Source organism: Oncorhynchus gorbuscha, linkage group LG10 (genome assembly GCF_021184085.1).
Source record: "Oncorhynchus gorbuscha isolate QuinsamMale2020 ecotype Even-year linkage group LG10, OgorEven_v1.0, whole genome shotgun sequence".
Classification (NCBI taxonomy): Eukaryota; Metazoa; Chordata; class Actinopteri; order Salmoniformes; family Salmonidae; genus Oncorhynchus; species Oncorhynchus gorbuscha.
In genome coordinates this window covers 78,668,206-78,794,995 of record NC_060182.1, presented here as the reverse complement: position 1 = coordinate 78,794,995, position 126,790 = coordinate 78,668,206, and the positions used below count along the sequence as shown (strand labels likewise).

Here is a 126,790-nt window from a genome sequence, read left to right as displayed (position 1 = left end):
TAGCCAAATACATGTAAACTCAGTTTTTCACAATTCCTGACTTTTAAATCTGGTAAATATTCCCTGTCAGAAGTTTACATACACTCAATTAGTATTTGGTAGCATTGCCTGTAAATTGTTTAACTTGGGTCAAACTTTTCGGGTAGCCTTCCACAGCTTCCCCCTATTCCTCCTGACAGAGCTGGTGTAACTGAATGAGGTTTGTAGGCCTCCTTGCTCACACACTTTTCAGTTCTGCACACACATGTTCTGTAGGATTAAAGTCAGGGCTTGGTTTTGGAGCAGTGGCTTCTTCTTTGCTGAGCGGTATAGGACTCGATTTACTGTGGATACCAGTTGTACCAGTTTCCTCCAGCATCTTCACAAGGTCCTTTGCTGTTGTTCTGGGATTGATTTGCACTTTTCGCACCAAAGTACGCTCATCTCTAGGATGCAGAACGCGTCTCCTTCCTGAGCAGTATGACGGCTGCATGGTCCCATGGTGTTTATACTTGCATACTATTGTTTGTACAGATGAATGTGGTACCTTCAGCTTCAGGCTTTTGGAAATTGCTCCCAAGGATGAACCAGACTTGTGGAGGTCTACAATTTTTTTTCTGAAGTCTTGGCTGATTTCTTTTGATTTTTCCATGATGTCAAGCAAAGAGGCACTGGGTTTGAAGGTAGGCCTTGAAATACATCCACAGGTACACCTGCAACTGACTCAAATGATTTCAATTAGCCTATCGGAAGCTTCTAAAGCCATGACATCATTTTCTTGAAATTTCCTAGCTGTTTAAAGGCACAGTCGACTTAGTGAATGTAAACTTCTGACCCATTGGAATTGTGATACAGTGAATTATAAGTGAAATAATCTGTCTGTAAACAATTGTTGGAAAAATTAATTGTGTTATGCACAAAGTAGATGTCCTAACCGACTTGCCAAAACTATATTTTGTTTACAAGAAATTAGTGGGTGGTTGAAAAACAAGTTTTAATGACTCCAAAAATAAATAAATAAATAAATAAATATATATATATATATATATATATATATATATATATATATACACACACAGTGGGGAGAACAAGTATTTGATACACTGCCGATTTTGCAGGTTTTCCTACTTACAAAGCATGTAGAGGTCTGTAATTTTTATCATAGGTACACTTCAACTTCCTACTGGTTGGTAGGTGATCAAATATTTATGTCATGCAATGAAATGCAAATTAATTACTTAAAAATCATATAATGTGATTTTCTGTATTCTTGTTTTAGATTCTGTCTCTCACAGTTGAAGTGTACCTATGATAAAAATGACAGACCTCTACATGCTTTGTAAGTAGGAAAACCTGCAGTCGACAGTGTATCAAATACTTGTTCTCCCCACTGTATATATATATATATATATATATACACACAGTGGGGCAAAAACGTATTTAGTCAGCCACCAATTGTGCGAGCCAGAAATCTTGCTTGTTTGTAGGTGAACAAATTCTTATTTTCCACCATAATTTGCAAATAAATTCATTAAAAATCCTACAATGTGATTTTCTGGATTTTTTCCCCTCGTTTTGTCTGTCATAGTTGAAGTGTACCTATGATGAAAATTACAGGCCTCTCTCATCTTTTTAAGTGGGAGAACTTGCACAATTGGTGGCTGACTAAATACTTTTTGCCCCACTGTACTTCCATATTTCCAAGACCTGTTCTTGAAGTTCAAGGGGTATAACATTTATTGGAATTCTGAAAGACTTTCGTTTTTAATGTAAAGATATAATTTAATCGTATTATATGTAGTAGAAAGCGTTGGGTTAGAAGAAGCCGACATAAAGTAAAATTTAACATCCATATATGACCGTGTAAACTTGAACACTGATAACTCCTGCAATAGATGTCGTTCAATTGGTAACATACATTGTTCTCTTCTCTAATGCCTTTTAAATGGAAAGTTATCCAAAAGTAAACAGAATGTAATCAGATTACGTTAATGAGTTTGGGTAATCCAAAAGTTCTTACTGATTACAATTTTGGACAGGTAACTAGTAACAGATTACATTTAGAAAGTAACCTACCCAACCCTGAGACCTCACTCTCCATTAGTAGGCCCAGTAAACCATCGGTATCCTTGCACTGACCCCAAATCAAAAGTCTATTTATTTTCTATACTATTAAATATAATGAACATCGTTGCAGTTGGTTATACAGTCTAGCCTAGTGATTCTAGCAATAATATTGTTTGTCCATGAGTGCTTAGTGAGCAAGGAAAACACAGATGGGGCTTTGGGTTTTATACCCCTGGGGCACTACTGTCACCAAGTGGACATTACAGCTACTGCACCTCTGGTATAATTCATCAAATCAGATTTAATTGGTCACATACACATGGTTAGCAGATGTTAATGCGAGTGTAGCGAAATGCTTGTGCTTCTAGTTCCGAAGGACTGCATAGAACCCTCAAACTCAATTCTGGACCTCGAAGCCAGTTCCACTGCATTTTTTTATTGTCCCGTGACACTAGGTGTGCAATTAATAATCAGGTAGAACAGAAAACCAGCAGGCTCCGGACCTCGTAGTGTAAGAGTTGAGTACCCCTGGCATAAAACATCCAAAACACCCGTCTTTGCATTCTTGAATTTGACATTGGAGAGACTGTGAAACCTTGTGTCCAATGTGATCAGCAGTACAGGTTCATTACTTTTTCATCTACTCACTGTCAAACTGTCCTGTTATCATGAGCTTCATTGTGCATCACCTGTATATTTAGTATCGGACTCGTTCCAAGTCACTTGAGCAGAATAATATAATTTGCATTACCATTTGCAACAACATGACTCTTTTCCTGCAGCATGTTCAAAACCGGACTACCTTTAATCAAGTCATTTTGCAGGACGCAGTATATAATAAGGGCTGGGCAGTATGGCAGTGAATGACATATTACAGGTTGAATGTACAGTGCCTTCGGAATGTATCCAGACCCCTGGAATTTTTCCACATTATTTTTAGGTAAAAGCCTAATTCTAAAAATGTAATCTACACACAATACCCCATAATTACCAAGCAAAAACTGTTTACACATTTTTGCAAAAGTATTAAAAATACAACTGAAATATTACATCGACATAAGTATTCAGACCCTTTACTCAGTACTTCATTGAAGCACCTTTGTCAGCGATTTCAGCCTAGAGTCTTCTTGGGTATGACGCGGCAAGTTTGGCACACCTGTATTTGGAGAGTTTCTCCCATTCTTCTCTGCAGACCATATCAAGCTCTCTCAGGTTGGATGGGATCGTCGCTGCACAGCTATTTTCAGGTCTCTCCCCAGATGTTCGATCGGGTTCAAGTCCAGGCTCTGGCTGGGCCACTCATGGACATTCAGAGACTTGTCCGGAAGCCACTCCTGTGTTGTCTTGAATGTGTGCTTAGGGTTTTTGCCCCCCAACCTGCTCCAGGTTTTCAGCAAAGATCTTTGCTCTGGTCTTTGCTCTGTTCATCTTCGCCTCAACCCTGACTAATCTCCCAGTCCCTGCTACTAAAAAACATCCCCACAGCATGATGCTGCCACCACAATGCTTCACCGTAAGGATGGTGCCAGGTTTCCTCCAAATGTGACACTTGGCATTCAGGACAGAGTTTAATCTGGTTTCTCATGGTCTGAGAGGCTTCAGGTGCCTTTTGGCAAAGTCCAAGCGGGCTGTCATGTGCCTGTTACTGAGGAGTGGCTTCCGTCTGGCCACTCTACCATAAAGGCCTAATTGGTGAATGCTGCAGACTGTTGTCCTTCTGGAAGTTTCTCCCATCTCCACAGAAGAGCTCTGTCAGAGTGATCATCAGGTTTCTTGGTCAACTCCCTGACTAAGGGCCTTCTCCCCCAATTGCTCAGTTTTGCCAGGCAGCCTGCTCAAGGAAGAGTCTTGGTGGTTCGAAACTTCTTCCATTTAAGAATTGAAACCAAACTGCAGGAATTTTTTGGTACCCTTTGCCATACCTGTGCCTGGACACAATCCTGTCTTGGAGCTCTACGGACAACTCCTTTGACCTCGTGGCATGCACAGTCAACTGTGGTCTTAAATAGACAGGTATGTGCGAGCTTTTCCAAACCATGTCCAATCACTTGAATTTACCACAGGTGGACTCCAATCAAGTTGTAGAAACGTCAAGGATAAATCGATGAAAACAGGATGCACCCGTGCTCAATTTCGAGTCTCATAGCAAAGGGTTTGAGTAATTTGACGTATATCTTAAAATCAAACATTTGTCGTAAGAAAGACTCAAATCTTGGAAATCAGCTTTTGTTTTACCACTCAAGGGAGGTGATGGTAGTAAATTGGATAATTATTAGCCCATCTCTAAGCTCTCCTGTTTGGCTAAAATTCTAGTCATTGGTGACAAAGCAACTACAATCTTTAACTGTTAACACTTTCTAATAATCAATCTGGCTTCAGACCTAAACACAGTACTACTACGGCCACTGTACGTGTTGTAAATTATATTACTAATGCCCGAGATAGAAAGTACTGTGCTGCCTTGTTCATAGACTTGTCGAAAGCTTGTGACACTGTAGACCATGCCACTAAACTTAAATATTTAATGGATTTTTATTTTTGTAGTAATGAAAGTTCTTGTGCTGTTAGGGCAATAACCCATGTGTAAATGTAATCTATTGCTGTATTATCTGTGATCGTTTTGTTTGTCTTATGTAGTTTCTTAATCATTGTACCTAAACTGTATGTGTAAACATATATACGCAAGGACCAGCTGTAAGAGACCTTGGTCTCAGTCTGTGTTCCTTGTAGAAAAAGTATAAAGTTAATATTTTTGCAAAAATTCATAACCTGTTTTTGCTTTATCATAGGGTATTGTGTATAGATAGATTTAATCAGCATTTTATCCATTTTAGAATAAGGCTGTAATGTAAAAAAGTCAAGGGGCCGAAAATTTTCCAAGGGCACTATGTCTGGAGCATCATGCGTCACGTATCCATTCTAAAAAGGGTACCGGTCTACCAGAGGGTGTCCACCAATTATATAAAAACAGGGTTTTTATAAATCAGTTAACCTAAAACCATATACATTGAATATGCATGTGGTTTAAGTAGTTCTGCATCATAACCAACAAGTAGCATTTAATGACCATTAGGCTATAAGAAATCATTCAGATGTGAGCCATTAATGACAAGAATATGACCAGATTTTTTTTCTTTTAATTGATGCTTAGATTAGATTTTTTTTTTTTTTTACATTACTTTCCAAAACAAGTGTCATGCACAATGCAGAGCTAGACATTGCACAGTCAGACTGAGGCTTTGGATGAATAAAAAAAGCTGCATGTTACACTTCAACATTACACTACCCTATCCCTTAACACTGGAGTCAAAGAAAAGCACATCCTCTTCACATTGCACCTGTTTAGGAACAATTAAAAACCAAAACAATAAAATAAAATAAATCTAGGTAGAATAAGTCCAGACCCCAGCGCAGCAGGGCTGTCAACTGAATGGGGACTAGAGAAAGAAAGATTTGATTAAAAACCCACATTGTTCCAAGAAATACACTAAGGCAGTTAAGTTTCCCTACCCTGTGGAACTCCATTTATGGAAATCCTCAACATTTCACTTATGAAAATGTATTTATCAAAAGGATAAACAAAACTAAGCATGACAGAAGAACCAACTTTAACGTCTTTTTTCCTTCCTATCAGACTTGCGATCCCGGTCACTGCGAGAGGACATCTTCCCTGACCGGCAGCCCTCAGAGCTGGTCCTCTTCCTGTCAGACTTAGAGCCCTTCTCTTTGGAACCTTTGGATTCACGACCACTGGCCATGGACGACTTCTGGCTCTTGTCACCACCTCCCTTCTTCCTCTCGGACGGCTTCCTCCTGTGCTTCCTGTCCTTCCTCCCCCGGCTGCGGCTCCTGCTAGAGGAGCTGGAAGAGGAGCTGCCGCTGGAGGAGCTGCTCCTGCTGGAGGAGCCGCTAGAGGAGCCAGAGCTCCCGCTGGATGAGGAGCCAGAAGAGCTACTTGAGGAGCTACTGCTGCCACCACAATCTCCCTTCTTGTCCTTTGACTTGGACTTCCCACGTCCCCTGCTCGATTCCCCGATCAGAGGCTCCAGCTCCTTGGGGGCAGCATCATACTGGGCAGGCTGGACATCAACAGTCTGCTTCATTGCACCTTGATCAGCCTCTTGGCTCTGCTCTGTTGTGAAAGGCTCTGTTCCAGCCTCCAGCATCGGGATCTGAACCTCAGGGGCTATAGATGCTCCATCAGAGACTTCCAGACTAGGGTTGGGCTCTGAGAGCAGGGGTATGGACACTTCTGTATGTGGCTCTTCATCTTCAGTTGGTTGCATTTCAAAGCTTTTCTCCTGGTCATCTGACACAGCTGTGGGGTCCTGATTCTGAAGCGGCTTATTTTCCTTTTCTACCTGAACCTGTTGCTGCTGTTCTGCTTCCTTCTCATTATCTACCTCTGCCCCACCTATCACCAAACTATCCTCCTTCTTATCCTGATCCCCGACCTGCCATTCAGCCTCCCTCACCACTGCAGTAACCTCCATCTGCTCTTCCACCTCTCTGAACTCTATTATTCTAATGTCTTGACCATTTTCCTCATTCTCCCCCTTCATAGGTGCCTGCTCCATGACTTTCTCTCCTGGCCTTTTCTTTCTGTCCTCCTTACACTTTACACCCACATCCCCCTCTAGTGTTGTCTCATCCTCCATCTCCACATTAAACCGATTACCTGTCGCTTTGACTACCTGACCCGGGGGCTTACCCTCCTCTTGTTCTTCTTTCTTCAGGTCCTTACCCAGAGCGCTGTCCCTCAGAGACTGTCGTCGAGGCCGAGCCTCCATCTTATTCAGATACTCGGCAAACGCCTCGCATCTCTCCTCAAACATAACTGGAAACAGGGATAAAACAAAAACAGATTCAGTGACCGACAACGCAAACCAAGGACGTGTATTATTGCCACTTGTCGAGTGCAGAGGAATGGCTAAAGGCACAATTGCTTACCATTCATTTTTTTCTGCGACTCATCAAAGAGCTTCTGAGTGGCTGAGCACATCCTCCCAGGCAGATAGAATATGGGTGGCTTGGTCTTTGTGCGGATGTACTTGACAATTTTTGTATTGTGCTCATTCCACTCCTCTTGCTAGAACACAAAAAAGTTAATGAGCACAGAATCTCCTCATTGACATGTGGGGAAAACACATGAGGGTTTAATTTAATCTTACTGCAATGTTCCTACTGGTTTAACATTTCCTTTGTTTTCTAAGGCTACACCATAACCAATAAGATTGAATATTGCTTTCAAGAAAGGTCCTTACCAAGTGAGCAAGCTCCACTTTCTGTTCCAACAGTTTTAGCTCTGTCTGCTTGGCACGCCTCTCATCAAAGAGCTCTCGTCTTTCGCCCTCTACTTTCTTGCGTTCTTGTTCAGCTTGAACTTCCAATTTCTGTTCAATCTCAATGCGTTTCTTTTGCTAAGACGAGATAAAACATTAAACAAAAATGAATTTCCCATTGGGAAATATTCCAAACTATAGCTTAATTGCTGGAATCATTTTCACCAAGCATAAAGCTAAGGACAATTTTTATGCATTTACAGTATTTGAACAGCAGTGATTAGTTTTATTGATGCACATAGAGTAAAATGTTATCCCTACCCTATCTGTTGCCACATTAGATTCCTGCTTAAATTTCTGTAACGTTCCCATCAACAGGCCAAACATGCGTCGATTCCTATAGGGAAAAAGAAGCAAAAGCAATGACTAGCATGATAACAGTTAGATGATTTACTGGAAATAGAAAAGTTCAATTTAGCACATGCTCTTACCCAGAGCAACTTAAGAGGCAGAATTAGGGTAAAGTGACTTACTCACGGGCACAGATTAGCACCTAGTCGGCTAAGGGATTCGAACCAGCGACCTTTCGGTTACTGGCGCTCTTAATCACTAGGCTACCTGCCACCCACTTATTCCTCACGCATACGTAATGATGCATTACCTTTGTTTTCCCCTCTCATCCATGGTCTGATCCTGAATCAGGTCTCGGCGCGTACGCTCCTTGGAGGTAGCTACTACTGATGACTGCAACGCTGGCTATGTATGGAGAATGGCAAGCAGGGAGTTAAAACATTGAGGGAAAGATTAAAGACATTCAGTGTACAATGATTTACCTTCTTGACATCGTCATCATCCTCAGCGTCACTGTCATGGCGTGAATCTCTCCTCGCTCGCTGGTCACCGGCCAGCCTATACAATAAAGACACGCAAGAGGACAAATACGTGATTTACCGGCCATATGAAATAGAAATCTGTTTGAATACCACCAGGTGTAGGTAATGCCTTTGTAGGAGAGCACCCTGACGATTCATTGACACCACATGGAAGTGACTGCAATAATTGTGTAAGGAGGAATGGCAGCCTACCAAATAAAAGTTGGCTTCTTGCACATCTGCATCTATTTGGGCTCTATGTCTATTTTTTCACTTGTCTGTGCAGCCATCTTTGGTACAGTAGCTAACTGATTGCCACCGATTTTTTTAAAGCCAACTACTTGACCAGGCTTTAGAGGGAGAGAAGCAAAAATGACTTCATTTAAATATGAGGGAATTCTCTTTCAGGGATATTAACCCAGCATATCATCCAAAAATACCACAACACTTCACCCATGCACACATACAGCTTAAGCTGTCACGGAGCTGATGGCACGGGAAGGTTTGCGCCCAGAACCAGTTGATAAAAAGTTCCAATTGACAGACCACTCAAGACAGTGTGGACAGGCAGAATAGAAAGATGACTAAATTGAAAGACAACCTGAACCAACTTCCACGCAAAGCAAATATGATTGAGGATATTTATTTTTCGGTGTATTTTCTGACAATTTCTTCTTATTGTAATTATTTAAAAATGAGCCAATGGCTGGCTAAAGGAAACGCAACTACACTCCCTAAACAAATCACAATCAGAAACACCAAGCTCTAAGGCCAGGGAGAAAGCCCCCTGCAGTAATGGATAGCAGATTCATGCTGAAAACCAAACAAATTAGGCATGGCTATATACCCTACATTGCATGTGATTTTTTTGCTGTGAAGGTGTATCCAAGCATGAAAATCATTGATGCAATTCTCTGTCAAGGGTGAGATCTGAACCGCAGTCTTCAGCTCAGGAAACCAACCAAAACAGTAGTAAATGTATCACCCGATTTACTCAGAGGCACGTCAATAGAGCAACAATGATTTTGAAGTTGCAGGCAGAGCCATCACTTGAGAACTCACTTCTGTCATCATGAAGTGATTTGAGTAGCCAAGGATCATATGACTACCTTACCAGCCACCCTAGACCCACTTCCGTTTGCATACCATCCCAAAAGGTCTACAGATGATGCAATCGCCATCGCACTGCTCTTACCCATCTGGACAAAAGGATTCAACACCATAGTATCCTCCAAATACATCAAGCTGGGGGCCCTCGGTCTCAACCCCTCTCTGTGCAATCGATTCCTGGACTCCCACATGAGTGCATGCTCAGCCCCCTCCTGTACTTCCTGTTCACCCATGACTGTGGCCATGCACGCAACCAACTTAATCCTCAAGTTTGCAGACGACACAACAGTAGTGGCCTTGATCACCAACAATGCAACAGCCTACAGGGAGGTGAGGGCACTCAGAGTGTGGTGTCAAGAAAAAAGCTCACACAAAGTCAACAAAAAGGAGATGATCCTGGACTTCAAGAAACAGCAGAGGGAGCCCCAAAGGGACAGCAGTGGTGAAGGTGGAAAGTTAAGTTCCTGGGCGTACACATCACAGACAAACTGAAAAGGTCCACCCAACAGCGCCTCAACCTCAGGAGGCTAAAGAAATTTGGCTCGTCACCTAAAACCCTGACTAACTTTAACAGATCCACAATCAAGAGCATCCTGTCAGGCTGTATCACAGACTGGTACAGCAACTGCAAGGCTATCCAGAGAGTGGTGCGGTCTGTACAATGCATCATCTGGGGGCAAACTACCCGCCCTCCATGACACCTTCAGCACCCAATGACAAAGGCCAGCCAAAAAGATCATCAAGAACAATAACCACCCAAGCCACTGCCTGTTCACCCCACTATCACCCAGAAGGAAAAGTCCGTACAGGTGCATCAAAACTGGGGCCAAGAGACTAAAAAAAATATCTCTCGACCATCAGACTGCTAAACAGCAATCACTAACAGAGGCTGCTGCCTACATTGAGACCAATCACTGGCCACTTCATTAAGTGGATCATTAGTCACTTCATACAATGCACTTAAATGTATACATATCTTACATTACTCATATCACACTATTTTATACCCTCTATTGCACCTTGCCTATGCCTCTCAGCCATTCCTCATCCATATACTTACATGTACATATTCACCCCTTTAGATGGGGTAGTTGGGGTATTGTTTGATTACTTGTTACATATTACTGCACTGTCGGAACTAGAAGCACAGGCATCTCGTTACACTCAAATCATCATCTGCTAACCATGTGACAAGTAATTTGATTTGAGCAGAGGGAGTACTAGTCATTTTTGCTGCAGCAGGAAAAGGACCAGATCTATAGATTATTCTAACCTCAGAAGGGCCCCTTCAATGTCCCTCTGTTTAGCTGGGGGTCCTCCAGGTCCTCCACCAATGTCAGAGAGTCCACGTCTGTAGACAAGTATGAATGTTACATAAAGCTCTGACAGAGGTAATGACACCAACTGATGGAAAGTAAGGCAAAATGTTTTACCTCAACAAGTTGATTCCTCGTCCCCTACCTCCAACGCCTGGGATGGTTGGCCTTCTAGCTTGGCCAGGTCTGGAAGGTAGAGAGATTAGTTACTTATGATTTAGCTGTAACATACATAGACAGACCAGAGCTGTAGTCATAGCTAGCGATAGATTTGAGAAAACCTAGCTAGCTGACGTTATATAGGGGTGTTAATCCATTTAGAATAGAGACAATAAATCCGTGTGGAAAAGCTGTCTAACTTCCGATAAGTCTGGACATGAAACTGAATCGAAACTATCGTGGCTAGTAGTTATTAATTAGCAAGCTAACGTTAATGGGAAAATAAAACGTAACTGACGAGGACTGAGTAAGTTAGCTTGCTAGCAGAAAAAAATATGATAATATTAGTACTCTGGCTAACTTAACGTTACTTCGCCAGTTCAACAATAATGAATGGGCAACCGCCCAGCTGTCACCTACCGGTAAGTAAAAAAATCCAGTAAGCCATTTAAGTATATGTACTTCCATTTAACTAGACAACTACCACATGGCCGATTCGATTATATAGCACGCACCCTGGTTGTGCACGAGAATGGGAGATGCCATTTTTTTCTTGGGACTGGCGTATTGCTAGATAACGTTAGACGAAAAAGGCTGACACATAGAATACAATGTTGCGTTTCAAAATGCAGTATGTCTTACCTCAATTCATTAGGATCCCGGCCAGTTAATTTACGGATATTATCGTCTACATTTTTCAAACTCTCTTTAGCTTTCTCAAGCTGGGCTTGCAAAGAACCTACTGCCACCGCCATCTTAGCTAACAAGCTTTCCTCTCACAGGTCGCTCGCCGCAATGCATCATGGGGGGGGTGATAAACGCGTTTCACTACGTTGATTGACAACTCAATTGCCCAATTGGCAAATTCATTAGCGTAAACGCACACGTCCATAAAATTGTGGGTTACTGTTTTCCGAAATCCTTGGGACATCCTTACCCCAACCATTTGCAATGTTTACTTCAATGGGGGTAAGGACGTCCCAAGGATTCCAGAAAGCAATGACCATAAATGTGAGCGTTCTCCAATCGCCACATGTCCAGTATTTTCTTGACGATAATTAAATATTTTCTTTGGGCGAGATCGTTTGCATGGCACGGTGCCCCGGGACCATTCCATTGGTCCTTAAGTGAAATCTCCACCCGGACACCGGTCCATGCAAAACGAACTCACCCATTGATTTTGACTCGGTCCTGTATATTGTTTAATTAGGTCACATGACCTTGATTTGACGCTATTTCATCGAACTGTCCCGTTTTCTTTTGGTCAGCAGCACCATCCTCAGACACTTACTTTTGGTCCAATTCTCATTTTTGTAAAATACTTCAAATAAAGGCTATAATTCAGGTCATGTCACATTATTAACCAAAACACAGGGCCCTAATGATGACAAATAATAATAGTAATTTGGTTGTTTTGATCCTAAAGTTACACCACAGAAAAGTGGCATTTAAAACATCTGGTTACTTCAACACCCCTTCAGAACAATGGATTTATGTGTATGTCTGATGTCCGTGTGGCATACAGTTTTTCTTTAAGGTACATAGCAGTGGTGGGATTGTAAAGATGAAAACACAACAATTGTGAAAGCAAACATTTTATTTAATTCCAACAATAGCAGAAGTTGAATACTAACAATAATAGAAAAAAACTGTCCAATTTCACCATTTATTGGGTACATTTTCCTCACAAATCACCACAGTGCAACTTCCCATGGATCCCAAATCTGAGCATGATGATGGGTCCATAGCGCTACAGTTCATGGTGTGATCAGTTTCAGCCTCAAATCGTGGATTTCACCACATTAACCCATTTAGTCCTCCTTATCGGCCAAGTCGTTCTGATCAAAGTACCTATGTAAAAAAATATATATATATATGTGTGTATATATATATATGATTATCAAACGACAAGTTTTCCTGGCTGTGAGTTTTTGTGAAGTCAAATAACGTAGCTTACCTAGCAACAAGGCAGATCATCAAGTTTAGAGGAGACAACCTTTCATCTTCCTGGCTTTCCTGTAATGGTAAAGAAAGAAAAAAATAAGAATGACTATCATACCCTGTTCATCCTTATCAAACATTTGAGCATCTGCTGTATTTGAACATTTGAATTCTACCCATAAGGAAGTTGGTTTGTAACCTCTCATCTCAACATCCATTAATACCAGCCACTATATCATCCTACCAGATTGGCCCGCACTTCAGAACTCCGTCTGGCCAGCTGTCTTATTAGGGAATGTGCTTCAGGGAGAAGAGGTTTCTCAAGGCAAGCCAGCAGTGCATACAGCCATCTTCCCTAGAGAAGTTGAACACATATTAGCCATGAAAGCATCATGGTTGGGGTCAATTCCATTTAAAATTCCAGTCAATTCAGAAAGTAAACTGAAATTCCAAAGTAAATTCCAAATTCTCTTCAATGCTTTTTCATTCGAGGCAATTTGGAATTGGGTTTACTTTCTGAATTTACTCAAATAGATATGAAATTGACCCCAAACATGGAAAGTATTAAAAATGCCAAATTGTGTTGATGACATTAAAGAAACTCAACTTACCAACTGCGGGACAAACTCTCTCTCTTCAAACCAGTTTATCAAGTACTCCAAAACTGCAGAGATTGTGGCCTAGTAGGGAAGATATAATTGAGTGTCAAACACGAGTACCGTCATTGAAGTCATGATTAGAAGCATCAACTGATGAGGGAGGATTGCAGTGAGTGCCATGCCAATGCTGTGAAAAACACTCACCTGATTTAATCTGCTCACTATACTAAGGAAAGGTGGAAAACCAACCTGGTGAAACAAGTGGTTAAATATCAGACGCATGATTAATGGAAAATTCTTTATACAAAAATCTTACATGATGTATATTATCTATGGTCAGACATTTCCACTATAACAGGGGTTCTTAAAGGGGAACTCTCAATCCCAATTTCAGCATTTGCCCAAAACCTTCAAATAATAAAAAATAAAATGCATTCAGATGAGAAGTTGTGGGTGGGGGGGGTTGCTCATAGATATTCATTTTTGGGGTGGGTAAACATTATTGTACCGGAGCCAGACACTTTCTCACGAAAGCATAATAACTGCATTATGTGAATGCAAGCATATAGTGTATGGCTTTAGACAGTTAGCTTACAGTGTTATGGCATTAAATTCCAAACATATATTGCCACTTGCGGTGTCAGTTCGAATCCCCCATGGGGTGTAATTTATTTTTGTTGAAATGTGAACTCACATTTATTTCAGTATTGTGTTGGGAAGAAAAGTGCAATCATCACCTTGAAAATTTAAATTAGGAGCTCAATTCAATTCAACCAGCATTGCAGTATTTAATCCAACTGTAAAATTAACTCACAGATGAGGTTTTTATACAGTACCCAAGACCACAACTACTACGAGGGCGACGTCTCTCACAGATAGGCGTTCACTTTTCAGAATTAGAAGTGTGGGCACGGTATGAATATTGTAAATAAAGCATATGAAGAAAAATATATCTGCCCAATGTGGGATTAGAACTCACTACTATTGAACTAAGAGCCAAACTATCATGGTTCAAACACACCAAAACAGTCATGAAGAGGGCATCGCAACACCTTTCCCCCCTCAGGAGACTGAAAAGATTTGGCTTGGGTCTCCAGATCCTCAAAAATTTCTACAGCTGCACATTGAGAGCATCCTGACCGGTTGCATAACCGCCTGCTATGGCAACTGTTAGGCATCCGAGCGCAAGGCGCTACAGAAGGTAGTGCGTACGGCCCAGTACATCACTGGGGCCAAGCTTCCTGCTATCCAGGACCTATTTACTTGGCGGTGTCAGAGGAAGGCCGAAAAATTGTCAAAGACTCCAGTCAACCAAGCCATAGACTGTTCTCTCTGCTACCGCACAGCAAACGGTACCAGAGCACCAAGGCTCTTTAACAACTTCTACCCCCAAGCCATAAGACTGCTGAACAATTAATAAAATGATTTTACACTACTGCTACTCACTGTTTATTATCTATGCATAGTCACTTTACCCCTACCTAAATGTACAAATTACCTCGACTAACCTGTACTCCTGCACATTGACTCAGTACCGGTACCCCCTGTATATAGGCTCCCGAGTGGCACAGCGGTCTAAGGCAAGAGGCGTCACCTATAGTACCTGGTTCGATTCCAGGCTGTATCACATCTGGCCGTGATCGAGAGTCCCGTAGGGCGGCTCACAATTGGCTCAGTGTTGTCCGGATTTGGCCGGAGTAGTCAGTCATTGGAAATAAGAATTTGTTCTTAACTGACTTGCCTAGTTAAATAAAGGTTAAATATATATATTTTTTTATGTTTTAAAAAATATAGCCTCGGTATTGTTATTTTATTGTGTTACTTTGTATTTTATTTTTTACTTTAGTTTATTTAGTAAATACTTTCTTAACTATTTCTTGAACTGCATTGTTGGTTAATACCTGTTGTATTCAGCTCATGTGACAAATACAATTTGATTTGAACTGTGTCATAGGAGCACCACCAATCAGTCATCACAACTGAGGAAAAAAAACAAATACTTCCCTTGAGGTGGGACCACCCAGCACATCTAGAAGGAAATGTATTTCATACCAAACCCTCCCTTGACATGACGTAGAGGCACCTTCTCAAGGTGCCTCTACATCACGATTTCAATGGTAGAGTTGAACCGCTATGGGGATAGAGGTACATTTACTGCTAAACTATTTCACTTTTGCAACAAACTGTCAAAAATGAAGACAATAAATGACATATGACTATAGTATACTCCAAAACATCTGGTTTTCAATTAAATAAATGTTTTTCCATTAAAGTTACTCTTTAAACTTTTTCAGCTCGAGCCCCAAATGAGAAATGTACCATCCTCCCATGACCCAAATCGTCCTCCCATGACCAAAATTAAGAAAAAAATAGTGTGAGACTATATGTAACGGATGTGAAACGGCTAGCTTAGTTAGCGGTGCGCGCTAAATAGCGTTTCAATCGGTTACGTCACTTGCTCTGAGACCTTGAAGTAGTAGTTCCCCTTGCTCTGCAAGGGCCGCGGCTTTTGTGGAGCGATGGGTAACGATGCTTCGTGGGTGACTGTTGTTGATGTGTGCAGAAGGTCCCTGGTTCGCGCCCGGGTATGGGTGAGGGGACGGTTTAAAATTATACTGTTACATTGATGCTGTTGACCCGGATTACTGGTTGCTGCGGAAAAAGGAGGAAGGTCAAAAGGGGGGTGAGTGTAACGGATGTGAAACGGCTAGCTTAGTTAGCGGTGCGCGCTAAATAGCATTTCAATCGGTTAAGTCACTTGCTCTGAGACCTTGAAGTAGTAGTTCCCCTTGCTCTGCAAGGGCCGCGGCTTTTGTGGAGCGATGGGTAACGATGCTTCGTGGGTGACTATTGTCGATGTGTGCAGAGGGTCCCTGGTTCGCGCCCGGGTATGGGCGAGGGGACGGACGTAAAGTTATTCTGTTACATATAGATGTATTCTCATAACTCCCACTGCTCACATGCCCAGGGCCCGCTTTGGGTCTGGACCCATAGTTTAAGAAACCTGGTCTAGATTACCTTCACATAATCAAGGGCTCGATCTTCAGCACCAGGGTCAATGGGCGGGGAGTTCAAATAAACATTTTCACCCAAGCAGAACTTTTTCCATTGTTCCTCCGCGTCCTGTTTTGGCTGGAGATAGACAAAACACATAGTTAGAGAGTGTATGTTGTATTTTACAATTCACTTTTACCAATAACAACAACAAAAAATCATAATCACCATTAACACATTGTCATCCAATGCATGACCACTCCAGTGTTGTCTATGCTTACTGATACTCTGCAAGTAGTAAAACATGATCAGAATAACTCACTTCAACCCAACGTGACAAATCAATTGAAATGTATAGGGGATAATACAATCTATAGTTACCTGTCTTATTTCTGAGAAGTTGCTGACTTGCTGTCGCTGCCATTTTAAACTCGGTGAAAATCCTTGAGGAGCAGCTTGGCAACCTGTGAGCTACAAAATAAAAGTTGACAAGAAATTATACATACATAGTCAGATAGACTGTCTGTCTCTCTAGTTACAATTTATTTGTGGCAGAGGCCTACCCTTATGGTGAAACTTACCGACACGTTCACTGATTGTTTCTTTCTCAATTTCTTTGGATCAATCTTCGCCACCACAACATCAGGACAGAGAGACGCCTCTAATCTGAAAAAAAGAGAAAGGCAGCGTATTTTTTTCATTACATGAATGCGTGTTTCCTGGGAATATGCGTGAAAACTATGAAAAGACAGTGCTATGCGGGACTTACTGAACCTGTCTCAAATACTCCTGTGGATTTCTTGGAGGCTCGTTTAGATTGAAGTCTTCGCCAGTGTCGCATGTTTCCACAGGCAGAAGCCTGGGCATCAGTTCCTCCACGTCGGATTTCATGCTGAAACTCCAAATTATTTGCTCAGTGTCGGATTGATATACTGTTAGATTAACAGGCAACTAATGACACTTGTATTTACTACTGTACCTCTGTTATCACGTTATAAAGGTTGTTTTGTTGGATAAGGACACAAGTCTCACATCAAATTAAACTTTGACGCCATTTTGTTTCAAGTGCGAATCATGACGCGTTTAGAATGTGCCCGTTGCCACGGTGATTTAAAGATAACGCTACATGTGTATTTTGGCATTCCAAATTCCAAAGGTCAAGGTCTACAACATAATTTTCCACGCATTGCTTTCCAACATAATGACCAATAACATATTGTTTTTACAACAAAATATACAACGTCATAATTACTGTACAAATAATTAAAATCACCTGAAGGGAGATACTTCTCCAATAAACATTGATTGTTTGTATTGCTTATAGATCAGCCCTTGCCTTGGTAAATTAAATCATTCTTGTTGCAAGCACTGTTGCCACGTTAATCATTACTCCTCAGTTACCTTGTATCTTGATTCCCTCCTCATTTAGCCATTGAAACATGTTTACTTGTTGAGATGTGACTGCAACAACTTGAAGGCAATGTTCATTTGGCACAATGGAGTTCAACACAACATGACTATTCAACTTGGAACACCATTTCACCACAGTTTTTTAACTACCCAGTTTCACTGTGGACCATTCTACATGACTGGACTTCCAGGGTCGATATGCCTGCTTCACAGATATACATTTGGACATTTACTATTTTAATTTTTCCAACTCTAACTTGGGGATTGCTGTCTGACTTCAAAATTTGTGGCGACTCTGAATGTGAAAGTAAGTAGATAGCCTAACCATTTATTTTCTTGTAATGTGCAGCACATATTACAAATGAATTATTCATACATTACCTTATGTGGCTTTTGTGTGTATAGGCTTGCTGAGTCGGGTCAGGGCCACAAGAGATCACAGAGGAAAGGATTGTAGATTCCTGAACTTCAAAAAAGGGGATGTGATATTTGTTTACCACAAACTCTCTGGCAAAAGAGATGATTTATGGGCAGGAAGTGTAAGTGTTTTTTTTTTGTCACTGAAATCACATTGAATAACATATATTTTGTTGTATATTTGTTATGCAATAATGTTTTGTGTCCTATGCTGTATTTCAGATTGACAGACAATTTGGTTATTTCCAAAAAGACGCTGTGAAAGTTGATGAAATTTATTCAAACACAGAGAAAGAAGTGGCCACACAGGTAATTTTTCCACTTTAGTACTCTATGAATTTTAGGCCTATTTAATGTATGGTTATACATGTGTATTGAAGGGTGAATAAGCAGTGCTTTAAATTATTTTGTTAAACACATTCTGTTAATTAAAGGTACTCTTATGTTCCTTTTAGAAACAAGACTTCTTCTGCATAGATGAGTATGGCTCATTAATTGATAATGACTCCAGTGAGTGGGACAATGAAGAAAATCTAGTTTCAGAATTTCAGGAAATCGCAGCCAATGATGCTCAGGATTCTAAAACTTCCAAAGATGCCTTTCTGTCCCAAAGTTTTGCACAGAGCAGTGATGAAACAGGAAACAAAGATGCCATTCAGGTCGTAATGGAAGACTTCTCTGATGATACCAAACCTGAACCTAGCGAACAAGATGGGTCTCAGTGGATTGGCTCTACAGTAACTGGATGGCTTAGTTTAGGTGGTGAAAACCCAGATGATAATCCCAAAGAAGACAACCCAGAACAAGAGTCTTTCAGGAGCAGGAAACTTGCTTTGGACATTGATGCGAACCAATTGAAGGAAGAGAAGAAAAATGCTGAAAACTCTGGCTGGTTTGGAGATGGACTGACTAGCGCCTTTGGTTTTGGTCAAAAAGCTCCAGAGGAGAAGCCCATTGAAAAGGAAGTGGAAGAGCAACCCCCACCCTCTAACTCCTGGCTGAATATTGGCATTAGAGATGTCTTACATTTTGGTCAATCTAATCAGGATAAGGTTGAAGAGATAATAGAAGCAGCAGGCAGAGATGAATCGACAGGCACAATAGACCCACAGGACCTTGGCACAAGTCAGTCTCATCATGATGCCACAGTGGAGCAAATAAAAGAAACAGAGCACCAGAGAGATGATACCACTGGTAAGAAGGCAGAGAGAACAGAGACACACCCCTCAAAACCTGTTAAGGATTATAACCAAGAGGACCGTCATAGTCAGGAAGAAGATGGTGAGTTAAGAAAAGAGGAAGATGCAGGGTGGTATGGTAGCATCTATAACAATATTGTAGGCCTTTATGGAGAACAGGGTTATGTTGAGGAGGAGGAGGATATACTTATAGCTGAGGATGAAGAGGATAAAGATATCAGCCTTCAGTCAGAAACAGAGTCACAGTCTGTGTTCTCATCCATGTTTGACACTCTGGTATCACCGTTTCAGGCCGATACAACTAACAATGATAAAAATGCCCAAAGTGATGAGGTACCAGATATAAAACCGGCAGAAGCAGATGGAGATACAGAGACCTCCCTTACATCTCAGACGGCTATCCCATATGATTCTACTGAGGCTTCTGTAGGTAGGAAGGATGATAATGATGGTAATGACAGCAATGAGGTTCCACATCCCCCTCCATTAGATATAGATACGGTTCAGAGTGCCAATAAAATACTTGAAACTAGCAAGTATATGTCTTTGTCCCACGACCCTCAATTACAAGACACAGACAGAATAGTGAATATTGAAGTTGATCCTGAAAAAGCTATAGCTGAGATGGAAGTTGTTGATCAAGAGGAATTTCCCTCCTCTGATCATTCCAAGAAGTGGCACGTTGAGACCGATCCCATAGATAACACAGGGTTTATAAACATTATCCTTGACCCAGTGTTAGACTCAACTATACTAAATGCTGACACTACAAGTAACAATCTTTTATCTGCTAAAGGTAATGATGATGGGGGACGTTATATTGTGGACAAAGCATCTGAGAGAGAGGAAGCAGATTCAACTAATGAAGTTACTGAGACAGAGGGGATAGAACAAAAGAAAATAGTTGAAGTTGAGAGAGACCACAGGGATGAAGCTACTTTCTCTACACATGCCTTTGAATATACACAGAGCAATTCCGGACCCAATGCTAAAATTGAAATGTATCCTGACAGCTCAGATCTAGTTCCCCCTGAGACAGTAACAGGAAATGAACAGAGACAGACAGAAATCCTTGAGGAGGCAGACACAGAAAACATGTTAGTGGAAGATTTCATTCATGTCCACTGGGTGTCCCATGAATCTCAAAAAGACAGTGACGAGAAAAATGTCCTGAATGATAGATCTGGGATGACGGATGACCAGACGACAGCAAATGAGGACAGTAATCTGCCGCTAAATGACAGAAATCATACAGAGGACAGTAATGAAATGCTGGAGGCATTCAAACAGCTACTTGGAAATAGCAAGTATATGTCTTTGTCCCACAACCCTCAATTACAGGACACAACCGGAATAGTGAATCTTGAAGATGATCGTGAAAAATCTATAGCTGAGATCAATGAAAATGATGAGCACAATTCTGCAGGTAGATTAGAGCTAGATGATGTCACTACTAATGAACCTGTCAGTTCCCAAGGAGGTGTAGAGCCAAAGCAATTAGTGTCGGACCCCAAACCAGACAATGAAGAGGATGTGAAAATATCAACTGTGCTCCCCGAAGCGCTTTTGCATGATAGTGATGAGAATGCCCTTAATCACCATCAAGAGAGTCCTGCTGCTGACATTGCTGAAAATAGCCTGGATGATGTTGAGACTGATCATTCAGTTGGTCAGGATGCTTTAGAAGGATCAGGGATTCCAAATCTCTCTGATTCGATTCCTATTCAGACAAAAGCAGAAACACTGACAGAGGAGCTACCTAATGTATCAGAGGATACATCTGTAATGCATGATGAGGTGGAGGACATTGACATTGACACTACAGGTATTGAAGTGGTATCCTCCAATCAGAAAGGAGACGACAGTATTCTAGTGCCTCAGAGCCCAACAGAAGAGGACAATGGGGACAGAGTAGGGATGCTATATAGTCAGACAAGCATGCCAGGTACAGAGGATGCTTCAGTGCTGGAGGAGGTCACACAGACACCTGACCCCCATCTGCATGATGCCCAGGACCCTCACATAGCTGAACTTATCCTGAACTTATCTTTAGTTGAACCGGTCAGAGTTGATCCAGTCATTGAAAATGTATCAGGAGAGGAAATACATCATTTGATTACCTCAAGTGGGGATGAGGAAAGTAAGGACAAGAATGAGAATACATTAGAGGTACCAGATAAGAATGTTAATTTTGGAGACAAAGATTCAGTTTTGCTGAAAGACTGGTTATCTTCTAACTATGAGGAAAGTAATTCCAATGTAATGGAAGTTGTTGATCAAGAGGAATTTTCCTCCTCTGATCATTTCAAGGAGTGGCACGTTGAGGCCGATCCTGTAGATAACATAGGGATGATAAACATTACCCTTGACCCAGTGTTAGACTCAACTATACGAAATGCTGACACTACAAGTAACAATCTTCTATCTGATAAAGGTAATGATGATGGGGGACGATATATTGTGGACAAAGCATCTGAGAGAGAGGAAGCAGATTCAACTAAAGAAGTTACTGAGACAGAGGGGATAGAACCAGGGAAAATAGTTGAAGTTGAGAGAGACCATGGGGATCAAGCAATTCTCCCTACACATGTCTTTGAAAATACACAGAGCAGTTCCGAACCTGATGCTAAAATTGAAATGTATCCTGACAGCTCAGAGCTAGTTCCCCCTGAGACAGAAATTGGAAATGAACAACGACAGACAGAAATCCTTGAGGAGGCAAACACAGAAAACATGTCAGTAGAAGATTTCATTCATGTCCACAGGGAGTCCCATGAATCTCAAAAAGACAGTGATGAGAAAAACGTCCCAAATGATAGATCTGGGATGACGAGTGACCAGACGACAGCAATTGAGGACAATAATCTGCCGCTAGATGACAGGAATCACATCTCATCAGTCAGTAGTAGGGAAGTACATTCAAAAGGGACCAAAGGATTGTATAATGAGATCACTCTAGAAAACGAGAGAGCACAGGAATTAGGCCTACAGAATAGGGAAACCAATGATGGACGAAATAGCTTTGATCAGTCACATGCAGTTAGTCAGCTTTCCCCCACTGATGAAGCTTATGATGTCATTACTCAATCAGAGAGAACAATAGACCATGATACATTGTATTCAGGTGAGAATTTCCTCTCAGACAGTTGGTCTAATTATCAAGAAGCAACAGATGTAAAGAGCACAATTAGTGATGAAGATAGGCAGCAGGATTTTGAAAACGTGGACGTGATTGAGAAGGTTGATTTTGAGAAAATCAGTTATAGGGATATTGAATCTATTCACAATGGTGAAAGAGAGGGTGAGACTTTCACTTCTCACAGCGAACCCCCTGAAAAGCAAGACATGCCATCAGATCAGATAGTAGGCCTAGACCCCACTGAAGAAGAATTTGTGAACAAATCAACTTCTCACAATGAACCCCTTGAAAATCAAGACATGCCATCTGACCAGTATTCAGTAGGGCCCCCCCAAGAGGAAATTACAGACACACCAGTCAACAAGGGTACTAGGAGTTTCTTTGAAAATGCAATGGACTTTTTGATCCCAAGCACTGACTCCAAAGACTTAGAAGACCCAGAACCAAAGGGGCAAGAAGAGGAGGAACAAGAACCCCCACCTGATCTTCCTTACCTGGACCTCCATGAACCAGAACCACAGTCTCAGTCAACCACAGTAGAAGACTCGGTGAAAGCTACAGCATTTTTGAAAGAATACAAGAATATCCTAAAGCAAATCAGCACAGAAGAAATAACTACTTTGTTGGACATGTTTGGGAAGCATAAATTCCTGTGGCTTGACTACAGCCTAGGAAGCTCAGAGACTTTTACTGATGGCCAAGATGGTGATAATGACCTAGCTATTATATCAGACTTTGAAAGGCTCCTGCAGTATCACATTGATGAGACAAAAACTCCATCTGGTGGAGTACTGGAGGATGAAGACCAATCCAGAAAATTTGTGTCATTACGAAAACTAGAAATACTCTTGTCAAACATAAAAAACAGATTCACCCAAGTGAAAGCACCTGTCAGTATAAAAGACAATCAAGGTACTACTCAAGTAGTATGAGAAACATTTATTGATTTTGGTTGCATGTCTCTTCCATGTCTTTTGCATGTCAATATTGAAAAGGTTAGCAGTTGTCAAAGTGTTATATCTGACAACCATTTATTGACAAGGTCTTACATGTTTTTTAAATGATTTGGTATCATAATGTCTATATGTTATCCAGCAGAAACAGACAAGACAAACTGCATCAATGATGATTGTTTCACTCACAATGAAAACGAAGACCTAACCAACCTGAAAGGAGAACATTTATCTGGGGAGGGAGACATCCAAACCCCAACACTAACAGACAAATGTAATGCATTTATGTCCATTCTTAAAAATAACATACTAATTATATAGATTAAAATAGTTCCATCTGTGGCTGGTAAAAATATATGATCAATTATTATGACACTCACTATTGTGTTATGTATACCTTTTAAATATATTTAACAGATAAACCTGAGCCTGCAGTGATGGAATATCTTTTTTCTTCTGCACGTCAAGTCACTGGTGATGCTGTTGCTCATATGCTGACAGTTAAGGCTCTTCTAAAATGGCTCACTGTACAGGTAAGAAAGTTATATGACTACTATATCCCCCTTGTAATCTGTTGAGATTAAATTAGCTAAACAGCCCATACATTTAGAATGATTGGACTACACTATGGATGTCTCCATCATCCTCAATAGAATGTCATATTTTTTCATGATAGGGAACTTCGGTTGTGGCATTGGACTTAGACAAATACAGCACAATACACACATGACAATAATCATTGACTAGATAGCTGGAAAAGCTGGTCCTTTAAAACCTCTGGTATGTGTCTCTGGTATGCAACATGTCATCTGCACTACCCCTATGAGTCATCCAACACTTTGAAGAGTTGTAGTTGGCCCTGGCTTCGGTGACAAGGCTTTTCCCCGCACTATGGTAATGCAATAATAACATGAGGACTTTAAATTGAGAATACAAATGGAAGTTCAGGATGTTGACCAGGTAAGTAAAGGGTAGTGTTTTGGACACTGGGGACAGCACTGAAAAGCTACAGGAAAGGTCAACACCCAACCAACAACAACTTGGCCTACTCTGATAGGGCAAGGCAGTTGACAGTAGAGGGACTTTGGTGACAATCTGTCTCAGCTGGAGAAAAAGATCAATTTTTCCTTGACTATTTAAGAATAGGGATGGAGGTTGACTAATATGTGTTGTTTTCCCACAATTTACATGTTTCGTCAGGTTCAGTGTTACTTTAAATACGCCTCAGTCTGCCAGTGTGGCGTTCTACGATTGGTGACGTTGAGAATATACCAACTCAACGTTAGGCCGGAAGTGGGAGTGTTGTAACAATTACAAATAACTATTTTGATTGAAAAGTCAGATAACATATATTATTGTGTATGATTACGATTATATAAATCAATAAATATTCGTTTTAGGGAAAAATAACCGAAAGTGAGTCGTTTAAGTGAATTTGGCGTGCATAAAATAGCCACAACCTCCACCGTACGTTTCAGCGTCATGACGTTACCCGCTACTACTATCAGGTCCAAGTAACAGCTGAGCATTCGTTTTTTCAATGTTAGCTAACATAATCCTGACAATAATATTTCAATGAAATATTCGACAAATGGAAGATCAAACAAGTGGCGAGACAGTCGCTACTCAAGTGACTGATTTCAAAATGACAGCAAGGACCTATTACACTATTGCCTTGGAGAAAGCGAACGATGTGAGTCACGTGTCGTTATATCTTACATTAACTTGGACCCATCACTGCTAAAAACATCAACTGGTGTTATCAAGCAAACTAGCCAACTAACGTTACTACATCATTTAATTCGTCAGAAAAGGCTTATCTAGCCAACGTCTCGTGTCTTGTTGGCTATGAGAGCACTGTTGCCTGGTAAGCTAGCTAAATACTTAGCTAGATAACTAGCTAACGGTTGTAGTTAGCTATCTATCTAAGTAGCTGGCTAGCGTGTTGAGGCTCCTAAAAGCATTGACAATCACTTTACGTTTGAACTGTCATGTATCCACAATCCAGGGCCTGAAACAAAAATCTATAGCAGCTCTATAATGATAATAAGTCATTTCTCTGATTTAGTTGATACTTTTTCAAAATTAGTATTATTATTTTTTTTTCCTACCTAGGTCCTGTCATCCCTTCCTGATGACATAAAGCCAGGTCCTGACCTGTATGGACTGCCATGGGAAGCAGTCATCGTCACTGCCTTACTGGGGTTGGGCACCCTCCTATTGTTCAGCTGCAGGTTCTACCAATGTGTAAGTTGTCTGATATTATTATCAGCATGCAAGTATAGGGATGAACAACCACGTTCTTTATTTTGATTGGAGAGTGACCAAGCTCACAAAATTGTTCCATTGTTTCCACAGATAAAGAGCAGACTGTATTCAAGCAAAGAGAGGCGGATGGGCCTGAAGGTGGCTGAACTATTAGATGAAAAGTGCAAAGTCCTTGAGACTTTGAGTGAGGTTCAACGAAATGTGAGGCCTATGTCAAATAAACCTTTGTGTGACTGACTAGATTTTCAAACTATTCAATGCAATTCCCTTTGAAATTACATGTTTTGTATGGACCTGTGTGTTATGAATGCCTTTGCTACTGTTTGTTTATTTATGTACCTTTTCAGTATGAAGAACTGGAAACTGCCCTGCGGAATAGTGGTGTTTTGGCTCATGTCGCAGAGAGGGAGAATCTGGAGGTAAGACAGAGATACTACATGGTATGATTGTTCTCAATACTGAAGAGACATTCCCATATATCACAGCTAAGTAACACTGCCAAGTGGTATAAAAGGACTTGGTGTGCGTGCGACTTTCAAGTCCCAGTAAAACTATAATGGTGTCCTCCTCAGGTGATGTCCCAGAGGCTGAAACAGTCAAATACACAGCTTGGAAATGATATAGAAAAGTTAAAGGAGGACCTGAATATCCAAAGAGCGAGGAGGTTGCAGCAGGAGGAGACAGTGCGTTTGACTTAAGACTTTTTTCTCATCCCCTTTTTCTGTGTTTTGATGTTTATGCTTTGACATGTTTCAGCTATTGTTATTATTTTCCTCTTTGCTCTCATATTTCAGTTTGTTTTTGAGATATGGTGTTATATGCAATTCTTCAGATTGCAGATATGCAGGAAACCTTGAAAACCTTAGAAGAAGAAGCCAGGGACCTCAAGTCCCAGACAGAACAGGTAAAGTCTGATGTCCCCATTACAATGTTATATATTATGAACAAAATGTTAATTGTAATTCCTTCCCATAATGCATTTTAAATCTGACACAGTCAGAGCCAGGTTAGATGTAACTCATTCTGTTAAAATTTCAGGCACAGACAACCCTGAAAATATTTGACATGAACAGTGAAAGGAATCAGAATAATCTGGAGGCAGCAAAAGAAGAGAAGGTGTTGCTCCAGGAGAAAAATGGCCAGGTATGTAAACTGACATCTAAAATGTCAATTTTCATCTATATCTAGGCCTATTCACAAATCAGAGCCATAGATACAGTATCTATGTGGGTGGCTCTGTCACTAATAGTGGTGTATACTCCAGTTCCATATCAGCCTTTGTTGCCATTAATGCAAAACAAAGCATTTGAAGTTTCTTGTTACACAAAGAGCCTGTATGGGTTGTCCTGAACAGAAAGCAGAACGAGTCCTATAGTCTGGTGGGGTCCTCACCCTCTCCCCTCTTCCCACAGCTGGTCCAGGAGGCAGAGGGCTGGGGGGAGCGGATGAGTGAGCTGGAGGAGGAGATGAGGATGTGTGAGAGCTCCTACACTGGAATGCTGCAGGATGCTACCAACAAAGATGAGCGCATTAAGGTTTGCATTCATATTACTGCACTGGCAAAAACCACATGCAGTAAGATGTCTAAAACAAATATTTGTGTACCGTGCCCTGTACTGGAAAAACCAGTCAACACCCACTATGAAGATTACTTGGGGTTTCAACTGACCATAAGTTAAACACCCTAAATGGCTCAACCTATTTGAGGCTATGATAATCTTCATAATGGAAATCCTTTATTGCTTGTTATTTAATTATAATTTGTATGTACTGTGTTTTGTTGTGTGTGTGTGTATATATATATGTGTGTATGTATATGTGTATATATATAAAACACTGAAACATACACATATATATATATGTATATATGTATATATGTGACGGGAAATCTTAATACGACAGCATACAATGACATTGTAGACAATTCTATGCTTCCATCTTTGTGGCAACAGTTTGGGGAAGGTCCTTTCCTGTCCAGCATAATGCACAAAGTGAGGTCCATACAGAAATGCTTTGTCAAGATCAGTGTGGAAGAACTTTACTGGCCTGTACAGAGCCCTAACCTCAATCCCATCAAACACATTTTGGATGAATTGAAACAAGAGTGGAGGCTGTTAGAGCAGCAAAGGGGGGGTCCAACTCCACGTTAACGCCCATGATTTTGGAATGAGGTGTTCAACAAGCAGGTGTCAAAGTGCTTTTGGACATGTAGTGTGTGTTCTGTTGCAAGTATAAAACACACAAAGTTCTCAAGACTAAAATAAAGTTTTGAGTTTGAGTGGTAAAGCCTTCTCTCTCCATCAGTCCTTGACAGACTGCCTGTTGAAGATGAAGGACTGGGACTCAGTGCTGGAGGACGGTGCCAACAGAGAGGAGAGGAGTGGGACACAAGGGACAGAGAATGAAGAAGGACAAGGTGAGATTATCTTGCTGTACACAAGGCTGACCCCATTTTATTTATTTTTATTTAACCAGGTAGGCCAGTTGAGAACAAGTTCTCATTTACAACTGCAACCTGGCCAAGATAAATGAAGGCAGTGCGACATAAACAACAGAGTTACACATGGAATAAACAAACGTATAGTCAATAACACAATATAAAAAAATCTATGTACAGTGTGTGCAAATGAGGTAAGGCAATAAATAGGCTGTCGTGGCGAAGTAATTACAATCTAGCAATGAAACACTGGAGTGATAGATGTGCAGAAGAGAAATGTGCAAGTAGAGATACTTGGTGCAAAGGAGCAAAATAAATAACAGTATGGGGATGAGGTAGTTTGATGGGATATTTACAGATGGACTTTTTTTATTTTTTACCTTTATTTAACCAGGCAAGTCAGTTAAGAACAAATTCTTATTTTCAATGACAGCCTAGGAACAGTGGGTCAACTGCCTGTTCAGGGGCAGAACGACAGATTTGTACCTTGTCAGCTCAGGGGTTTGAACTTGCAACCTTCCGGTTACTAGTCCAACGCTCTAACCACTAGGCTACCCTGCCGCCCCGTACAGGTCAATGATCTGTGAGCTGCTCTGACAGCTGATGCATAAAGTTAGTGAGGGAGATATGAGTCTCCAGCTTCAGTGATTTTTGTAATTCGTTCAAGTCATTGTCAGCAGAGAACTGTAAGGAAAGGAGGAATTGGCTTTGGAGGTATCGTGACATTGTATTAGTTAATGTGACGACTGCTCATCGAATGATTAAATGTTTCTAATTGCGTGATTAACTGAATCAAGCGATTATTAACTCATTAACCTTGGGCACCATGGGAAAATTAGTTTTATTGAGTTTCTATTTCCCAAATCAACAAAGAATATCTTTCACAACAGCCGCTAATTAACCAGTTACCTCTACAGTCTCGTTCTGAACGTCGCATAATCCGGGAATCTGCACGGACCCGGGTCTCACCAATGAGTTCGTACCACACCAATCTTAGTTGAGTATTTATTTACTAGAAAGCTAAAATGATGATAAGATACACAAAAACACATTCTAGGCTATTGATTAGGACTTAGTGTAACGGGCCAACACACTATGGCGCGTGTTACCCAAAATGGGGATTTAAAAGAGAGCGAAAAAGAAAGTACACGAGAGACCTATACATTTGGGTGAATTTGTCAACTATGCTTATTCTTAGCCTTGCCCCCAAACTGCCGCTCTTATGGGTCAGAATATAATGATGTAATTCCGTGGATTCTCCGAGTGGACCGTTCAGGCTGCTCAATGACTCACTTCTCCGGTGCAACTCTGGTCGTCCTCACGATGTCAGTGTCCTTTTGGCTTCGGAGTCTGTTCCCTCACCCTTGTTCTGGAAGGGCTCCTCTGAGGACAGACAGCTCAGCGCTCACAGCGTAGGAATGAAGCTGTGTAGATGACATGATTCGATGGGAGGTGGTGGTTCGACTTCAATTCACCCTCTTAGACACAGCTACTCATCCGTAGCTTGGGTAGAAAATTATTATTTTTTTCTTCAAACTTGTGTTGTGTTTTGGGTTCGTTGACTTTTTAGACCTTGGGTCACTTAGTCTTATCTGTAAATTCTTCACTCACAGGTTTTATACCCTCGGGTCAGAAGTGGGCGTAACCGCCTTTAGGGAAATTCTCTGGGCGTACCAAGTTAAGAGGCAAGGTCTAGATTTGACTCAAATCCAATTTTAGACAATTAACTTCACATTTCATCTTTACCAAAACATTCTCTTTGATTTGGACATTTTCCATACAACGTACAATGTATTAACATCAAACATATACTAGGTAAACTGTTGACGTTACAATGTTTTCGTAATAACGTCGCCTATTAATAACAAAACAAAAATGACATACATTTTCATATTCCATCTATTGTCATGACTACCATTGTGGCTGACGGAAACCATTGTTCCAAAGTCCCTTTATTTCATGTTAAGGTGCTCCATAGTAACAGGACAAAAGGAATTTGTCTGTGGCCTAAGATTTACCAGGGGCGTGAGGGGTCATAAAAACCCCACATCTTCAGACTCCTAGATCTCTCCTCTGTTGGGGTTGAGAGATAATCTGTAGGGTTGTGGTCTCCTGTAACCTGACCTGATCAGGACAGTCATGACAATGGTGACCAGTGAAATATACCTGCTGGAGCGCGTGCTGCTATGGTGACCAGTGAGCTGAGCTAAGACTGGGCTTTACCTAGCAAAGACTTGTAGATGACCTGGAGCCAATGGGTTTGGTGACGAATCTGATGTGAGGGCCGGCCAACGAGAGCATACAGGTCGCAGTGGTGGGTAGTATATGGGGCTTTGGTGACAAAACGGGTGGCACTGTGTTAGACTGCATCCAATTTGCTGAGTAGAGTGTTGGAGGCTATTTTTGGCTTATTTGTTTGTATTTTTTGGTCCACAGATAACGATCAACGACGAAGAATACAGAAACTCATTCATGCAGCCAAGGTATGTCTTCTCTTCAACAACTGAAATTATTGCTTAAACAACTCTTATCAGCGATAAATGGAAGATATGAGACTCTTTTTTTTTTTTCTTTTTCTCTTTAGATGAATGCAGACTTGAAGTCGGTGGATGAAGACAAGGACAGGGTGTTTGCTAAGCTAGCAGATGAAGTCAAGGCCAAGGAGGACCTCCAAGGTAAGCAGAGTAGTCAGCTGTTCAATAGTAATTCCTCTGATCACGGTGGGTAACAAAACAACGTTTGTTTTATAATGTACATAAATGTAGTTCTATTGAAAGACGCTTCAATAGCTGTTTTCATGATAACAGACCATTTTTACATTTTGGTCATTTAGCAGATGCTCTTATCCAGAGCGACTTACAGTTAGTGCATTAATATTAAGATAGCTAGGTGAGAACCACATTGCAGTCATAGTAAGTAAACGTTTTCCTCAATGAAGTAGCTATTTAGCAAAGTCAGTGCAAGTAAGAAAAGCCAAATACTAGGTTTAGTTCAAGAAAAGCGAGGGTGTTTTGGGAATAATCCAGATGTAAAGACAAATGGTCGGTTTCCCAGACACAGATTAAAGGGATATTTAGCATTACTAGTAGATACCGATAGACTTCCAGTTATTGCATCAAAGCTAGTTAGCATTGGGTCGTGAAACTACCTCTAACTTCCTTCATACTGGACAGAGATTACATAAAACTGGTATCCACAAATTCATCTGACTTTGGGGAAGTCGATTTAAAGGGCCTCATTACCAAAATCCCAAAGTATCCCTTTGAGCCTAGACCTGGACTTAACAGCTTTACTGTTGTGTTGCAGAGGGGATTAAGAAACTGGAGAATGAGAAGGCCTCTCTGCAGACAGACAGTGAGAAGTACACGGGCCAGGTGCAGACACTCCAGCAGAAACTGCAGATCATGACAGAGATGTACCAGGAGAATGAGCTCAAACTACACAGGTACTGTACGGGAGCCACACCAACGCTCACCCAAATGCACAGCTTCATCTATAAACATTTCAAATCAAATAACATTTTATTGATCACATACACGTGACTGGCAGATGTTATTGCGGTTGTAGCGCAATTCTTGTGCTTCTATCTCTGACAGTGAAGTAATATCTAACAAGTAATATAAATGAAATTACACAACATATACACACATTAAGTAGGAATGAATTAAGACTATATACATATGGACGAGCGACGTCAGAGCTGAACTGATACAGTAGAATAGTATAGAAAAACAGTATATACATATGAGATGAGTAATGCAAGATATATAAGAATTAAGTGTCTAAGATACCGTAGAATAGTATAGAATACAGTGGGGCAAAAAAATATTGTCAGCCACCAATTGTGCAAGTTCTCCCACTTAAAAAGATGAGATGTGATTTTTCTGGATTTTTTTTCTTCTCATTTTGTCTGTCATAGTTGAAGTGTACCTATGATGAAAATTATAGGCCTCATCTTTTTAAGTGGGAGAACTTGCACAATTGGTGGCTGACTAAATACTTTTTTGCCCCACTGTACATATGAGATGTGTAATGCTAGATATGTAAAACATTATTCAAGTGACTAGTGTTCCATTCCTTAAAGTGACCAGTGATTCCTAGTCTATGCCTATAGGCAGCAGTCTCTAATGTGCTAGTGATGGCTGTTAGAAGCTGTTTTTCAGTCTCTCGGTCCCAGCTTTGATGCACCTGTACTGACCTCGCCCTCTGGATGATAGCGGGGTGAACGGGCAGTGGCTTCGGGTGGTTGATGTCCTTGATGATATTTTTGGCCTTCCTTACTCCCCGTTCATAAATGTAGAACCAAGAAACCGATATAGCCCTTGGTTCACTCCAGACCTGACTGCCCTTGACCAGCACAAAAACATCCTGTGGCGTACTGCATTAGCATCGAATATCCCCCACGATATGCAACTTTTCAGGGAACTTAGGAAACAATATACACAGGCAGTATGGAAAGCAATAGACAAGTTCTGGGACAATATAACAAGTTCTGGGACACTGTAAAGTCCATGGAGAATAAGAGCACCTCCTCCAGCTGCCCACTGCACTGAGGCTAGGAAACACTGTCACCACCGATTAAATCCACAACAATTGAGAATTTCAATAAGCATTTTTCTACAGCTGGCCATGCTTTCCACCTGGCTACCCTACCCCGGTCCAAACAGCCCTGCACCCCCCACAGCCTCTTGCCCAAGCCTCCCACATTTCTCCTTCACCCAAATCCAGATAGCTGATGCTCTGAAAGAGCTGCAAAATCTGGACCCCTACAAATCAGCTGGCTAGACAATCTGGACCCTCTCTTTCTAAAATTATCTGCTGAAATTGTTGCAATCCCTATTACTAGCCTGTTCAACCTCTCTTTCGTATCGTCTGAGATCCCCAAAGATTGGAAAGCTGCCGCGGTCATCCCCCTCTTCGAAGGGGAGACACTCTAGACCCGAACTGCTACAGACCTACATCTAACCTACCCTGCCTTTTCTAAGGTCTTCGAAAGCCAAGTTAACAAATCCCACCATCCCTTCTCCGCTATGCAATCTGGTTTCTGAGCTGGTCATGGGGGCACCTCCGCCGCGCTCAAGGTCCTAAACGATATTATAACCGCCATCGATAAGAGACAATACTATGCAGCTGTATTCATCGACCTGGCCAAGGCTTTTGACTCTGTCAATCACCACATTCTTATCGGCAGTCTCAATTGCCTTGGTTTCTCAAATGACTGCCTCGCCTGGTTCACCAACGACTTTCTGATTAGAGTTCAGTGTGTCAAATTGGAGGGCCTGTTGTCTGGACCTCTGGCAGTCTCTATGGGGGTGACACAGGGTTCAATTCTCGGGCTGACTCTCTTCTCTGTATACATCAATGATGTCACTCTTGCTGCTGGTGATTCTCTGATCCATCTCTACGCAGACGACACCATTCTGTATACTTCTGGCCCTTCTTTGGACACTGTGTTAACTAACCTCCAGACAAGATTCAATGCCATACAACTTTCCTTCCGTGGCCTCCATCTGCTCTTAAATGCAAGTAAAACTAAATGCATGCTCTTCAACCGATCGCTGCCCGCCCGTCCAGCATCACTACTCTGGACGTTTCCAACTTAGAATATGTGGACAAATACCTAGGTGTCTGGTTAGACTGTAAACTCTCCTTCCAGACTCACATTAAGCATCTCCAATCCAACATTTTATTTAGATTCGGCTTCTAATTTCGCAACAAAGCATCCTTCACTCATGCTGCCAAACATACCCTCGTAAAAACTGACCATCCTACCGATCCTTGCCTTCAGAGGTGTCATTTACAAAATAGCCTTCAACACTCTACTCAGCAAATTGGATGCAGTCTAACACGGTGCCATCCGTTTTGTCACCAAAGCCCCATATACTACCCACCACTGCGACCTGTATGCTCTCGTTGGCTGGCCCTTGCTTCATGTTTGTCGCCAAACTCACTGGCTCCAGGTCATCTATAAGTCACCATAGCAGCACCCACCAGTAGCACACGCTCCAGCAGGTATATTTCACTGGTCACACCCAAAGGCAATTCCTCCTTTGGCCGCCTTTCCTTCCAGTTCTCTGCTGTCAATGACTAGAACGAACTGCAAAAATCACTGAATCTGGAGACCCATATCTCCCTCACTAAATTTAAGCACCAGCATTCAGAGCAGCTCACAGATGACTGCACCTGTACATAGCCCATCTGTAAATAGCCCATCCTCACTACCTCATCCCCATACGGTTATTTTATTTATTTTGCACCTTTGCACCCCAGTATCTCTACTTGCACATTCATCTTCTGCACATCTATCACTCCAGTGTTTAATTGGTATAAGGTAATTATTTTGCCACTATGGCCTGTTTATTGCCTTTCCTACCTCATTTGCACACACTGTATATATACTTTTTCTATTGTATTACTGACTGTTTGTTTATTCCATGTGTAACTCTGTTTGCCACACTGCTTTGCTTTATCTTGGCCAGGTCGCAGTTGTAAATGAGAACTTGTTCTCAACTAGCCTAACTAAAAGGTGAAATAAAACAGGGACAATGGTGGCCATCTTTAAGCACCAGCCAGCTGATCTGCACATGCTCTGAGGACGTGGCTAGGGATGCCGTCTGGGTGGGTCAAGTGTGGCAGGGAAGGTTGAGGTGATATGATCCTTGACTAGTCTCTCGGCCACAGAGAAGGAAAGCCCACATTCAAGGTTTCACTAATTAGAGTGGGGCTATTGAACTGTACTATGCCTGATAATATCTGTCTGATACTGGGTGTTCTCCCTTGGTGTCAGGATGTTGACTGTGGAGGAGAGGGAGCGTCTTCAGAAGGATGAGAAGCTGACCAAGGCTGACAAGAGCATCACCCTGGCCGTGGAGGAGCTCAACAGCTACAGGTCAGTTTCTGCATGGTTTTTGCCTTAGCACTAGACCGCTGATTCCAATAACTCATCTAACTTTGATTATTTGAATCAGCTGTGAAGTGCTAGGGCAAGAACCCAAAGCGTGAACCCAGAGGGAGTTCATGTCAATCAAATAGATCCAATGTGTTCTGAGACTCCACTTTGCGGGGTGTTTTTGTTGTGAGTGCTTGTCTCAGGGTGCAGTTTTCACACATACAGGCAAAGGGCACAAGACCTGGAGGATGAGCTGGAGAAGACTAACCAGGCCTACAAAACCCAGGTGGGAGATCTGACACTGTTGTATCATAAGAGACTGGAGGAGGGCAAAAACATTCACCATGTGCAATGATGATGTATGGCCAATAACTCATTTAATTCTCTTTCCATCTTTCAGATAACTTCTCAGGAAAAGAAGGCACACAATAACTGGGTAAGTACATAGTTGCATCATACATACACTATGGAGCACACCTCAGGCAACTCATCTGTAATTTCTGTTGTCTGCATTGTAGCTAGCAGCACGAGGTGCTGACCGCGACCTGGCTGAAGTTAAAAGAGAGAATGCACACCTCAGGCAGAAGTAAGTACTAAAGAATACTTTTCTATTGAAGTCAGTTTCACCAGACATGGCAGTTGTCGCTACAAAATAGTATTTCCCTGTAGTGAGAAGTATTCTCCAGCTGTGGTTTGTCTCCATGCAGATTGACTGATACTCAGTTCAAGCTGGATGTTGTGGAGAAAGACCCCTATACTCTGGACAACATGGACCGACCTCTGTTCAGAGGTGAGTCTCTAATAAACCTCTCTAACTGGAATAATATCTTCTCCTAAATCTCAGCTCGCCCGGTAACCCCTACTCCATACATTGAGAGGGTTGGATAGGGGGAAGCAATATGGTGACAATCCAAATGCAAGATGAAGTTAACACAACTGCTTATAGCATAAGACTGGTTATGGGCGACAGGTAGCCTAGCGGTTAGGACAGTTGGACCAGTAATTGAAAGGTCGCTGGTCTAAATCCCGAGCTCACTAGGTGAAACATCTGTCAATGTGCCCTTGAGCAAGGCACTTAACCCTAATTGCTTCAGGGTCACCATCAATAATGGCTGATCCGTGGCTCTGTAATATGCAAAAAATACACATTTCCAATTCATACATGCACTTGTACATGTGTGAAATAGCACAGATGTAAGCACCCACCTAATTATTATTTGTATAATATCATCCTCTCAGATCTACAGGAGTGCATCAAATGTTATTTGTCACATGCTTCATAAAAACAGGTGTAGACTAACTGTGAAATTCTTACTTACAGGCCCTTCCCAACAATGCAGAGAAAAAGAATAACAAATACACAATGAGTAATGATAACTTGGCTATCATTTAAAATCTATATACACTGGGTACCAGTACTGTGTTGATGTGCAGGGGTATGAGGTAATTGAGGTATATATGTACAGTGTATCTGGAAAGTATTCAGACCCCTAGACTTTATCCACATTTTGTTACGTTACAGCCTTATTCTTTGATTGGTGAGGGGAAAAAACCTATTCAATCTACACACAATACCGCATAATGAGAAAGCATTTCTTTTTTTGTGCAAATTCATACATTTCAAATGGGAATATCAAATTTTATAAGTATTCAGAGTCTATACTCAGTACATTGAAGCACCTTTGGCAGCGGTTACATCCTTGAGTCTTCTTGGGGATGAAGCTATAAGCTTGGCTCATCTGTATTTGGGGAGTTTCTCCCATTCTTCTTTGCAGATCATATCATGCTCTGTCAGGTTGGATGGGGAGCATCGCTGCAGAGCTATTTTCAGGTCTCTCCAGAGATGTTTGATCGGGTTCAAGTCCAGACTCTGGCTGGGCCACTCAAGGACATTGAGACTTTTCCCGAAGCCACTCGTGCATTGTCTTGGCTGTGTGCTTAGGGTTTTGTACTTTTGGAAGGTGAACCTTTGCCCCAGTCTGAGGTCCTGAGTGCTCTGGAGCAGGTTTTCATCTTTCCGTTCATCTTTCCCTCCATCCTGACTAGTCTCCCAGTCCCTGCCCCTGAAAAACATCCCCACAGCATGATACTGCCACCACAATGCTTCACTGTAGGGATGGTGCCAGGTTTCCTCGAGGCTTGGCATTCAGGACAAAAATTTAAATCTTTGTTTCATCAGACCAAAGAATCTTGTTGCTCATGGTCTTGAGTCCTTTAGGTGCTTTTTGGCAAACACCAAGCAGGCTGTCATGTGTCTTTTACTGAGGAGTGGCTTCTGTCTGGCCACTCTACCATAAAGGCCTGATTGGTGGAGTGCTGCAGAGAGGGTTGTCATTCTGAAAGGTTCTCATCTCCACAGAGGAACTCTGGAGCTCTCTTACCATCGGGTTCTTGGTCTCCTCCTTGACCAAGGCCCTTCTCCCCCGATTGCTCAGTTTGGCCAGGCGGCCAAACTTCTTCCATTTTAAGAATGATGGAGGCCACTGTGTCATTGGTGACCTTCACTGCTGCAGAATGTTTTTGGTACCCATCTACGGACAATTCCTTCGACCTCATGGCTTGGTTTTTGCTCTGACTTGCACTGTCAACTGTGGGAGCTTATATACGGGTGTGTGCCTTTCCAAATCATGTCCAATCAATTGAATTGACCACAGGTGGACTCAAATCAAGTTGTAGAAACATCCCAAGGATGATCAATGGAAACAGAATATACCTGAGCTTGATTTTGAGGCTCATAGCAAAGGGTCTGAATACTTGTATAAACATATTTTTAAAAAAAATTCTAAACCTGTTTTCACTCTGTCATTATGGGGTATTGTATGTAGATGATAAATTGTAATGTAATCCATTATAGAAAAATGCTTTAATGTAACAAAATGTGGAGAAAGTCAAGAGGTCTGCGTACTTTCCCACTGTACATGTAGGTAGGGGTAAAGTGACTAGGCAACAGGATAGTTGGCCAGTAGCAGTCAAAGAGTTAGTGCAAAAAGGTTCAATGCAGATAGTTAGTCCTTATAGCTACTGGTTAACTATTTAGATGTCTTATGGCTTGCCTATCATGTTCTGGGTGTTGATTTAGAATTTCTGTCATTATTCTGTATGTTGAACCATATGTCCCTCCCTGTCCTGCAGGTGAAAGGTCACCGTATGGGCCCTCCCCCCTACATCGCCCCGCCTCTGAGAACAGAGCCTTCCTGTCTCCGCCTACCCTGATGGATGGCCCACTCCGCCTCTCTCCAAACTTCCCCCCCATGGGACCAGGAGGCAGAGGTGACCTCTCCAGTCCACGCCAATGCACTGCAGGCCTGGGTCATTCCGGTCATACAATAACACCACAGCTGAATTTACATGTCCTGTGACGTGTGCCCTTTTACCATCAGTGCCATGTTATACTCCTTGGAATGGCGTGTTATGAGTTTATATTTAGCATAAATATTTTTACCTTTGTATTTAGTACCAATTTCCTATGTGCCATGGCCTTGTAAAAAGGACATTAAGAAAAATGATCTGCAGGATAATTTAAATCATTCAATGATATTAGAGTTTTGATTTTATAGTCTTCTTATTGACTAAAACAATGCTGAAAACCTGTTCTTAAGCACATAATACAAATGTGTACCAAGTCTTGATTGGCTAGAAGATTGGCACAACATCTGTTAAAGATGCTTATCTTTATAGTCTAAATTGCCTTGGCAGTGAGCATGCACCAGCAAGATGGATATACTGCAGCAGCATAGCATTTCCTATCACCTACAGTGAGGGGAGTGTGATCTTTGCACATGTTTTGGTCTTGTCATCCATGCTTCATGAACTCATTGACATTATGTTGGCTCTCCCTTTCTCACTCACCAACCACTCCCACATATCTCACCTCTTTCTCATATACTCTTTGTCATGCTTTCTCTTTCTGCCCTCCCTTTTTCTCTCCACCCCCACCCCCCACCCCTTTCTCTCTCCCCCATAACCAGTATCCCGAGGCCTGTTAGATCCACCTGGTGGGGTGGACTCTGATCGTAGTGGTGGTCCTCACTCTGACAGCGGCTCGATATCTCCCACCTGGGAGAGGGATCGCAGGGGCCCACCTATACACCCTCCAGGTACAGTGATGACCACCTGCTATCGCCCCCCCTATGATCTCAGGCAGCAGCCGCTCCAATCACAATAGACAGAAGTTATTCTATCCTTCTGATATTCAAATCTTCTAGTCTACTCTTTGACACATTCATTTGTTTTTTTAATATCAGCCCTAAAGGGTTTGTTCTTTATTTACTTCAGTATGTTTTACCATCTTTCTACGTAAAGAGGCCCTGACTTTCTTTTGGGTTTTAGATAACTCACTCTAACCTGATTACTAATTATGTTTATTAACCAACTCAGATTTGTTCACAGCAAAATATTTCCCCTCAGTTGGGTTACTATTTAAATTTGACAGTGAAGTCTACATCTGTTGTATTTGACATGTGACAAATACATTTTTATATTATTTGATTGTGGTGCTGTAGTGTGGTCAGCCGGCCCTGTGAAAGGTTTGAGATTATGTCTTTTGGTTGTCAGTCTGTGAGGCATAGGTCAGTGAGTGTATGGCTACTATTTGTCCAGTACTGATGTGGTCGGTTGTCGTAGTTCCAGCCTAATCTCTGTCTGAGTCATGTGACAGGACCACAGAGATGGGCAGAGTCAGCAGGTTGGGCACACTGACTGCAGACCACTGCATTGAGGAGCCTGAGCCTCCACTGGTTTGTTCTAGAGTTTTCCCCCACCCACACTTTGGCCTTTGTCACTTGGGCCCCTACGCTACTCTAACCCAAGTCTGGCCTCAGCCTGGTTTGAGATGTCTAATATTCACTTGAGTTAGGAACTATTATTTATTTAGTTGAGTTATCATGGGGGAGCAATTAGCATGTGGCATCACTGTATTTTGATTATACATTGACAATTCCATCATGCCCACCCTGCCTACTACTGTCACTGTTTGGATGTGTACTAACTCAATGCATCATGATTTAAATGTGTGCTTGTTTTTTGTTTCTGATATGATGGAGAGGCTTTTGCTTTTTGCTCCAATCCCCTTTGGACCAGTGGAGGCTGCTAAAGGGAGGATGGCTCATAATAATGGCTAGAATGGAGCGAATGGAATGTCATTAAACACATAGAAACCATGTGTTTGATATTATTCTGCTCCAGCCATTACCATGAGCCTTTCCAATTAAGGTGACACCAACCTCCTGTGCTTTGTACACTTCTGACTGTGTGATCCCCTCCTTCGGCTCAGCTGGTCTAAATAAATCTGATGACACAGTGCTCTCTCTCTCTTTTTTTCCCCTCATAAAGGGTATATGTATCTAGACACAGGCCTTCCCTACAGGAGACCTCTGCCCGGAGCCCTTCCTATGGGCCCCCTTCCACCCAGGGGCCCCGGTCCTGCTGAGCCCCACAGCTTTGGCCACCAACCTGGTGAGAACCTTCCTTTCTAACATGTATTACAGGACCATAGATTTAGTTTTAAAATGTCTGAGATTATTTCTGTGTCTGCACTATAGCCACTCTGTCAAATTAACTTCAAAAAGGTGTTTGTGCTAGGTGTATGTAACTAAAGTGATTAAATATATTTCGAAGACAGGATCTTTAATGCTGACGTGATTCAGACCGATCTCCTTCGTCAGCAGTGAATAGTAGGAGTGTCGATGATTAGTATACCCCTGAAGAACAATCCAATGTTAGAGAATGGGCAGGATATTGTGCCTAATCTGGAAACTCCCTTGGTTTAATAGAGTTAAGCTTATAGCATTATCGAGGCATGAATGAGCCCTCTTCATCAAATAAACCCACCAAAGACGGAAGTGGATCTAGCTAGGTCATGAGTTTTTTTCTCTTGTTCTTGCAGACTCGTCATTTATGGGAAACAGTATGGGTCCTGGTGAAAATGAAAGAGATGTAAGTTTTCTCACCCTTCTACTAACAATAGGGGTCCAATCATGCACTCTCTCTTTCTCATGTTTATATATAACTAATTTTCCCATGGGGATAATAGTGTTGTACCACTACAGTGCCCTCCATCATTATTGGGTATTTGAAATGTGTTCCCTCAGTCCCATCTGTCAGCACCTGGAGATCTGCGAGACATGAGGATGGGACCTCCTCTCTTAGTACCCCCTGGTATGGGTCCCCTCCCACCCATGGACCACAGGGACCCTTACTTTGCACGCAAAGGCCCTTACGGACCTCCAGACTTTTTCTCCCCACGAGGTCCAGCCCCCATGGGCAGTAAGTATGCTGTTTTCCCTACATAATAAAGGCATTACGGGCGGCGCAAGGCACTGCATCAGTGCTAGCTGTGCCACTAGAGATTCTGGGTTTGAGTCCAGGCTCTGTTGCTGCCGGCCGCGACCGGGAGACCCCATCGGGCGGCGCACAATTGGCCCAGCGTCGTCCGGGTTAGGGGAGGGTTTGGCCTTGTCCCATCATGCATTAGCGACTCTTGTGGCGGGCTGGGCGCAGAGCACACTGACACGGTCACCAGATGTACGGTGTTTCCTCCGAAACATTGGTGCGGCTGGCTTCCAGTTTAAGTGGACATTGCGACAAGAAGCAGTGCGGCTTGGTTGTGTTGTGTTTTGGAGGATACACCGCTCTCGACCTTCATCTCTCCCGAGTCCGTACAGCAGTTGCAGCGACAAGACTGTAACTACCAATTGGGGAGAAAAGAGGGTATATTAAAAACAGACATTTATAATGCATTTAAACTGCAGGTTAAGTAGTATTACATGTTTTTATGTCATTTGTTTCTATTAAGTTTTGGGTGGGAGATGATTGTCATTCCATACATGATTTGCTACATCTTGCAGATTAAATGTCTCTGCCTTCATACTGTTAGACTGACTAAATGTAATCCTTTCCCCCGTAGTGCGAGGACCACCTCCCCCAGGAATGTTCGGGCGAGTCCCCCCTCCACCACCGCAGCATATGGGGTACCCTCCCATGAGACCCCACCCAGACAGTTTTCCCCCTGGACCCCCTCCAAGGCCCTCCCCACCTGGCAGTGAAGTGTCTTCTGACCAATCTCCCTCTCCACATGATGTCATCTGAGCCATCTCTCGCTCTCTCTCTCTCTGTGCGGGAGAAACTCTCTTGGCCCACTTCCTGTGTGAAACTTAATTTCCTGTTGTTGTGATAGTAGTGAGCGACTGAGTGTGTGTTCAGGGACTGTTTCCTGAAGTGTAACTTCAACATTCATGACTCTTTCTCCCTTTTCTAGAGGCTGGGAGTGGAATTGTTTCCCCCACAGTCTGTTGCACACACAAACATAGATCACTGTGTCTTAGGACTTAATGAGTGAACAATACAGTACCACTAGGAGTACTGAGCGATCATTTATGTAACAATTTTTTTGTAGATTCACATAGCTGTATGAGTCATAATACTCATAAAACCTAGCAGTCAAACAGGGAATTGTTTCCAGTTGTTTTTCCAACTGTTTCTCCCATAGGGGATTTTAGAAACACTTAAAATGGATGAATTGAGGCAAAGGTAAGAATCTATTAAAGATCTAATTTTCACTAAATGTATACTAAACAAAAATATGAACACAACATGCAAGAATTCCACATGACTGGGAATATTGATATGCAACTGTTGGACATAGTTACCTTAAAAGGGCTTCCCGATCATGTCATGGTATTTCTGTGCATTCAAATTGCGATTGATAAAATGCTATTTTGCTTATGCTTACCCATACCAAAACCAAGTTCACAACATAAACATCAGCAAACTGATCACCCACATGACACCATACACATGGTCTGCGGATGCCAAATTCTCTAAAACAGCGGAGGCGGCTTACTGGTGAGAAATTATCTTGAAATAGCTTTGGTGGGCATTCCAATTGAACGCTCCCTCAACTGTGGCATGTGACAACTGCACATTTTAGAGTGGCCTTCTATTGTCCAATGATAATGCTGTTTAATCAACTTCTTGATATGACATCTTGGCAGAGGAGAAATGCTCACTAACATGTGTGCAAAACATTTGAGAGAAATAAGCTTTTTGTACATATGGAGAATTTCAGGGGTCTTATTTCAGCTCGTGAAACATGGGCCTAAACACTTGTTGCGTTTTATATTTTTCAGTGCAGTAATAAATTGGATACATTTCTGTAAACTGTCTTGAGAAAGTTTTAAATTGACCTTACCTGTTGGCAAAGGTGTCACCAAAAAATGATGTTCGGGGGCTTGCCATGTCTAGTAATTAGCATTTTTGAATCTGAATAAAGAGCCGACTGTCTCCTTTGTCCAAGAGAGTTATCAAAATGTCACGCCAGGGTAAGCCTACACAGCCCTTAAGTGTTTCTGAAATCCCTACAGGAAAAGTGGGAAAATGATTTCTCTGATCACTAGGTGTTATGGGTCTGATGATTCTAGCTATGTGAATCTGCCTTGTTCGGAGTGGCGACTTGGACTAACTTGAAGAGTGCGTTTGCTTGTATTGTTAAGATTGATTTAAAAGGCCGTTATGTCCCTTGCATTCTTGACATGGGTATAGAGATTGAAGGAATTGTCTATAACTTTTTAGCATTGAGGTCTTGACCGTCCATAGTTTGATCATTAAAGGTCATGGAATATGAGACTTATTGTAAAAATGTAAAATGTTATGCTCAAGTAATTCAATTGTTGCTGTTGTAATGTTCATATAGTATCAAATGTTTCATTAAAAATGACATTGGTCCTATTCAGGTATAGCTAACCTCATGATCTAAACCATAAGCTGTGCCAAGTCAAACGTCCAACGGCGTCTAGCTCTGACATGTTCCTGTAAGGTCAAATTACACCTGATGAATATTAAGGGTGAGATGTTGCACAAGATTAAATACTGCAATAAACTAAGGATCAGAAACACGAATGAATAATACAAAAGACCATGTGTCTTTATAATGCTTTTATTCACTGATTAAAAGAAGCATTCAACATTGATTCAAATCAACATTCGGCTGGTTTACCCAATCTGTCAGTTAGGTTTTTTTTTCATAGGATTTTCCTTCTTTAGCTATCTTGAAACCTTGGATCACTTTTCTAAATCAATAAAATTCTCTCCACACCTGGCATTTTCACACATGCGCCAGTGGATTTCCCATTAGCAGATGTACATATAAAATCCAATGCTATGTGCTCACTTGAAACAGAACACACCTGTCCAAATATTTAAACATTTAAGATGGTAACAAACCTCGTTCATAAATAGAACCCAGACATGTTGCATAAGAGTATATGTATTGATATATACAAATATGCAATGAGAGTTATTTTCTTTCCCAAAAATGTATAAGGACGCAGCCCAGGTGTTCGCACTGCTCGTGCCCCCGTGGTTGCCACTTGTAATGTATGACTTATTTTATTGCAAACTGTCCTGATTTTAAACAAATGCACGACATTCGTACCACTTAACTGGGGCCTGCTGGCCAGTCTCATAGAGACCATGTCTGTAACCCACGGTTGCCTTTGAAACAGTTTGGCTTCCGAAGAATCAAGATCTTTAAACAATAATAATTGTAATAAGGCCAAGTATCGTAGCAAGTTATTTCCATTTGTAAGTGACAAAAAAAATCCACTGGATTATATGCATTCCACTTGCATAGTTTGACTGCTGTAATGCAAGCCAGCCATTAAGAGATGTGGCTTGTTTTAAGCTCGCCTCCCTCCTGACCCTCACAACAGTGGACCTGTGGTATTACAGTGGTTCAGGTTTTTAATAATGGAATAAAACCAAAGACAGAAAGCATCAGTTCTCCTCACTCAGGTCTCTTAACTTCAAGCATTTACACTCTTAAGGCTGGCATGAGTTCATTTAGCTGTAAGGTACTGTAGCTTTCTGAGTGCAATACACTTCTATAGGCAACAGTTAGACCTGCCCTCCAAGCAGCTCACTGTAGCTACACAGCTTCATCCTACTCAAGAGAGATTTGGATTGCAAATGCATATAAAAAGTGTTCAGAAATAATAAAATAGCAAATAAAAAAAGGGGATCCAACCTCAGTTGTAACCTACAAATAACCCAACTGGTCTTTTTGTCCATAGTAACAAAATATCCCGTCTGCTCTCCTGTGCCTTTTAACATGCAGAAAGACTGGGCTACACAACCTCTATGCAAACAATTATTTTCATCAAAAGACCAGTTGTGACCTACCTACTGGATCCCATTACCCTTCAAAACAAAGAATAAAACAGTAAAAAAAATAAGTCATCTCATGCAGACATTTGGCCATTTTGTTTGTTTTTAACTCCCCAGTGGAATGTTCCTTACACGTTTCTTAGCAGCGTACTGGTCTGATAGAATCAACCAATCTTGATTTTATCTATACTTAAATTACATTCACTCTTCACAGTGATACAGGTGCATTTGTAAAGAGAGAGAGCTCTACTGTTGTTGACCAATCCACAGCTCAGCTGTGCACCACATGTGGTCCAACTTCACCCCCTATTCAGTAAGTATATCATATTTCTAGAAGTATAGTAGTAGTTGTAAAGGAGTAGTTGTAGTAGTACATCACGGCTGATCAGCCATGGGCCCTGCCCTCTGCCAGCATGTGGGCACTTTAAGAGTTGTTTCACACCGTGATCTTTGGCAGCTGACGCAGACGTGCTGACACAACGTTTTTAAAATCCAGTGACTTGTTGGAAAAAAGATTGATCCTAACTTTCATTATGATGTTGAGGCCTGAGCGATGGAAATCATTTCCTCCTCTCCCGCAACTGACAGTAACCCTGAGAAAGGCTGTTTCCTGCTCACTGGTGAGAAAGTGGTACACCATGTTTTACTTCAAACACACCATACACCCCCTTCTCTGATGTATGCACTTTTGAAACTTTAAACAAAACACACCAAAAAAAAAAAACACTGATGCGTAAATGAGCTATGTTTCTGTAACGGTAGTCAAATGCGGTACTAGACAATGAACTGGAAACGAACGCAGAACAAATGGAACATTTGAAATTAAAGCTCCTCTGGATTTAGGCACAGCATGAATGCAACATTAGGATGTTTTACACATTGTAACAATTGACTGGCATTCGTCATCCTCTACCTCTAACAAGGTCTTACCCTACCCCTGTTCAGCACAAACAAGTTAACTCCAAATATAGAATATTATCTATCCTTTTTGGTGTGGTACTAAAAATAGACAGGACTTGAACACTTTTAGAATCCCTCTTAACATGCATATAGTTTCAATATTACTTTTTCCCCATATTGATGCTTCTCATGCATAAACCGTAGATAGACTAAGTTTACTCCGAGTGGAACCTTGCATGCAGGCTCATATCTGACTGCAACAGCTAAACAGATTAGTAGTGGATTCCACAGGCTGATTGTGACATTGTGATCCATGTTTCAAACACACACACTTCTTGCCATCTGATGTCAGATGTTTCTATGCAAGATCATTTTTTCCTCAATATACAGTACTTTATCTATTCTTTAACTGAAATGGCTGGCTTTGGTAGTACCAATGAAAGTCATGGGCACGGAGGAACGCAACAAGAAGCAATAGCCGACCGACGGCTTCATAACCACTCAAGGTCAAGAGATGTAGCCTACTCTCGTCTCTCTGGAATGTTACAACATCTCAGCAGCACAGAACAAGCAGAGGCCTACCAGAGAGGTCACCTATTCCAGGCCCCACACACTGTACTGCCTTATCAGTCAGGACTGGTTCCCTAAGCTTTACAAGCAAGGATAAAGAAGAAGATATTCGTACGTAGGGGGAATTCTGGATAGCAGACAACTTTACACATTAAAAAAGGTTGTTAGCTTCACATTTACATTCTACCACTGAGCAACCAACTTCAGATTCCCTCTACTACTCTGAGCTCTAAAACAGCAAGTACACAACAATAGAAAACGTCATTAAAAGTCTTTTCACAGACGGACATCACAGATCTTAACCTTCTTAAAAGTTCAATTGAGGGAACGAGGCGGGGCTAGAAAAATAAAACCAACAACCTCTGGTGTGCGTTGTGTTGGAAGATTTCTTTCCCCAGTATTAGTATCCAGTATTCAGTCCCACCACCACGCACACTGGTCCTTAGAACAACAGATAGCTTTGCATTAAAATAAAGCCTTCATTGGAAAAAAGTACAGAAAGTGCAAAAATCCTGAGATATGGAACAAGCTAATATATGCCTCCCTCCATCCAACGCTCAGCAGGTGAAACACTGTGGCCCTGGAGTCAGTCAACACAGCAAGTACTTTGCCCTAAAACTGTGAACAAGAGAAATACGTGCAAGGAGTAGTTTGCCATTCTTTAAACTCTTTCAACACCTTAATCTTAAAACAAATGTACGACTAAGTTTGTTTACCCCGTGGTAAAAGGGGCAGATTTGATGGCAAAAACGATTGAATCCAGAACACAAGGGGATTTCCAAGGCAACTGTGACTCAAGAAAAACTGGATTAAACTGACAGACTAGCTGATTGTTTCATAGTATACATCATCATCATCACCCCCACCACCATCTTCATCATCATCATCATGTTTTGCCTACCTGAGACAGACAGAGAGGATTTTTTCTGAGAGCAAACTGCAACACATAACTGTCAATGCTGACCCCTGACTAAAGTACTGCAGCTGTACGTAGGCAGCTCAAAGGGCCTCAGCATGAGTGTCAGTGTGGAAACCTCAGCAATTGGTTTCACCAACAGAACTGTATCACATCCCACCTCTAGGCTGAGAAGAACCAGCAGGATCTTAGTCCCGTAACATAGCAATCATATTATCTCCAAAACACAAAAGTAAAGAGCAGACAGGAAGAGAGGGGTTAGGGGGGGCCTAACAGTCCACCAGCACTCTCCCCCCTTCTGCCGGAAGACCACTGGACTAATCTCCCCTTAAAAAGGTGAACAAGCAATTACAAAGGATTCCGTCATTGCAAAAAGCCAAGGTGGATTAACTGATAAGTTAGTTTACGGTAACTCAGCACTCGCTAAGAGAAAAACAACAAACAGACAAAACCAAAAAGAAAACTTGCAATACAAGTAAGCTAGCTGTGTAAAAAAAATGCCCCCTCCATACACCAATCGCTCAATTAGCTACTAATCAAATACCCAACTATACTCTCCTATTCATAAGCAGGATATATATAGATAGATATAAATATAGAGCTAATACTGATTAAACACAGCACATATAAAGGATTAGTTCATTCTACAAAGAAAGAAAATATAAACTAAAAATAAAGTATGCAAATGAGATAGGACCCATAAGGTTTAGATTATATCATCATGACAAGCACTGAGCATGTGCAGCAGGCCAGACCAGGGTCGTGTTCTTTAGGGCACGCAACAGAAAACATTTCAAAATGTTTTGCAACAGAAAACAGAAGATGAGCGTTTCTTACTGGACAAGTCCGGGTAGTCCCTCCCTGTCTTGTTTTCTTCCGTTTGGTGCCTAATGAACACGACCCAGATGGAGGCACGGCCTGGCGGTTGTAGCTCTAGTCTACATGCCCAGGCTGAAGCTCTGCATCTCCCTGTGGAAGTGCTGGGTGGGCTCGCTGAGGACCAAGTTGGAGTCCATGGAGGGGTGCCAGATGCGCCCCAGGCCCTGGGACACCTCCTTCACCAGGTTGTGGACGGGGTCACCCTCCATGAAGACTCCCTGGTCCGGGTCGAAGTCGATACTCTCCTCGGACACAGCCAGGACCTTGAGGCTGGAGCCACGTAGACGGGAGATGGCCACCAGGTTGTGGGACCACACAGTGTAGCCTGTGGTGTTCAGACAGAGGAGAATCACATTGAACACCACTGTAGAAAAAAACATACTGCATACTGAATGCAAACCAACTCCATTTGATCTGTGGTATACAAATCAACATGCTGCCAATATGACCTCTACACTATACACACACTAGACATAACATTACTCCTATAGAAAATATCTATAGCTGGTTATTTTATCTGCGCAACTAGAACCCATGATATTTTAAATGTAAATCACTCCCATTAAAATGTTAGGCTACACTAAAAGTGTTGAGCTATGTAATACTAGCTTTTGACCCAGGCTGACTCACCATGGATAACCAGGACAGAGAGGTGTACGCAGCGCCAGGCCAGTAGGACCAGCGGGTCCTCGTTGCGGTTGACGCTGAGGTCAGGGAAGCCGGTGTCATCCCTCATCAGGACGAAGTGGCTCAGGGTCTTGTTGTACTGCTGGGAAATGAGCTCCAGAGTGCCGTCTGTGACCAGGGTGGAGTAGCTGTCCAGGTGGATCCTCTCCAGGGGCAGGCTGGGCTTGAGCACCCTCAGCAGGTCCTGGCTGGACACATCCAGGGCCATCATGTAGACCCGCAGGTTAGCGCAGCGTCGGACTAGGGCCTTCCAGTCATCCTCACTGGCGGTGCAATCCAGCGGCTTGGCCTCCAGAGCGGCGCCATTCACCATCAAGGAGAGGCGGTGTAGTGGAGCACGGTGTCCTCCAGCCAGCAGGCGGCACATCTCAGAGGTGAAGTCACAGAAGTCGAGGGCCAGGGAACGCAGGTGGACAAGGCGCTCCAGCTCCACAGGGGAGGACAGGCAGGGCAGCTGGTTGTCCAACAGGCTGAGGTGCTCCAGGGAGGCAGCACTGGGGTTGGACAGAGAGGCCAGGGAGCAGGGGGTCACCACACCCAGCATGAAGGCTGAGGACAGCCACTTCATCTGCCTGCTGTTAGACAAAACTTCCACTAACAGCTGCTGGATCCTATTTCAGGCCAGAGGAATACAAACACAAAGACAGAGAGAGAGGAGAGAGAAAGTTAAAATCTTTATAACGTCTAACTCTCATATCTGCAAATAAAAGCCTACTCTAAATGAATACAGGAAAAAAAAACTAGGCAGAACATAAATCCTATTAGGTTACCCGGGGCAGCAGGTAGCCTAGTGGTTAGAGCATTGGCCCAGTAACGAAAGGTTGCTAGATTGCTAGATCAAATCCCCAAGCTGACAAGGTCAAAATCTGTCATAAGGCACCTTCATTGTAAATAAGAATGAGTTCTTAACTGAATTGCCTAATCAAATAAAGGTTAAATAAATAAACCTAGTTATGTAATTCTATGAGGCAGAATTTCAACTGAGGACAGTTTGTACTGTGATTGTGATTTTGTCAACTTGGGCAAGATATAAAGCCACTCACTCTTTGATTTTCACTCCCCCTTGGTCAACTTGGTTGAGATAGGCACTGTCCAGAATGCCCTCATCCTGAAGAATGCAGGTATCCCCATACAGACTCAGCTTCTGGAGATTTCTAGAGTGAGAAAGTAGTGAGCTTTAGACAAAACCAGACAATCAGACATAGTGGAGGTCAGTGACAGTATGTTCTAATTGTACACTGCAACAAACACGCCCTCACCAATTTTCCAGAAGGCCTGTGACAATCAGCACCTTTCAACATCACTGGTGTACACCACAAACCCAGCATTCCTCATATGACTGTACAACCAACATCTCTAGAGCTCTCTTTCACAAGTGTGCTGTTATTGAATGAGTACTGGAATGAACTACCAACAAATAAATGCCTCAAGACAGCTTTAGTCTCCCTATGTGGCAGTGCAACTGGAACTTTTCAGGATAGTACGTGTCCAAAAGATATTGGCATATTTCTAGTACATGGCATATTGCTAGTACAGGTTCGAGAAGCCGGACTTGTAAATGAAAGCATGCTGCCAATGTCATTGCTGACCTTAGTGGTTCCGTTTATAAATTACCTGAGCTTGACCACCACTGCTGCAGCAATGCAGTTCAAATTATAAAACATGCCCTAGCAACATTTGCATACCAGGCAGAAAACAGATTTTCTGACTGACATGTCCTATATACCAAGTAGCTAGATTATAGCTTGAATAAGCGAAAAACGACACGTCAATCAGGCAGTATAAGCAGAAATCCGAAGAGAACGACATGGCCCGATTACGTAATGACATGGTGGGTTTGTTTATAGTTAGGCTAGCTAAAGGTTAGCTCACTGACTACGCAGACCCAACACACTCAAATTGTCGAGTATGGCGTAGCTGACGCACTTCGCATTAAACATTATGTTGATGTATCCAACTACCTGTTGTTTCGAATACATCCGAGGACACACAACACCTGGTCCAAATAGGTGATAATTGCCTCTTTCCAGCGGCCAGGGAACTGAGGGTCGCTTTCGACAGATTCCATCCTGCCCTCCACGCCATTCAATGGCCTTAGATATCCTTCAACTGGGGCAAACTCGAGCTGTAGCTCGCGCACGAAGGAGCCAAACTTCCTCATGAGAAAGTCTAATCTTGGGGTCTGTTCGGAGCCATAGCCTCCCCCATTCGAGCCACCTCCGACACGCAACTTGAGCTCCATCCAAAGCGATGGGTAAAACAGACACTCCCTCCAGCGAGAGCATACGGACGAGGCCCGAAGCTTGTCACGGTCGGACAAGAATGAAAATATGTGGACGATAAGCTCGCTTGGTAAAGCCATGGCTCCAACACCCCCGCACAGAGCCATGGCGCAGGCCACTAAACTATTATTCGCAAACAAAAGTGTAAATATAACCGTTGTAAGATTGTGCGACAACGGTACTCTTCCGCTACTCTCTGTGTGGAAAACAAACAACATTCAGCAGCTTTGCGTTCAATACTATTGGATCATACCACTTCTATGACTACGTGGGGATGAAAACAATACTCTGCAAAATCCCACTTATGAAACAGGCCGACATAGTTTGTTTTCCTTATGAAAATACATCTGTTTGATACACTTTTAGTTTCCCTATAGTATGTTGTCCATTTAGTTGTACTGTCGGCATCTTCAAATGTAGTATAATTTTTATCAAGCCATTTAGAGAAATGGTTTGACCCAAGTGCTGTTATTTTTGCCATACCGCTCAAGTGCGCAAGGTGGAGGACTTTCATTGCAGTTGAGCCCCGCACTTTCAATGCAGTTGAGCCCCGCACTTTCAATGCAGTTGAGCCCCGCACTTTCATTGCAGTTGAGCAGGTTCAAATAATAATAATCACAGTGGCTGTAGAGGATGCAACGGGTCAGCACCTCAGGAGTAAATGTCAATTGGCTTTTCATAGCTGAGCATTCAGAGCTCGAGACAGCAGGTGTGGTAGAGAGAGAGTCGAAAACAGCAGGTCCAGGACAAGGTAGCACACCCTGTGAACAGGTCAGGGTTCCATAACCGCAGGCAGAGCAGTTGAAACTGGAGCAGCAGCACAACTAAGTGGACTGGGGACAGCAAGAAGTCATCAGGCCAGGTAGTCCTGAGGCATGGTCCTAGGCCTCAGGTCCTCCGGGGAGGGAAGGGAGAGACAATTAGAGGGAGAAAACTTAAATGAACACAGGACACTGGATAAGACAGGAGAATTACACCAGATATAATAGAAGGACTCTAGCCCCCTGACACAAACTATTGCAGAATAGATACTGGAGGCTGAGACAGGAGGGGTCGGGAGACAGGAGGGGTCGGGAGACACTGCGGCCCTGTCCAATGATACCCCCGGACAGGGCCAACCAGGCAGGATATAACCCCACCAACTTTGCCAAAGCACAGCCCCCACACCACTAGAGGGATATCTGCAAACCACCAACTTACTACCCTGAGGCAAGGCTGAGTATAGCCCACAAAGATCTCCCCCACGGCACAAACCCGAGGAGACGCCAACTCGGACAGGAAGATCACGTCAGTGACTCAACCCACTCAAGTGACGCACCCCTCCTAGGGACGGCAAGGAAGAGCACTAGTAAGCCAGTGAATCAGCACTCGTAATAGGGTCAGAGGCAGAGAATCCCAGTGGAGAGAAGGGAACCCACCAGGCAGAGACAGCAAGGGCGGTGCATCACTCCAGTGCCTTTCAGTTCACCTTTGCACCCGTGGGCCAGACAACACTCAATCATAGGACCTACTGAAGAGATGAGTTTTCAATAAAGACTTAAAGGTTGAGTCTGCGTCTCTCACATGGATAGGCAGACCATTCCATAAAAATAGAGCTCTATAGAAAGCCCTAGGGACAATAAGAAGGCCTGCGTCTTGTGACCGTAGCATACATGTAGGTATGTATGGCAGGACCAAATCAGAGAGATGGGTAGGCGCAAGCCCATATAATGCTTTGTAGGTTGCAGTAAAACCCTGAAATCAGCCCTAGCCTTCACAGGAAGCCAGTTTAGAGAGTCTAGCACTGGAGTAATATGATCACATTTTTGGGTTCTAGTCAAGATTCTAGCAGCCATGTTCAGCACGAACTGAAGTTTATTTAGTGCTTTATCCAGGTAGCCGGGGAGTAGAGCATTGCAGTAGTCTAATCTAGAAGTAACAAAAGCATGGATTAGATTTTCTGCATCATTTTTGGGCAAAAAGTTTCACAGGTGCTTTTACACCTGCATTGTTTGCTGTTTGGGGTTTTAGGCTGGGTTTCTGTACAGCACTTTGAGATATCAGCTGATGTACGAAGGGCTATATAAATAAATTTGATTTGATTTGATTTGATTTTGCAATGTTATGAAAATGGAAAAAAGCTGTCCTTGAAATAGTATTGATATGTTCATCAAAAGAGTTATCAGGATCAAGAGTAACGCTAAGGTCCTTCATAGTTTTATTTGAGATGATTGTACAACCATCAAGATTAATTGTCAGATCCAACAGAAGATCTCTTTGTTTCTTGGGACCTAGAACTAGCATCTCTGTTTTGTCTGAGTTTAAAAGTAAAAAATATGCCCCCATCCACTTCCAGGGAGGGCAATTTTGAGGCTTTGCCATATTTTATCGAAATGTAGGGCTGTGTATTGTCTGCATAGCAGTGAAAGTTAACATTATGTTTCCGAATGACATCACCAAGAGGTACAATATATTGTGAAAACAATAGTGGTCCTAAAACGGAACCTCGAGGAACACCGAAACGTACAATTGATTTGTCAGAGGACAAACCATCCACAGAGACAAACTGATATCTTTCCGACAGATAAGATCTAAACCAGGCCAAAACTTGTCTGTGTAGACCAGTTAGGGTTTTCAATCTCTCCAAAATAATGTGGTGATTGATGGTGTCAAAAGCAGCACTAAGGTCTAGGAGCATGAGGACAGATGGAGTGCCTTGGTCTGACACCATTAAAAGGTAATTTACCACCTTCATGAGTGCAGTCTCAGTTCTTTGATTGGGGTCTAAAACCAGACTGAAGCGTTTCGTATACATTATTTGTCTTCAGGAAGGCAGTGACTTGCTACGCAACAGATTGCCCCATTTTTTTGAGAGGAATGGGAGATTTGACATAGGCCGATAGTTTTAATTTATTTTCTGGGTCAAGGTTTGGCTTTTTCAAGAGAGGCTTTATTACTGCCACGTTTAGTGAGTTTGGAACACTTCCGGTGGATAGGGAGCCATTAATTATGTTCAACATAGGAGAGCCAAGCACAGGAAGCAGCTCTTTCAGTAGTTTAGTTGGAATAGGGTCCAGTATGCAGCTTGAATGTTTAGAAGCCATAATAATTTTCACGAATGTGTCAAGAGATATAGGATTTTAAAAACTTGAGTGTTTCCAATGATCCCAGGTCCTGGCAGTGTAGTGCAGACTCAGGACAACTGAGCTTTGGAGAAATATGCAGATTGAAAGAGGAGTCCGTAATTTGCTTTCTAATGATTATGATATTTTTGTTGAAGAAGTTCATGAATTCATCACTGCTGGAGTGAAAGCCATCCTCTCTTTCTGCTTTTTAGTTAGCTTTGCGACAGTATACATTTATTTATTTATTATGGATTGTTCTTATTCTGCTCAATTCGTTTGGAAAAATAGGATGATTGAGCAGCAGTGAGGGCCCTTCGATATTGCACAGTACTGTCTTTCCAAGCTAGTCGGAAGTCTTCCAGTTTGGCGGAGTTCCATTTCCATTCCAATATTCTGAAAGCTTGCTTCAGGCCTCTGGTATTTTCTGTATACCAGGGAGCAAGTTTCTTGTGACAAATGTTTTTTGTTTTTAGGGGTGTGACTGCATCTCGGGTATTACGCAAGGTTAAATTTAGTTCCTCAGTTAGGTGGTTAACCAATTTTTGTACTCCTTGGGTAGGTGGAGGGAGTCTGGAAGGGCATCTAGGAATGTTGGGGTTATCTGAGAATTCATAGCACGGCTTTTGATGGTCCTTGGTTGGGGTCTATGTAGATTACCTGTTGCGATTGTAAACATAATAAGATGGTGGTCCGATGGTCCAGGATTATGAGGAAAAACATTAAGATCCACAATATTTATTCCACGGGACAAAATTAGGTCCAGGGTATGACCGTGGCAGTGAGTAGGTCCGGAGACAAAACCCACTGAGTCGGTGATTGCGCCGAAAGCCTTTTGGATCTGTGGACTTTTCCATGAATATTAAAGTCACCAAAAATGTGAATATTATCTGCCATGTCTACAAGGTCCGATAAGAATTCAGGGAACTCAGTGAGGAACTCTATATATGGTCCTGGAGGTCTGTAAACAGTAGCAATAAAAAGTGAATGAGTAGGCTGCATAGATTTCATGACTAGAAGCTCAAAAGACAAAAACACAGCCATTTTGTTTTAGGTATATTGAAATTTGCTATCATAAATGTTAGCAACACCTCCACCTTTGCGGGGTGCGTGGGGATATGGTCACTAGCGTAACCAGGAGAGGCCTCATTTAACACAGTAAATTCATCAGGTTTAAGCCATGTTTTAGTCAAGCCAATCACATCAAGATTATGATCAGTGATTAGTTCATTGACTTTAACTGCCTTGGAAGTGAGGGATCTAACATTAAGTAGCCGTATTTTGAGATATCATAATCTTTTTCAATAATGACAGGCATGGAGGAGGTCTTTATTCCAGTGAGATTGCTAAAGTGAACCTAGATCGAGGCACAGACACGGTCTCAATGGGGATAGCTGAGCTGACTACACTAACTAAACTGGCAGGCTGCTGACAGCCTGCTGCCTAGTCTGCACCTTATCTCATTGTGGAGCTAGAGGAGTTTGAGCCCTGTCAACCGATTAGACAACATGTTGTGGATGAGTCCCAGAAAGAGGGCATGTTATCTACATATTGTATCTTTTGGGTTGCACAAAAACAGTTTTCAACCAGCGATTGAGTTGTGAGACTGTTGTAGAGCTCATCACTCCCCCTAACTGGGAGGGGGCCAGAAACAATTAATCAATGCCGACACATCTTTCTAGCTAATTTACACGCTGAAGCTATGTTGTGCTTGGTGACCTCTGGCTGTTTCATACGAACATCGTTGGTGCCGACGTGGATAACAATATCCCTATACTCTCTACACTCGCCAGTTTTATCCTTAGCCAGCCCCCTCTTCAGATTCGTTTTAACGTCGGTAGCCCTGCCCCCTGGTAACTTACTTATGCGTTACATGTATTGTCCTGTGTAAGTAAAAGCAGGAAATGCATCACCTATGCCTTTACTGCCATTCATTCCAATTCGACAGGTTTTGGATTTCTCCCTGACCAAGGTGGCTTCCATTGTATCCATTCTGGATCTTTGAGGGTTTATGAAAAATCTGTCTTGTAATTTAATAGGATCTCTATGGCCAAACCCCTATCTACGTCACTTCCGAAATTTGAGAGAGAAGTGAGATGGCAGAGCTGTCGCTATATCTCACTAATGTCAACATCTCTTTGGGGAAAACTATGGACGGTGAAAAGGTGCGATTGTGTCATAATTACAATTTTAGACCTGTTCTCATGAGTTTAGCCAATAAAAAAAAACAGTGTGTGTTGTGTTTGTTTTAGCTAGCGATCTAACGTTAATACTTCCTTGTAGCATCAGCAGCTAGCTATATATCTAGCTATCTCGAACATGAATAAATATGTGCATTCTGTAGGTTATTTGTTCACAATTATAACACAGACATAGCTGGCTATGAATCAATCACTCACAGAAACTGCTTGAAAAACCTGTTGGAATGTTTTCATTCAAATGGTGATTTACTAACCTCAAAATAACGTGAGACAAATGTAAACAGCCCTATAATGTAGCTACTACGTTTTCTAGCGCTAACATGATAGTAAAATCCTGTTTCTATCAGCTGTAACCAGACATGTTTTGAGAATATACTGTTTTTGTTGGTGATGATGATTGACAGAGCTCCAATGTGGTGAAGGAGTTTGAGAGTGTGGAGCTGGGAGACATAGGGATGAAGAAGCAGAAGGTGCCCCGAAGAACAATTTACTTTGCCAGTGGAGAGACCATGGAGGAATACAGCACAGATGAAGAAGAAGAGGAGGAAGTGCAAGCTTCTATAGCTGTTAAGACCTCAGCTGACCCTGTTAGTTTCTATGTCCTTATAAATTCAAATTGGACTTTACTCCATGACATGAGCTTGAATAGAATGAATTATTCCTGCATTTTGTTAACTTTTTCTTATTGTGTCATCATTTTGTTATAGTCCAGGTTGACTTGGGGTCCATATTTTTTGTTTCACATGTGGAGAGTGGCAACCTCCACTATTTCAGGTAAATGTGTTATGTGTACTATACTAAAGATACACACATATGAGTGTCAAAATATATCCTATATAAATGTAATGTTTTGTGTCTTAGTAATACTGTGCCTCTGCCTTGTGCTTTCAGTTTGTGACTATCTTGGGGAGAGAATGGCCTCATTGTTTGGCATTACGTCACCTAAGTACCAGTATGCTATCGACGAGTACTACAGAATGAAAAAGGAGGTACGTTGTCTTGTCAATGGGGAAGCATCTACTGGCAGACCTTGGAATGCTTAATTACTACTAATGTGTTACCACTATTTTCACTACTTGTTACTACTCCAAGGTGTAGTTTAGTATCCCTGCTCCTCATTCATGTTGTGACTGACAGGAGGAGGAGGAGGAGGAGGAGAACCGGCTGTCTGAGGAGGCAGAGCGTCGTTTTGAGGAGGAGCGTGAACAGGAGATGCAGCAGCCAGCCATGGAGCAGCCGGAGGGTAAAGCCTCCTTTGTCAACGTCACCTTTGAGCTGGATCAAGATGCCACATCTGATGCCAACAGATTCCCTGCCCCCATCCCCACCTAACAGTTCAATTAAATGGACATCTTCACATTTCACAATGTAGCCTCAGCATTTTTGCTATAGTGTAGTTATTATTTTTGTATCATATTGATCATGTTCTATTAATACTGTAAGTCAGACATGAGACAGAATACATCTTTTTTAGTTGCTGCGTTGTCAATAACTTGTGTGCAATGAACATTGCTGTGCATCAGTGAATGAGCACACACATTATAGATATGATGCTGATTTGAACTATTTGCCGGTTTAAGAGATCTGATACATTTTTTCAGGTACTTAATAACATTGTTATACAATAAGTTAGCAGCGAGATAAGTGACCTTTCTAAAACCATTCCAGAGGTGCATAATGTTATTGGAATAGTTTATTTATTTCAGTTGGAAATCGTTTTTTTATATTCATTGTCAACCGTGACAATTTTCCCCTTTAAAATACCCACAAAAATCTTTTACTATGACTAGTTCTCCAGTACTTTTCAGAAAGGTCATCAAAATGATGTTGAGAATTGTCCTCCAGTTCTCCTTTAACAAAACTTCACATGTTGTTTGTTGGCATCTGTGCTCACACTTCAATCATTACTATTGTCCAGAACCATACATTTAGAAATAGCTTTGCTGAAGTTTATCTAATCTGCCATGATCCCTTCTGAGTGTGTGTATAAGGCTTGAGAAGGAAGCCCAAGGTAAAGCGAAACATGTTTAAAACATATCTGCTGCATTTCTTTTGAACAGCAGTATTGTCAAGATTACTACTTTTCACAGTTCCCAAATAATATGAAATGACACTTTATTAAGGCTGGTTGTATAAGGAAAATATTTTCCCATCCTACGGTATTCACACTACACACCTTTACCCAAGGAAAGAAAAACTGAAAGGCCAACATAATTATGTAAAATCATTTTATAATGTGTTAATGGAAAAACAGTTTAATTTGAAGGCTTTTTGTAGTCATTTTTTGAGTAAAATACATAGCATTTTCATTTTCTATAGTATGTACACTACATTAATAAACATTTAAACAGGTCATACAACTGTTGTATTTCGAAGTCTTGACAAGTTCTTTTTAAAACAACTGTTCCAGTGAGTGTGTCTGGAATCTTTACCGTAACATTTATCTTCTTCTTGCTGAGTCTAGTAGTCCCCGGTTTGACTGAAGATTCATGTATCGTCAAGGTCAACTGTGTTGCTGTCGTTGTCATTAGCAACCAGAACTTCCCTGTTTTCATAAGTCCAGAATCCGTTGAGATCAATGAGGATGCTGGTTACTGTGTCTCCTTGGCTGCTGTTCACTAGATCCTGCAGCGTGATCTTGTAGGGATCCTTTGGCTTCACCATGTCAAAGATCTCATCCTGAAGGCACAACATTGCAACTTTTTTTAAACAACTAAACAATTAAACAAAATCATTTGAGTTAATTATTGAAATCATTATTAAAGATGGAATCCACAGTGGGGAAGACAGCACCACTGTCTGCCCCACAGCCGTTGTTTTTGTTTTGTTGAAGCAGAGCTGGGGAGCATCACGCATCATGGTAAAAGAAATGTCAGAAGATATGCTGCTGTTCTATCACGCATTCAATGACGTCTGACGGAAAAAACTGTTCTTTGCAGTAACTTCTTGTAATATTAAAGATTCCAGTTTTAAAAACAAAATACTAGTACAAATGAGAATGCAGTTTGAGACTGTAAAAAGCGTCAGGGAACTTCGATTTTATGGCATGACAAATTTGCATCAATGTAAAATTTGTATAAACAAACTCAGAATAGAGCTTGGGGAAACACTGAACACCTACTGAGCACAATACCTTCTACAAATGCTTGATGCCCACACTAACATGCTGACCAGAACAATCACGTTGTGTGCGTTCCAAAATAAATGGACACGCATGTTATTCAATAATTTCACCCACACTGCTCGTGCACGCCAAAATAGAAGTCAGTTCTATTTGTGACACTGAAAGCAGTGCAATTCCTGCCTCTCCCATCTCCTCATTGGTTTATAGAAGCATATACCCATGTGCCATCTCCTCATTGGTTATACCCACGTGGGTAATTGAAAGATGAACAGGTTGGTGGCTCAGTTGTGGTAATACACCTTATTATGAAAGCTAGATGCCAATCGCCATATAAAGTCCAAAAAAAAAAACCTGGAAGGAGGAGAGATGACTATAAATGATTCAGTTGACTGTTTTATGTGTGGATTAATTGTTGGAGTAGATGACCTTGTGTATTTCAGGTAAAATAACAACTCAACGTTTATATCCCAGGACAAATGAGCTAATAACAGCAAGCTTGCTAAAGTGGACAAATTTGCTAGCAACTGCAAGCTAGCTAGCTAAATTGCCATACATTTGTCATACTTTTTGACCTCTCTTCAAATTAATATAATTGCTTCAGAGTTTGTTGTGATATTTCAACCTGCGAGTTGTGATCGCATTTGGTGTGGGGGGACAAAATCAATTTGCGCCCAATGGCTTTTGGGCATGGTGTAACCACACAATATTTCTGGAGGAAATAGATACTTTAAGCTGATTTACAGTAACCAGTAGTATACTTCAGAGTTACTTCCTCCATGGTGAATACGGTAACAGGGGACAAAGTCCATTTACCTTGACATCCTGGAAGGACACCGACTCCTGGCCATGGATTTTCATCTGCTCCTGAATGGCCTGGTGGAAAATACATGAAGCAAAAATACATGATTACAACAGTTTTCAGATGTAGATCAATTATTATTATTCTCATTGATTGTTTTGATAAAGTGACTTAATAAATAATAATTGTTAACAAAAAAAGTTGATAACTGATATATATTTTTTGTTTTCTCCCCCAATTTCGTGGTATCCAATTGGTAGTTACAGTCTTGTGTCAGCGCTTCAACTCCTCTATAGACTTGGGAGATGCGAAGGTCGAGAGCCATTCGTCCTCCGAAACACGACCCTGCCAAGCCCGGCCCACCACAAGGAGTCGCTAGAGCACGATGAGACAAGGATATCCCGGCCCGACAAACCCTCCCATAACCCGAATGACGCTGGGCCAATTGTGCGCAGCCTCATGGGTCTCCCGGGCACAGCCGACTGTGACACAGCCTGAGATCGAACCAGAGTCTGTAGTGATGCCTCAGCACTGCCATGCAGTGCCTTAGACTGCTGCGCCACTCGGGAGGCCCATGACAACACTTTTTATTCAGTGGGCAGGATTTCAGATGGAGAGGTCCCACTGTCTACTCTGCTGTCTCTATTTATCCCTCTGATGTCTCACCCTGAAGAAGTAGTTGAGTGCGAAGACGTTGAGATAGCCCTTATTCTCCATGTCCAGCAGCTTGAAGATGTACTGCAGCGCTGCAGGCTCCTTCCTGTTCTCCAGAGCCAGGACAAAGTCCAGGTACGTCTTATAGTCCTGTGAGAGACACATAGTCAAGACCAGATTAAGCATCAAATCAGGTCATAACACATTTCGCACTTACTTTGATAAAATCTTAGAACGACTATGTGATAATGGTCTTATGCCATGTGAAATCTGAGCAATTCTGAATAAGAGTGGTTAGATGGTTTCATACAGTTCAAAGTCATTGTATTTGGTTAAACTATTTTAAACTTAGACAAAGAGCTATAAACCTGCAAGGAGAGTCTTTGCAACACACCGACATCAATCATCTAGTCTAAGTGCGCACATGTATAGTAAAATAGGTCAGAACAGCAGGCAAGGTTCTTACCATCTCTCCGTCGTAGGTGAGGCACTCCTGGTACACGCGGTCCAGAAATATGCTGGTCAGAGTGCCAGTGCCGTAGCGAGACAGCTCCTCCTTACTGAGCATGCCGTTGTGGTCCTTGTCAAGATTCAGGTACTGACCTACAAAAGGGAACACATGATCGACCATCTTACCAAGAGGGCAAGGACAAAGATCATCTAGAATCTCTTTTTAATTTGAACATTCAGGTGTTACTGGCTTCAGATTAGTCTAATGTCTATGAGGTATTTTTTTTTTCAAATCAAATAGCTGCTGCATACCATAAACTCTAAGAGCAGAGGGTGCAGAGAACCAGTTGGATTCCTGGCTCTCCTTGGAAAGCTCCTCATCTCTCAGCTCGAGCAAATCATCCAAAAAGCTGCAGGCCAAGATGTCTTGAATCTTAATTTTCCCTGAGAATAAACATGAATAAATGGAACAAGATGTTACTTTGTCAGAGCAGGCAGTGACAAACAAGTTATAGGCATGACAAAGAGTTATAGGAATCTTACAGAAATATGCACATTTGACAAATATGTTTTTGGTTAGTTATCATAAGTAACAAACCAGTCCGTAGGGGATCCAGGAAGAAGAAAAACTTGCGGACAGCGGTGCAGACATAGAAGGAATAGAAGGACTTCTCCAGGCCATCCAGCTGAGGGAGTGTGGGAATCAGCTCTAAAATGTAGTTCTCCAAGTCCTATTACATTACAAAACACACACATATTATCTCAACAATAAGTCAAATCTGAATTCTAAACAGTCTTGATGTTCAACCTATAGTGAATCTGGGGCAACCTGGACAATTTACACTCCAAAATCATAATATTTGTCGCTTTGCTGGTAAGAACAAATTCAATTCAATTGTATTAGTCACATGTGGTCGGAGGCAGAGCAGTTGCCATACCAGGCAGTGATGCAAGCAGTCAGGATGCTCTCGATGGTGCAGCTGTTGAACCTGATCTGAGGACCCATGTCAAATCTTTTCAGTCTCCTGAATAGGTTTTGTCGTGACCTCTTCACGATTGTCTTGGTGTGCTTAGACCATGTTAGTTTGTTGGTGATGTGGACACCAAGGAACTTGACGCTCTCAAACTGCTCCACTGCAACCCCGTCGGTGAGAATGGGGGCATGCTTGGTCCTCTTTTTCCTGTAGTCCACAATCATTTCCTTTGTCTTGATCACATTGAGGGAGAGGTTGTTGTCCTGGCATCACACGGCCAGGTCTCGGACCTCCTCCCTATAGCCTGTCTCGTCGTTGCCGGTAATAATTGGCAAACTTAATGATGGTGTTGAAGTCCTGCCTGGCCACACAGTCATGATTACAGGAGGGGACTGAGCACGCACCCCTGAGGGGCCCCTGTGTTGAGGATCAGCGTGGTGGATGTGTTGTTACTTACCCTTACCACCTGGGGGCGGCCCGTCAGGAAGTCCAGGATCCAGTTGCAGAGAGAGGTGTTTAGTCCCAAGGTCCTTAGCTTATTGATGAGCTTTGAGGGTACTATGGTGTTGAACGCTGAGCTGTAGTCAATGAATAGCATTCTCACATAGGTGTTCCTTTTGTCCAGGTGGGAAAGGGCAGGGTGGAGTGCAATAGAGATTGCATCATCTGTGGATCTGTTGGCGTCGGTATGTAAATTGGAGTGGGTCTAGGGTTTCTGGGATAATGTTGTTGATGTGAGTCATGACCAGCCTTTCAAAGCACTTCAAGGATACAGACACGAAAGCTACGGGTCGGTAGTCATTTAGGCAGGTTACCTTAGTGTTCTTCGGCACAGGCACTATGGTGGTCTGCTTAAAACATGTTGCTATTATAGACTCAGACAGGGAGAGGTTGAAAATGTCAGTGAAGACACTTGCCAGTTGGTCGGCGCATGCTCGCAGTACACGTCCTGGTAAACATTCTGGCCCTGCGCCCATGTGAATGTTGACCTGTTAAAAGGTCTTACTCACGGGCTCCCGGGTGGCGCAGTGGTTAAGGGCGCTGTACTGCAGCGCCAGCTGTGCCACCAGAGACTCTGGGTTTGCGCCCAGGCTCTGTCGTAACCGGCCGCGACCGGGAGGTCCGTGAGGCGACGAACAAATGGCCTAGCGTCCTCCGGGTTAGGCCGGTAGGGAAATACTTGTCTCATCGCGCACCAGTGACTCCTGTGGCAGGCCGGGCGCAGTGCGCGCTAACCAAGGTTGCCAGGTGCACAGTGTTTCCTCCGATACATTGGTGCGGCTGGCTTCCGGGTTGGATGCGCGCTGTGTTAAGAAGCAGTGCGGCTTGGTTGGGTATCGGAGGACGCATGACTTTCAACCTTCGTCTCTCCCGAGCCCGTACTTCTGTGTGTGGATAAATGTGGTTCAGATTTAACATGCTGATAGAAATTTGGTAAAACGGATTTAAGTTTCCTTGCATTAATGTCCCTGGCTGGTGGGAGCTCCGCATCTTTGTGAGCATTTTCTTGTTTGCTTATGGTGGAATACAGCTCAGCTTCTGACTGTGGTGGTATGTAAAACAGCTACAAAAAAATACAGATGAAAACTCTCTAGGTAGATAGTGTGGTCTACAGCTTATCATGAGATAAGGCGAGCAAGCGTATAACCAGACAACTGTATGTTGATAGTGTCGTCGTTCAGCCATGACTCCATGAAGCATAAGACTTTACAGTTTTGAATGTCCTGTTGGTAGTTTAAATCTGCACGTAGGTCATCAATTTTATTCACCAAAGATTGCACGTTTGCTAGCAGAATGGAAGGAAGTGGGGGTTTATTCAATCGCCTACAAATTCTCAGAAGGCAGCCCAGCCTCTGGCCTATTTTTCGCCGACCTCCTCTTCATGCAAATCACGGGGATCTGGGCCTGTTCCCGAGAAAGCATTATATCGTTCGTGTCGATCTCATCAGACTCGTTAAAAGGAAAAAGTATTATGTCAGTCTGTGGTGAGTAATCGCAGTCCTGATGTTCAAAAGTTATTTTTGGTCATAAGAGATGGTAGCGGCAACATTATGTACAAATTAAGTTTGAAAAAAATCAGTTACAAACACAAATAAATTAACAAAAAAACACCATTGGTTGGTTAACCAAAGACAAAAGGGTCACTGAGAAGAACATGTCACAGAGAAGAACAACACCCTATAACCAGAGATGCTTCACAGGAGGGTGGTTCCTGCATCATGGTCATAGTAAATATCATCTTTCAGATCTCTGAAAAGCACAAATGGGCCGCAATAGGAATCATGAGAAAGTAGGGAAGGAATATCCCTATTTCACTAAGGAGCCACCAACACAAGATGTTGGTGTAAAAGTAAAGTAGTGAGAGTGCTTACAGACTCACGGAGGTAGCCCTGTCCAGCCACGTCATAGAGACTCAGTCCTATCCTCGTCTGGTGAAGCCACACTGGAAGAAGAGACATCAATATCAAAATCAGGACAAGGCACTTATCGAACACTGTTACAAAGTACCAACTTCACTTTCCCAACAAACTCAACACATTTTCACTTAGGGCCCTCAAAAAGTATGGATGTGGGTTCGCAGACCCGCAAGCCACTGCGGCCCTCATGATGAGTTCCGATTTTTTGTGGCTCCCACCCTATTAAAGTTGCCATCCCTGATGTATAACATGCCATTACACCAGACTTAGTTAGATAGCACATTTTATGTGATAATTTTCTTCTGTAGTCCCTAGGCAGAAAACAGCAATATAACACTAATATACAATAATAGACAATCTAATGATAATATTTTGTTTAAAGGTATCTGACATCTTAAGTGTAGGAATGTATTAATTTTCACATGACTGGTTTGTCTTCCGCCACTTTTTCATGTTTGCTTTGATGCTAGTAAAGGTACTACACTCTCTTGGTTGGCAGGGTGTTCCATTATCCAGATGCTCTGACTGAAAAAGTTGTCTGGCTAAATATGTTGGACCTAAGTTATGGATGAGTTATGGATGCAAGACAATAGGAGACATGGATAAGAAACTGACCTTTTCTCATGACATAGTTAAAGAACTGCATAATTGATATCCTGCCATATGGATCGTTGTGGAGAAGTTTGGCATACACCCTGGCAGTGAAGAACTGCCTAGGAGCGAAAGGCAGGACAAAAAAAAAACTGTTAGAAGAATTCTACGTTCCATTCCAAGATACGTCAAAAATGGTTAATGAGCTTAGTGTTCCATATGCTTGTGACACACATAGTCCTGGGGTGTATTCATTAGTTGCTCACCATTGCAAAACGTTTTACACTGTAAAAAAACACACTTTGCAACAGAAACATTTACTCTAAACCTGGGATCATCAACTAGATTCAGTTGCAGGCAAATGTTTTCTTGAGCAGATGGTAAGTGGGCAGAAACATAATTACAAATAATTTGTAGACTGCAAATTTACAACAAGAAACTAATATAATATTAGACTAAAGCAAAATATTTTCAAACCTTGCTTACATTTGTATACAATCACATATCCTGTACCTCTCTATTATTCGTGGGAATACTTTGGAGCAGATTTACAAAATAAAAATTGCTACGGTGCAAAACGTTTTGCTACGACTAATAAATCCACCCCTAGTTTACACATACAGTATGTCTCATTATGGTATTCATGTTGCCTTTTCACACCAGCTAAAAACATGCTTTTGGGCTAATATGAATGTAAACAGTGTTAATTCTGCTTAAGTGATTAGCACAAAATGTGTGGCTCCAAAACGTAATATGCCGAGTACTCACTTGCATTTAACTCCTGCTTTTTCTCCAACCTTCAGAAAACTGTCATAGCTTATCATTGCCTCCTCTCCTGTCATGGGTGGCACTTGATGTTTGTCCAGCAGAAACCACAGATTCTAGATAACAGAAAGAAGGTGTAGGTTAAATAATTAGGTTTGATTACTTTAATAGTGCCATGGCCTTACCAGATTCCAGTGCTTGTAAATCTTTCCATTTCACTAAATAGTTGTTTGATCGAACCAGATGTCAGTCTCACCTGTAACTCCTCATTGTCCAGAAGCTCCCGGCTCTTCCTCTGCAGAAAGACGGCTCTGGACTCCTCTCGCAGCTTCTGCAGGAGAACTTCATCCTCTGCAGGAAGCTATAGGGATCACACAGATATATAAGACTTCAGAAAGCATGATTCTTTTAGCCCCTCACAAAAGCACTTCAGTCCTGTTTGGCTCAGTTGGTAGAGCTTGGTGCTTTGCAACTCCAGGGTTGTGGATTCCATTCCCACGGGGGAAATGTATGCACTGATTCTGTAAGTCGCTCTGAAGAAGAGCGTCTGCTAAATGACCCTAACATTTATTTTAAATTGACACGTTGTGAATATCACAATTGCTATAAAGATGTCAAAACACCCCCCAAAAATTATCTGATTAGTCAGCTAGAATGTTTGTCAGAATGTTCAATTGCCCTGTAGTAGAAGCGTGGAATGTTCCTGTAGTTCTCTCTGTTGCCTCCACCCCTCCACTCTGTGTAGTATTTAGTGAAGAGTGCTGTCTCCTCTGCTTTCTTCTCCTCCTCAGTCCTCTCATCTGAACAGAAATGGATACACGTTGACACAACAAGGCTTTGTGAATGTTCAATAATTGAGTGGGTAGATTGCTAGTTATCTAGTTTTTCTAAACACGAAAATAAATAAGTAGCTAACTAGCTATTCATAAATATGACTAGCTAGCTGAAATGAGCCTAACGTTAGCTAGCTAACTTGCTATCTAAATAAACACAACAGATCTAGCTATGGACGTAGAAAACCTTTCTTGGAGGATGCCAATCTTCTTTTCAAAAGTTCCTTCCAGTGTACTACCGTATCGTTTGACATTTTAACTTGTTTTTTATTCCTAATAACATGAAAGCAAGCTAATCAATGTTATGATAACTTATTTTTTCAGCTTCTCTGAAATGTCTAAACAATCGTTAGCTCGCTTGGGATTGGTCGGCTAGCGACTTCTTCTTATTCGGTGGGGTTTATCGGTGCTTGGCTTCCAATGTTATGGTGCATTACCGCCACCTACTGTACTGGGGGTGTAGACCAGAGACGGAGAAACAAAATTCTACCTGCCCCATTGCTCTTAAAAAATAAAAAATATTTGAGACTATATCTAATGACGTTCTAATCAATATACTATTTCAACTAATTTCCTGTATCCCCTTCTCCAGCGTCACTACAGACCCTGGTTCGATTCCAGGCTGTATCACAACCGACCGTGATTGGGAGTCACATAGGGTGGCGCACAATTGGCCCAGCGTCGTCTGGGTTTGGCAGGGGAAGGCCGTCATTGTAAATAAGAATGTGTTCTTAACTGACTTGCCTAGTTAAATAAGGGTTAAATAAAATAAAATAATTTAAATTCTCCCTCATACTTGATCTGCCCACACTGTAGCAAAACATGCTCCACCATCTCTGTTTCCTGGCAATAATCACACTTTCCTGTTGGATGCGTTCCTATCACATTTAAGGACTTATTCAACAGGCTGTGTGCCACCCTTAATCTTGTAAAAATAGCCTCCTCTCTTCTGTCCCTTCCTGCCGTCCTCCCCTCCCTGACTTTCCTCTGTATTTGAAATAAATGCCTGCCCTTAGTATCTCTATTCTGATTCTCCTGCAATCTCTGCAGCATCACTGTCCATATCAGGCTTTTTGCCTCTGCCTTGCTCATTGAAACTACAACATCAACATCCCAACCTCTAACGGGACACAAGTAAACCTTCTCTGTATACCCATCTGTCTAATCCTGCAATGGGTTTGTCGGCTATCGACAGGACATCATGAAATTCAACTTTCTGATCACAGGCATTCATTCTCAATACTCCATAAATTCTTCTTCAGCTATATTATTTAGTCAAAGAATAAAGAATAAAATAATTAAACCTGTTATTATCAACTGTTAACTGGTTGTTACTTGTAGACAATGACAACGGATGTGTCTTGACACTTCCAGCTAGCTAGTTAATGTTAGTTTGAACTTCACTTAACTGTTTGTGGAACAACAGAGGCATGAGACCGCACAGTTGACACTGACAGTGTGTACAAAATAATATTGTTAAAGTAGTTGGTATCATCAAAATATTTTCTGTAAACAAACCAAGAAAACATCAAATACATTAGCCCACACTTTCATCCCAGCACTCCTGGCTTTTTTGCCCTAAATAATGCCCTAAATAATGATTAGCAAGCTATCAGGTTGTACCAGACTATTATGCATGAAAGGAGTGAGTAGACATGAAGGTACCAACAGGAAAGAAGACAGACAGAGGGACTTCAATATCAGAGATAGGCCCTTTTTCCAAGTCAGTGTTTGCTGCTGGAACAGCTAAGATAATGATGAATACTAAAAGAAGAGGGCTGAGGCGGCCCTGTAGGAGGAAGAACCAGACTTCCCCAGAAAGAAAAAGAGAGTGGAACCCCCAGACCACCCTCTCACTGCCTCAGAATGGGAGAGACTCAAATTGACTTCACCGAACCCCCCATCGCTTTGACGATGATGGCATCAATGCTGGCCGATGGGACAGACATTAGCGTGGCCAAGTCCCTATGTTACCATGGACACCGGGACACTGTCTTACGAGCTGCTTCTTCAATACCTCACCCTGTGTGTCAGCAGTGGCCACCACTTGGAGGTGTTTAACAAGTATGACATCATGAGGAGCCAGATCATTACGTTAAACACCAGGGCCTCCAGCCTGCTCATAAAGGACTTCAGCCGATCAGACCGCTGGAAGGAGGCCTATCACACCCATCAAGAGGGCCATCACCGCGTAAGTATGGCGATGCCATCATGGGGGCAGTACTGCATGGTGACGGTGCCACTGCCGGGGCCCTGTATGCCGAACTGATGGAGAAGGGCCTCATTCCCAACCAGGAGACATGGCAGGCCCTATTCCAGTGTGGCCTCTCTCATCGGGGCCACGGGGACGGGCTGCAGTCCATCCTGCTTCATATATGTCAGGACCCGGTTACGAACCCGGGTCTCTGGAGTGAGAAACAGTCACTTAACCAACTCAGCCACGAATAGTCGGCAGAACCCAGAAGATGAGGCAGACACAGCAGTACTTGAGACGGTGTATTTAATGAAGTAAAAAAGTGAAGTTCTTTAGGAAAAACATGTAACCTCCACAACCTCAAAAGGAATCCTACAAGAACAAAGGTAATCCTCCAAGACAAAAAAGGTAAATCCACAAGGTGGAAGGTAAAGCACAAAAAGCCTCAAAAGATACTCAAAAAACAAACAAACAAGAACAAAAAACAGAATTCCACAAGAGAGTCCACCGGGATCAACAAGAGTTCTCAGAGTACTAGGGCTGGGTGCTAACATACAAACACAGAGCAAAGAACAGAGGAAAACAAAGGGCGGGAACCGGCGGGAATCCAGTATCCGATGGACGGTATAAGCCGGCTGGCCTCCAATGACACGAGGCGGAGGGGGAGGTCTGTCTGCCGGGACAAGGGGAGAAAAAACAACAGGTTTTAATAAGGAAATGTGAAACGTGGGATTAATCTTAAGGGATCTGGGTAAGTGTAGGCGATAAGAAACTGGGTTAACTCTCCTGGCAACCTTAAAGGGACCAATATATTTTTGGGACAGCTTGCGAGACTCCACCCGTAGTGGTAAGTCTCTTGTGGAGAGCCAGACTCTCTGGCCGGGGCGCAGGGTAGGCCCGGGACGGCAACGTCTGTTGGCTTGTTGTTGGTACCTCTTTGAGGAACGCATAAGATTAAGACGGGTCTTCCTCCACATAAGCCGACAGCATCTGACGAACTTCAAGGCTGAAGGCACTCTGACTTCTGCCTCCTGGTCCGGGAACAATGGAGGGGCATAGCCAAACTGACACTCGTGCGGGGACATACCAGTGGAGGAGGAGCGCAAGGTGTTGTGCGTGTATTCGGCCCAAACAATGAAGGACGACCATGTGGACGGGTTGTTACGAGTCATACATCGGAGGGTGGTTTCCAGCTCTTGATTCATCCTCTCAGTTTGGCCGTTGGACTCTGGATGGTACCCTGAAGATAGACTGGCAGAAGCCCCCATGAGTTGGCAGAAGGCCTTCCAAAACCTAGAGGCGAACTGGGGACCTCTGTCAGAAACCATATCTTGAGGAATGCCGAAGACTCGGAACACATGATTAATTACCAACTCAGCCGTTTCCTTGGCAGAAGGTAACTTAGTCAGAGGGACGAACCTGGCCGCCTTTGAAAACCTGTCGATAATGACTAGGATAGTAGTATTGCCATGGGATGGAGGAAGACCAGTAATGAAGTCCAACGAGATATGGGACCAGGGTCTGTGGGGAACAGGTAAAGGGTGAAGGAGTCCTTGCGGGCGGAGGTGAGAAGATTTGCCCTGGCAGCACACGGGGCAGGCATTGACGAAAGTGGCAACGTCTTCTCTTATGGTAGGCCACCAGAACTTACGCTGGATGAACTCCAAGGTGCGACCTACGCCCGGGTGACAGGTGAGGTGAGAGGAGTGCCCCCACAGAAGGACCAGAGTCCTCACTGCCTTGGGGACAAACAACCGATTGGCAGGACCTCCTTTCGGGTCCGGTTCAATAGCTTGAGCTCGTCTCACGGTATCCTCAACTTGCCACGAGATCGGAGCCACGATCTTAGCAGCAGGAAGGACAGGCATGTCCGTGTCATCTCGAATGGCAGGAGCGTAGACTCGGGACAGGGCATCCGGTTTGAGATTCTTCGACCCGGGCCGATAGGTGAGGATAAACTGGAATCGATTGAAGAAAAGAGACCATCTAGCTTGTCTAGAGTTCAACCGCTTCACCTGCTGGATATACTACAGATTTTTGTGGTCCGTAAGCACTTGAAACGGGTGAGAAGCCCCCTCGAGCCAGTGTCTCCATTCCTTCAATGCCATCTTAACCGCTAGGAGTTCACGATCCTCCACATCGTAGTTCCTCTCAGCCGGGGTAAGCCGGTGTGAGAAGAAAGCGCACGGATGAAGCTTCTTGTCTTCACCCCTCTGAGACAGGACAGCTCCAACACCAACCTCTGAGGCGTCTACCTCCACCACAAACGGTTCATCCGTAGTCGGTAGTATCAGGATGGGAGCAGAGAGGACGCGCTGCTTGAGTCCATGGAAGGCCGTCTCAGCTTCTCTTCCCCACAAAAACCTTGCATTGCCACCCTTGGTTAAAGCTGAGAGAGGGGCTGCCACCAAGCTGAAGTTCTTGATGAACTTGCGGTAAAAGTTTGTGAAGCCCAGGAAACGCTGAACTTCCTTAACGGATTTGGGGGTGGGCCAATCCGCTACTGCCCCTACCTTCCTGGGGTCCATTTGGACTCGACCGGGTTCCACTACAAATCCCAGGAATTGTACTCGGGATGAATGGAATTCACATTTTTCCGGCTTAACGTACAGATGGCTGTCTAGGAGGCGCTTGAGTACTTGTCTGACATGCTTTGTGTGTTCTTGAAGAGAGCTCGAAAAGATGAGGATGTCATCCAAGTAAACGAACACAAATATGTTAAGCATATCCCTAAGCACATCGTTTATGAGCGCTTGGAACACCGCTGGGGCGTTGGTCAGGCCGAAGGGCATCACCAAGTATTCATAGTGACCAGTAGGCATGTTGAAAGCGGTCTTCCACTCGTCACCAGGTCTGATCCGCACAAGATGGTATGCGTTCCGCAGGTCAAGCTTAGTGAAAACAACTGCTTCCTGGAGCAGCTCGAAGGCTGTGGCCATAAGGGGTAGCGGGTAACGTTTACGGACGGTTATGGCATTGAGTCCCCGGTAGTCGATGCAAGGACGTAATCCACAGTCTTTCTTGGCCACAAAGAAAAACCCTGCTCCCGCCGGGGAGGTGGATGGACGCATGAGGCCTGCTTCCAGAGCGTCCTTGATGTAGGTATCCATAGCAGCTCGTTCGGGTGGAGATAGGGAAAAGATCCGACCCCTGGGAGGGCAAGAGCCCGGAAACAGTTCGATGGGGAAATCATAAGGTCTATGGGGTGGTAGCATGGTGGCCCTCTGTTTGCTAAATACCAGTTTGAGGTCATGGTAACACTCGAGAACTTGGGTCAGGTCGATGGATTCTAAAGACTCGGGAGTAGAACTCGGGGAATTCGGGAAAATACAAGTAGCTTGGCACGTAGGACCCCACTGCTTGATGGTGCCCACAGACCAGTCGATGTGAGGGTTATGGCTGTGAAGCCAGGGGTATCCAAGGACGAGAGGGAACTCGGAACAGGAGATCAAATGAAAGTTCATCAATTCCTGGTGTTGTGAAACTGAAAGTCGCAAGGAGGTAGTGACTTGAGTGACAAGTCCAGATCCCAAAGGGCTTCCATCCAATGTAGTAACCCTCATGGGGTCACTTAGAGGTTCAGAGGGAACGCCATTCTCCTTCGCCCAGACACCATCCATGAAGTTACCTGCGGCTCCAGAGTCTACCAAGGCTTGAAGGTGAAGCTTGTGGTTGTCCCAGGAAAGGGTGACTGGAATGAGCAGACGGGAGATGGACGGATGGGAGGAGGTTATGTTTCCCGTTACAGTTCCCCGCGGTCTGTACGGGACAGAGCGTTTCCCTGGAGCCCGGGACACGTGGAACGGAAATGGCCCGGTTTGCTGCAATATAGACAGTGTCGCTCCCTCATTCGGCGGTCTCTCTCAGCCTGGGAGATGCGTCCAATCTGCATGGGTTCCGGTGGAGCCAGCGAGGATAAAGGTGGGGACTCGGAGCTGGGACTGATAGGGGCTAGAGGTCTACGGTTGAGTTCTCTCTCTCTCAGACGCTGGTCAATGCGTGAGGCCAACTTGATCAGGGACTCGAGATTGTCCGGTGGTTCCCGAGTGGCCAGTTCATCTTGGATAGTGTCGGAAAGGCCTTTCAGAAAGCACACCGTGAGCGCCTCGTTGTTCCAGCCACTCGCTGCTGCCACCGTGCGGAACTGGATGGCATAGTCCGTCACGCTGCGCCGACCTTGGTGGAGAGTCAGGAGCTGTTTGGCTGTGCCAGGACCACCGCTTGGGCCTTGAAACACTCGTTTGAATTCCTCAGCAAAGGCAGAGTAGCTGGCACAGCAGGAACTATGGGCATCCCACACAGCAGTAGCCCAGGCCAGGGCTTTTTCTGACAGCAGGGTGATGATATATGCGATCTTAGACCGGTCGGTGGGGAAAGACGAGGGTTGCAGCTCGAAGGAGAGAGAACATTGGGTGAGAAACCCTTTTACAAGCACTTGGATCACCTGAGAACCGTTGGGGAGGTGGAAGACGAGGTTCAGCCAGAGGGTTAACTGCCATGGGTACGTGAATCTGAGGTACTGGGACGGGAACTGTTGCCGGGGTAAGTCGATCAGATATCTGCTTTATGGAAGTCAGCATCTCCGACAGTAGATGAGAATGTCTAGCCATTAAGGCCTCTTGCTGAACCAGGGCGGCTTCGTGGCGTTGGACAGTCTCCTGGTGGTGGGACAGCATGGCAACAAGGTCCTGGGAACTGGCTGCCTCTGGGTTCATTTTTGGCTCTGTGTTTCTGTCAGGACCCGGTTACAAACCCGGGTCTCCGGAGTGAGAAACAGTCACTTAACCAACTGAGCCACGAATAGTCGGCAGAACCCAGAAGATGAGGCAGACACAGCAGTACTTGAGACGGTGTATTTAATGAAGTAAAAAGTGAAGTTCTTCAGGAAAACATGTAACCTCCACAACCTCAAAAGGAATCCTACAAGAACAAAGGTAATCCTCCAAGACAAAAAAGGTAAATCCACAAGGTGGAAGGTAAAGCACAAAAAGCCTCAAAAGATACTCAAAAAACAAACAAACAAGAACAAAAAACAGAATTCCACAAGAGAGTCCACCAGGATCAACAAGAGTTCTCAGAGTACTAGGGCTGGGTGCTAACATACAAACACAGAGCAAAGAACAGAGGAAAACAAAGGGTTTAAATACAATCAGGGGAAACGAGGCACAGGTGCAAATAATAATGGGGATCAAGGGAAAACAAAAGGTCAAAAGGCACAATGGGGGCATCTAGTGACCAAAAACCGGAACAACCCTGGCCAAATCCTGACAATATAGAGACAAATAGACAACCTAACAGACAACCTATCCCATGGAGACTCTGGATAAAGATATCAAAGCTTGGTTTGAGAGGTAAGTCCTGAGTATAGGTTACTGAATAGGCCTACAATCACACAATATTATTGGGACAAAGCATGGGTTGTGCCTATTTTAGTTTGATGATGATGATATCTTCCTCTCTTCTGCCAATCGTCTAGACCAGAAGTGGAGTGGAAGCTGGTCCACCGTAGACCCCAGGTAACGACATAAACATTCTCCTCTTCATTAAACCATTAGACCTAATGAATTCAGATTTTTAATCAGCACTTCATGGGCTACTTCTATACTTCTAAAATAAATCTAGATGGCTGGAAAATTGAATTAATTTTTTACCTCTGGCCTCTTTACCCCCTGTAACCAGGGGATTATGTCTGAGTTGTCAGGCAGAGCTGGAATTCATCACACAGAGTCAGGAGTAGTACGCCCAGCTCAATGACAGGGTTATGGGGGATGTGATCCAAGGCAGAGATGTCTTAAATGAGACCACTCCAGAGGTTTGGGAACCTCTTTTTCTTTATTATTTGTCTCCCTCTTGTCTATCACCACACTGATAGTCTCCAAAAACATTATGCAAACTGTCTGCACTACAGGTCAGCTTTATGTTTTTTTATCAGCTGATCCTTTTGAGTACATTTGGTTGAACAAACACATACTGTAAAAGTAGATAGATACAATGGCCAGTAGATGGTGGTAGTGTCATATTAAATCAAGTCTGCATGATGTGAATGTAATGGCAAAGGGTTGCAATTGTCAAGCAACTGCAGATTTCTCCTGCATTTCTCCAGATGCATGCAGTGAGAATTGCACATTTTTGATTTTGCATTGAACACCTTTGGTGCTGGATGTTTGGGCAAACATTTAAAAAAAACATTTTTAAAGTATTGGTCAAACTAATCAGCTGCATGATACAGTGTTGTTCAGGGCTGATCTTGCTTTAGTCTTAGAGTTTGCTGTAGTTTAACAATTTATCTCATTCCTGAATTAGACAAGATCATTTGCTGCATGGGGGCCTCTTGTATGAGCTGGGTGTCTACTGATTAAATAACAAGATGTCCTCCAAAGAATCAAGCATGTTTCACAATTAGATGAGATTATGGGGATTTCCAGTTGCAGCACATTTAGCTCCCTGTGTCTCTCTATGCATCCCCCACTGAGCCCGCTCATAGTCAGTCAGCTCAGTCCAGCCACACATTGCAGACACTAGCAAAGGCTGGTCAATATCTGAATTCTTCCGCCTGTCTAAATGCAGTGTTTGATGATAGCTGCTTTTAGGCTCTTCTCGGGTCAAAATATGTGTACAGTATCTAGCTTACCTCCATTTATCACTGTTCCTATATGTGGCCATTTATGTTTCATCGATAAGAAATCTTCAGACGCATGGGAGGAAACATACAATTATTTGAGACTGAGTCTTATCTTATGTACCTAATGCTCCTTAGGGCTCAGACACAACAATAGCATTTACAGTCTGAGAGTACTTAGCACCTCTGAATGTAATTTGCCCACCGATTTTACATATAGAATTTTGTGAAAATGTTGGCAGCCAGACGTCTACCGCGGGTGGTACTTAAAACACAGCGCACTGAACGATCGGCAGACGAACGCCAGATACACATTCATTGCGATGTGTGAAAGCCTTTATACACAATATAACCTACAGACTATTGTGGGGAAAACACCTTGTTAATTCTATTTTGTCTTAATGGGAGCATGGGAACTCCTTTTTGTACAGATACACTACATTACCAAAAGTATGTGGACAGCTGCTCATCGAACATCTTCCAAAATCATGGTCATTAATATGGAGTTGGTCCCCCTTTGGCTGCTATAACAGCCTTCCAATTCAATTCCAATTCATTGATGGGGTTGAGGTCAGGGCTCTGTGCAGGCAAGTCAAGTTCTTCCACACCGATCTCGACTAACCATTTCTGTATGGACTTATTTATAATTTGCAAATCAATTCATTAAAAATCCTACAATGTGATTTTCTGGATTTTTTTTCTCATTTTGTCTGTCATAGTTGAAGTGTACCTATGATGAAAATTACAGGCCTCTCTCATCTTTTTAAGTGGGAGAACTTGCACAATTGGTGGCTGACTAAATACTTTTTTTGCCCCACTGTCTATGGATCACTCCAATATATTGGTATTAATCCACAGCGGAGGGATAAATCCGAAGTGAGGATTTACAGATTTACTCCTGTGTACACCTGTGTCACGGCTGTGGTCCGCCCCTATATATAGACCCCATGGCCATGACACATGTTCTCGGCATCATTTTTGAGGTGCCTCTAGGACGCTAGAGGATTAGAGTGATCCATATGGCTCACATAACTGTGGCTACATACTTAACCTTCGTTATGTTTCACTATATTGGATCACGGCAATATATTGCTATACCCGTATCAGATTTAGTCGGTGCTAGAGGGACCTGGCCAGCCTGCAGCGAAGTCCCAGCGAGGGATCGAGACACAGAGGCCGTCAATGTGGAAAGGGGGCCACGGCACAGTCCCTGGAAGGGGAGACGCCGCTCAGGACCGCTGAACCAACTGCAGAGGGAGGTGCCACATTTACCCAATAGTACCTAGAAAAGTTGCAAGAGGAAGCCCAGCTGGCCGCAGCACAGATATCAGTGAGGGGCACTCCTCTCAGTAGAGCCCAGGACGCAGCCACACCTTGTGTTGAATGTGCCACCTCAGATCCCAGCACTGGCCTTACAGCCAGGCGGTATGCTGGCATAATCATGTCTATGATCCAGTGAGAGAGCCTCTGCTTTGATACCCCAGCCCCCAGGACTCTCTCACCATAGCAGACAAAGAGCTGGTCTGTTGTTCTCACTGACCGTGTCCGCTCCACATAGGCAGCCAGTGCCCGCACAGGGCACAGCATGCCGGAGGGAGGCCCAGGCTCCCCCGCCACTGCCGGGGGGGGGGGGATCGTAAAGCAGACAGGATTAAAGGGATGTTCACATGTTTGTCTGACAGAACCTTCGGGAGGAATGAAGGGTTGAGGCGGAGAGATATACTCCTCCCACCGGGGTCCTTCCGGTAGCACTCAGAACTTACTGAAAGAGTATGGCGCTCACCCACCAACTATATGGAAGTAATCGCTACCAAGAAAGCCACCTTCATATAGAGGTGTTTCAGGGAGGCAGACTCCAACGGTTCATGGCAGCTTTGCCAAAGCTGCATAGACAACATCCAGATCCCAGCTCGCCATTGAGCGGGTCAAAGCTGGATGCAGGCGACGAACAGCTTTCATAAACCTGGGGACCAAGGGATGTTGCCCCACTGGCCTGTCCATCCACCCCACATGGTAGGCAGATATAGCGGCCAAATACCCTCTCAGTGTAGAGGTTGCCAAGCCCTCATTCAAGGGAAACTGCAGGTATTGGAGGACATACTGCACCCCGCATGACTCGGGCACAACCTCAATACCAGTGCACCAAGAGCATAATAACCGCCAGTGCAACTGGTATGCCGCGGTTGTAGCCGGTGCCCTTGTACTCTGCATGGTGTTCATTACGCCCTCCTCTAGTTGTTATGCAGGTGAATGAGGACCCAAAAGCGACTTGGCGAAAACAGAGTCTTTATTCCAGTAAAGGAAATAGGCAATACTCCTAGACAAATCAGAGCAGAAAACAAAACATAAAAAACTAATTCCACTCGTAGTGACGAGGACAGACTGGAGACTCGACCATAAACTGTAGGTAGCCTCGGGAAGGCACCGACCGTAGCAGACTCAGACACCTGCTCACACGCAGCATCTGAGGGAAACAAGACACAGCACGGCGAACAATATACAAGGATCCGACAGGACAGAAACGGAAAACAAGGGGAGAAATAGGGACTCTAATCAGAGGAAAAGATAGGGAACAGGTGTGGAAAGACTAAATGATTGATTAGGGGAATAGGAACAGCTGGGAGCAGGAACGGAACGATAGAGAGAAGAGAGAGAGGGAGGAAGAGAGAAAAAAGGGAACGAACCTAAAAAGACCAGCAGGGGGAAAACGAACAGAAGGTAAAAGCAAAATGACAAGACAATATAAGACAAAACATGACAGTACCCCCCCACTCACCGAGCGCCTCCTGGCGCTCTCGAGGAGGAACACTGGCGGCAACGGAGGAAATCATAGATCACAAACGGTCCAGCACGTCCCGAGAAAGAACCCAACTCCTCTCCTCAGGACCGTAACGGAAAACGATAAAAAGGGAAACTAGGGTACTACTCTAAAAAAAAAATGAGACACGGGTAGAGAACTGAAAGCTTTAGAGCAAACAGGACCAAACAGGCCAGGAGAGTAACAACTAGGGACAGACTGAGACACAGCAAGGGCAGGAACAAGACCAGGAGAGATGCGGTGGCAGGGAACAGACTGAGACCCAGCAAGACCAGGAGCAGAAGCAGAAAAAAAATTACCAGACTTATTCTGCGCGCAGTCCGAACACGCAGCCACGAAACGGCGCGTGTCACGCTCCTGAGTAGGCCACCAAAAGCGCTGGCGAATAGAAGCAAGAGTACCTCGAACGCCGGGATGGCCAGCTAACTTGGCAGAGTGAGCCCACTGAAGAACAGCCAGACGAGTAGAAACAGGAACGAAAAGAAGGTTACTAGGACAAGCGCGCGGCGACGCAGTGTGCGTGAGTGCTTGCTTAACCTGTCTTTCAATTCCCCAGACAGTCAACCCGACAACACGCCCAACAGGAAGGATCCCTCGGGATCGGTAGAAGCCACAGAAGAACTAAAGAGACGGGATAAAGCATGAGGCTTGGTGTTCTTAGTACCCGGGCAATAAGAAATAACGAACTCGAAACGAGCGAAAAACAACGCCCAACGAGCATGACGCGCATTCAGTCGTTTGGCAGAACGGATGTACTCAAGGTTCCTTTGGTCAGTCCAAACGACAAAAGGAACGGTCGCCCCTCCAACCACTGTCGCCATTTGCCTAGGGCTAAACGGATGGCGAGCAGTTCGCGGTTAGCCACATCATAGTTACGTTCCGACGGTGACAGGCGATGAGAAAAATACGCACAAGGGTGGACCCCATCGTCAGTATCGGAGCGCTGGGACAGAATGGCTCCCACGCCCACCCCCGACGCGTCAACCTCAACAATAAACTGTTTAGTGACGTCAGGTGCAACAAGGATAGGAGCGGATGCAAAACGCTTCTTGAAGAGATCAGAACAACAATCATACGACCGGTGAGGAGGAAGGGAGTTGGTTCTGGACCGACTGAAGACCGTGCGCAGACCATGATATTCCTCCGGCACTCCTGTCAAATCACCAGGTTCCTCCTGAGAAGAGGGGACAGAACAAACAGGAGAAATAGCAGACATTAAACACTTCACATGACAAGAAACGTTCCAGGAAAGGATAGAATTACTAGACCAATCAAAAGAAGGATTATGACACACTAGCCAGGGATGACCCAAAACAACAGGTGTAAAAGGTGAACAAAAAATCCAAAAAGAAATGGTCTCACTATGGTTACCAGATACAGTGAGGGTTAAAGGTAGTGTTTCACATAATATACTGGGGAGAGGACTACCATCCAAGGCGAACATGACCGTGGGCTCCCTAACTGTCTGAGAGGAATGTCATGTTCCCGAGCCCAGGCTTCGTCCATAAAACAGCCCTCCGCCCCAGAGTCTATTAATGCACTGCAGGAAGTGCCGATCCGGTCCAGCGTAGATGGACCGGTAAGGTAGTACAGGTACTTGACGGAGAGGACCGTCTAGTAGCGCTTATCAGTCGCCCTCCGCTTACTGATGAGCTCTGGCCTTTAACTGGACATGAAATGACAAAATGACCAGCGGAACCGCAATAGAGACAGAGGCGGTTGGTGATTCTCCGTTCCCTCTCCTTAGTCGAAATGCGAATACCCCCAGCTGCATGGGCTCAACACCAGAGTCAGTGGGGAAAGATGGTAGTGTCGGAGAGAGGGAGACACAGTTAACGCGAGCTCTCTTCTATGAGCTCGGTGACGAAGGTCTACCCGTCGTTCAATGTGAATAGCGAGTTCAATCAAAGAATCCACGCTGGATGGAACCTCCCGAGAGAGAATCTCATCCTTAACCTTAGCGTGGAGTCCCTCCAGAAAACGAGCGAGCAACGCCTGCTCGTTCCAGTTACTGGAGGCAGCAAGAGTGCGAAACTCTATAGAGTAATCCGTTATGGATCGATTACCTTGACATAGGGAAGACAGGGACCAGGAAGCTTCTTTCCCAAAAACTGAACGATCAAAAACCCTTATCATCTCCTCTTTAAAGGAAGTAATCCACCAAGAAAGCCACCTTCAGATAATCGTTAGTGCACTCAGCGCTTGCCTCCCAGATAGCTGTGCCCCACTGCCGAGCCCGACCAGTAAGGAGTGATATGACGTAGGCAATCCGAGCTCTCTCTCTTGAGTATGTGTTGGGTTGGAGAGAGAACACTATATCACACTGGGTGAGAAAGGAGCGGCACTCAGTGGGCTGCCCAGAATAACATGGTGGGTTATTAACCCTAGGTTCCGGAGGCTCGGAAGACCCGGAAGTAGCTGGTGGCACGAGACGAAGACTCTGATACTGTCCTGAGAGGTCGGAGACCTGAGCGACCAGGGTCTCAACGGCATGCCGAGCAGCAGACAATTCCTGCTCGTGTCTGCCGAGCATCGCTCCCTGGAACTCGAGAGTAGAGTAGAGAGAATCCATAGTCGCTGGGTCCATTCTTGGTCGGATCCTTCTGTTATGCAGGTGAATGAGGACCCAAAAGCGACTTGGCGAAAACAGAGTCTTTATTCCAGTAAAGGAAATAGGCAATACTCCTAGACAAATCAGAGCAGAAAACAAAACATAAAAAACTAATTCCACTCGTAGTGACGAGGACAGACTGGAGACTCGACCATAAACTGTAGGTAGCCTCGGGAAGGCACCGACCGTAGCAGACTCAGACACCTGCTCACACGCAGCATCTGAGGGAAACAAGACACAGCACAGCGAACAATATACAAGGATCCGACAGGACAGAAACGGAAAACAAGGGGAGAAATAGGGACTCTAATCAGAGGAAAAGATAGGGAACAGGTGTGGAAAGACTAAATGATTGATTAGTGGAATAGGAACAGCTGGGAGCAGGAACGGAACGATAGAGAGAAGAGAGAGAGGGAGGAAGAGAGAAAAAAGGGAACGAACCTAAAAAGACCAGCAGGGGGAAAACGAACAGAAGGGAAAGCAAAATGACAAGACAATATAAGACAAAACATGACACTAGTCCTAACATGGACCATTGATGCTGTTTAGCGGCCAGGCCCACAAACTGAGGCGGTGTAGTCTTGAATGCCACAGAGTTCCCCCAGCTGCAACAGCAGGTTGGGTCTCAGGGGCAGTTGCCAATGTGTCCCAGTCAATAGGGCAAGGAGAAGGCTGAACCAGGATCGTCTGGGACAGTATGGGGCCACCAGCAGCAGACGATGCTCCACCATCCTGGTCCTATCCAGCACAGCCTGGATCAGGGGAAAAGGGGGGAATGCGTAAAGCTCCATCCCTGGCCAATCATGAGCCAGAGCATCCAAGCCCAGAGGCCCTGGTGGCTCTGACATGGAGTACCACAGGAGGCAGTGTGCATTGTCCAGGGAGGCAAATGGGTCCACCTGCGACTTCCCGAACTTGTCCCACAGGTGCAACTCCAGTCCCATGGTGGCGGGCCCTCCCTCGAGAACATATCCACAGCTACATTCAGGATGCCAGGTATGTGCGCTGAGCGTAGAGACACTAGATGTAACTGAGACCAGATAATGAGCTCCCGTGACATAAGATGGAGGTGGTGGGACCTCAGTCCACCCTGATGGTTGATTGAAACCACCACTGTGGTGTTGTCCGTTCTCACCAGGACATGTCTTCCCTTCAGATGTGGAAGGAAAGACCACAGGGACAGCAGTACATCTCGGAGCTCTAGTGTGTATTAATGTGCCTGCTGCTCCAAGGGGGTAGCCAACAGCCACTGGCTTACCTGCCCTTGGTCACATCCCCCCAGCCGATCTGGGAGGCGTCTGTGCTGACCAGCTCCCGGCAGCATATCCTCAGCATCTCCAACCCACCTGAGAGAAAGGAGTGACAGCGCCACCTCAACAATGCTTTGAGGGACAGTGCGGTCACCCACAGCTGGCGGTGACGGTGGTGCTTCGGGTGCGGCTGGTGGGTGCTGAACAACCGTTGAAGAGGCCGGAGACGGAGCAGGCCCAGGGGAATCAGCAACGAGGCCGCCGTCAGCAAGCCCAACAGGAGTTGGCAGGTCAGGGCGGATACCACCCGCTCCTGCCGAAAGTGGTCGACACAAGTTAAGATCGCCTGGACCCTTCTGGTGGGCAGGCGTGCTCTTATGAGAACTGAGTCCAGTTCCATGCCAATGAAGGCCATCCTCTGGGTGGGCGCCAAACCCAGCCCGCGATGTGGGTCAGGAGCATGTCTCTGTCTGACAGGATCTAGGTCCTGGTCAGGGCACAAATCAGCTAATCATTCAGGTAATTGAGGATAAACAATCCTCAGGACGTGAGAGGTGCCAGGACAGCGTCCATGCACTTTGTGAAAGTGCGTGTGCCAAGGAGAGGCCGAACGGAAGAACCATTAATTTGTTAGCTGTCCCTTCGAAAGTGAATCGGAGGTACTGCCAATGAGCTGGGTGAACAGGAACATGGAAGTACGCATTGAGGTTTCGGAGGTTCAGAATCGGTCGAAATCCTCCGTCTCTTTTTGGGAGCACAAATTAGGTGGAGTAGAACCCACCTAACCGTTCTGATGTCTCGATCCTACGGATGGCACACTTCTCCAGGAGAGAGGAGATCTCCAGCAGCAGGGTTTTCTTCAGGAGGTCGACCACCGCGGTGACACAAAGGCCCCTGAAGGATGAGGGCCGGCACCGGAATTGGAGTCAGTACCCCTCGAGCATTGTTGACAACACCCAGTGGGACTCCACACCCTCCCCCCACTTTGCCATTTGAGACCGGGAGAAGCGGCCGAGCCTGGGGAAGGGTGTGTCAGAGGTCCTGCCATAGCCCGCCTCTCCTCTAGTGCCCTGAGCGCCTGGGTTCCCCAGGTACGTCCCTGTGGTGGTGACGGTTGACAGGTTATTGCTCCACCGCATGCTGTGCCCCTCCCTGCTGTCGTCCCCCGGCATGAGGAGATGGGGCAGGAGAGGGACCCCACTATCGTTCGGGTGCATGTGGGTGGCGACGGTCCGTCTGCCTTGGACCCGGACTGAGGATGCGGCATGAACCGTCTCAGCGTCTCCCGGTCCCTATGAACCTTATCGGTCCGCTCCAGAATGTCATCTACTCCTGGGCCAAGCGTCCGCCCTGGGGGGATTGGGAGAGTGGCAAATGTGCTCTGGAGAGCTGCTGGCAGACCGGATTGGGCCAGCCAGAGATGGTGCTGGGAGGTAACCACCTGTGCCATGGCCCATCCGTTGACGCGGGCCACATCCCTCAATTGCAGGGAAAGCAGGCGAGACACCTCCATCGCTTCCCAGAGGAGCTCCTCTGTGCCCTCCTACAGCCGGGGCAACAGAGCCTGCAGGTAGGCCTTCACCACTCTAAAATGTGCAGTTTTGTCACACAACACAATGCCACGTATGTCTCAAGTTTAGAGCGAGCATGCAATTGGCATCTTCAGTATTGAAGATATGCATATTGTATAATAAAGTAATAAGCTATTATGCAATTCAGAAATGCAATTCGCTGCTGCTGCATGTCAGTTAAATCCTTGTTTTGAGCTGTAATCCTTCTCTGTTGCTTTAGGTAACACTAGCTTTTTGTGACATGTTTATTTCTGGGCGTAGCTTGGACAGTTTTTAGCCTACTGTAGTTGTAAGCTGCACAAAAGAGTTTCACATTTCAGCCCTCAATAGGCTCTCACATGAGTGACCCTGGAAAGTCCCTGCCTGCTCTGTGTGTGTGTGTGTGTGTGTGTGTGTGTGTGTGTGTGTGTGTGTGTGTGTGTGTGTGTGTGTGTGTGTGTGTGTGTGTGTGTGTGTGTGTGTGTGTGTGTGTGTGTGTGTGTTGCGTGCGTGCGTGCGTGCGTGCGTGTGTGTGTGTGTGTGTGTGTGTGTGTGTGTGTGTGTGTGTGTGTGTGTGTGTGTGCGTGCGTGCGTGTGTGTGTGTGCATGTGTTTGTGGGTGTACTCTAACCCCCCATGTCTACATGAGTGAGTAGTTTATGTAGTGAAACCACTGTGGGGCACTGAAAACTAACGCCTTCAGTCCTGGCGCTGGAGCGTTGCTCCTTGCATGCTCCTATGCAGCATCAGTGTTTTCTTTTCAAGGTTCAACTTTTGTTAAGTCTGTCGCATGAAACAGTGGGCTATACTCGGCCTTGTCTTAGGATGGTAAGTTGGTGGTTGAAGATATCCCTCTAGTGGTGTGGGGGCTATGCTTTGGTAAAGTGGGTGGGGTTATATCTTTCCTGTTTGGCCCTGTCCGGGGGTATCATCGGATGGGGCCACAGTGTCTCCTGACCCCTCCTGTCTCAGCCTCCAGTATTTATGCTGCAGTAGTTTATGTGTCGGGGGGCTAGGGTCAGTTTGTTATATCTGGAATACTTCTCCTGTCTTATCCGGTGTCCTGTGGGAATTTAAGTATGCTCTCTCTAATTCTCTCTTTCTCTCTTTCTTTCTCTCTCTCGGAGGACCTGAGCCCTAAGACCATGCCTCAGGACTACCTGACATGATGACTCCTTGCTGTCCCCAGTCCACCTGGACGGTGCTACTGCTCCAGTTTGAACTGTTCTGCATGTGATTATTATTATTTGACCATGCTGGTCATTTATGAACATTTGAACATCTTGGCCATGTTCTGTTATAATCTCCATCCGGCACAGCCAGAAGAGGACTGGCCACCCCACATAGCCTGGTTCCTCTCTAGGTTTCTTCCTAGGTTTTGGCCTTTCTAGGGAGTTTTTCCTAGCCACCGTGCTTCTACACCTGCATTGCTTGCTGTTTGGGGTTTTAGGCTGGGTTTCTGTACAGCACTTTGAGATATCAGCTGATGTACAAAGGGCTATATAAATACATTTGATTTTATTTGATTTGAAGAACAATGCATTCAGAACCAATTGAAAAGCATCTGCATAATTTTTGTCTAGGATTCACAATACAGCTTTGTATTAGCCGATTTCTCTTTCTGTCCCAATCAATACTTTTAGAGGTAAAGGCATAGCATAAACACAAAATAATCTTACACTGACAAGAAAGAGTTTCTGGTAACATTTTGAAACAAGTTGACATGGCTTTTTAGAATATAGACCCAGCCATAGAACTTAAACAACCGGTTTATTTTGCTTTATACTAGACGTAATTAGATCACAGACATGGGTGGTGTCATGACTCCTACCGAAGGTGGCTCCCCTTCCTGTTCCAGTGGCGGTCGGCGGTCATCGCCACCGGCCTACTAGCTGCCACTGATCCCTTTTCCCCCTTTCTGTTTATTGGTTTCACCTGTGTTGATTTTAGGCTGATTGGTCGGGCTTTATTTTCCAGCAGGCCCGCCTTTTGTTTTGGGAGGTTGGGGAGGTTGGGGGAGTTTTGTAGAATAGTTGTGGAATGTCACTGTGTAGCCTAATGCATTTAATATGTAGGCTCCTCAGTGCTTTTAGACATTGTATCTTGTTGATAACATTGTTTCTCAGACTTCTGTCCTTTTTCCACATTGATAACTTAATTGTGCAAAAACAATGAAGAGCCAAATGTGAAAGAATCTCTTCCTACTTGTCACAAGTGTAGAGAGGAGCAGGCAGGAGGCAGTCACAGGTTTAGAACTACTGAATTTATTAAAGCAACATATATAAAAGCGGGACAAAACCCAAAATGCAAAATAATAAAGTACTCAGGAAATAGTAGAAGGGATTCCTCTCAGGAAAACAAGCAACATTTACAATGACCGACAAAGACAAATGACAGGGAGTATATATATATAGTGATTGGAGTGGGAATTGGAACAAGGTGTGTGTAATGATGACGTGACAAGTCCGGGATTGACGAGTGAATGGCGTTTGCCAGTAGCAGGTTCGGCAGCAACTAGAAAGCCGGCGATGCTAAACGCCTGAGCTGGACAGGAGGGGGAGGTCAATCAGCCCGACGCCTGTGGAAGTCCCGAATGAGAGACCGGTCTAGGACGTCCCGCGCCGAAACCCAGCACCGCTCTTCGGGACCGTACCCCTCCCAGTCGACCAGGTACTGGAGAGACCCCTCACAACGCAGTGAGTCCAACAGGCTGCGGACAGAGTACGCCGTGGGCCCCCTCGCCGTCCAAGGGAGGGGGAGGTGCGTCGTGGAGTCCAGCACTTGCCAAGGGACATACATGAAATGAGGGTGAGAGACGGTAATTGACGACGTGCTGGAGATGGGTGTGCGCTGTGTTCCATACCTCCTCGGCGCACTGGAACCAATTCGTCCACCGCAGGAGCCTCTATCTGACTCCAGTGCCAGGGTGCCAGGGCCGGCTGATGGCCTAGAACACACTGAAAGGGTGTGAGGTTAGTGGAGGAGTGACAGAGGGAGTTTTGTGCATGATCTGCACAAGGCAGAAACGCAGCCCACTTCCCCGGCCGGTCCTGACAGTAACTACGAAGGTACCTACCCAGTTCCTGACCTTTCCACCTGCCCATTTGATTGGGGATGGTACCCAGAGGTGAGACTGACCGTGACACCCAGTCGTTCGATGAAGGCCTTCCAGACATGGGAGGTGAACTGAGGACCACATGGTCAGACACAATGTCCCCCGGAATCCCGTACTGCCGGAAGACATGAGAGAAGAGAGCCTCCACGGTCTGCATGTCCGTAGGGAGAATAGGCAGAGGAATCAAACAACAGGCTTTGGAAGACCAGTCCACAACGACCAGGATGGTGGTGTGCCCTCCGAGGGGAGACGGTCTGTGACAAAGTCCACAGAGAGATGGGACCAGGTTCGTTGGGGAACCGGCAGCAGGTGGAGTTTGCCATAGGGGAGGCGTCTCGGTGTCTTGCTCTCTGCGCAGGTGGAGCATGAAGAGATGTAAACCCCTGAGCCAAGATGGGCCACCAGTACTTGGCAGAGAGACACTCGATAGTACGGGCTATACCCAGATGCCCCGACACAGGTGCTGTGTGTGCCCAGGCGAGGAGACAGTCCCGCACATCAGAGGGCATGTAGGTACTCCCCTCGGGACAGTGGGCAGGTGAGGGCTCCTGTCGCAGGGCTTAACGGATGTCCACGTCCACACAGCAGGAGCCACAACGCGGGACAGGGAAACAATGGGTGTCACTTTCTCCCTCGGATCCTCTGTATCATGCACTCGGGACAATGTATTGGCCTTGATGTTCTTAGATCCCGGCCGCTAGGAGAGGGTAAAGTCAAACCCACTGGCTCCAGGTCATCTATAAGTCTTTGCTAGGTAAAGCCCCGCATTATCTCAGCTCACTGGTCACCATAGCAGCACCCACCTGTAGCACACGCTCCAGCAGGTATATTTCACTAGTCACCCCCAAAGCCTATTCCTCGTTTGACCGCCTTTCCTTCCAGTTCTCTGCTGCCAATGACTGGAACGAATGGCAAAACCAACGAAAAAATCACTGAATCTGGAGACTCATATCTCCCTCACTAACTTTAAGCACCAGCTGTCAGAGCAGCTCACAGATCACTGCACCTGTACATAGCCCATCCAACAACCTCATCCCCATACTGTTATTTATTTATTTTGCTCCTTTGCACCCCAGTATCTCTACTTGCACATTCATCTTCTGCACATCTGTCACTCCTGTGTTTAATTGCTATACTGTAATTATTTTGCCACTATTGCCTATTTATTGCCTTACCTCCCTTATCCGACCTCATTTGCACACACTGTATATTGGCGTTTCTATTGTATTATTGACTGCATGTTTGTTTATTCCGTGTGTAACTCTGTGTTGTTGTTTGTGTCGCACTGATTTGCTTTATCTTGGCCAGGTCATAGTTGTAAATGAGAACTTGTTCTCAACTAGCCTACCTGGTTAAATAAAGGTGAAATAAAAAAATAAAAAAATAAAAGTCAAACCTGGCGAAGAATAGGGCCCATCTGGCCTGACACGGGTTCAGCCTCTTCACTGCTCGAATATACTCTAGGTTCCGGTGGTCCATCCAAACCAGGAATGTGTTTGAGCACCCTCCAGCCAGTGCCACCATGTTTTCAGTGACTTCTTGATGGCCAGCAACTCACGATCCCCCACGTCGTAATTTCGCTCTGCAGGAGACAGCTTCCGTGAGTAGAAGGAGCATAGATGGAATTTAGACAGCGATCCAGTGCATTGGGAGGGAAGAGTTCCTACTCCAACTTCTGAGGCGTCCGCTTCCACGATGAAGGGCACAGACGGATCAGGATGAACCAGAACAGGTGCATTCGTAAAACGTTTCTTGAGCGCACGGAAGGCTTTGTTGGCCTCAGTCCAGCGCAGCTGTTGTGGACCTCCCTTCAGGAGGGTGGAGAGAGGGGCACATGGCAGAAGTCTTCGAAAAAGCCACCTGCAGGTCCCAGTATTCCTCCGGGATAGGGACGTGGGTGGCCTGGTCTGGACTTTCCACAGAGGTGGCACAGATAGACACCTCCCCTGACACTCCTGCGACCAACTCAACAACCTCCTCTCTGTTCACGATATCCTGGGGTTATGCAACTGTAACCAGGGGAAACCTAAAACTACGGGGTGTGCAGGAGAGTCTAAGATGAGGAAAGTGATGGGTTCATGGTGGTTGTGACAACTGTGAGGGAAATGGGAATCATGGTCTGGCACACCAGTCCTGTTCCTAGAGGACAGTTGTCTAGGGCAAGGACTGGGATAGGAGGTTGTAAAGGGACTAGAGGAATGTGTAATGATAAGGCCTCTGATTGGTCTAGGAAATTGCTTGCAGAACATGAGTCCACCAGGGCAGGACTCAGTGGGGGGCCAGGATAGTCCGGGAAGGTGACAGGAAGGAGAACGGGCTGGGTGGACAGAGAGAAGGAACCCCCGGGATGGGCGACAACGGGCACGCAGGAGATTATCCAGGCGGATGGTAATGGCGATGAGCTAGTCCAGCATAAGGTCCTCATCAGACAGCTTGTGCCCATTCCAGATTCCGGCCTGTCGACATCACCATTGCCACCTTGTCCCTCTCGGAGGCCGTCCCAGCATGACAGGCAAGGTGGAGGTCACACTGCAGGTGAAAACCCCTACAGTGAGCTGGGGTGCCGTGAAACCGCTCCGGGAGGTGCAGGTGGAGGTTTCTAATCAGACCGGGTATATGGTGGTGGGGTGGCTGGAACGACCGCAGGGAGCTGGCAAGGTGATGGTTTAGCCTGCAGCTGGCGTACAGTCTGGAGCACCTCGTCCATGGCAGTCTTGAGGTGCTCCAGGCACGAGTCATGGTAGTGGAACTTCGTGCCTGTAGCGGAGAGGTCAGGATGTCCTGCTGCTTCCTGTTCTCTTGAGTTGGTCATTCTGTCACAAGTGTAGAGAGGAGCAGGCAGGAGGCAGTCGCAGGTTTAGAACTACTGAATTTATTAAAGCACCATATATAAAAGAGGGATGAAACCCAAAGTGCAAAATGGCCTGAAACAGGGCCTGAACATTTCTTGACTTCTGAATGTAATTTATTTCAGAACTTTCTCCCTTCTGCACAAAAGAGGGATTCCCCAAATATTCTTCCCCTTACCATTCTATACAGATGTCTCACTGCAATGTTGTTAATAATAAAAGTAATAATAATAATTTATTACATTTGCAAAGTGCTTTTTATTATACAGAATAATCTCGAAGTGCATAATATAAAAAATGGAAACCAAATGGAAAATGTAAAAAATTGACACCACTAGACAGAGCAACTGACACAACTAACACAGCTGACACTACAAGCATTAGTCAAATAAGCTACAATTCTTTTTAGAATTATTATCTGCATTTCTTATTCTCAAAGGTACAGTACAATCAAGCAGTTGGTGCCTACTTGAAGAATGGTTAGTATTTTGCAAGGGTATACAGTACTGTTGTTCTGGTGGACTTTGAGGGTTGTGTTGGGGTGTGGTGGGGATTTCTCAGGCTATTTGCATCCTGGAGACAAAGAAGTGAAAGTAGTGGTCTGTTCCCATGGCTACAGTATTGTATAATAGACACTTACACAACATGATTTGTTGAACAATGAATGGACTCTGCAGTGTCCTACTGTAATCTCCTGTGTGTAGGCTGCAGTTGGTCAGTCTCGTTGCATTCTCTGGAACCACGAGGAACATATTTGCATATACGTGATGAAAGACTTTTTTAAAGAAACATATTAGTTCAGCAAAAAACTTTAGATTTAGACATGTATGACCAGTATTTACCAACCTCCTACCAATGAAATGTAAATGGATCTCTATTTCCAATGCAGCAGTGACAGCAACACGAGAGACCTATGCATACATACAGTGTGCAATGTACATGATAGGCAGACATGTAGAGGTGTGGCCTGGAGTTGGCATGTGGTCCAGCCAGAAATTCCCCACTGTACTGTGTACTGCCAGACTCATATCTGGAGCTAGTCCAGGTTCCCATTGAAATGGAAACAAGAAAAGAAAAACATGACAAAAAAAAGGGAAGGTCTGGCTGTCAAGTTCAGTAAATATTGAACAAGTCTTGCCCTGTTACTAAAAGTCATCCTTGTTGTGTACAGTCAGGCATGCAACGTGAGCTGGTGCTTGTAACTTTCAAGTCTGTTTTTGTCATGAAGTGATATTGTTCCAGCATGTGAATCCCCCCCCACCCCCTTTATATTTCACCTAAGATTTAAATATTTGATAGCTGTGAGACATTGAAATGCATCATAAAAATGTCAATATTACATATGATATGCACTTGACATGCACAAACATTTAAAATGGAAGCAGAAAGCATTTCACCAAATATTTAAACCAGTAGCTTGGGTAACCAAATGTTTCTCCCTCTCCTAGGAGCTGGAGAGCTTCAAGAACTTTGTCAAGTGGATTCCGGCCTTTGACATGGTCATAGATGGTTTCAAAGTTGCCAACATGGGCATCAAAGGGAACCAGTCGCAGATGGTGAGTGCTCTGCCAGATCTCTCATATCTGGCGGTGTGAATCCAGAATATATAATTGTCATGAGTTAAGGCACGGCCTTATCTATTTTCTTAAGGCAGCGACCTGCCAAACTCAATGGAGCAACAATCTGAGCAAGATGGTACGAAATGTTCCGAGCCTAGGTTGGCACTGTTGATCTGACCATAAAATCTGACACATAAGGTTGAGATGTGTTATTGATGTGGCTTCTGCAGTGCAATTAGACTGCACCTGATGGAATCTCCACGTCCCAGCCCTGCCCTCTCCTGCCGTGCAGTGCCTTGCCCAGCCCTCTCCTTCCATGCCTTCTCCTGCCCTTCTCTCTCCTTCCCTGCCCTCTCTACAGTAGCTATTAGAACATAATGAACACCCACAGCTGGTGTTACCATTTCCAGTTGGCAAGGCAACAGCTCATGTTAAGTGTGTTTAGGTTCATGCTCACTCACTGTTACTCTTCCTCTGTCTTCCAAACTAAGCAAACCACAGTCCATGTCACTCAAAAAGCGATCTCCCAATGCAATGGGTGGATTTCCTTAATCTGGATTTCCTACTACTTGAGTGGTCGAGCATCAGTCATCATCATCTATCTAACCATTAGACTACCTGCCTCCCCCTCGGATAGACCCCCTCGGATAGAGCCAAATACAAATATCCTGAAAGGGAACGTCTTGAATTGCATTGAAGTGACTTAGTTGTAATGCCAGTCTTCCCCCACTTGAGACACAGTGGAGATGGCATTGTCACATCTGCAATGTGATGTGGGAGGCTGTTGTTTAGATTGGATCCTGTGGGAAAAATGGGTATACATTTGTTCATAGCCTAACCATACTCTGTGGGTTTCTATCTGTAAGCAGAACCCTCAGTCACCACAGTCTGACCACACAGTGTGAATAATGACATTCCTTTTCCTCCCTCCAACTCCCCACAACTGTGTGGCATTATTGTTTCTCTGACAGGTGAAGTGAGCAGGAGGGGCTGTGGCCTCAGGTTACTGACTGCATAGAGTAGATATTAATCCCCTGCTTTCAAATAAATAAATAAATAATACACTTTTTTTAATATATTTAAAAATATAAGAGTTGTGTGTTTCTATAATCGCAGCACAGAGAGTATTGTTTCAGCACACCTACAGACCCTGATGCCTTATTGAGGGGGTTTCCTCTCCGGATAACACATGACTAACATCAGTATTTCAAGTGTGTGTGTGGGGTAAACTTCCATCCCAGTTATGAGCTAAAGGCCACATCTCCCCAACCCACACGTCTGCAGCATCAACCACATCGGACAACTAGACATGTGGGAGTTTTTTGTGTGTGTAAAACCATGAATCTACTATTAACAGATATTTGCAATAAGCAATGACTTTTAATATAGAAATCATTGCGTAATTAAATAATTATTCTGTGTTGATTTTTTTCGAATGAGAAACTAAAACGGATACAACAATGAGGTGGGAAATATAAATTACTTCAGGTTACGGCTAAAGGTTCATGGCTCTTGTCTCACGCTTTACTTGGTAAACCTTACACCTGCTGCTCCAAGCTCACTTCCCCCATGATGAGTTAGCAGAACACAGCCACACCCACCGGCTATTCCCAGGTCAACACTTCCTCATCTAGAGTGGACAGAAAGAGAACAGGGTGTGATTAGGGCTGTTGCGGTGACCAAATTACTGCAACACCTGCAGTCCTGAGTCATGAACCCGGTAAAAATGACAAGTGACCGTTGAATCATGGTAATCTCCTTTTATGCACTCTGGACATGCATTAGTAGTACTCAACTCGCTAACGATCACCAGGTCCTAATGGCCTGGTACTAAGGGCTCTATTGTCCCTCTAACCACTCTGACATCAATGCAAACGCAATCGATAATCACATCAAACACTTCCAGTTCCAGTCAAAAGTTTGGACACACCTACTCATTCAAGGGTTTTTCTTTATTTGTACTATTTTCTACATTGTAGAATAATAGTGAAGACACCAAAACTATGAAATAACACATATGGAATCATGTAGTAACCAAAAAAGTATATTTTATATATATTTTATATTTTTCAAAGTAACCACCTTTTGCCTTGATGACAGCTTTGCACACTCTTGGCATTCTCTCAACCAGCTTCACCTGGAATGCTTTTCCAATAGTTCTGAAGGAGTTCCCACATATTCTGAGCACTTGTTGGCTGCTTGTCCTTCACTCTGCGGTCCAACTCATACCAAACCATGTCAATTGGGTTGAGGTCAGGTGATTGTGGAGGCCAGGTCACCTGATGCAGCACTCCATCACTCTCCTTCTTGGTCAAATAGCCCTTACACAGCCTAGAGGTGTGTTGGGTCATTGTCCTGTTGAAAAACAAATGATAGTCCCACTAAGCTCAAACCAGATGGGATGGCGTATCTCTATCACACCATCACACCTCCTCCTCCAAGCTTCATGGTGGGAATCAAACATGCGGAGATCATCTGTTCACCTCCTCTGCATCTCACAAAGACACGGCGATTGGAACCAAAAATCTCAAATTTGGACTAATCAGACCAAAGGACAGCTTTCCACCAAACTAATGTCCATTGCTCGTGTTTCATGGCCCAAGAAAGTCTCTTCTTCTTATTGGTGTCCTTTAGTAGTGGTTTCTTTGCAGCAATTCAACCATGAAGGCCTAATTCACACAGTCTCCTCTGAACAGTTGATGTTGAGATGTGTCTGTTAATTAAACTCTGTGAAGCATTTATTTGGGCTGCAATTTCCGCGGCTGGTAACTAGTGAGCAGACGTAACTCTGCAGCAGACGTAACTCTGGGTCTTCCTTTCCTGTGGTGGTCCTCACGAGAGCCAGTTTCATCATCATAGTGCTTGATAGTGCATAGTGCATAGTGCTTGGTTTTTGAAATTCTGGAAATGTTCCGTATTGACTGACCTTTATGTCTTTCAAGTAATGATTGACTAATTTCTCTTTGTCTATTTGAGCTGTTCTTGCCATAATATGAGATTGGTCTTTCACCAAATAGGGCTATCTTCTATATACCAGCCCTACCTTGTCACAACACAACTGATTGGCTCAAATGCATTAAGAAGGAAAGAAATTCCACAAATGAACTTTTAACGAGGCACACCTGTTAATTGAAATGCATTCCAGGTGACTAACTTGTGAAGCTGGTTGAGAGAATGCCAAGAGAGTGTAATGAAATGGCCAGCACTTTCAGAGGTGATGATTAATTCCAAACACCCATATGCATATTAGACCTTATACATAGGCCTAAAGTAATGATGGACTGAGTAAATTCAGGAATTTTTCATACCCTTTGACTTTTTCCACATTTTGTTACGTTACAGCCTTATTCTAAAATGTATTACATAATTTTTCCCCCTCATCAATCTACACACAAAGAGAATTTAGCAAATGTATTAAAAATAAAAACTGAAATACCTTATTTACATAAGTATTCAGACCATTTGCTATGAGACTTGAAATTGAGCAAAGGTGCATCCTGTTTCCATTGATCATCCTTGAGATGTGTCGAGACAGGATTGTGTCGAGGCACAGATCTGGGAAAGGGTATCAAAACATTTTTGTAGCATTGAACATCATTATTCTTTTATTTATTATTTTTAGTTTACACCCTTTTTCTCCCCAATTTTGTGATATCCAATTGCGATCCAATTACGATCTTGTCTCATCGCTGCAACTCCCCAACGGGCTCTGGTGTAGCGAAGGTCGAGTCCTCCAAAACATGACCCGCCAAACCGCACTTCTTAACACCTGCCCACTTAACCCAGTAGTCAGCCGCACCAATGTGTCGGGAGACACCGTCCAACTGACGACCAAAGCCAGCCTGCAGGTGCCCATCCAAACCCTTCCCTAACCCAGGTGAAGCTGGGCCAATTGTGCACCGCCCTATCGGACCCCCTGTCACAGCCGGTTGTGACACAGCCTGGGATCGAACCTGGGGTTTTAGTGAGGTGAAGGTTCAACAGAATAGGTGGAATGAATACACCCCTAATCACACGCTAACAGTTCACTTTCATAGCAGCCACATAAAAACAGCATGATCACTTTGCTTGTTGTAGACCTATATATAATTACTTCTCGCAACTATCTATTCAGTCTCCTCCTCACCTTTTCCCTTCACTTGCACAAGACATCAGCTGTCTGTGACCAGATGAAAAAACCTTTCCAAGCCAAAACTTCATATCATGACCGCTAACCGCTACACACAGCCTACATCGTTGTCACATCATAGTCAACTAGAACTACTAATAAACCCGCTAAAATCATGCAGTACAGTGTACATGCAGCAATCAGATTAGCGGTTACACTGGCCGGCCCCGGTAGCAATACATTAATAAAACCAAATGCTTACCTTGACATGGAAGAGTTCCAGTGACCAAAGCTTATGATTTCAGTACTAGATTAATTCTCTGATCCTTTGATTTGGTGGACGAAATGTCAGTTTATGCTGCAAGAGCTCTGATAGGTTGGAGGATGTCCTCCGGAAGTTGTCATAATTTCTGTGTAAGTCTATGGAAGGGGGTGAGAACCATAAGCCTCCTAGGTTTTGTATTGAAGTCAATGTGACCAGAGGAGAACGGAAACTAGCTGTCCTCCGGCAACACCATGGATCTCCCCTACAGAATAATGGCTGAGGCAACTGTAGACAATTGCAAAAAGGTTTTTTTAAATCAATTATTTGGTGACTTCTATATATTTAGTATAGTTTTATTTATACTGAACAAAAATATAAACACAAGATGCAACAATTTAAACGATTTTACTGAGTTACAGTTCATATAAATGTCCTTGGAAGAAATGACAGCAGTTTTACGGGTGCCTAACCAACTGTGCTATTATGTGGGGTTTTCGGGTTATTTGTAACTTATTTTGTACATAATGTTTCTGCCACCGTATCTTATAGCAAAAAAGGGCTTCGGCATATCAGGACAGCAATCACTCACCTCGGATTAGACAAAGATTTTTCTTCAACAAGCAGGACGAACAGGATATACTGCTAACATCCGACAAGGCCAACATCCCCGTTATTGGCAAGAGAAAGAGATGCAGGTACAGAGGACACAGTGCGGGGTGCCTCGTAAGGATCCGCAGAAGGCGAGTGGGAAAGCTGCCATTTACCGTCAGAATTACTCGTCAATGTACAATCATTGGACAATAAATTAGACGAACTACGATCACGAATATCCTACCAATAGGTTATCAAAAACTGTAACATCTTATGTTTCACGGAATCGTGACTGAATAATGACATGGATATTCCGTTTATTTACCACCACAGATGGATGCTGGCACTAAGACCACACTTAGACTGCACTTATAAGGAAATAAGCAAACAGGAAATTGAGCACCCAGAGGCAGCGCTCCTAGTGGCCGGTGACTTTAATGCAGGGAAACTTAAATCAATTTTACCTAATCTCTATCAACATGGTAAATGCACAACCCAAGGGAAAAAAATTCTAGATCACCTGTATTCCACACACAGACACGTGTACAAAGCTCTCCCTCGCCCTCCATTTGGTAAATCTGACCACAATTAGGCCTACCGGGTGGTGCAGTGGTTAAGGGCGCTGTACTGCAGCGCCAGCTGTGCCACCAGAGACTCTGGGTTCGCGACCAGGCTCTGTCGTAACCGGCCGCGTCCGTGGGGCGACGCACAATTGGCCTAGCGTCGTCTGGGTTAGGGAGGGCTTGGCCGGTATGGATGTCCTTGTCTCATCGTGCACCAGTGACTCCTGTGGTGGGCCGGGCGCAGTGCGCACTAACCAAGGTTGCCAGGTGCACAGTGTTTCCTTCCTACCTCCTCCGGTGCGCGCTGTGTTAAGAAGCAGTGCGGCTTGGTTGGGTTGTGTATCGGAGGACGCATGACTTTAAACCTTCGTCTCTCCCGAGCCCGTACGGGAGTTGTAGCGATGAGACAAGATAATAGCTACTACAAAACAATTGGATACCATGAAATTGGGGAGAAAACGGGGTAAAATATAAAAAAATCTGACCACAATTCTATCCTCCTGATTCCTGCTTACAAGCAAATATTAAAGCAGGAAGCACCAGTGACTTGGTCTATAAAAAAGTGGTCAGATGAAGCAGATGCTAAACTACAGGACTGTTTTGCTATCACAAACTGGAACATGTTTTGGGATTCCTCTGATTGAATTGAGGAGTACACCACTTCAGCCACTGGCTTTATCAATAAGTGCATCGAGGACATCGTCCCCACAGTGACTGTACGTACATACGCCAAACAGAAGCCATGGATTACAGGCAACATTCACATTGAGCTAAAGGGTAGAGCTGCCGCTTTCAAGGTGCGGGACTCTAACTTGGAAGCTTATAAGAAATCCTGCTATGCCCTCCGACGAACCATCAAACAGGCAAAGCACCAATACAGTGCGAAGATTGAATCTTACTAGACCGGCTCTGACACTTGTCTTATGTGGCAGGGCTTGCAAACTATTACAGACTATAAAGGGAAGCACAGCCACGAGAGCTGCCCAGTGACACAAGCCTACCAGATGAGCTAAATCACTTCTATGCTCGCTTAGAAGCAAGCAACACTGAGGCATGCATGAGAGCATCAGCTGTTCTGAATGATTGTGTGATCCCGCTTTCCGTAGCCGATGTGAGGAAGACCTTTAAACAGGTCAACATTCACAAGGCCGCAGGGATAGACTGATTAACAGGATGTGTGCTCCGGTCATGTGCGGACCAACTGGCAGGTGTCTTTACTGATATTTTCAGCATGTCCCTGATTGAGTCTGAAATACCAACATGTTTAAAGCAGACCACCATAGTCCCTGTGCCCAAGAACACTAAGGCAACCTGCCTGAATGACTACAGACACATAGCACTCACTTCTGTAGCCATGAAGTGCTTCCGAAGGCTGGTAATGGCTCACATAAACAACATTATCCCAGAAACCATAGACCCACTCCAATTTGCATACCGCCCAAACAGATCCACAGATGATGCTGTACTCCCTGTTCACCCACGACTGTGTGGCCAGGCACGACTCCAACACCATCATTAAGTTTGCAGAAGACACAACAGTGGCAGGCCTGATCACCGACAATGAAGAGACAGCCTATAGGGAGGAGGTCAGAGACCTGGCCGGGTGGTGCCAGAATAACAACCTATCCCTCAATGTAACCAAGACTAAGGAGATGATTGAGGACTACATGAAAAGGAGGACCGAGTACGCCCCCATTCTCATCGATGGGGCTGTAGTGGAGCAGGTTGAGAGGTTCCAGTTCCTTGGTGTCCACATCACCAACAAACTAGATTGGTCACCAAGACAATAAACCATTAAACACACCAAGACAGTCGTGAATAGGGCACGACAAAGCCTTTTCCCCCTCAGGACACTAAAAAGATTTGGCATGGGTCCTCAAATCCTCAAAAGGTTCTACAGCTGCAACATTGAGAGCATCTTGACTGGTTGCATCACTGCCTGATACGGCAACTACTCGGCCTCTGACCGCAAGGTACTACAGAGGATAGTGCGTACGTTCCAATACTACACTGAGGCTAAGCTGCCTGCCAACCAGGACCTCTACACCAGGTGGTGTTAAAGGAAGGCCCTAAAAATTGTCAAAGATCCCAGCCACCCCAGTCAAAGACTGTTCTCTCTACTACCGCACGGCAAGCGGTACCGGAGCACCAAGTCTAGGACCAAAAGGCTTCTCAACAGCTTTTACCCCCAAGCCATAAGACGCCTGAACTGGTCATCAAATGGCTACCAGGTCTATTTGCATTGTGCCCCCCCCAACCCCTCTTTTACGCTGCTACTACACTCTGTTTAGCATATATGCATATCACTTTAACACTACATTCATGTACATACTACCTCAATTAGCCCGACTAACCAGTGCCCCCGCACATTGGCTACCCAGACTATATGCATTGTGTCCCACCACCCACCACCCCCCAAACCCTCTTTTACGCTACTGCTACTCTCTGTTTATCATATATGCATAGTCACTTTAACCATACTTACATGTACATACTACATCAATTAGCCAGACTAACCGGTGCCTGTATATATTTACATTTACATTTAAGTCATTTAGCAGACGCTCTTATCCAGAGCGACTTACAAATTGGTGCATTCACCTTATGACATCCAGTGGAACAGCCACTTTACAATGGTGCATCTAAATCTTTTAAGAGGGGGGGGGGTGTGAAGGATTACTTTATCCTATCCTAGGTATTCCTTAAAGAGGTGGGGTTTCAGGTGTGTCCGGAAGGTGGTGATTGACTCCGCTGTCCTGGCGTCGTGAGGGAGTTTGTTCCACCATTGGGGGCCAGAGCAGCGAACAGTTTTGACTGGGCTGAGCGGGAACTGTACTTCCTCAGTGGTAGGGAGGGGAGCAGGCCAGAGGTGGATGAACGCAGTGCCCTTGTTTGGGTGTAGGGCCTGATCAGAGCCTGGAGGTACTGAGGTGCCGTTCCCCTCACAGCTCCGTAGGCAAGCACCATGGTCTTGTAGCGGATGCGAGCTTCAACTGGAAGCCAGTGGAGAGAGCGGAGGAGCGGGGTGACGTGAGAGAACTTGGGAAGGTTGAACACCAGACGGGCTGCAGCGTTCTGGATGAGTTGTAGGGGTTTAATGGCACAGGCAGGGAGCCCAGCCAACAGCGAGTTGCAGTAATCCAGACGGGAGATGACAAGTGCCTGGATTAGGACCTGCGCCGCTTCCTGTGTGAGGCAGGGTCGTACTCTGCGGATGTTGTAGAGCATGAACCTACAGGAACGGGCCACCGCCGTGATGTTAGTTGAGAACGACAGGGTGTTGTCCAGGATCACGCCAAGGTTCTTAGCGCTCTGGGAGGAGGACACAATGGAGTTGTCAACCTTGATGGCGAGATCATGGAACGGGCAGTCCTTCCCCGGGAGGAAGAGCAGCTCCGTTTTGCCGAGGTTCAGCTTGAGGTGGTGATCCGTCATCCACACTGATATGTCTGCCAGACATGCAGAGATGCGATTCGCCACCTGGTCATCAGAAGGGGGAAAGGAGAAGATTAATTGTGTGTCGTCTGCATAGCAATGATAGGAGAGACCATGTGAGGTTATGACAGAGCCAAGTGACTTGGTGTATAGGGAGAATAGGAGAGGGCCTAGAACAGAGCCCTGGGGGACACCAGTGGTGAGAGCGCGTGGTGAGGAGACAGATTCTCGCCACGCCACCTGGTAGGAGCGACCTGTCAGGTAGGACGCAATCCAAGCGTGGGCCGCGCCGGAGATGCCCAACTCGGAGAGGGTGGAGAGGAGGATCTGATGGTTCACAGTATCGAAGGCAGCCGATAGGTCTAGAAGGATGAGAGCAGAGGAGAGAGAGTTAGCTTTAGCAGTGCGGAGCGCCTCCGTGATACAGAGAAGAGCAGTCTCAGTTGAATGACTAGTCTTGAAACCTGACTGATTTGGATCAAGAAGGTCATTCTGAGAGAGATAGCGGGAGAGCTGGCCAAGGACGGCACGTTCAAGAGTTTTGGAGAGAAAAGAAAGAAGGGATACTGGTCTGTAGTTGTTGACATCGGAGGGATCGAGTGTAGGTTTTTTCAGAAGGGGTGCAACTCTCGCTCTCTTGAAGACGGAAGGGACGTAGCCAGCGGTCAGGGATGAATTGATGAGCGAGGTGAGGTAGGGGAGAAGGTCACCGGAAATGGTCTGGAGAAGAGAGGAGGGGATAGGGTCAAGCGGGCAGGTTGTTGGGCGGCCGGCCGTCACAAGACGCGAGATTTCATCTGGAGAGAGAGGGGAGAAAGAGGTCAGAGCACAGGGTAGGGCAGTGTGAGCAGAACCAGCGGTGTCGTTTGACTTAGCAAACGAGGATCGGATGTCGTCGACCTTCTTTTCAAAATGGTTGATGAAGTCATCTGCAGAGAGGGAGGAGGGGGGGGGGGATTCAGGAGGGAGGAGAAGGTGGCAAAGAGCTTCCTAGGGTTAGAGGCAGATGCTTGGAATTTAGAGTGGTAGAAAGTGGCTTTAGCAGCAGAGACAGAGGAGGAAAATGTAGAGAGGAGGGAGTGAAAGGATGCCAGGTCCGCAGGGAGGCGAGTTTTCCTCCATTTCCGCTCGGCTGCCCGGCTGCCCGGCTGCCCGGAGCCCTATATGCAGTAGCCTCGCTACTGTATATAGCCTCGCTACTGTTATAGCCTCGCTGCTGTTATAGCCTTTTTACTGTTGTTTTTTATTTCTTTACTAATCTATTGTTCACCTAATACCTATTTTTTACTTTAAAATTCCACTGTTGGTTAGGGCCTGTAAGTGAGCATTTCACTGTAAGGTGAAACACCTTACCTGTTGTATTCGGTGCACATGACAAATAAACTTTGATTTGATTTGATATAAGGAAATCAGTCAATTTAAATAAATTCATGAGGCCCTAATTTCACATGACTGGGCAGGGGCGCAAACATGGGTGTTGCCTGGGAAGGCATATGCCTACCTACTCACTGGGGAGCCAGACCCTGAATTTGTTTTTCCCCTCAAAAATGCTTCATTAAGGACAGAAATACTCCTTAGTTTCATCAGTTGTTTGGGTGGCTGGTCTCAGACAATCGCAAATGTGAAGAAGCCGTATGTGAAGGTCCTGGGCTGGCATGGTTACACGTGGTCTGCGGTTGTGAGGCATGTTGGACCTACTGCCAAATTATCGAAAACAACATTGGAGGTGGCTTATATTAGAGGAATTAACATTAAATTATCTGGCAACAGTTCTGGTGGACAGTCAGCATGCTAACAGCTTATTGATATGTCACTAACAGGAATGTAAAGAAATTTGTGCTCAAAATGAGAGAAATTAGCTTTTTGTGTGTATGCATAATTTCAGGGATTTCTTATTTCAGCTCAAAATAGGACCAACACTTTACATGTTGAGTTTATATTTTAGTTCAGTATAACAATTATAACTTTAAATTCTTGAATATTTTTATTTTTTAGGAAATTCACTGAAGAGGATGGTCCTCCCTTTCCTCTTATGAGGATCCTCCACTGATTGTTAAATGTACAAGCCTTCAGCCTATGCCATGACGTATGGCCAGACAACATACAGTAGGCCAAAACATATTCTGTTCTTCTGAAATACATTTTATTCATGTCATGTTTCTTTAGACCTGCCTAAAATAAATAATGGATTTATTGTCATGGTGTATATTCAATTGATTTATTCAACTTAAATGTAGATGTTCCAAAGGCGTGCATCACCAGCTTGTCGTAATGAATACTCAGGGAGAAAAAGGTGTAGATTCACACACAGAGCACGGCAGATGTTCATTAAGCCTTCACGGCAGGCAGGAACGTGGTCGCAGGCAATGGTCATACACAGGTTGGCAGTCAAAAACAAACAATACCTCAAAACCGTTCAAACATATAGAACTGAACTAATTAGGGAGCTGATGAGACCAGGTGAGAAACGAACACAGGTGAAATCAATGAACAAAAATGAAAGACAGAACTACGTTCCAGAACACAAAGAACACAAGGTTGACTAAGAAAAGAAAAGCAGAACCTTACACTTGTATGCCGATTGTATGTGTGGAGGCCTAGAGATGCTAAACATGTTTATGTTAATTCACTTTTGCATGACAATAACCAGCGGACAAAATTTCATGACTGCCACAGCCCTAGGTGTGATCTTTTTAAAAAGTGCTAAATAATGACATGGTGTTTGCACAGGTCCTCTTTATTTAACCCTTATTTCACCAGGTATGTTGACTGAACATATTCTCATTTGCAGCAATTCTCATTTGCAGCAAGGAATCTAGAAAAAGTTGCAGAGGAGATGAGATGAATGAGACAAAAAAAATGTAATTATCTCAGTCAAACAGGTGCAAATTGATAGCAAAGTAATATAAAGATTGCAATCAGCTTTTTAATTTCCCTTTTTTTTTGTCAAAAGTGGAAAATATGCAATATCCTGTAGAAAAGAACTCCCATCATCATCACCTCTGAGTAGGGTTGTCCAGGAACTCCAATCGGGTTTTCTGGAAAACCAGGGAAATTTGGGAAAGTTACTGGATTTTTGCAACCCTACCTGAGTAAACCAATAGTTAATACCAAAAAAAGCCAAACCAATGGTTAAGCATTGAGATAATTAATTTATCTATAGCTGATGTAGGCCGTCATCGTAAATAAGAATTTGTTCTTAACTGACCTGCATAGTTAAATAAAGGTAAAAAATATATATATATATATATGTCAATTGTCTCAGACTCAACCAGGGAAATTCCCTACAGAGAAAGTGAATGAAGGTAACACATGACTGACTGAGTATTCATCCCAATGGGAAAATGCATTGTTCTTTCATTCATAAAAATCTTACATTGACAGAATGTTCACCCTAAATGCAATGCATTATATTGGCTAACCTTTGTTGATCTTCTGAGTAGTCCTTTTAAATACATTGTGTTCTGTTTGGTGCCTAATTAAAATGACTGTGGTGTGACATAAGTGATGATGGCTAAATGTCTTTGTGTTTACATGCAGCTCCAGGTGGTGGTGTCAGAGCTGGAGCGACAGGGCCTGGTCATTCTGGTCCTGTGGAGGAAGCACATACAATGGCCCTCACGCAGCTGGGACAGATATGCCATGAGCCTGGTCCAGCAGAATGCCCACTGCTTCTTCACTGACATGTGAGTTCAGCTGTATACTCTGTCTTACAAACTCAGTCCTATGTCTTTACAAACCAAAGCTTTCTGGAGGATCATATTAGGCAACACAGTGTTAAAAAGGTGTTCTTAATGTTTTGTCCACTCTGTGTATTTGTGTGCAATACATTGTGTATTCTTTGGGTTTGTTTGGATCTTGACACCTCTGGTTGTTTGACAGTTCTGAGGATGACCCTTTGTATGTATGCCACACTGCACTCTGGGGACCACTGTAACTTTGAGCTGGGACCTGATGCGGGACCACAAGGCCTGCCTGCCCGATGGTGCACCTCAACGCCTCTTCTTCAAGTGGCAGAGAGGGCACTATCTGGTGCTGAGCAGTTACACTCTGGGAAAGAGTGTATGATTCCAGGTGAAAGTAAAAGGGAGATGGAGCTTGCTTATTTATTTATTACAAACAATGCATAAATGCATGTTGTCTATATGGGGACCTAAAATGAACGTTATGCACCGCCCTATCGCACAGGGATACAGCCAGGATTTGAACCAGGGTGTCTGTAGTTATGTCTCTAGCACTGAGATGCAGTGCCTTAGACTGCTGTGCCACTCGGAGCCCCAAAGAAATAAATGCATGGCATGTGTGTGTTTGAGGTTATTATAATTCTTGTGGTGTTCTGTTACTTTTTTTTCAGAGGATATCAAGTTATGACACCATTGTCCAGACAAATGGAGGCTCCTGTCACATCCACTATGATGAGAATGGGGCAGAGAGATATACTTATTTAGTTCCCCAGAAGTGTCTTTGTCTCACCAGGGCAGAATAAGGCACCTGCTTCTGTTTGATCTTCACAAACTGTAAAATACAGTGTTCCTTAATGAAACGATAAAACGTGAAAAAATAATAAAAGACTCAATCACTTTGAGTCCTAGATTTTATATATATATATATATATATATATATGAATTCATCAAACCAGTGTGAGTAAACTACGCCCCTTCTTCGCCTGACCCGAACATGAATCTACTGTTCCCGAGAACTACTTCCGGGGGTCATTGCCGTGCATCGTTTTTCCCTGAGCTGTTCTATTTTCAGTTTCAACTTTTATACATATTTGCTTGTTTACCAACACAATGTCCCGAGGGTCGAGTGCAGGATTTGACCGACATATTACCATATTCTCTCCAGAGGGCAGACTCTACCAAGTCGGTTAGTATGGGATCGTTATGAAGACAAGAAAAAATACTAACTTGCGTAGTCATCACCGGTAGCAAACTAACGTAAGATAGTAATTTAGCTAGCTAGTAATGTTAAGGAACATGTTACTTAAGTTAGGCATATTATCTCTAGCTAGCTGTTTGATTCTGTCAGTGAACGGATAATGTATGTTAACATTTTCAGATCCTAACGCGTAAGACATTGATTATGCTTGCTAACTAGTAGCACTTAGCTGGCTAACTAGCTATCTTAGCTAACGTCTAATTCAAATCTGTCAACAGTTCCTGCAGCGCTTGAAATTTGCTAACTTAAGAACTACTCGTGTAACGTTATTTGACAGAAGTTGCCTCTTTGAATCTGTTATCTCTTCCATAAACAACAGTCTGGAGTGATGCATAATGTTTTCCTGTTGTGTATTTCCCCAGAATATGCATTCAAGGCTATCAATCAAGGTGGCCTTACCTCATTAGCTATCCGAGGACAAGACTGTGCAGTTGTCGTCACACAGAAGAAAGTTCCAGTAAGAACACCCTTCATGACTTATTCATTGCTCTGTTATCAATATGCCTATGCGATGTTACAGGCAGTAATGAGATGTGCTCTTCAATCTCTCCCACAGGACAAGCTTCTTGATGCCTCCACAGTCACACACCTATTCAAAATCACAGAAAACATTGGCTGTGTCATGTCTGGAATGATGGGTGGGAAATATTTTAAGGTTGAAATATCCAATACAGACTGAAGATGAACTTCATGGAGTGTATTAATTCATTTCTGTAATAATGACAAATAATAACCGATTAATTTGTGTTCAGCTGACAGCAAGTCTCAAGTCCAGAGAGCTCGCTATGAAGCAGCCAACTGGAAGTACAAGTATGGCTATGAGATTCCAGTGGACATGCTGTGTAAGAGGATGGCTGACATCTCTCAGGTGTACACACAGAATGCTGAGATGAGACCTCTGGGTTGCTGTAAGTGTTACAATTCTGTTTAAAAATAGTAATAATCTTGGACTATAAGTGGTTTCAAATTATTGGAGGTGAACCAAACCCGCTGGTTTAAAATTAACCGTACGACTTGTTTCTCACTAATAAAAACGTCAGGAAAGCAGAGTCCCTGCCCATCTTATGAAAACGTCTGAAACCCTACCTTTTCAAAAAGTATCTTAAATAAGACATCTGTCTTAATCCCCCTCCCCCTAAAAAACTGCACTTTTCCTACTTGCACTGGCATTGCTGATAACTTATTTATTGAATAAAAATGTACTTACTATGACTGCGATATGTGGTTCTCATCTAGCTATCTTAAGATGAATGCACTAACTGTAAGTCACTCTGGATAAGAGCATCTGCTACATGACTAAAATGTTTAAAAATATATTTTGGGGGGTACATGCAGAGTAAAAAAGTTGCATTCTTAGCTAAGATGCTTTTAGTTTTGGTCTCAATTAATAAAAAATAAAAATAAAATATCCATTGTTGCAGGCATGATAGTGATTGGTGTGGACGAGGAGTGTGGTCCCCAGGTGTATAAGTGTGACCCTGCAGGATACTACTGTGGCTTCAAGGCCACTGCTGCTGGGGTCAAACAGACAGAGGCCACCACCTTCCTGGAGAAAAAGGTCAAAAAGAAACTGGACTGGACCTTTGCGCAAACAATCGAGGTAAAATACTTTACCCCTTGGCATGTAGAATAATAAAACTTAAATCGGCAAAATAGTCCCGATTTGAAATAGTTTGAGTTTAATCCTCTTTTGTTTACAGACTGCGATAACTTGTTTGTCTACGGTACTGTCCATTGACTTCAAGCCCTCCGAGCTAGAGATCGGTGTCATTACAACGGAAGACCCTAAATTCAGGTGAGTCTCCATGGAAATTGTTTAATAGTGATGGAACTTTTTGAAGCTTGGTGCAGAAAAGAACATAGGAAGTCATGAGTGTAAATAGAAATTCAAACTTTTGGACAGATAGGTTATGTACAAAGACCCAGGCAGAATCAGTATTTGTCTCTCTCCATTTACAGGATCCTGACAGAGACCGAGATCGATGTCCACCTTGTGTCCCTGTCAGAGCGAGATTGAGTGTTTCCGAGTGTTTCCATGTGTTCCAGTCTAAAGGGGAGACTAGAAATATGACAGAACACTACCACTGATCTTCAGAACGAAAGCCCTGACTTCTTTTTTGCTGTACATTTACGCTGTTCAATTAAAGAGAATGTTTTCGAGAAACTCAAATCCTGGTAGGTTTTCTTTCCCCATACAGATATGTTGCATAGATCCAAAGCCTTATGCTGACTGTTATTTGACACCATGATTGTGTGTGTGCTATAGAAATCCCTGAATGTCTTATTTTACTTATTAACAAAGGCAAGTGGATTCAGATCTTTTGAAATAAGTTGTCCACACAGCTCAGCACATTAGTGATGCAATACAATAATATTTGAAAGTTGAGCAATGAGATTGAAGATCCTCTTATTCCCTGTTCTAGACTGCTGGATGTACAGCATTCTTGAAGTGGTTGTAAGCATGTGTGCATTATAAACTTAATATTCACATCCACAAATGTCTTATCAAAGACAACTCTGATTTTTTAGCAATCACCTAAAATGGAATTACCTCATCTTCAATGATGACATTTACGTAAGTGTTCACATTTATGCATCCTGTTTCCATTCATCACCCTTGATGTTTCTACAACTTGATTGGAGTCCACCTGTGGTCAATTCAATTGATTGGGCATGATTTGGAAAGAGGCACACCTGTCTATATAAGGTCCCACAGTTGACAGTGCATGTCAGAGCAAAAACCAAGACACGAGGTCGAAGGAATTGTCCGTAGAACTCCGAGGCTTGGTCAGGGAGGTGACCAAGAACCCGATGGTCACTCTGGTGGAGCTCCAGAGTTCCTCTGGAGATGGGAGAACCTTCCAGAAGGGGAACTATCTGCCGCACTCCACCAATCAGGCCTTTATGGTAGAGTGGTCAGACGGAAGCCACTCTTCAGTAAAAGGCACATGACAGCCTCCTTGGAGTGTGCCAAAAGACACCTAAAGGACCCTCAGACCATGAGAAACAATATTATCTGGTCTGATGAAATAAAGATTAAACTCATTGGCCTGAATACCAAGTGTCATGTCTGGAGGAAACCTGGCACCATCCCTACGGTGAAGCATGGTGGTGGCAGAATAATGCTGTGGGGATGTTTTTCAGGGCTGGGAGACTAGTCAGGATGGAGGGAAAGATGAACAGAGCAAAGTACAGAGAAATCCTTGATGAAAACCTGCTCCAGAGCGTTCAGGACCTCAGACTTCACCTTCCAACTGGACAATGACCTTAAACACATAGCCAAGACAATGCAGGAGTGACTTCGGGACAAAGTCTCTGAATGTCATTGAGTGGCCCAGACTTGAACCCGATCGACTATCTCTGGAGAGACCTGAAAATAGCTGTGCAGTGACACTCCCTATCCAACCTGACAAAGCTTGAAGAGGTTCTGCAGAGAAGAATGGGAGAAACTCCCCAAATACAGGTGTGCCAAGCTTGTAGCGTCATACCCAAGGAGACTCAAGGCTGTAATTGCTGCCAAAGGTGCTTTAACAAAGTACTGAGTAAAGGGTCTGAATACTGAAGTAAATGTGATATTTCAGGGGTTTTGTATATTTGAAAAAATTCTAAAAGCGTGTTTTTGCTTTGTCATGGGGTTGATGTGTAGGTTGATGAATAAAAAAAAATATTTAATCAATTTTAGAATAAGTCTAATCAAACAAAATGTGGAAAAAGTCAAGGGGTCTGAATAATTTCCAAATGCACTGTATATTCCCCTTCATGAAGACGGTCTGGATTTTCCATCCGAAGGCTTTGTCATTTCTCCTCGTCAGGCCGAGTCATATGAGCTTCTCTTATTCCCCCTCGGGACTCTTTTCTGAATGGCCTGCCTGTCCCTCTTGTGTTTCCTGATCACTTCGGGCTTTGAGGGAGCATGCTATGACTAAATCATTTGCCTTCACCTGCAGAGGTTTCTTTGAGAATGCACCACTGAAAAGTAGACCGATAAGGCAAAATGACTCATCTTTGTAGTATGAAAATCAGTAGCTCAGTGGTAGATTCCCATGAGCTTTTAAGCTTGTACTTATACGCATGACAATAACCACACTAACAATAGTCTCGGAGTTCTACCAGACTGTTTGTACACACACACACACACACACACACAGGTAATCAAAGTTACTGTATATCCCTCATCACATGACCTTAATCACGTTAAACATCTGAGACTTCCTTGTCTGGGAAGCTCTGACTACCCGGGGAAATTGTTCACTGCTGCCAGTCTTGGCCCCACCCTTACAGGAAATGCCAGTGTGCTCAGCTATAATAACAATACTAATTACCTATACAAGTCTATGGAAAGATGGTACAGCTCATCATATGGCTTTAACTCATTCAAAAGCCTGATAAGACCAGCATCTTGGGACTTGAGTCCCTTATTCTGTTCGGGCATTTGTGATGTGCCATTTTATCTGCATAATAGTGTGTTAGTCTTTAACACTAATTTATTTAACAATAATTGCATGATTCAGTCTCGTAAAGAGGTATGACCCCAACAGATGGAAAAACACCAGAAATCAAGGCAATGTTAAATATGTATTGTTTTAATTTACTGGAGTGTGTGGCTTGCTTTACCTTTCCACAAACAATGGAAATCATTTACAATAGTCAAACTTTACACATTTAAAAATATAAATCTTTGTATTCACATCCATTTACAATATAATACATGTAGGTGTTATTACATCGTTGGTTGGATGTATGCTGTGATAATGAGTCTTTCAGAGCCATAAAGACTTATTTATTGGCATCCATTTTGTTTATCTGGCATCTTCTCAGTGGTTCACACTGTCCATCATCACTTTCTCAGTCTGTTGTACCCCTGCTGTACCAGTCTTCTGCCGTCCTCTACCTCTGAGGTTGGCACCACTTCGGCATGCGACTGTACCAAAGCTAAAGCCTGTGCACAGATGAGCTTCTGTCTCTGCCTGTACTACTGTTCTTTGGAGGTTCTGTGGTCTATTTTCTAATGGCACCCATTCCATTGAACATCATCATACCAACATGTCACCTGCGAAAGGAAAGGAGAAGGGGGATTAGAGCCAAGTTCACTCATGACTATCTAAAACGTCTAATCTGCTGGGTTCACTCATGACACAGCTAGATATGCTGAACCATTTTCACAGTTTAGTATCACTACACAACTATATGACAAAACCCTATACCCTACATAAGCAGTCACACACAGTAGCGATGTGTCACACACTCACAGTCCAAATAAACTCACATCAGATTTAAGTCACACTCACCACTTCTTCATCAGACTGTCCCTCCTCCTCCTCCTCCTCACTGTCCTCAGACTCACTGTCTGGCAGTTCTCTCAGCTCCTGAGCTGTCAGCTCATAAAGTTCCCTTTCGATGGAGGCGTTCTGGCGTCCGTAGGTCAAGTGGTACGGCGTGTGACCGCCATAGGTCAGGCTGTTGACATTCGCCCCTTTACTGACCAGGAGCAGCACCAAGTCCAGGTTCTGTAGGTCAACAGCCAGGTGGAGAGGGCTGCGGCCATTGCACTGCTCCTGGAACACCAAGGGACAGACAAGTACCAAATAAGTTAACGGAAAATACTGAAAATGGAAAATACTGAAAATACTGGATGCTTTTTATTAAATGTGCGTGACATTATAGTCAAGTGAGTGGACTTTTGTGAGGGTAGGGTTGAAGAAAGACTAAGCTGTTGCATGCATACCTGTGCATCGATGTCAGCTCCGAGATCAACAAGGCTCTCCACTAGTGAGAGGAAGCCATGGATAGAGACCAGATGCAAACAGTTCTGACCTGAAACAGAGAGCAGAGGAAGACCAATGGTCAGAGAAAAGGATAACACTTTACATTAAGCTGCCCTTATACCTGTGTAGTAACTGTAATTACTGCAGTTGTTAAACATTATTTAGTAATTGCTTAGTTTCAGTATGGCCACAGATTCCCTACCAGCTGAAACAAGTAACAGAAAATAGACTAGACCCTTCTTACCACTGTAGTTTGGCGTGGCCATAATGGCTGGGAGCTGGGTAGAGCAGCCCTGGGTCTGGGTGAGGACACTGAAGCAGGTGAGAGAGCCCTTCCTGCAGGCGATGTGAAGGGCTGTGTTCCCACTGTCGTCAACTAGCGTGGGGTCACAGCCAGCCTTCAGGAGACGCTCCACTATCTCAGCCTGCTCTGTGATCACAGCCAGGTGGAGAGGAGTCTATGGGGGAGGAGGGATTTGGTTAGGAACTGGAAGTATGGGTCTCACACAAAAAAAACGTTACTGTAAGTGCGCATATACTTCACTCTCTCGTACATACACATACACCTGGTATTCTACCTATGCATCCATTTGTGCAGGTTTTAGCTGTATTTACCTGTCTCTTGTGGTTATATTGATTGAGGAAAGGCTCATTGCATGACAGCTCTATCATCTTCCTTGCACAGTCCTTGGCTTCATGGATAATGGCAAGGTGGAGAAGCCTGCATAGATTTAAAAAAGAAAAGGGATGTATTATTTAACTGCTCAGATTACTAAACAAAATACATGAACATGAATATGACATGTTGGGGTTTAAAATGTTTAATGAGCAGCACTTTAACGGCAGCACTTCATAGACTTCACACTTTTTCCCCCTTAAGCTATTTCTACTAGTGGTGGCTTGACGCACTGGCGTACGTTGCAGCGCGTGGTTTCTGGCACGAGGCCTGGGACTTTCCCGGCTGGGGCAGAGTGTGAGCGCCGCCCATTTGACCCCCGGCCATAGTACATTCCGTTCTGATAGCCTTTTGTTTACGTACAGTCCACAATGACCATAATAATCACTCTGACTGTAACTCCCCCCCAATACCTTCCTTGTGCATTGTTTAGACTAGAGGCTGCTTTGCATGCAAATGCTAATAATAACTGTTGCACGCTGGAAGACACCCACATTTGCGCAAAAATTACTCAACTACAAAAAATAAGCGTACATTTGTTTTCTATATTGTCACATTCACCGGATAGGTGCAGTGAAATGTATTGTTTTACAGGGTATGCCATATTAGTAAGGCGCCCCTGAAGCTAATTATAGTTAAGTGCCTTGCTCAAGGGCACATCGATTGATTTTCCACTTTGTCGGCTCGGGTATTTCAACCAGGACCCTTAGTCCAATTGCCCAACGAGCTGTCCGTTAGGTTACCTATGTAGCCTAAACATAACAATAACAATGCATTATTTATAGTAGACTTGGTGTAACTATCTTCTGACATGGAAAAAATTGAATGTCCACAGATGGTATTATAGTTTCTCAACGTACGTGTCTCCATCCTCTGAAATGTGTTCCTTCCACGGTTCATTGCCGCATTCGTCTCTCTGCGGTGGGAGACAATCCACACGAAGACGCTCGAGCTCACAGGCGACAACTTTATATTCCTCATCTTTGAGAGAGTCAAGGCCACTGTCCAGCCGCTCTTCATTGAAAGATTTAACTTTCCCATCCTTAGAATGTCGACCATCAGTGTTACAATCCATGTGGTTGAGGATTCTCGCTCTATGAAGGTCCATTGACACTGGCTTCTGTGTTGGTTGTAATTCAGAACTTTACATACACCAGCATTAAATTATTGTTGCCCGAGGGGGAGGAGTCAACACAGGGTGGGGGATTTCCAGGCGGATTGCACTGTCACATATTTCAATTCTGCATGATCATTATTATCATTATTATCATCCAACATGAAACGAACCCCCTTAAAAAAAACTGATTAGGTTTATGTTAGAACATTGCAGAGGGCATTTGAAGTTTTGAGAAATGTGCATACATAAATGCAAATAATAGCCTAAATAAAATCAAGACAATTCACTCATTTAGTTGATTAAAAGTAAGCTAAATATAATTTTGCCTGATTATAGTGCATGTAGTTGGCTACTTGCAGAATAGATCATATACTGGCTGAGTAGGCATGTCAAATATTTCATCCCTCTGTACAACGATAGGCCTAATGAGACAGAACTGCATTACAATTAGGAAACTCCTGTCTGCTTACAGTACATCCAGAATGTATTCAGACCACTTGACTTTTTCCACATTTTATTATGTTACGTCCTTATTCTAAAATGGATTATTGTTTTTTTAATCTCATAAATCTACACACAATACCCCATTATGACAAAGCAAAAACAGTTTTTTTTAAATGTTTGCATGTATTAAAAAGAAAAACTGAAATACCATTCACATAAGTATTCAGACCCTTTACTCAGTACTTTGTTGGAGCACCTCCTCTCTGCAGATCCTCTCAAGCCCTGTCAGGTTGGATGGAAAGTGTCGCTGCACAGCTATTTTCAGGTCTCTCCAGAGATGTTCGATCGGGTTCCAGTCCAGACTCTGGCTGGGCCACTCAAGGACATCCATAGACTTGTCCCGAAGCCACTCCTGCGGAAGGTGAACCTTCGCCCCCAGTCTGAGGTACTGAGTGATCTGGTGCAGGTTCTCTCTAAAGATCTCTCTGTTCTTTGCTCTGTTCATCTTTACCTCAAACCTGACAAGTCTCCCAGTCCCTGAGGCTGAAAAACATCCCCACAGCATGATGCTGCCACCACCATGCTTCACCGTAGGGATGGTGCCAGGTTTCCTCCAGACATGACACTTGGCATTCAGGCCAAATAGTTTAATCTTGGTCTCATCAGACCAGAGAATCTTCTTTCTCATGATCTGAGAGTCCTTTAGGTGCCTTTAGACAAACTCCAAAGAGGCTGTCATGTGCCTTTTACTGAAGAGTGGCTTCCGTCTGGGCACTCTACCATAAAGGCCTGTTTGGTGGAGTGCTGCAGAGAAGGTTGTTCTTCTGGAAGGTTCTCCCATCTCCACAGAGGAACTCTGGTCGCTCTGCCAGAGTGACCATCATGTTCCTTGTTACCTCCCTGACCAAGGCCATTCTCCCCTGATTGCTCAGTTTGGCCGGGCGGCCAGCTCAAGGAAGAGTCTTGGTGATTCCAAACTTCTTCCATTTAAGAATGATGGAGGCCTCTGTGCTCTTGGGGACCTTCACTGCTGCAGACCTTTTTTGGTACCCTTCCCAGATCTGTCCCTCGACACAATCCTGTCTCTGCGCTCTACGGACAATTCCTTCGACCTCATGGCTTCGTCTTTGCTCTGACATGCACTGTCAACTGCGGGACCTTAAATAGACAGGTGTGTGCCTTTTCAAACCTTGTCCAATCATTAGAATTTACCACAGATGTGGACTCCAATCAAGTTGTAGAAACATCAAGGGTGATCAATGGAAACAGGATGTACCTGAGCTCAATTTTGAGTCTCATAGCAAAGGGTCTGAATACTTATGTAAATAAATATTTTTAATACATTTGCAAATGTTTTTCGCTTTGTCATTATGGGGTATTGTGTGAAGTTTGACGAGGGGAAAAAATGTTTTCTTCCATTTCAGAATAAGGCTGTAACGTAACAAAATGTGGAAGAATGGAAGGGGTCTGAATAGTTTCCGAATACACTGTATTTATCCTTGATGACAATCGACTATCATTTCATGTGTGTGGTGTGAACAACACAGTGAAATCCAGGGGTCTTTCTATTTGCACAACACGGGAAGAAACACAATCATACACATCAACTGTCTCCATGTGTTACCAGACCACACTGACAGGAACAGACACACTAGTGGTGGTAACCACTGTTTATCTGACCTTACTGACAGAACATGACTAATGACTGACACGTCTGAAATGACCCAGCTGAACTTGAAAAAAAGACCAGTTTGTTGCCATTTTTAGTCTCTCTGTCTGTATGGGTGAACCATGATCTGATCAATAACCTGTATAGCAAGACAATTAATCATTTGACAAGGTCGGTGGAAAGTATTACCTAAAGTGCAATAAAATAAATGTTTATTCCACTGTGGCACCAAACCGTATGAATAATCTGACTTTAATTCAAGTCTAGGTATGTAAGGTCATTACTTTCTTTTATCTCATGTTATGATTTTTTGACATGCTCTCTTTAGATGTTCTATGGAGTCACATGACTGAGTGGACCGGACGTGGTAGGAAACTCCTGGCACATGAAGTACTTTTTGAGGAACAACAACGTCTGTGCATGGAAAGATGGGAGACCGTGTTATTACACAACCCTGGGTTATCTGCACATAAACAGTAATATTGAGTGTGCGTGCGGAAAAGACACACATACAGGTTTCAGCCTGAGAATAGTTTAATTTTCACAACAAAGAGAAAAGCAAATCTCCATGAACTATATTCTGAAAAAAATGTCTCATAACATTGGAATATAAACCTTTTTCACAACACTAGTGCTGCAGTTAGATTATGTCTGTTGGGTGGATGGGAGTTTCAGGGAAAACTCAACTTTAAAGCCCATAATCTGCATCTTACTGGGGGAAGGGTGGAGGGAGGGCATGTATGGGAATCCCTAAAACTTCACAGGGCAGGAGTTTTGGAAACACAAACACTGAGTAATGGGCATGAGCAGACAAGAATGGACATGTCTATGATACAGCCTTATTCTGACATGTCTACAGGAATAGTGACTCATAATTAATACTAGTGAATCACTGAATCAAAATGTAAATGTAAGTAAATGTAAGTGATGAGTGTTCTGCCTTGTCAAACAACCAGTCCAACCCAATGGAAAACAGTAGTGTGTGTTAATCGAATTGATGACATTGTGCATTTTGTGTGCAACTTTATCTTTACAGTTGGCATTTCGTTGTGACATCTTATCCAGGCAAGGTGACAGTATGAATCATGACTCCTGTCTTTGGATTCCTCCGGACTTCCCAGTGAGTTAATGAGTAAAGCATATAGGTGAGGTGAGTCAGGTGTGTGTGTGTGTGTGTGTGTGTGTGTGTGTGTGTGTGTGTGTGTGTGTGTGTGTGTGTGTGTGTGTGTGTGTGTGTGTGTGTGTGTGTGTGTGTGTGTGAGAGAGAGAGAGAAAGAGAGAGAGAGAGAGAGAGGGAAATAGAAAGATCATGCTCCTTCCCCATGGTTTAGCGAACATTTGAACAATGTGGGGAATGCAGTTTCCTTTCAGTTTCTTGTCCAGAGAAGATAAAGGGTTGGCAGATAGGATAACAGGCATATATATAGATCCTTCAGCTAAAATGACTCATTTATCGAAAAAGTACATCATTTACAGTATCCTGTTTAAACTTCCTCAACATTGTCCTTGTTATATTGTGGTGTTTATTAGTGACATGTACAAGGTTGCAGATTTAATTGCAGGGTACAGTAAAATTCCTCTAACAGTGCAGGTCAAAAGGAGAAGTGAATGCATAGAAATAAGCCACAAATTATTAGCATATAGACTAGCTGAAAATAACACAATCTTTGTTCCCTGATGATATGCTGTGGCATGTTAATACTGTGACCAAACATTTTCATACCATTAGCCCTACTCGGACATGTAGGGAAATATAAGGGAATGCTTTATTTTCTTATTTAAAGGCAGACTGAGAACGCCTGATTTGGATGCATTTCATGTCTTGGGATGAGAAGATATCACTATCTACACAACAGCAAAATATCAGTTCATGCTCAATAACATAAGAACAGGGCTACCAACTTTTGAAGAAAGCTTGGGGTGAGATTTTCTATGTGAATTTCATTCTCCCCTAGTACAACCCCTAGACAGGGAAAATAGTAGCCTACTGTTTCAAAGCCAATTTCCTGCAATCCTAGGCATTTTGACATAAGGCCTATGACCAGAGTGGATTTAAAAATAAAAACACAGATCAGGTGTATTCAGTACGCTTTGAATATTAAATGAATACTCAAAATTGGACGATTTTGTTACTTTGCAATATTTGGGGGATGAAATTTAAAGTATAATAATATTTTTTTGTGCATATTTTTAGGTGGTTTGACAGTTTATTCTGACAGTAATGAAATGAGATCGGAAGAGAGGCAAATACCAGAAACCGTGCGGAATGGTTGGAAGCAGGGATTGATCCCTGTTGTCAGGTAGAAAGACCAAGGCTCTGCACAGGAAATAATAATGGTTGATGGCAGTGAGTAACCAAATCATAGATTGCGGTCTCCTTGTCCATAGACTACTTTCAAGATAAGGACACAAACATTTCGTATTTTGTCATTTGGGTGAACAATCTCTTTAAAATGGGTCTGGAAGAAACTCTTGCTTGCTCCCCAGGAGGGTTGGCCACCCCTGATCTATGTTTCCCAAGTGATGGGTGTTTGAAAAATGTTATTGTTATAACCATTCATTTCTCAAACCTTCAAGAAAAATCTAATGAATATCAATATTCAGGTGGTTTAAGCCTACTAGTTGAAGATCCTTGTCATCACCGTACTCTACATAGACAACATATGACGCGTTTTTGAGCTGCCTAGCATGTGCACAAAACTAAAATGGCAAAATGTATATTTGATTCCTGGAGCATTTAATACCCTGTCTTTATTTGTATAACTTATTTTTTAAATCCATGAATGGCTGCACAAATACATTGCCTCACATAATTAATTTTCAAAGACACAAGTAGGCACATGAGATTTAAAATATGTGATTACAATGGCAAAATTGGGAAGAAGTGGAATAATAAAATAAGTTTGGGAAATAACAGTAGTGTCCTTGCTGACGAGCACAGTAATTACCCTATATTTTAGCCCATTGTTAAGAATCAAACGAAGTAAATAGAAACTAAATCTCCCAGACAAGATTACATAAATCTGCCCCTACACTCTTAGCCAAATTATTTATGTTTTTATTGTCCCCACTCTAGAATCTAAATTACAATTTTGGGTTCACAATCTGTTTGACAAAATTATTTTCATAATTACAATAAACTCAGCTAACCAAACTTCCATGCGAAAACGTATTGTAGGTCTGTCTGATGCATTTTCGTTGTCACAGCCTAAATGCCAATCACCAAACGAGGGGACCAATGCAAATGTGGATTAAAGTTGGCATTAGTACATGCTGTGTCAAAAAGCTGCATTCTGCAATAGGGACAGGTGTAAAAGCAACCTAATTTTGTTGAAAACATTGTACATAAAACACTATTTTTACAGTTTTATAAACTCAGCTGAGAACTTCTCGCTCTCCATTCAGCTCCACTCTCTTGTGGGGCGTTTATTTAAAACATGCATCCAATCCCCTTAATCCCTTACATTTTATTTTTATTTAACTAAGCTATTCAGTTAAGAACAAATTCTTATTTACAACGACAAGAGAGACAACACTACATAGAGACCTTAAACAACAACATAGCAAGGCAGCAACACATGACAACATAGCATGGGTAGCAACACAACATGACAACATGTTAGCAACACAACATGGTAGCAGCACAACACATGGTACAAGCATTATTGGTCACAGACAACAACAGAAAGGGCAAGAAGGTAGAGACAACAATGCATCACACAAAGCAGCCACAACTGTCAGTAAGAGTATCCATGACTGAGTCTTTGAATGAAGAGATTGAGATAAAACTGTCCAGTTTGATTGTTTGTTGCAGCTCGTTCCAGTCGCTGGCTGCAGCGAACTGAAAAGACAAGCGACCCAGGGATGTGTGTGCTTTAGGGACCTTTAACAGAATGTGACTGGCAGAACGGGTGTTGTATGTGGAGGATGAGGGCTGCAGTAGATATCTCAGATAAGGGGGGGTGGGGCCTAAGTGGGTTTTATAAATACGCTTCAACCATTGTTGCAACGGGTATGCAGAGATGACCAGTATACAGAGGAACATAACTAGACAAATCATATGCTTTAATCATATGCTTCAATGCGCTGCGGTTCACAGTGCTGTGGCAAGACAACACAATGATAGAGGTTCAGCTCGTGATTTAAATTGCAGACAGCTCTGTAAGAATCAGACATTCTGAAATATAGTGAAAAATCGAGTGTGTATGTGGTATCCATATGACAGCACATGGACACACTAATCACAAGAAACCAGAAGATGGCGACAGAGGACAACAAATAAAAAAGTATATACAGTTGTATGAAAAAGTTTGGGCACCCCTCTGAGGCTGCATAATAATTGACTCTGTCGTCACAGAAAATGATCACAGTGGCATGCCATTCATTTTCTAATAAAAGCTGAGTACTGGGGTATTGTCCAGACAAAGATTTTTAGTGTAGCAATATTAAGTTGTATGAAATTAAATCCGATGTGAAAAATAGGCTATGTAAAAATGTGGGCACCCTTGTCATTCTGTTGATTTGAATACCTGTAACTACTCTGCACTGATTATTTGGAACACACAATTGGTTTGGTGAGCTCATTAAGCCTTGAACTTCATAGACAAGTGCATCCAATCATGAGAAAAGGTATTCAAGGTGGCCAATTGAAAGTTGTTGTTCTCTCTCCTCTGAAGAGTGGAAACATGGGGGCCTCAAAACAATTCTCAAATGACTTGAAAACAAAGATTGTTCAACATTATGGTTTAGAGGAAGGCTACAAAAAGCTATCGCAGAGATTTAAGCTGTCAGTGTCCACTGTGAGGAACATAGTGAGGAAATGGAAGAACACAGGCACAGTTCTTGTTAAGACCAGAAGTGGCAGGCCAAGTAAAATATTGGAGAGGCAAAGACGAAGGATGGTGAGAATGGTCAAAAACAGCCCACAGACCACCTCCAAAGACCTACAACATCATCTCGCTGTGCATCGTTCAACAATTTGTTCAACAATTCAGCGCACTTTGCACAAGGAGAAGCTGTATGGGAGAGTGATGCGGAAGAAACCTTTTCTGCACACACGCCACAAACAGAGTCGCTTGAGGTATGCAAACGCACATTTGGAGAAGCCAGCTTCATTTTGGAATAAGGTGCTGTGGACTGATGAAACAAAGATTAAGTTATTTGGTCATAACAAGGGACGTTGTGCATGGCGGCAAAAGAACACAGCGTTCCAAGAAAAACACTTGCTACCCAGAGTAAAATTGGTGGGGGTTCCATCATGCTGTGGGGCTGTGTGGCCAGTGCCGGTACTGGGAATCTTGTTAGAGTTGAGGGTCGCATGGATTCCACTCAATATCAGCAGATTCATGGGAATAATGTTGAAGAATCAGTCACAAAGTTGAAGTTATGCCGGGGCTGGATATTTCAACAAGACAACAACCCAAAACACTGCTCAAAATCTACCCTGGCATTTATGCAGAGGAACAAGTACAATGTTCTGGAATGGCCATCCCAGTTCCCAGACCTGAATATCATTGAGAATCTGTGGGATGATTTGAAGCGGGCTATCCATGCTCGGCAACCATCAAACCTAATGAACTGGAGATGTTTTGTAAGAAGGAATGGTCCAAAATACCTTCATCCAGAATCCAGACACTCATTAGAGGCTATGGGAAGCGTCTAGAGTCTGTTATTTTAGCAAAAGGAGGCTCTACTAAATATTGATGTGATTTTTCTATTGTGGTGCCCACATTTATGCACCTGTGAATTTTTTTTCAATGCATATTGCACATTTTCTGTTAATCCAATAAACCTAATTTCACCACTGAAATATTACTGTGTCCATCAGTTATTTGATAGATCAAAATGAAATTGCTGATCCAAACACCCAATTATTTATAAATGGAAATCATGGAAATTGTCAGGGGTGCCCAAACTTATTTTATTCGACTGTATATATATTTATTTGACCTTTATTTAACTAGGCAAGTCAGTTATGAACAAATTCTTATTACAATGACGGCCTACCTTGGCCAAACCCAGACGACGCTGGGCCAATTGTACGCTGCCCTATAGGAGTCCCAATCATGGCCGGCTGTGACGCAGCTTGGATTTTCGGCCTACAGCAGTACGCCTATATTCTCTGGTCTAGCTAGATACAGGGAGAAAGAAAGACAAGGTAAAATAAAGAAAAGTTTCCATTTAACTGTATAGACCTAAACATAAAGACTGTCCATGTTTTCTTTCTAACGGGCAGAATGAGCAGACCAACTGGCTAGTGTGTTTACAGACATATTCAATCGCTCCCTATCCCAGTCTGCTCTCCCTACATGCTTCAAGATGGCCACCATTGTTCCTGTACTCAAGAAGGCAAAGCTAACTGAACTAAACTCAGCAAAAAAAGAAACGTCCTCTCACTGTCAACTGTGTTTGTTTTCAGCAAACTTATGTTTGTATGAACATAACAATATTCAACAACTGAGACATAAACTGAACAAGTTCCACAGACATGTGACTAACAGCAATGGAATAATGTGTCCCTGAACAAAAGGTGTGGCCACCAGCTGCATTACGTTCTGCAGTGCATCTCCTCCTCATGGACTGCACCAGATGTGCCAGTTCTTGCTGTGAGATGTTACCCCACTCTTCCACCAAGGCACCTGCAAGTTCCCGGACATTTCTGGGGGGAATGATCCTAGCGCTCACCCTTCGATCCAACAGGTCTCAGACGTGCTCAATGGGATTTAGATCCGGGCTCTTCGCTGGCCATGGCATAACACTGACATTCCTGTCTTGCAGGAAATCCCGCACAGAACGAGCAGTATGGCTAGTGGCATTGTCATGCTGGACGGATCGGGTCAGGATGAGCCTGCAGGAAGGGTACCACATGAGGGAGGAGGATGTCTTCCATGTAACGCACAGTGTTGAGATTACCTGCAATGACAACAAGCTCAGTCCGATGATGCTGTGACACACCTCCAAATCGATCCTGCTCCAGAGTTCAGGCCTCAGTGTAACGCTCATTCCTTCAACGATAAATGCGATTCCGATCATCACCCCTGGTGAGACAAAACCGTGACTCGTCAGTGAAGAGCACTTTCTGCCAGTCCCGTCTGGTCCAGCGACAGTGAGTTTGTGCCCATAGGCAACGTTGTTGCTGGTGATGTCTGGTGAGGACCTGCCTTACAACAGGCCTACAAGCCCTCAGTCCAGCCTCTCTCAGCCTATTGGGGACAGTCTGAGCACTGATGGAGGGATTGTGCATTCCTGGTGTAACTCGGGCAGTTGTTGTTGCCATCCTGTACCTGTCCCGCAGGTGTGATGTTTGGATATACCGATCCTGTGCACGTGTTGTTACACGTGGTCTGCCACTGCGAGGACAATCAGCTGTCTGTCCTGTCTCCCCGTAGCGCTGTCTTAGGAGTCTCACAGTACAGACATTGCAATTATTTGCCCTGGCCACATCTGCAGACCTCATGCCTCCTTGCAGCATGCCTAAGGCATGTTCACACAGATGAGCAGGGACCCTGGGAATCTTTCTTTTGGTGTTTTTCGGTCAGCAGAAAGGCCTCTTTTAGTGCCCTAAGTTTTCATAACTGTGACCTTAATTGCCTACCGTCTGTAAACTGTTAGTGTCTTAACGACCGTTCCACAGGTGCATGTTCATGAATTGTTTATGGTTCATTGAACAAGCATGGGAAACAGTGTTTAAACCCTTTACAATGAAGATCTGTGAAGTTTTTTGGATTTTTATGAATTATCTTTGAAAGATGGTCCTGAAAAAGGGACGTTTCTTTTTTTCATCGAAGGGACAGCATTGGAGAAAGTGGAACGTTTTAAGTTCCTCTGCGTACACATCACTGACAATATGAAATGGTCCACCCACACAAACAGTGTGGTGAAGAAGGCGCAACAGCACCTCTTCAACCTCAGGAGGCTGAAGAAATTTGTCTTGTCACCCAAAACCCAGACTAACTTTTACAGATCCATAATTGAGAGCATCCTGACGGGCTGTTTCACAACCTGATACGGCAACTGCTCCCCCATCAACCGCAAGGCTCTCCAGAGGGTGGTGCAGTCTGCACAACGCATCACCAGGGGCAAACTACCTGTCCTCCATGACACCTACAGTGGGGCAAAAAAGTATTTAGTCAGCCACCAATTGTGCAAGTTCTCCCACTTAAAAAGATGAGAGAGGCATGTAATTTTCATCATAGGTACACTTCAACTATGACAGACAAAATGAGATTTTTTTTCTCCAGACAATCACATTGTAGGATTTTTAATGAATTTATTTGCAAATTATGGTGAAAAATAAGTATTTGGTCACCTACAAACAAGCAAGATTTCTGGCTCTCACAGACCTGTAACTTCTTCTTTCAGAGGCTCCTCTGTCCTCCACTCGTTATCTGTATTAATGGCACCTGTTTGAACTTGTTATCAGTATAAAAGACACCTGTCCACAACCTCAAACAGTCAAACTCCAAACTCCACTATGGCCAAGACCAAAGAGCTGTCAAAGGACACCAGAAACTAAATTGTAGACCTGCACCAGGCTGGGAAGACTGAATCTGCAATAGGTAAGCAGCTTGGTTTGAAGAAATCAACTGTGGGAGCAATTATTAGGAAATGGAAGACATACAAGACCACTGATAATCTCCCTCGATCTGGGTCTCCACGCAAGATCTCACCCCGTGGGGTCAAAATGATCACAAGAACGGTGAGCAAAAATCCCAGAACCACACAGGGGGACGTAGTGAATGACCTGCAGAGAGCTGGGACCAAAGTAACAAAGCCTACCATCAGTAACACACTACGCCGCCAGGGACTCAAATCCTGCAGTGCCAGACGTGTTCCTCTGCTTAAGCCAGTACATGTCCAGGCCCACCTGAAGTTTGCTAGAGAGCATTTGGATGATCCAGAAGAAGATTGTGAGAATGTTATATGGTCAGATGAAACCAAAATATAACTTTTTGGTAAACAAAGAAGGAGGACAAAGAATGCTGAGTTGCATCCAAAGAACACCATACCTACTGTGAAGCATGGGGGTGGAAATATCATGCTTTGGGGCTGTTTTTCTGCAAAGGGATCAGGACGACTGATCCGTGTAAAGGAAAGAATGAATGGGGCCATGTATCGTGAGATTTTGAATGAAAACCTCTTTCCATCAGCAAGGGCATTGAAGATGAAACGTGGCTGGGTCTTTCAGTATGACAATGATCCCAAACACACCGCCCGGGCAACGAAGGAGTGGCTTTGTAAGAAGCATTTTAAGGTCCTGGAGTGGCCTAGCCAGTCTCCAGATCTCAACCCCATAGAAAATCTTTGGAGGGAGTTGAAAGTCTGTGTTGCCCAGCAACAGCCCCAAAACATCACTGCTCTACAGGAGATCTGCATGGAGGAATGGGCCAAAATACCAGCAACAGTGTGTGAAAACCTTGTGAAGACTTACAGAAAACATTTGACCTCTGTCATTGCCAACAAAGGGTATATAACAAAGTATTGAAAGTATTTTGTTATTGACCAAATACTTATTTTCCACCATATTTTGCAAATAAATTCATGAAAAATCTTACAATGTGATTTTCTGGATTTTTTTTCTTCTAATTTTGTCTGTCATAGTTGAAGTGTACCTATGATGAAAATTACAGGCCTCTCTCATCTTTTTTAAGTAGGAGAACTTGCACAATTGGTGGCTGACTAAATACTTTTTTGCCCCACTGTATAGCACCCTATGTCACAGGAAGGCAAAAAATATCATCAAAGACAGCAACCACCCGGTCCACTGCCTGTTCACACCGCTACCATCCAGAAGGCGAGGTCAGTACAGGTGCACAAAGCTGGGACCGAGAGACTGAACAGCTTCTATCTGAAGGCCATCAGACTGCTAAACAGCAATCACTAACTCATAGAGGCTACTGCCTACATGGATACCCAATCACAGGCCACAAAAAATGGATCACTAGTCACTTTAAACAATGCCACTTTAAATAATGCCACTTTAATAATCTTTACATATCTTACATTACTCATATCATATGTATATACTGTATTTTATACCATCTATTGCACCTTGCTTATGCGCTCGGCCAACGCATATTTATATGTACATATTCTCATTCACCCTTTAGATGTGTGTATTATGTAGTTATTGGGGAACTGTTAGATTACTTGTTAGATTTTACTGCACTGTCTGAAACAGAAGCACAAGCATTTCGCTATATTCGCATTAACATCTGCTAACCATGTGTATGTGACAAATACAATTTGTAACAACAATCTAAATGTAATTATTGAGCAAGCAGTCGGCCACAGAGCTGCCATATCTAGAAGGGCGAATGGCTGGAGCTGAGAAGTCAGAGCTGTCCACTGAGCTGAAACTAAGAAGTGAGCCAACCTTGAATCCAATACATTTAATTATCATATAATGTTTAATCATCAGAGGTCCCCAACGGCAATTAAGCAAGAACATGGAGCATCAGAATACAGGCAAAGTAGGATACTATAAGGCTTAAGCAATTAGGGCACGGTCTGAATTACAAAGTCCAAGTTGTTTGGGCCTCTTGACGTAATACTTTAAAATGGATGAAAAATAAATATATATTCATTAATTTTCAGTAGTATGTGGGATTAGAGGAGGGCATTGATCACAACTGTAACATCTCCGTAATCTGATTTCGGAGTAGGCTAATCTTGTCAAATCAGTAGTGTCGTCTAGCAAGAACACATATTCAAAATAGGACACATTTTAACAGTGAAAACATATTTCAAAAGTTACATTTCTGAACCAAGTAGCCTATGCCTATGAGTTCCATGAACAAAAACTATAAACAATTTTTTTTTTTACCATGATAAAAATGTTGTTACCCTAGTAATGATAAGAGATCAATTTACTCAAACAAACCCTTGGCCGCGCCTACCAATAGGCTTTATAGTCTAGAATAAATAATGCAAACATCGGTCTAAAATAAAAATATTTGAGATGTTTTACTAATACATTACTGATGAATAAATAGCATAACTGTGACTCAATTTGGCTCGGGCTTTTAACACTGCACAGACACCTCTTAATTCCCAAGGTGGGCCTTGTCAAGCGCGCATCAAAAAGGACGCGCCAGTTCTCACTCTAATACGCTTTGATTAGTTTCCAGGGACTCTCCCCAAACCGCGAACCAACTCCGCACGACGGAAAACACTAGGGTCAGCGCGATAGTCTTCCCCAGGGATAAAAGTGATTCGCGTCTCTGATCTGCGTCCCCAGCTTCCCGTGGAGGGCAGGAGGACCCCCCTCTTTCCCGCTATGGGCGGGTTGGGTCTCCGCCACCAACTCTCGTCTCTT

At 43.7% G+C, this 126,790-nt stretch overlaps 9 protein-coding genes across 20 annotated transcripts; 4 read left to right on the top strand and 5 right to left on the bottom strand.

Annotated features, from left to right (window-relative positions):
- Nucleotides 1-5,163: 5,163 nt before the first annotated feature.
- pnn (pinin, desmosome associated protein) lies at nt 5,164-11,566 on the bottom strand. The gene is made up of 9 exons (XM_046367179.1): nt 11,428-11,566; nt 10,744-10,812; nt 10,584-10,661; nt 8,162-8,237; nt 7,990-8,084; nt 7,650-7,725; nt 7,311-7,466; nt 6,997-7,135; nt 5,164-6,883 (listed from the first exon to the last, which is right to left on the bottom strand). The coding sequence occupies exons 1-9, from the start codon at nt 11,538-11,540 to the stop codon at nt 5,655-5,657; spliced, it is 2,031 nt and encodes a 676-aa protein (XP_046223135.1). The 5' UTR covers nt 11,541-11,566; the 3' UTR covers nt 5,164-5,654.
- Nucleotides 11,567-12,364: 798 nt separating this feature from the next.
- Nucleotides 12,365-18,218, bottom strand: gemin2 (gem (nuclear organelle) associated protein 2). Of its 2 annotated transcripts, none has more exons than XM_046367178.1 (11): nt 18,111-18,218; nt 17,089-17,211; nt 16,901-16,985; nt 16,701-16,790; nt 16,548-16,607; nt 16,344-16,457; nt 13,530-13,574; nt 13,338-13,406; nt 12,971-13,081; nt 12,743-12,801; nt 12,365-12,636 (listed from the first exon to the last, which is right to left on the bottom strand). In XM_046367178.1, the coding sequence occupies exons 2-11, from the start codon at nt 17,208-17,210 to the stop codon at nt 12,597-12,599; spliced, it is 795 nt and encodes a 264-aa protein (XP_046223134.1). In that variant the 5' UTR covers nt 17,211; nt 18,111-18,218; the 3' UTR covers nt 12,365-12,596. The 2 variants fall into 2 exon arrangements, with proteins under 2 accessions (XP_046223134.1, XP_046223133.1); XM_046367177.1 differs by lacking the exon at nt 18,111-18,218 and adding an exon at nt 17,299-17,676.
- On the top strand, nt 17,758-43,755 carry ctage5 (CTAGE family, member 5). Of its 11 annotated transcripts, none has more exons than XM_046367173.1 (28): nt 17,758-18,036; nt 18,135-18,268; nt 18,369-18,455; nt 18,602-19,340; nt 23,583-23,711; nt 23,855-23,970; nt 25,553-25,684; nt 25,796-25,906; nt 26,053-26,124; nt 26,278-26,388; nt 26,538-26,609; nt 26,744-26,848; nt 27,118-27,240; nt 28,010-28,121; nt 30,579-30,625; nt 30,727-30,817; nt 31,449-31,587; nt 34,930-35,031; nt 35,257-35,317; nt 35,432-35,467; nt 35,550-35,617; nt 35,739-35,821; nt 38,164-38,301; nt 39,000-39,128; nt 40,363-40,485; nt 40,916-40,965; nt 41,121-41,295; nt 41,936-43,755. In XM_046367173.1, exons 1-28 carry the CDS (start codon nt 17,928-17,930, stop codon nt 42,115-42,117), a joined length of 3,576 nt encoding a protein of 1,191 aa, XP_046223129.1. In that variant the 5' UTR covers nt 17,758-17,927; the 3' UTR covers nt 42,118-43,755. The 11 variants fall into 11 exon arrangements, with proteins under 11 accessions (XP_046223129.1, XP_046223128.1, XP_046223127.1 ...); XM_046367172.1 differs by having other exon boundaries at nt 23,580-23,711; XM_046367171.1 differs by having other exon boundaries at nt 18,602-19,427.
- A 192-nt stretch (nt 43,756-43,947) lies between these two features.
- Nucleotides 43,948-51,615, bottom strand: LOC124046606 (F-box only protein 33). The gene is made up of 4 exons (XM_046367176.1): nt 51,106-51,615; nt 50,188-50,298; nt 49,088-49,755; nt 43,948-48,782 (listed from the first exon to the last, which is right to left on the bottom strand). The coding sequence occupies exons 1-4, from the start codon at nt 51,531-51,533 to the stop codon at nt 48,517-48,519; spliced, it is 1,473 nt and encodes a 490-aa protein (XP_046223132.1). The 5' UTR covers nt 51,534-51,615; the 3' UTR covers nt 43,948-48,516.
- A 4,948-nt stretch (nt 51,616-56,563) lies between these two features.
- Nucleotides 56,564-59,083, top strand: fam177a1 (family with sequence similarity 177 member A1). Its single transcript, XM_046367163.1, has 5 exons — nt 56,564-56,692; nt 57,133-57,315; nt 57,436-57,502; nt 57,620-57,717; nt 57,866-59,083. Exons 1-5 carry the CDS (start codon nt 56,624-56,626, stop codon nt 58,058-58,060), a joined length of 612 nt encoding a protein of 203 aa, XP_046223119.1. The 5' UTR covers nt 56,564-56,623; the 3' UTR covers nt 58,061-59,083.
- ppp2r3c (protein phosphatase 2, regulatory subunit B'', gamma) lies at nt 58,943-67,715 on the bottom strand. Its single transcript, XM_046367162.1, has 12 exons — nt 67,523-67,715; nt 67,181-67,302; nt 66,759-66,863; nt 66,506-66,618; nt 65,762-65,859; nt 65,102-65,172; nt 62,354-62,486; nt 62,068-62,199; nt 61,772-61,908; nt 61,318-61,455; nt 60,666-60,725; nt 58,943-59,407 (listed from the first exon to the last, which is right to left on the bottom strand). The coding sequence occupies exons 1-12, from the start codon at nt 67,587-67,589 to the stop codon at nt 59,216-59,218; spliced, it is 1,368 nt and encodes a 455-aa protein (XP_046223118.1). The 5' UTR covers nt 67,590-67,715; the 3' UTR covers nt 58,943-59,215.
- A 1,595-nt stretch (nt 67,716-69,310) lies between these two features.
- LOC124046952 (protein only RNase P catalytic subunit) lies at nt 69,311-105,347 on the top strand. Its single transcript, XM_046367702.1, is given in 8 exon segments — nt 69,311-69,590; nt 75,310-75,341; nt 91,789-91,896; nt 104,402-104,547; nt 104,744-104,761; nt 104,763-104,801; nt 104,803-104,923; nt 105,216-105,347. Coding segments are annotated over 8 exon segments (876 nt in total).
- Nucleotides 105,348-105,549: 202 nt separating this feature from the next.
- LOC124045315 (proteasome subunit alpha type-6-like) lies at nt 105,550-107,972 on the top strand. Its single transcript, XM_046364617.1, has 7 exons — nt 105,550-105,730; nt 106,165-106,259; nt 106,359-106,440; nt 106,555-106,710; nt 107,224-107,402; nt 107,503-107,597; nt 107,762-107,972. Exons 1-7 carry the CDS (start codon nt 105,655-105,657, stop codon nt 107,817-107,819), a joined length of 741 nt encoding a protein of 246 aa, XP_046220573.1. The 5' UTR covers nt 105,550-105,654; the 3' UTR covers nt 107,820-107,972.
- Nucleotides 107,973-110,364: 2,392 nt separating this feature from the next.
- Nucleotides 110,365-113,391, bottom strand: nfkbiab (nuclear factor of kappa light polypeptide gene enhancer in B-cells inhibitor, alpha b). The gene is made up of 6 exons (XM_046364616.1): nt 113,104-113,391; nt 112,183-112,288; nt 111,812-112,025; nt 111,528-111,616; nt 111,091-111,357; nt 110,365-110,852 (listed from the first exon to the last, which is right to left on the bottom strand). Exons 1-6 carry the CDS (start codon nt 113,349-113,351, stop codon nt 110,808-110,810), a joined length of 969 nt encoding a protein of 322 aa, XP_046220572.1. The 5' UTR covers nt 113,352-113,391; the 3' UTR covers nt 110,365-110,807.
- Between the last annotated feature and the right edge of the window lie 13,399 nt (nt 113,392-126,790).

What these genes read in the sequence shown, in the direction of transcription:
- fam177a1 (XM_046367163.1), top strand. Translation starts at nt 56,624, where the DNA reads ATGGCAGAGCTGTCGCTATATCTCACTAATGTCAACATCTCTTTGGGG. An exon ending in GGCAACCTCCACTATTTCAG is followed by an intron (nt 57,503 to 57,619) that starts GTAAATGTGTTA and finishes TTGTGCTTTCAG; the next exon opens with TTTGTGACTATCTTGGGGAG. An exon ending in ACTACAGAATGAAAAAGGAG is followed by an intron (nt 57,718 to 57,865) that starts GTACGTTGTCTT and finishes TGTGACTGACAG; the next exon opens with GAGGAGGAGGAGGAGGAGGA.
- pnn (XM_046367179.1), bottom strand. Translation starts at nt 11,540, where the DNA reads ATGGCGGTGGCAGTAGGTTCTTTGCAAGCCCAGCTTGAGAAAGCTAAA. An exon ending in GATGAGAGGGGAAAACAAAG is followed by an intron (nt 7,726 to 7,989) that starts GTAATGCATCAT and finishes TTTTCCCTATAG; the next exon opens with GAATCGACGCATGTTTGGCC. An exon ending in CTAATGTGGCAACAGATAGG is followed by an intron (nt 7,467 to 7,649) that starts GTAGGGATAACA and finishes ATCTCGTCTTAG; the next exon opens with CAAAAGAAACGCATTGAGAT.
- gemin2 (XM_046367178.1), bottom strand. Translation starts at nt 17,210, where the DNA reads ATGAAATCCGACGTGGAGGAACTGATGCCCAGGCTTCTGCCTGTGGAA. An exon ending in ACTTCTCAGAAATAAGACAG is followed by an intron (nt 16,608 to 16,700) that starts GTAACTATAGAT and finishes TACTACTTGCAG; the next exon opens with AGTATCAGTAAGCATAGACA. An exon ending in TAGTGAGCAGATTAAATCAG is followed by an intron (nt 13,407 to 13,529) that starts GTGAGTGTTTTT and finishes CTTCCCTACTAG; the next exon opens with GCCACAATCTCTGCAGTTTT.
- nfkbiab (XM_046364616.1), bottom strand. Translation starts at nt 113,351, where the DNA reads ATGGACCTTCATAGAGCGAGAATCCTCAACCACATGGATTGTAACACT. An exon ending in ATTTCAGAGGATGGAGACAC is followed by an intron (nt 112,289 to 113,103) that starts GTACGTTGAGAA and finishes AAATCTATGCAG; the next exon opens with GCTTCTCCACCTTGCCATTA. An exon ending in GAGCTGACATCGATGCACAG is followed by an intron (nt 111,358 to 111,527) that starts GTATGCATGCAA and finishes TTGGTGTTCCAG; the next exon opens with GAGCAGTGCAATGGCCGCAG.
- LOC124045315 (XM_046364617.1), top strand. Translation starts at nt 105,655, where the DNA reads ATGTCCCGAGGGTCGAGTGCAGGATTTGACCGACATATTACCATATTC. An exon ending in TCACACAGAAGAAAGTTCCA is followed by an intron (nt 106,260 to 106,358) that starts GTAAGAACACCC and finishes TCTCTCCCACAG; the next exon opens with GACAAGCTTCTTGATGCCTC. An exon ending in CCTTTGCGCAAACAATCGAG is followed by an intron (nt 107,403 to 107,502) that starts GTAAAATACTTT and finishes TTTTGTTTACAG; the next exon opens with ACTGCGATAACTTGTTTGTC.
- LOC124046606 (XM_046367176.1), bottom strand. Translation starts at nt 51,533, where the DNA reads ATGGCTCTGTGCGGGGGTGTTGGAGCCATGGCTTTACCAAGCGAGCTT. An exon ending in GGATGTATTCGAAACAACAG is followed by an intron (nt 50,299 to 51,105) that starts GTAGTTGGATAC and finishes TTCTCACTCTAG; the next exon opens with AAATCTCCAGAAGCTGAGTC. An exon ending in GGGGGAGTGAAAATCAAAGA is followed by an intron (nt 49,756 to 50,187) that starts GTGAGTGGCTTT and finishes GGCCTGAAATAG; the next exon opens with GATCCAGCAGCTGTTAGTGG.
- ctage5 (XM_046367164.1), top strand. Translation starts at nt 19,607, where the DNA reads ATGTTTGACACTCTGGTATCACCGTTTCAGGCCGATACAACTAACAAT. An exon ending in ACCAGGCCTACAAAACCCAG is followed by an intron (nt 35,318 to 35,431) that starts GTGGGAGATCTG and finishes TCCATCTTTCAG; the next exon opens with ATAACTTCTCAGGAAAAGAA. An exon ending in AGAAGGCACACAATAACTGG is followed by an intron (nt 35,468 to 35,549) that starts GTAAGTACATAG and finishes TCTGCATTGTAG; the next exon opens with CTAGCAGCACGAGGTGCTGA.
- ppp2r3c (XM_046367162.1), bottom strand. Translation starts at nt 67,589, where the DNA reads ATGTCAAACGATACGGTAGTACACTGGAAGGAACTTTTGAAAAGAAGA. An exon ending in TAACTATGTCATGAGAAAAG is followed by an intron (nt 65,173 to 65,761) that starts GTCAGTTTCTTA and finishes CTCTTCTTCCAG; the next exon opens with TGTGGCTTCACCAGACGAGG. An exon ending in TGTCCTTCCAGGATGTCAAG is followed by an intron (nt 59,408 to 60,665) that starts GTAAATGGACTT and finishes TTGTGCCTTCAG; the next exon opens with GATGAGATCTTTGACATGGT.